At 35.6% G+C, this 110,359-nt stretch overlaps 1 protein-coding gene and 1 long non-coding RNA gene across 2 annotated transcripts; both read left to right on the top strand.

Moving 5' to 3' along the window:
• Nucleotides 1-1,134: 1,134 nt before the first annotated feature.
• LOC113044807 (uncharacterized) lies at nt 1,135-4,836 on the top strand. The gene is made up of 5 exons (XR_003275919.1): nt 1,135-1,247; nt 1,712-1,814; nt 2,173-2,889; nt 3,022-3,933; nt 4,682-4,836. It is a non-coding gene; the product is annotated as an uncharacterized LOC113044807 (long non-coding RNA).
• Nucleotides 4,837-18,598: 13,762 nt separating this feature from the next.
• LOC113044548 (voltage-dependent T-type calcium channel subunit alpha-1H-like) lies at nt 18,599-105,697 on the top strand. The gene is made up of 35 exons (XM_026204628.1): nt 18,599-18,878; nt 20,612-20,916; nt 49,301-49,412; nt 51,649-51,782; nt 52,987-53,084; nt 53,906-54,065; nt 58,669-58,981; nt 59,604-59,696; nt 61,143-61,803; nt 65,082-65,431; nt 76,745-76,896; nt 76,981-77,166; nt 78,294-78,411; nt 80,850-81,005; nt 85,379-85,463; nt 87,007-87,194; nt 88,660-88,998; nt 89,219-89,319; nt 89,431-89,554; nt 89,971-90,039; nt 90,191-90,375; nt 91,658-91,784; nt 91,941-92,066; nt 92,846-92,935; nt 95,980-96,172; nt 98,206-98,357; nt 98,953-99,062; nt 100,199-100,332; nt 100,602-100,672; nt 100,765-100,843; nt 101,604-101,725; nt 101,942-102,235; nt 103,096-103,252; nt 103,336-103,493; nt 104,394-105,697. Exons 2-35 carry the CDS (start codon nt 20,642-20,644, stop codon nt 105,384-105,386), a joined length of 6,705 nt encoding a protein of 2,234 aa, XP_026060413.1. The 5' UTR covers nt 18,599-18,878; nt 20,612-20,641; the 3' UTR covers nt 105,387-105,697.
• Nucleotides 105,698-110,359: the final 4,662 nt, after the last annotated feature.

Raw genomic sequence — 110,359 nt, 5'->3', positions numbered from 1 at the left:
TCATAATTAAGCCAATACATTATTTTGTACAGCTATAAAATAGCTGGAAGCAGATGACACCGGAATCCAGACACATAAAATTTACAAATGTTCATGTCTGCTCTTATGGGAAAAATAAGGGGAATACTTGACATGGAGAGAACAGGAAGTACCTTGCAATTGCATATGCATGTTTTTGTATTATTATTTTATATTCCAATAATAAATTAAATGTAAATAACATAGCTATTTCATGTACTTGATTATGTATTTAATAAATACATTTGAATTTTTTTGGAGATATTTTAACGCATATTAGGTCCAAGTACAGCTTTTTATTTATTCACTGTTTATTTATAAAAAGTATCTTAAATGCAGCATAAAGCTATTTTTGTCATCAATCATTTATTTTTATTTTATTTAATTTTTTATCCTGTAGAGTAGTTGTTAGCTTATGCTAGCTAGTTTTTTTAAATACCTTGCCAAAAAAAATGAAACTGAAATGCATCACATAGGTCTTGAAACCACTGATTGGCTAAGAGGCACTGAAGTCTTGCTCACCCCACCCTCCCCAGCCGTTTCCCGACAATGGACCTATCGTGACGGGAAACTGGTCAATCTACCTGTCAGTCTCCTGGTGGAGGGTGACATCATCTTTTTACGCCCTGGCAATGAAGCACCAACTGAACTTAGAGGAATTCAGGTTAGAATACATGAGACACTTAAAAGAATAGTTCACCTAAAAGTGAACAACAACAACAAAAATACATAATTTTCTTCTGTAGCACACAATGAGATTGGGCAAATAACAGAATAAAAGATTTTGTGTGAAAAAAAATATTATAAATACAGTTTGCCTACAATACACCCAAGTCAGCACTTACCATTTTCAACAAATATATATATATATATATATATATATATATATATATATATATATATATATATATATATATATATATATATATATATTATTCTTTTTTTTTATTTTTTTATTTTTTTCAAAATTGTCTGATTCAAGCTAAATGACTTTTACATTGTAGAGAAGCATAAGACCAGACATCTGACTCAGATGTGATTTTAGTTTTTTGGTTTGTCTCTGGTTTATGAGGACAGGAAGAAGAGCATGTAGTTTTATCCCGCAGTGATGTGTTTAGTCATCTCTCCTCTCCCCCTTCGCCATTGGATAGTGGAAGGCCCCGCCCACATCGTTTGCTCCAACCACAGCTCTTCAGGGTAACAAAGACTCCAGCGGCTGAGGTGGTTCAGTATGTTCATTTATTTATTTACCCCTTTTGAATAATATTTAATAATTGATGTAGTTCTCAACTATATTTATTTTTTGTATCAGTATCAGATGTTCCTCCTAAAGTACAAGTGAAAGGGAAAGGGTTCCAACTGACAAGTGCCATTGTGTTCCATTGGTGTTCTTTGTACTCACTTTTGAACAAAAGTCTTTTAATGTTATCTCATCTATCAGACACTAAAAGAGATCCTAGAGAGAGACTTAAGAGCTTAAGGACTGCATTCAACATGATATCTCATCATTACACCACTGTCACTGGATCAGCTTGTAACAACATGACAGAAATTATCATAGACAATGATAAAGCATATCCTATGCACTCAAACTCCTAAACTACAGCCCCCGGATGTTCACAAGAGCAGGATTTATGGAAAAAAGCCCGGAATTTGACATGTCATCTCTTTTATATGGATCTTTTTTATGTAGGAAGTGTTTGGAGCTTTCTCAAGACAGGCCTGTGTCTGTTCTGGATAATGAACGATTTACTGTACAAAGTTTACTAGAAAGAGGCCCAGCGCCTTTTGTGCTGGTAAGACTTGTTTTTTATTATCTTTTCACATTTTGACAGATGCACTTGACAGATTTTTTTTATATATATAAGAAGTGACTAACATTGCATTCAAAGTTGTAGTATGTGTGAATTTCCATATGCTATTTTTCCTTAAAAACAAGGTGCTGTTGTACCATTGTACCTTTTTGTATTCCTTTTTTGATAGTGGCTATGGATGTAATGGATTGCAATAGCTTTTTCACTGTCTATGAAAATAAAAAATAAAAAAATAAATTTAAGAACTGTTTGCTGTGCTTCTTTTTGTCCCTATCAAATGCCTTTGTTTTCTGTTTGGTTAGTCATCCTTCATCACGTCTTTCTGTCTTTCATTTTCCAGGTGCTGCTTCTGAGGCTGAATCTATTGCGCATTTTGTTTGGCGCTCCTGGTGTGGGACCGTGGCCTGTCACACTCCTGCAGCTACCCAACTACACAAATTCACATACACTCATGAACACTGAAAAACACTTGAAAATACTATAAATATATTAGTGATACTGTATATTGGAAACATATCAAAATCACAAATTCACCCCCCCAAAAAAAAAGGAAATTTAATTACTCTCAGGTCATCTAAAATATAGGTGAGTTTGTTTTTCATTGGAACAGATTTGGAGAAATACAGCATTACATCACTTGCTTGCCAGTGGATCCTCTGCAGTGAATGGGTGCCGTCAGAATGAGAGTCCAAAGAGCTACTTGTGCTTACTTGTGGATTATTATGTTTTTATCAGCTGTTTGAGCACTTACTATTTATCTCTTTGTTTAGCTGTGAATTATATTTTTTGATGCCTTATTTCACAGAAATTAAATTTTACTTTATGCAAGATGTAGTTTATATTGAGAAATAACATTTCAACAGTGTTTATTTAAAAATACTGACCAAAACATACATCTGTATTTACATCTGAAGTAAATATATGAAATGTTGTCTTTCAGGTGAATGGTGTTCTGCCGTTGTTGCCCCTGACTTTCCCCCTGCTTTGGGTTCTTGTGTGCATGTACGGAGAGGCCCGTGTTCTTCTACTGATGGGCTCACAGCCAGCGGACTGGTGGGTATGTTCAGTAAAGAGGAAACCACACAATAGCTGCCTGTATATTTGTTGCTTACAACTGTAACCATGTGAATAGATTTATTGTTGGTAATGATTTGGTATGCCAAAATGATTTTCCCATTTCATTGAACAGGAAATGTGGAAGTTGACCTGAAAGAAACGTTACTCAGTGTTCTGGTGTCAAACATCGACACTCTGCCACAATGCTAGTTTGCCACACAGTCTGGGATCTGTGACTGTAAGTGCAAAAGACATCAGGCACAAAACGGTGCTGAAGGCACAATTAAATATATGCATGTCATTGCATTCAGCATCAGCTGGCATCTGAAAACAAATTGTGTTTAAAATAATTGCCATTTGTGTTTATATTTGATCAAATGCAATGGAATTCATACATTTTTATCTGTGTGTATTCTGTTTGAATTATAGCTTACCTACTGTACAATACATTGCATTATGTTTCCTGTGATACACACACACACTGAGTGATGCTGGGGCAGTAAATGTTATTTTATCTCTCTCAGGGTAATTCAATACTGTCACAAGAGCTTTTGAGTGTGTTCCAGAATGCAGTTTGTTACAGTATCAGTATGCAAGAATATGAACTAATGTGAACTTTGTTTTCTCTGCACTTCTCATGATTACATTTCTGAAAATGTTTTCATAAATATAACAAAATATCTTGATATATCTCAAGATATCTAAATGGGCCACGATTAAGAACCAAGATATTTGTGAAAAAAACCATGGAAGAAACAAGTATCAGAAAGTACAAAGAAAGTAAAAATATGTTAATTTTTTTTATATATTTCAATGCCAAAAAAAAACACACGGGTGCAGTTTGATGACACATGCTGGCAGCGTCACGCCCCCTCTCTTCGGCCTCTGGGATTGGCTTTGCAGTTGGTCCACTGTGACCCTGGTGTCGTCACCCGCATACTCCACCTCTCCGACCACCTGACCCATGCCGCGCTGGTGCGCACTCGACCCCCATGTCAGCCGGTCCGCCCACCCTGGGGCCTCTGCCATTTACCGAGGATTCTGGGTAAAGCCAGATGAGAATAATAGTGGTATCTAATGCTCCAGGGAAATGCACCTTTTGTCAAGGTAGTTTCACAACGGTGAGAAAGCAGAAGCATTAACAAAATCTCAGAGGTAGTGTAAAAGTGAAGGCAGAATAAAGAGAAAGGGGTTGTGTATCACGAGGGAAAAAGTATCAGTAGTGTTTCTACGTATGTACTGTGGTGAAACTATGTTTCTGGCATCAGTAGTAATGTATATAAAGTACCATGGAGTAACATACAGTAAATTCCATCATTTACAGAAAACAATTTTTTTTGGTCATGTCCCTATTTTATGAACAGGTATCATGGTATTTTTGAAAATAACATGGAATATTTTGTGTGTGTGGAGGGGTGGGGGGGTAGGTGGTGAAGGATCATGTGACTCTGAAGACTGTAGTAATGATGCTCTTAAGAGGCAAAAATATTCAAATAAACTAAAAAAGAATAATAATAATAATAAAATGTGTTGACCTCAAAATTCTGAACAGTAGTGTAAATACCAAGATGGTATGTTTCCCATTACGTAACAATACATACAAACTATTTTTTTATATTTAATCTGGTATTTATATAGCATTGAAGGGTTATTTTTTTTAAAGTATATAATGGTAGTAACATGGTTGCTGTTTAATAAGTGTCTTGTAACCTGAAGTCGTTCATATTTTCTAATAATAAATATCCAGCAAAACTGCATTGTAGTGTTGACAGTGTGTATATGCAAATCTATAGGCTTCTCCACCTCCGCGAAAGAGCCTTTTCTGCAGAGAATGAGTGCGGCAGCCTACACCCTGCCCTCCATCTCCTGCCCTGGAGACCCGGGGATCATTGCTCCACCTTCTGTGTGAATGAGACACCTCTCATAGCCTTGCTGGTGCACCACACTTACACCGGTGAGCACACGCACATGTATACATGCATCAACATTCCTCGATGTTTGGGACATTACAACATCAGCCAATAGTAAACTGTTAATATGTTAGAAGCAGATTGATAGGATGTTAATTTTTGTATACTGTGCATTGTGTCCAGAAACAGTATGTAAATACAGTCAACTGTCACAACGCTGTCAAGCTGAGAGCATTGCATTATGGGACATAGCATTCCACGATAGTATGCAAAAAGCTGGTATGATTGTACAGCTCTTACAATAAATATGCTTTGAGATCCACAGTTTAATAATGCCCCAAAACATATAATATTCTATTTCTGTTTTGCATGTTTCATATAGAGTACAGTTTGATGTTTTTGTCCCAAGGCGATCTTCAGTTGTTCTCATATGGCTCGGCTGACATAATTTTGGGTGCATGCACTGAATTCTGGGATATTCAACCCCTCACAGACTCCGACAGGTCTGAATTCTATGTAGATTCATGCTGTGAACTCTGTATGTGTGTGTGTGTGTGTGTGTGTGTGTTAGAGCACCTGCTGTGAACAAATCTCTTAATTCTGCTCTGAAAGTCAGTGAGCAGTTCCTATCTAAAGCACATTTACTGCTGGCCCGTCCCCCTGGAGCATCTAGGGTTAAGTGCTATGCTCAAGGACACAGAGGTGTAAGGGAATCTCACTATTTTCTCTTTTAATAAAACACTTCTTCGGGCAGTTTGAATCATCAGCTTTCCGATCTTGAATCTCTAAAGGTACATTCACACTGACAGCGATTCAGAATCTGAATCTGCATCACGGCCTATTTGCATGCAGCTGAATTTGTTGTGTTACGCACAGATGAAACTGCAAGGGCTTTGTATGACTAAAATAGAAAATAAATCAATGAAAAATCTAATAAAAAAATATGTACAAATATATAATAGTATAAAAATATAGAAACTTTATCAAATTTATCTAATTTGTATATTATAAGGACGTATTCTCTTAATAAATATCAATATTATTATTGTGTATTATATGTCACTTTATGGTTGGTATTCAGCAAGATTTAAAATAAGTTTTCAAAAATGTTTTTATTAATATGATCCAAAAAGCAGGATAGTTATGAAGTATTATTATAATTAACTTTTTTCTGTTCTTCTTATATGAAAAATAAAATGTGAGAAAAATTTCCTGTGATGGAAAGCTGAATTTCCAGCAGCCATTAGTACAGACTATAATCACACGGTCCTTCAGATATGATTCTAATTTGCTGATTTCCTGTTCAAGAAACATTACTTATTGTGTAAAAAAAAAAAGCAGTTGTGCTGTTTAATATTTTTTTGTGGTGACATTGATTACTATTCTAAAAACAGCATTTTTTTTTTAATAGTTTTCGCAAAGAAATTCTATTAAAATAGAGTTTCTTATAAAATAGTGTGTGGGTGTGGGTGTGTGCATGTGCTGGAAGAAAGCTGTGGATTTTTATCAGCGTTCCTGTATGGCTGGTCAGTGTGTTGCTGTTTCCTGTTACAACCACATGACCCAGAAATAGATGACACCTGTGTGGAACTGCCTTTGAACCCCAGTGCTGACACTACAGGTACATGAGGAAAAAGTCTGATTATGTAAAATACATGATCATGTATATGACTGAAATGTTAACAGGAAGTATAATGTCTGTGCAGATGATTTCTCTATCACACCCTTCAGGCAGCAGATCTTTCTGGGTCTGGTGTCCTCACAGTATCAAGCCCGTCCTGATATGGTCAGGCTTATCTCAGGGCTGGACAGTGCTTGCATTCGTTTTGTCTATTTTTCCAGTGAAGAGGAAGTTCGGAGTGAGGTCAGCAGACATAAACACTCCTACACACAAACATACAGTAATAGCAGTAATAGGGGAATTTTGTAGCCTGTCTAATGTTAACAAATAGCCTGAAAAGCCTTTTCAGACAGTCATTTCAGAGCTGAAACAAGTTTTTATAATTGGATACAATATAATACATTTTATTTAATTAATGTAATATGTCATATACTACTGTTCAGACTTTTGATGTCAGAATAATCATTTGTGTGTGTGTGTCTGTGTGTGTGTAGGTATGATTCAACAAGACTGCATTTATTTGATCATGAATAATATTGTGAATTATTATTATTTAACTATAATTACTTAAACGTGCTGTTGTGCACTGATAAAACATGCACTGTAGGAGCGAGCATGTATAAAAAAGTAGATGGGGTCTTTGCTGACTTTAGATCATGTTATGATTGTTGGATAGGAATATTTTTGCAGGACCAACACAGGATGTTGCTGTGGGAACATGTCCTAAATCATGACATTTACAGCGCAGCTGCTGTTTATCATTTTCATTATTCAAAAAATGTTGGATGATCGACTGTACAAATGTTTTATTCATGTTATTTACAAGTTGAATCACTCTATGTGTAGGTGTTTGCTGAGAAAATGGGACTGGAGACGGGATGGAGCTGTCACATCTCCCTCCAATCAGAGAGCTTCCCTCTCGACCCAGAAAACGTGCAGGAGCCGGTGACAGAGGAAGGTGAGAGACAGAGTTATGCATTGCAGAGATTAATGCCAGTAATGACCAGTTCTGTTCTTTTTATATTTGAATGTATTAATTTCAGAGGAAGAAATTCTGCTGAGAGACAGTGTCAGAGAGAGGGCAGATTCAAGAGCAATGGAGCATGATGGAGCATGTCTCATCGAGGACCTAAACAGGGTGCCACTGGTTTACACTATATTAACACTTCAGATTTCTATAAAGGCATTATTTAGACCTTCTAAGAAGCTCCTTTCCTTGTTGGGACCAGGAGGTAGGATCCCAAAATAGAGATAACCTGATTCTTGTTTTTCCAGGCCAAACTTCCAAGAGGAAAAGAGAATGTGAAGCCACATCTGGAGAACACTGATAATGTTCCGTTACTGGTCCCTTTATTTACAGACTGCACATCACAGAATAAGACACTTACAAATACACACAAACACAGTGTTACAACATTTATTTGTTTATTTTATTTGTTGGTATTTGTCTAAATAAATTAAAAAATAAAGTTATAGGCTCTTATGACTAAAATTTTGTTGACAAATGTTGTAATGAATAAATTGCATTAATCATTATGTAAAAATGCATTGAGTAGTTATTTATGAAAAGGTGATTGATCAGAATTGACAGTAAATAAGTGAAAATGACTAAACATAATATAATTAAAAGACATTCATAAAGTTACATATTATTAAAGTATTCAGCACAATAAGAAATGTTTAGCTATGAATTTAGCTTGCAATCAGAAGTAAATATATATATTTTAAAATATACTGAAATAGAAAACGGTTATTTTTTATCAAATAAATGCAGTTCTGACTCCTGGTGGACATATAAAAAATTAACAACAAAAATCTTACTGACCCCAAACTGTGTACTTATTTTTTTAAACTTTTAATTGTTCCCATTACATTCATAATGTTGTATATCATTAAAACATGTATTGCTTAAAGATAGCTCTTCATCAGATGAGTTAAATGAATTAATTTGATTTAATTCCTCCCTGAGAAAGCACAAAAAACTGCAGTCTCTAGATTTAGGCCTGCTTTGTCAGAGCTGGTTGCTTTTTTTCTAGTTCTGGCAACACTGCTCAGACTTATTTATATCACCATCAACAAAGCCAACATTCTAAGCTGTGCTTGTGTGTGTGTGTGTGTGTGTGTGTGTGTGTGTGTGTGTGTGTGTGTGTGTGTGTAGCTGAATGTGAGATGGTGTGTATCATGCAGGAGTATGGAGAGGTCGTGTGCTGCCTCGGGAGCAGTCAAAATATCAACAACAATGAAATTTTCTTACAAAGTGATATCAGGTGATTCGTCTAGCCTTTAACTCAGCTCTTCTCATCCCCTTTATTTCAATAACCTGCCAAGAACGGATTTACTCATGACATGACATGACATATTTTAATATTTTAACACCACACCCTAATCCCAACTGATTGTAATGCCAGCATGAAACATCATGGCATAAAAATTGCCACCTATATTGTCCGCAAAAGCATAATACAATTCACTAAACACATGTTGACCTTTTGTGACCTGTTAGCAGCCTATTAGCATGCTGTTGTATAATATGAGTTAAGTTGTCACACTTGAAACTAACCCTGTTTTCCTAATATTGCCTTTATGCATTTATTTGAGGCATTTGTATATTATATTATATAGCCTACTTTACATTATTCATTGTTTCTGACCTATTAATTGTCAGCATTTAGATCCTCTGGTGCCCACATGTTGCTGGTCTAACTCTGATGCAGCTTTGAACACATCAGACTCTTTAAGTGTAATTCAGCTCTCTAGCGCCATCTGTGGGTTGGCTTGCACAGTACAGTTTAACCAACAAGACAACACCACCGTCATCAGGCTCATCAAACAGGTGAATGAGGACACGCATCAACACACATCTACACTAACGGATTTTGTGCCATCTACACTAACGGAACGTGCTTTCTGTTTTTGCTCCAGTGTCAGCTGTCCCTTGTCCTCATTCAGTTATAAGAGAGGACTAGGAGTGTCACCTAAATAAAGCATATGCATAATAAAAAAAAAAAATTATAATAATGAATGCAACTAAACATACATTAATTAATTTACTTTTATTATTAATCTGAGATAGATAGATAGATAGATAGATAGATAGATAGATAGATAGATAGATAGATAGATAGATAGATAGATAGATAGATAGATAGATAGATAGATAGATAGATAGATAGATAGATAGATAGATAGATATCAATTAAGGCTAACTACATAAACACAGTTGTGTCTGTATTTCAAATTATTAATATATTTTAGTACATAATTTATCTAATAATTTTGTCTTAATTTGTAAATAAATTTATATTTGTATTCATTTTTGAGTAAATCCTTTAAAAGTAGTATTTTTTTCATCATTATTATTTAATTGTTCATTTTTAGGGCACGTTTAGGACTTTTTATCACTGGTCTCTTTAATATGTCCCATGTGGACTTTGCTATTTCTGTCAGAAGTAATGAGTAACACACTCATGATTTACATCTAAAGCTCAGAGTTTGACAGGTGCAGCTGAGTAAGCTGGTGTGTGTTCGTTTATTTCCACAGATTCTGGCATGTGTGTGTCAACTTCCTCCTCCTCTGGGCACGAGTGATGTCCTCGTTCTGTCCTGTTTCTATTTTCCTTTACTGAGGTATGAACGAATATAATAAACAATAACATGCATCTAAATACATGCACAAAATGTATAATAAAAACTGAGAGGGCTTCTAAATATTCAGACCAGTGGTCAGTCAATCTGTGTTTTCTTAAGATGGCTCTGATCTTGAACGTTTGATAAAAATCCTTGAATATAAACGTGTATTATAGCTATTTTGTGTCTGTTTTTGAGGGCATCGTTTTATTATTATTTACTCTATTTGAACTAAATTCCTTTCTCTTTCGGGTGTGTCCCTTCTGGGAAAGCCATCTGACAATTCCATCATGAAAGTTCCTACATGGGAAAAATCTCAGATTCCTACCAAAAAAGGTAAAGAAACAGGAAAAGCTTTTTAAAAAGGGGTCTGTAATGGATTTTCTGAATATTTGAGTTCATCTTTCATGGGCCTGGAGAATATTCAGTTACAGATACACATAACATTCATTGTATAACTGATCAGCTAAAGAGATGTGCAGTATAGTTTTGTGTATTTCTCTGCAGAAATTGCGGCTGTTTGTGCTGTGTTTCCTGGTGAAGTTTGGTCTCACCTTGTGTACCTTTGTCACATGCTTTGGCCTCATGTTGCACAGCTTCTGTCTTGATATTAACCATCAAGATGAAGATCTGTGTCACCCAACATCACTGCTCGTGTATGTTAAAGCATTCTAACTTAGTTCCACTCTTTTTAATGCAGATATTATATTTTCTGTGTGACAAATGAATAGTGATTTTTATTCTTAATTTTAAAAAAATTCACTTTCAAAGTTGGAGGAATAATTCACTCACGGGGAAAAATTTACTCACCCTCAGGCCATCTAGTGCTGTAGAGGATTTTGTTTCTCCATCAGAACAGATTTGGAGAAATGTAGCATTACATGACTTGCTCACCAATCGATTCTCTGCAGTGAATGGGTGCCGTCAGAATGAGAGCTGATAAAATCATCACACTAATCTACAACTAATCTACATGACTCTAGTCCATCAGTTAACGTATTGTGAAGTGAAAAGCTGTTTGTTTGTAATAAATGAATCCATCATTAAGACATTTAAAACTTAAAAACATTGAGTCCTCTTTCATAATATTGCTTTCTCCATTGAAAACCTTGTATTATCTGAATCAGGGCAGAAATATGCAAATATGTTTTCAAATGTCGGCGGATTTCAATGTGAGAGGATAACAGGGGAAGGAATTTTTCACTAGCAGAAGAAGCCTTATTATGGATCATAGACTGGTCACTTTAAAGTTAAAAAGTCAAAAACACAGCTTTTCACTTCACAAGACGTTTATCAATGGACTAGAGTGGTTTTTTAGATGTTTTTATCAGCTGTTTGGACTCTGACGGCACCCATTTATTGCAAAAGATCCATTGGGGAGTAAGTGATATAATGACAATTATTTAAAAAAATTTTTATATATATTGATCATGAAGTCAAGCATCAACAATGTCTTACTATACAATTCATACTGTTTCACATACTGTTTAAAAAAAATGTATAGAATATAAATGAGCCATAGATATATTTAGTGCAAATTCACTCTTGCTGTGTTGCTGAGATATTGAAATAATCTACAGTATAATGGTAAAATTGAATCTGTGTGGCGTGTTTGTCTGCAGGAATTCAACAGTGTGGTCTCCTGACTGGTACGGCAGACGATCAGATGGTCTAAGTCTGGCGCAGAAAGTCATCGCCTTTCTTGAGCTGCTCAATGCCAGTCAGTTTGTCGTGCTATTTTCACTTTCTTCCAGTATTTTTTGTTCTTGGTTGAACAGTTCCTTCAACAACATCAAGCTTGCATAAAGCTAAATCATTCAGCATACTGAAAGTGAAGATGTGTCCGAGTATGAACCTGGAGTTCCCTGTGTCTGTGTGTGTGTGTTTAGTGTGTACTTCTATCAGTCATGTGCATCGCTCAGCTCCCATGTGGAAACAGAGCCCACTGAGCAATCATTGCTAGTGTGCTGTCACCTGCACTTTGTAGGTAGCTTTTTAACATGACATCTTTATACAATGTGTCATCATTTACTCACCCTCAAGTTGTACCAAACCTGTATGCATTTCTTTCTTCTGTTGAACAAAAAATAAGATATTTTGAAGAATGTGTCTAGGCAAACATCCTACAGTAGCCATTGACTTCCATGTTATTATTTTATTTCATGGATAGTTTTTTCCAAACTATCCCTTTAAAGTCTAATTAATAACGTCAGAGGCATGAATGTTTTTATGAACGTTATGGAATGGTTGGCTATCTCTGTTTCCCTCACAAGCCAGTTCTTAATGCTTCTTTGGCAATGGTTTCCCGCTTCTTGTGGCATGGAACGTTCTGTATCTCTGATATTCCCATGGCATCCCGGGGCTGATCCCTCTGCTCTTTATCAATGAGGGCATCAAACTGCATGAGATCAGGTAATGCAACCACAATAATATAATACAATGATTACACTTTGATTACACAAGTCATTAGAAAATGTAGCATATAATGCTGTCTAGATCAGTAGTTAATATACCGTATATCCAAATAGTAATCTATACTACCATTCAAAGTTTTTGTTTGTTTGTCTTTAAAGAAGTCTATTATGCTCACCAAGGATTTATTTGATCCAAACATACAGTAAAACAGTAATATTGTGAAATGTTATTACAATTTAAAATAACTGTTTTCTATTTGAATAAAAGTAATGAATAAGCTGAATTTTCAGCATCATTCCTCCAGTCTTCAATGTCCCATGATCCTTCAGAAATCATTCTAATATGCTGATTTGCTGCTCAAGAATCATTTATCATTATTATCGATGCTGAAAACAGTTGTGCTACTTAATAATTTTTAGAAACCATAATTGTTATTTTCTTTTATTTGATCAAAATACAGCATTTATTTTAAATAAAATATTTAACATTATTATTATTTTAATATTTTAACATCAGTCTGTGAGTTTTGATCAATTTAATGTCTTTACTGAATAAAAGTAAAATTAATAAAAAGCACTAATTAAAACCTTACCATTGTTCTCATGTATAATTTTCATTGAAATAACAAATATACAATATATGTGTACAACATTAATGTTATTAAATATTTATCATATAAAACTTATTATTTCAAATGAATATAAATTAATACCATTGTTAAAATTTTATTGTGTAATACATGTTAAATATCTGTGGGTTTGTGATTGTTTGCTTCAGGATGAGGGTGAGACACCATAAACGACAGAAGCTTCAGTTTGACACAAACCTCGGCATGAACTCCCCATTTTGATACTTCATTCAAAAACAAGTCACAAAAATACATACATGTTGTCACCACACATAAGAATTTTAAAAAATTACATATTCAGTATTAACAGTGTTGACCTTTAGGTGGCAGTACTGCAATGAGAACAACATAAAAAACACACTCGCTAGTCCGCAGATGCTAATCATTCATCTGATCAACATGAAGTTATATCACTTTACTTACTTTCAAGTTATTTTACTGATGGTGACACCTCAATTTCTCATGTTGATTTTTTTTTTCCCTCGCAGTGTAGAGAGGTTAATCTTTCTGATTTTCTTGATTGCTTTATAATCAGCCTTTAGCTATATGTATTATTTTAGTATTTCGTTTTTAATGGCTCAATCAAGCACAACCTTTGATTAGTATTATACTTTTCAATATTAAATCCTTAAACACATAAACACAGCACAGCATATGTATTTACTATTGTCCATGCATTCTAATAAAACTCATTTAATATACTAACATTTGATGTTACCATAAAAAACCCCATAACCCAGTATATATTATCGCCCCATGAACAGATGGATGTGTTAAGTGCTTTTAATAAAATGTCATTTATGAGATGCTATGTCAGCAGATATGAGAGTAATTGACTTGTCATTCTCAGTGTGTGTGTGTGTGTGTGTGTGTGTGTGTGTGTGAACATCGTCAGCTACCTGAACACACTTTACTGATGTCTGAATTTACACTATATAGGGACACAAGCAGCTTTATGATGTAAAAATGCTTCTGCACACAAGGGAAGGTCTTTGCATGTGTATAAGTGTATGATAAATCTCTCACACACATCTCCCCTTTACCGCCTCCGTTAAAACAATGGAAGTCGCTGATTCGGCGCTCTGTGTTTGCAATAAAACTCCCTTATCAGCTTCCTCTACCTACAGAACAAGCTTCCTCTGTCCTCATTAATCTTTTACTAATAAAATGAAGGTTAACAAACTCTTAATTCATCTAAGGAATATCACCTGCCATTTGAATTCGCTTGTGTGATTGTGTGTGTGTGTGTGTGTGTGTGTGTGTGTACCTGTGATCACTTAATGGTGACTACAGTTTCTCTCATCAAGGCCAAAGGTTGCTAAGCAACCTCACCCTCAGTTACTGTCCTTTTGGCAGATGAGGTTTTGAATACAGATGTATATATATATTTAAATTCATAAACTAAAGGGAACACACACTTTGTGTGTGATTATCATTGCTGTGCCTTGCTGTAGTAGCTAGATTTAAAAATGCCCATTTACAATCTCTTTAATGTGTTTTTTATGCATTTGAAGACACATATAATGGCAATAAATATGTTATTGAAAGAAGTTTCGGATGCTTACCTGTGCTGTATTTATTTGCTCAAAAATACAGAAAATAGTGAAATAATATTACAGTATAAAATAACTCTTTTATATTTGAATATATATTCAAATGTAATTTATTCCCATGATGCACAGCTGATTTTTCAGCAGCCATTACTCCAGTCTCCATTGTTACATTATTCTTCCCTGCTAGTGAATAAAGGTCAGGTTGATCACATATCACTGTTTATGTCCCATAGATCATTTCAGCATGTTATATACATCGGTTCAGAATAATGAAGGTGTTCCAGTGTTGATTAAACAGTATTCAGTTACCAAATCCAAGCAAACAATAATCACTGCATGTTCCGGCTGCACAGAGAGCAAATGACTTTCTTGTGCCTCAGCTGCTGGTTTAATGAGCAGTCAGATTTTACTACAAAGAGAGCCATTAAACAGTAGGACACTAGTTTTAGTGTATTTTAGTAAAGCTGAATTATTCGCATATAAAAGGAAACTCAATTATGTAAATTCATGTAAAGAATGTAACTGCCAACTATTTCATCATTACCTGGCACTTTTCACCAGTAGGGAATAAATTGGTTTCTCGTTCATTTTAAGGACAAAATTAAAAAACTGTTATCTAACATTAAATAAATGTATGCACACACACACTCACGTAATTGATGAATATTTAACTTAAAGGATTTCATTATAAATATTTAGTCCCATTTAAATGTTTAAACAAAAAGGTTAAATTCTATAGAGTTGTGACACCTTTTTGTACAACTTGGCAGGTACAGTAGATAAAATATATAATTAATATAAAATAAAACTACACATATTACATTTATGATCTTACTTTTTTCACATGATTTCGCTTTGTTGAAAATGGGCAAAATTAAACTTTAGCTTGAAAACTTCCAAGTCATTTTCACACCCTATTTGTTAAAAGGGCCACCTTGTTATATATTATCCATGTTACTCATTTTTTAAGCAGTCAGTGCTTTACCTTGGTTGACCTTTTCCCTCTATGTGCTCGTGACTTACTTGAGGAAGAAGCACTGCAGTGGATCAAACACATCACGTCACCTATAGTGTTGTTTCCCTTCATTTACTCCACTGAGTGATCACATTGATTTTGGCTCTGTCCTCAATCCATCACACAGGCCTAATGCTAAAACCAGACTATAAATCCTTTTCTGCAAAATTACCAAATCACATGTGAACTTTGCTTAACTGTAGTAAAGAAAGGTGTGTTACGTATTTTTCGTTCTTTTTATGACACGAATATGTGCTTAGGCATTAGTTCATTTATTTATTAAATGCAAAAAAGATAGCTTTTGGGTTAGGATTAGTCTTTACTAATTATAAATAGATTAATTATCATTTAAATATTATCTTTTGAGTTATGATTAGTCTATATTACGTAGAAATAGTATTCTTCATATAGTCAATGTCAATTTAAATTGAAAGTAAATCAGTCACATTTAAATGTGCATACAGGTATGAGAGAGATTGAAAGTGTGTGTGTGTGTGTGTGAGGCTGTATTGCCCATGCTGCAGTTTTAGGGAACTGCAGTCACAGTGGAAAGCTATAGGCCAGTAACCTGTTTAAATCTATAATCGCTCCTCTCTACAGCTCAAACTCCCACAAACAGAGCACAAAGCATGCACTTGGTTTAATAGATGCTTACATGCACCATTAGCCTGAGCGCTTCATCTCCACAATCATTTGAGGAGGATCCACTTACATCTCAGGAAGTCATTTGCGATTAGCCCTTTTTTCACCGTAATGCTTCTGTTTTTTCAGTCTTATCAGCCTCTAATTTAGATCTCATTTCTTGAGGGTCACTGTCCTGAGGAGTTTATTTCCAGTCCTGCTCTATCACACTCGACTGTAATCCCGAAGACACTGATTAGATGATTTAGGTGTGTTTAGAACAAAGTTTTGCATTAACTTTAGCTCCACTCCACATGATTCAAATGGACACTACTTCTAAAAGGGAACATGAAAAAAAAAAGACAGAATGCATTTTGTGGTGATGTCATCGCAGTGGTTGTTATGGCAACCTAACCTGGGTCACAAAACTAATGCATATATCATATATCTGGCAAAGAATCAGATAGCACACAAACATGTTTACTCAGCTGTATATGATGCTTTTGTGTCAGTGTATTATAATTACCCCTTAACCTACTAAAACATTTAGCATGTTTTGAAAACACACACACAGACAACATTTTTTTTTTTTATTTTTTTTTTAGTGTATAATTTTATTTATTTTTTTTTTCAAATGAAGACATGTTCAAATGCCCCCAAAGGGAGAATGCCAGATTTGGCTTACTTCAAATAGTGAATAAATGAATAATAGGATTTCCCCTCTCTCTACAATATTAAAAACATATAATCACAGCATAATACAGTATTTTATTAGCCAAAGGCAGTATATTGATGTAAGATGTGAAGTTTGGTGCTCAAAAAGAAGAATTAAATTATCCAAAAATGAAAATTTGCAGAATATTTACTCAACTTCAGGCCAATCAAGATGTAGCTTGTTTCTTCATCAGAACAGATTTGGAGAAATGTAGCATTACATCACTTACTAATAGGTCTTCTGCAGTGAATGGGTGCCATCGAAATGAGAGCCCAAACAGCTGATAAAAACCACACAGTAATCCACACCACTCCTGTCCATCAGTTAACATCTTGTGAAGTTAAAGCTGCATATTTATGAGAAACAAATCCATCATTAAGGTTTTACCTTTAAACCATGGCTTCTGGCTAAAATACCAACCCATAACCCATAATAATAACACTTCCTCCAGTGAAAAAGTCTGTACCCTGTTGTCCTCTCACATCAAATAACACGTTTGTTTAGAACTGTTTTTGCTTGTAAATCACATCTGATCTGTGTACGCTAGTTAAAATGACATGACTTTCACTGGAGAAACTAATATTATGGATATAAGAGCACTCATATTTTAGCCAGAAACAACATTTTGAAGTTCAAACATCACGGTGAATTTGTCTCTTATGAACACACAGTTTATTGCTTCACAGGTGACATATTTTTGGATGGACGGGACTGGTGTGGATTACCTGTGGATTGTTGGGATGTTTTCATCAGCTGTTCAGACTCTCATTCTGCATATTCATTAAATACAGTGCATGAAAAATGTAGAGCTCTGTTTCACACATAGGAAAAGTTTGATATTATGTTGAAATAACTTCATGTTATGGCGAAATACACAAGATTTATGATGGTGTTCACTGATTTAAAAAAAAAAATCCCATCAGTCTAAAAAAAACCTCCTCTGGAACACTGTTAAATGTGGAATATGATAAATAAAAATGCAAAATATTCTTAGTTTGACTTAACTTAAAAAAATGTATACAATTCAAATATATGATATGAATATGAAATATGAAAACAGAATTCTAGTACAAGTCCTCATTGAGATACCAGGCGGAGGTGTGTGGTTGTTCTTATGTGTTCTCTGACACCAAAACAAAGAAGCTAAGAATAATAGCTGATTTGAGACCCAAGAAATGTAATGTAAGGTAATCAAAGGTCAAGCTCTGAAAGGTCAGAGGTGAGAGTGGACTAAAAGTCCTTAGGGATGAGCTCATTAAGAGCAGCAGAGACAAAGAGAAAGGTCTGAGGTGACCATATCTTAAGTAGAAGAGCTCATATCACCTAATACTGGATGAAGAAGTAATCATATGAAAACTGTGCCCTCGAAATAACATAAATCTGATCTTTAAGGCAAATTTATGCCGTCAGGGGAGTGTGTGAAAGAAGCTAGAAATGTTTTTCCTGAATCTGGACCTGTTCCTGGGGGAATCCCTGTCCTCTACATCTCTCTTTCTTCCAGAAGAAATAAACTGCGCTGCTGTGGACGATGCGCGTCTGTTCTGATGAGAGAGAGAGAGAGAGAGAGAGAGAGAGAGAGAGAGAGAGAGAGAGAGAGAGCGCGCGAAGAGGAGTTCTCCTCGCGACACAGAGCTCGTCACGCGTCCAGTAGAAACTTCAGGCTTCTGAGGCGATTGAGCCAAGACGCGCCGCGCTGACCCTCGCGCTTTTCACGGAGTATTATCACACAAGGAGTTTCCTAAACCAGATGTAACTCAGAGTTTTATGCATCATCCTTGCTTCTCGGATCCTTTCATGAAGAAGGAACCTGATGGGACTAATTTTATGTGGGATTGGGAGCCGCAGTTGAGAGCATGAGCCAGAACGTGCTGTCATTTCACACACGGTAAGAAAACTACAATGGAAAAAAAATGTTTGCTTCAATTTACTATAAGAAACTGGCAGAAGTTTAGCGTATAAAATGCAGTGACGATGTTGCAAGCAGTAGGGAATGGCATTTTTGTTTGACTTTGTCTATTTTACAATATGATAAAAAGATGTAACGTTAATTTATCTAACTAATAAATCTGTTTTCTACTGGAAAATGTAATGATAATAACAAGGACGAGACAATGTAAGGCCAAATAATGACTTTGATGTGATAATGATAATCATAAAACATGGAAACAGGTAACGTTATTAGTCTTACACGAAATTACGCCGGAGTAACACACACGACACTACAATATGTATTAAAAGCATTTACAGAATAACATAAATTGTTAAAGTATGTGGGCATCATTGTTAAAACAAAACAGGTTAAACGAGAATGAAATATAAACATGACATTTTGAGCAGGGATTCTGGGAATTCCCTTGATTGTTCATTCTTTTCAAACATGTAATGCATATTTTTAGTATAATTTAAATGTAAATGTGGTTATTTATTTCGTTTTACTTTATTAATCCTGAAAAATAATTAATTTGACAGTTTACAGTAAAATTCTCATATGTCTGCCTTGCCTACACCTAGTGTTATGTAACTTAGTTAACAGGTTTTTACTGTAACCTTTTCAAACTATTTTACGGTACAGTTGCATGTATTGTCTTTACAAATTGATATATTTTTTAGCATCTACGGTGTGGGTAATTTAATAGCATTTTTGCATTCTTTTTACATTGATATTAATAAAAGTTTTACTGTTTACTCAAGATTTGTTAAACTTGTAAGACTAATGTTGGAAAAAGGGAAATACAATTATTTATAAACATCTGCCAATTAAAAAAGACATGCTAATTTCATAATATATTCTCTGAAATTAGGTCTTAATGTATATTTCAACTTCTTAATTTTTATTTATTTCTTTATTTTATTCAATGAAGAAGGATTTTCTTATAGACAGTTTTACACTCCAGCAGAGATTACCGATATAGAAAGTTTTATTATTAATGAATATTTTTTCACGCATGTTTTCTTATTTACAGAAGCCCTGCCCATTTCATTATTTGTCATTGATAGACCTTATTTCAAAAACAGTTCATGAAGTATAACCAAGAAACTCAGGGTTTGTTTATTTCTTCATTTGCTGTACAGCGCTACAACATTCCAATTTGTGCAATTTGTATTCCTTGTAAAGCAGTTGGCCTTAATTCCAAAGTTTTATGTTTCTAAGTTTCTACGCTTTACAGTTTAGTCTTTAGATTACATTATAAAGCATGAAAAGTGATAATAATAATCCTGACAAAAAATAGGGTTGCCAGCACTTTCTGCATAGACATCTAAAAGCCCTACTGCAGGGAATAGATGTCAGTTTTGGCTCCACTCTAGTGATGGCCTTAATGGTAATGAACAGAGAACATGATTGATGTTCCTCTGACTTACCTTTTTATTAAAGGAACTTTCTATCTCTTCATAAGCTAGTATATTACAGTATATGTATTGAGGTATTTACACAATCAATGTAACTAACCCTTCCATGGAGCACAAAGTCAAGTGGATTTGAAAGGACACGAGGGCGAGTAAATTATTTTTTAGATGGACTAACCCTATTCCTATGCAGAGAAAGCTGAATGCATAATGTGCTTAAGCAAATATTCTTAGGATGGAGGACTGGTATGTGAGTGACGTTCCTATCAGCAGGGTCGCATTGCTGCCCATCATTCTATCATCATGACCACTGGTGGGGACACAGAACCATCCCTGTGGCCGGATCAGGCCCATACCAGCCTGACTGCACCGGCTGATGGCACATGCCTCGAGGAGGCAGAGGACATGCCCGGTGGCCTTACTGGAAGTGGCGGAGCATCTTGGGAGTCCACTGGCAGCGTGGCAGAGGTGAAGGAGAATGTGCAGCTTCCATACCCGTCCCTTGCACCAGTGGTGTTCTTCTGGCTCCACCAGAGCACACGACCCCGCAGCTGGTGCCTTGCACTTGTGTGCAGCCCATATCCTTTCTACGTGTGTGCTCTCACTTATTTTCAATTTAGGATGGAACAGTATATTGGCTTGAAAGGAATTGCATTTGCAGTATTAGCACTTACAATGAAAATAGTGCAAAGCTTTATCATCAGTATACAGTCAAAAATAAAAATAACAATAATAAATGACAAATAAAGTAAAATAGAAATTCTGCAAAGTTTTTTTTTGTTAGTTTATACATTACACTGATAAAATAAAATAAAAGAAATATTTAGAAAAATACAGAAATAATCATATTTATTAACCAAATATAAAATACTATATTATTGGCAATATATAGTCAAACATTGTGCAAAAGGAGTATACGATAAAAAAAGTGAACTAAATATACTGTGAAGTTTATACATTTTATTTGCTTATTTATTAATTAAACTGATCAAATAATAAAATATAATAAATAGCTGTTACAAACAAAAATAATTTAGTTTAAAATTTAGCTTTAAATAGCTTGAGAATAAACATGTTCATTATATATCAACTATATATCATATGCAATATATTATGTCAATATAAAATACTGTAGTTTTTATGTATTTTTTCTTTATTAAATTGATAAATAACATAATTACTACACCTTGTTACATCAAAAGTAGTTTACAGTTTCAGATCAGCTATAAACAGCTCTGAGAACCATCACATTCTCTATATATTAATGAAATATACTGTATATTAATAGTCACCATCATTATAAAAATGTGTATATAGAGTAATATAAAAATACTGCAAGGTTAAATATATTTTAGTTCATTAATGAACTAATAAATCTCAAATTAAATAATTACACCTTTATACAACAAAAGGAATTTTAGTTTCATGTTGGGTACAAACAGCTCCTTAAAGCAATAACCATATTGTTTGTTTATACAGTATACAGTAATTAAACTCTGGCAATTAGACATGCTGTGCTGTTAGCACACCTCTCCCTCTCAGCCTTTATCTGGGTGGAGAACTGCTTTTGTTTCTGTCTCACTTATTCATTGTTGTCCCTCTCACTTGGTGATGTTCACCGTGGCCGTGAGCTAGCCTCTGACTGATGAATAATTGCTGCATGCAGCATGGTTTGTCCGTATTGTTCACCTGCTTCTCCCCTCAGTGCAATGAAAAAATCATCAACATTTTCATGTATTGCATTTTCCTAAGTTCTTAAGGGGCTTAGAGAGGCAAAGCAGCCTGAATGCGAAGAAAAAAATTACGAGAGAATTCTCCATGTTGCGTCATAAATTCCATCCAGGGAGCTTTTCTTGTGCATAAAGTTATGACACAAAAAATTATATTCATAACTCAAGTCTGTGCATATCTCACAAGGATTACCCTAGAAATTACCATAGTAGTGCTACTCTGTCCCTTTAGTGACATTATTTGACTCGCAGCAGAGAAACAAAGCAATTTGGCTGCGTTACGTAACTGCTGGTCTTCCCCGTGAGTGAGTATTTGTGTCTCATGTCTCCTTTCATGCCCTCTGATGTTAACCATGAGACGTGAGAGTGTGATTGTGTCTGATTTCATGCACTTCCCAGGTTGTGAAACATTTGTCGATTTATTTTCTGAAGGGAACGTCGTAAAAGGACACAGTTATGAGGAATTGTGTGTAGTTGAAAATATTAAAGAGATAGTACTCCCCAAAATGAAAATTCAGCCATTATTTATTCACCCTCAAACTCTTTCAGATCTGATAAAAAAAGTTTTTGCTGAACACAAAAGAACATATTTTGAAGAATGTGTGTAATGGTCATCAGGTTCTGAATCAGGTTGGGATGATGGTGGCTAAGTGATTAATAATTAGCCAATATCAAAGGGGTCTCTATGCCGTCATTGTCACTGCACTGTAATCCGATCATTAGGATTGACTGTCCACACTATCGTTTTAATGTGAGAGATCTACTCTGTTTGTTCAGACCGTGCAGTCAATTGCCAGTCAATACCTACAATGTTTACTATATTAATGACATAAGCTTCAACATGATACCTAGAGACTTTCCCGTACAACAGCATAGATGTCAATTTGATAAAAAGGACATCTCTTGTTTAGTATTGTTATGTAAGAAAAAAACATTTTACAAATTTGTCCAAAAGTGCTGACTTTTTCACTCTACCACTATTCACTGAATGAATGATTCATAGTTTGATAGATGAAGAAGAGTGAAATCTCAAACTTGAAATATAATATGTATATTATATTTCAAGTTTGAGATATCCCCCTGTGGCATTTAAACGTGCATATATTTGTGATTTACTTAGATTTTAGCAGATTTGGCAGATTTTTCTGTTGTCTGTTATTAAATAAAATCTAAATTCTGATGCATAGAAGTGAAATAGTACACCATTACTCAACAAGACATGATTTTTTTAAAAAGATAGTTCACCAAAAGTAACAGAATGTCATCTGGCCTTGAAATGAAATGAGGATGAGTAAATGAAAATTCTAACTATCGCTGTGGCATTTTTAGTATTTAATAATTTAAAATAATTTTAGTATTTAAGCGTAAGCAAGAAAGTGCAAAACATATTGAGCGGACTTGGTTTCGGAAGTATAAAAAAAAATGTGAAGTCTTTGTTAAGGAGTTATATTTTCTTGTCGCAATTCTCAAATAGTTGTTTTTTTTTTTTTTTGCAGAATCATGGATAATTTAGTTTTTCACCAGGAATTCTGCTATTGAACATTATTATTTTTAAAACAAGATTAAGTACTGTACACATATGGCTTCAGCAAAAACATATGTCATCGAAAAACCTCATAGCTCGCAGCAGGTCTGTCTTTAACGGTTTGTAAGTTCATTAAAAATCGAATCCCCTATGGAGTAAATGAATCAGATTTCTGGAACCCGACTGTTACACTCTATAGAACTAGTGATGTATGTCATTAAAAAGTATCATTAATTATTGGAGACCACTGTCCTTAAAGAAAAACCTTAGCTCTTTTCGGCAAATGTGTTTCTCAGCCCGCAATAAAAATCAGAGTAAACATTCATAAACTGAGAAATCAAACATATACTATAGGATATTTAATTAAATGCACACATATGCACGTATGATGCATGCATGCTCAAGATAACCAGCATATCAGAGCATGCATATGAGACATTGTTAGCCTCTAGTGTTATATTTGACAGGTTTTAATTGTTTTATCCCATATGTGATGGGTTATATTTGTTAATTGAAACCTGGATTCCTGTGTGCATTTGTGTGTTTTATTCCTTAATTGCAAGGGCAATCCCATGGGAAGCCCGAATACACTTAATCAGAAATAACAAGCCAGAGCTTGCCAATACCTGTGTGCATGTGTGTGACTGTATGTCCATGAGGATAACAGAGACATTGAGAAAGTGAGGGAATGTCAGGTGATGACATTATGTCCTATGGAGATATGATAGTATTTATATCTTAAGTGTACATGCATATACACACACACACACACACACACAGGATATACACACACAGACACAGCCCCCAAGGAAACTCTTAATGACACTGGTGCAAAAACTTTACTGATTGGAGAACTCCATGGCTACTGTCACTAATGAATCTCCGGGGTTACAGGTGCTTGTCATCGCTGTCAGGGTAACGGTACTGGTTTCCAAGACAACGGGAGTCACTAATGTAAGCTCAGAGTTCATCCGCCTTGGACCGAGAGAGAAGGGAGAGGAAGTGATGAAGTCAGAAAGGAACACTGACAGGGAATGTGAAAAGCTGACTGTTACATACCATTATTAACATTTAGAGCATTTCTGTTCTTAGATTTTATATTATTTTGATGTATATAATGTGTTCCTTGGTCTAAATATTCAATTGGAAAAAAAGGGAATTTCAGAAATTTATATTAAAATGCATTAAAATAATTGGTGTACAGTAATTAATAGCTTTGTTTATGTTTTTGCTTCTTTCGGTTGCTAGCGTTACAGTACTGTAAATGCTCATGCTATTTGCCCACCTTTTATAGTATACCTGTGGATATATAGATAATAAATGTTTTAAAAATTAATTTTATTGCTTATTTAGCATGAAATTTAATCCATAAAATACATTATGAGGTGAAAAACTACTCTTCTACTCTCATTAAACAGAATGGCTAATAGTAATGATTGTAAAGTTTTTTGTCCAAAACCGTAAGACTTTCGTTCATCTTCGGAACACAAATTAGCATATTTTTGATGAAATTTGAGAGCTCTCTGACCCTTTGCAGGGAGTTTGATTGACAGGCGATCTGACCAGTCTTAACCCTCTGGAGTATAAGGGTATTTTTGGGGCCTGGAGAAGTTTTGTCATGCCCTGATATTTGTGCTTTTTTCAGTTTCTTATAAATATCTAAATGGGTAAAGTCTAACATCACTGTAGTCAGCACAAACTGGGCTATGATAATATGTGAAATGCATGCATGTACATGATTGTATTTTTGAGAAAAAAAATGTTATGCATGGTTAATGAAAAACTAAAAATGTTAAATAACTTGAATAAGGCCATAAAACACATAACATTGGTTCCCGGGACTGTTGAGAACTGGAGCTTGTAGCCTAGAATTTTTCTTTCTAAATTATGTGAAAATCATCTTGTTTACTCATTCACAGAAAACAATATATTGATTTACATTTTCTAAGACACTTTTTGTTGGTAAAAGTCATATGCGAGTAGGCGTCAACTATCATGAATAACATTGTGATTTACACCTGAGAAGACAAAGCCCTGCATAATGAGCTGCATAATGAGCCTCTCATTCAACTGTGCCACTGTGAGGGAGGACTTACAAGAAAGAATGTGAGAACAAAATAAAAGTATATAAACGGTATTTATTGTTTGAATTAAAAAATGACACAATTTGAAAGCTGAGACTTTGTTTCATACCAGAAGGAACCTGCTCTGTCTTGCGATGTATTTTTCACTGCGTGACAACATGATGTGTAGCCTGAGAACAGCATGGCTTGCTGGAAATAGCAAACAGTAATGAAGGGGGGCGGGTCTTTGCGAGCGTCAATAAACTTATTAAAAAAAATAAAACAAATTCCAATTTGAACCCAATGGCACATATTCGTTCTTATTGTAATCATAAACATTCTTAATTTTGAGAAATTAAATTTATTCCTTAAATTTTCTTACAATTATTTTCGTGTTAAATTTACCTTCACTTTTATATTTTATACATTATTTAAGTTAGAGTGAATAAACGTCTTCAAAAAGCGAATAGAGAACTGGATGTGATATGTCGTATGACACATGATGCACCAGTAAATCCAAACGCCTGGAATCTTTTTTGATTATTTCAAGTAGCCTAATTTCTGTCCAGTGTCCAGTGAGCCACAGGGAAAATCACTCTTCTCCACTGTGTCTCTTGACAGACAGATTTGTGTTGTTTGGTGATGTAACGCCCTTGTCAGCTAGCATCAGTCCAACCTGAACACACCCAGACTGAAGACGAGGGCTTGTTTTATGAACGTGTGTGTATCTTCCTGCGATATTTATGCTTACGATCTGACAGTCGCTGCAGCCTGTGTACTTTCTGAGATATAAAATGCTGAATGCATGCAGACAATATCACAGGAAAAATCAGGATGTACTCGCGCACTTCACAACACACACACAGTTTAACTTCTTTTGTCAGCAGGAAGGGGATGGTTGCTACGGTAACGTCACCATGGGTATGCCCTGTTTGAGTATTGTGTCAGTACCTTGCCACACTCACACACCAGCGCAAACACTGACCCAGCAAGAGCCGCGGACAGTGAGGCTGAATATGAAGCCCTAGGCGACATTAGCTGCGCACTGCCACTCTCTCTCTCCTAAATAAATAAATACATAAAACAAGCTCTTGTTAATATGTAACAAAAAGGCTTTCTACTGTGACGCTGGTGTGTCATTTAAACTTCTAACTCACTTGGACACCCTTCGTAACACTTGAAAAAATTTTTTGTACAATTTACATTATTCATGCAGAATGATCTACTGACAGGATATTATCATGACAGAGTTGTGTTATTTGGGTCTTAAAGAATTCATTACCTTGTTCCCTTTCAGAGTTTGTGGTCACAATGAAAGCTTGACTGATACACAGTCTCACCCAGGTCAGTTCATTAGGTGATTTTTCAAGTTTTTAGCTTAGTAAATGGCATGCACATGTAAAATAGTGTTTAATTTTCAGCAATTTGATGTACATCTCATTTAATTGCATGAAATATATTTTGGTAATGTTTGGTAAAAACTTTGGTCCAGACATCCAAAATTTGTTGGGCAATTGGATGCACTTTTTATGGCAAACATCAGTACTATTATTGCACATTTCTTTGTTTTTTTGTTCCAACCCCCTAGCCCTAGTAGCTTAATATGGATGTAATTGTAAATTTTCTGTTTAGTAGGATTTTTATTTTGCATAAATGATAGCATGCAAGTCTCTGTTAAACTTCACAGAGTGCAGAGAGCGCCAGCGTGCAATAGTGCAGCAAACAGTGCAATAACTCTAATTAAAATATGCATTTTGCTGAAATATTTTGCATCCAAATGTCTTCAGATCTCTTCCCTTAATCACAACAGCACTGTAAGCTGAAGTACAAAGAGTGTGTTGCAGTCATAGAGCCATAGTTTGTTCAGTAAACCCATTTTTAATAAAAAAAGAAGTGATTTATGATTTGTTTTTCCCCTGCTGTGCTGAAAACCTACCAGACCGTGACTTCAAAACCAAATTTTCATTTTTGTGTATCGTCCCCGCATATAACTGCTAATAATACTGAGAGACCTTATGCTTCGATAGGTGTCGTATTCCCATACTGTAGGCACATGGGGATCAGCTGAGAGACTAACATGACCTGCCAGAACTAACGCTTACTCTTGTTTATTTAAATGTTATAGTTGCACTGTAAAATAATACTTCTGCTACTACTATTAATATTAATAAGAGGATCATTTTATTCATATGATTATGGTTATAGTCAGATTGATATTTACTCACAAATTATCCAGCTTTACAAACAAGCACAGCAAACCTCCGCTTTGAAAAAATAAATAAAAACATAGTATGGATGACCTGTTGACCTCAAATCATGCTGCTTTTTGAGAATTTTCATAAGGTAGGCAATAAAACAGTGAAAAAAAATTCATAGGAAAAAAAAAAACATCTGGTTCATGATTAATAATAAAGCAATTTCTAATCAAAAAATTACAACTGCAAAAAAACTTCCCAAGTAAAAGATTAGAACAAATCAGACCCATTCAGTGATCCATATTTCAGCATTATAAAATGTTGAATATTTTTTTTTTACAGGAAAAGGAGAGTCATAGGGGTTTGGAACTGCTGAGTGAACACTGAGTGTTACAGATTTGTTTTTTACTGCTTACTCAAATGTTCAAAACTTTGCTTCTTTTTTCAAAACTTTACACACAAATCCTAGAATTTGCATAGAAATGAAGCACTGCATTCATAATATCCAAATAATGTTAAATTTTTGTGCGTTACATTTGTGTTTTGCAAAAAGTATTTTATGAAATTGAAAACTGAGTCAAAGTGTATGGTTTTGCAGATTTGGTGTGTAGTTCTGGTGTTTGAGTGTCAGGTTTCAGAAATTGTGTGACAATTTAAGATTTTGTGTGTAAGCTGTTGAAGAAAATGTATTTTCTGGTGAACTGTCCCTTTAAAGGTAGGGGCCAACTTGGATATGTACACAGAAAACAGGTGAAAACAGTGTTTTCTACTAAAAGCTGGAGAAATCCCAAGCGAGCGGCCCATAATCACTAACTCATGTACCAAGTGTGTAGCCCCCAAGGGCCCATCTCTGTTGGTGATTCTAGTGAGAGTGCTGACAGATTCCTGTGAGGTGAGACCGGTGTATCTCTGTGTGTGTGTGTGTGCGCGCACTGGTGGGTGGACATCAGAGTTAGTCAGGAGGAAGCAGGGGGTTTGTGCTATATTACAGCACTATCTGTGGTCTCTCTTCGGGATCAACCCTTCCTTGGAAAGCACCTGGTTGCCAGGCAACAAATGAGCTGAAACCCTACTCCATCCCCAAAGCCTCTGCAACGTTTGATTGGCTGACTCAGCATTTTGGGGGAGGGGCTTATAAGTGTTTATAAATGCAAATTTATATTTATATTTTGAAAGTTTTCCATCTAACATTTGATTTTGATTGCAAATTCATAATCCTGCATGGTTTGTCATGGCCAAATTTATGAGGCTGGTGAGGGAAAGTTATCCTTCATTTCCCTGCGTTCTGCCTCTATCACCTTTAGTTTCATCAATCACCTCTAAAGAACTGTAACAAACTGTCCCCCGTCTCCCTCTGTTCGCTCTGTCCGTGTGTTCTACACGCCTTTCTGTTCTTCTTTGTCTCTAGTGCTCATCCTGAAGCAGCATCACAAGCCATCGTGGGCTTAATGGTTTATAGAGAGGTTTTAATCTAATAGCTGATGTGTTAGTCCAATCGGGATAGCTGCGGTTTAATGGAATGATGTCAGATAATTACAGACTTCAGCTAATTTACGCCTGAAATATTAGTTTTATGGTAAATTAGAGTAAATTGAATGCGTAATTGCCTTTGTCCGTGTGTGTGCTGCTGGGTTTGTAATGTATGTGTGTGTTTTTATGGATTTTAATTGATGCTACTAAAGCGTAATGGTGGAAAAACTGTAGCTCATTGAAAACCAAATGGAGTTTTTAATGTCTCAAATGTAGCATCTTACAGAAAATATTTTTCATTGGAGAAAGATGTATTTAGTTAGGGCTAAGTCAACTGAATAAAAGCTTTTAATTGTAAGTACATGATTCTGATATATTAATTAAATTCAATCGCGTATAATAAGGATGCCTGTGCACACACACACGCACGCACGCACACACACACACACACACACACACACACACACACACACACACACACACACACACACACACACACACACACACACACACACACACACATATATACAGTATTGTTCAAAATAATAGCAGTACAATGTGACTAACCAGAATAATCAAGGTTTTTAGTATATTTTTTATTGCTACGTGGCAAACAAGTTACCAGTAGGTTCAGTAGATTGTCAGAAAACAAACAAGACCCAGCATTCATGATATGCACGCTCTTAAGGCTGTGCAATTGGGCAATTAGTTGAAAGGGGTGTGTTCAAAAAAATAGCAGTGTCTACCTTTGACTGTACAAACTCAAAACTATTTTGTACAAACATTTTTTTTTCTGGGATTTAGCAATCCTGTGAATCACTAAACTAATATTTAGTTGTATGACCACAGTTTTTTAAAACTGCTTGACATCTGTGTGGCATGGAGTCAACCAACTTGTGGCACCTCTCAGCTGTTATTCCACTCCATGATTCTTTAACAACATTCCACAATTCATTCACATTTCTTGGTTTTGCTTCAGAAACAGCATTTTTGATATCACCCCACAAGTTCTCAATTGGATTAAGGTCTGGAGATTGGGCTGGCCACTCCATAACATTAATTTTGTTGGTTTGGAACCAAGACTTTGCACGTTTACTAGTGTGTTTTGGGTCATTGTCTTGTTGAAACAACCATTTCAAGGGCATGTCCTCTTCAGCATAGGGCAACATGACCTCTTCAAGTATTTTAACATATGCAAACTGATCCATGATCCCTGGTATGCGATAAATAGGCCCAACACCATAGTAGGAGAAACATGCCCATATCATGATGCTTGCACCTCCATGCTTCACTGTCTTCACTGTGTACTGTGGCTTGAATTCAGAGTTTGGGGGTCGTCTCACATACTGCCTGTGGCCCTTGGACCCAAAAAGAACAATTTTACTCTCATCAGTCCACAAAATGTTCCTCCATTTCTCTTTAGGCCAGTTGATGTGTTCTTTGGCAAATTGTAACCTCTTCTGCACATGCCTTTTTTTTAACAGAGGGACTTTGCGGGGGATTCTTGAAAATAGATTAGCTTCACACAGACGTCTTCTAACTGTCACAGTACTTACAGGTAACTCCAGACTGTCTTTGATCATCCTGGAGGTGATCATTGGCTGAGCCTTTGCCATTCTGGTTATTCTTCTATCCATTTTGATGGTTGTCTTCCGTTTTCTTCCACGTCTCTCTGGTTTTGCTCTCCATTTTAAGGCATTGGAGATCATTTTAGCTGAACAGCCTATCATTTTTTGCACCTCTTTATAGGTTTTCCCCTCTCTAATCAACTTTTTAATCAAAGTACGCTGTTCTTCTGAACAATGTCTTGAACGACCCATTTTCCTCAGCTTTCAAATGCATGTTCAACAAGTGTTGGCTTCATCCTTAAATAGGGGCCACCTGATTCACACCTGTTTCTTCACAAAATTGATGACCTCAGTGATTGAATGCCACACTGCTATTTTTTTGAACACACCCCTTTCAACTAATTCAACTAATTGCCCAATTGCACAGCCTTAAGAGCGTGCATATCATGAATGCTGGGTCTCATTTGTTTTCTGAGAATCTACTGAACCTACTGGTAACTTGTTTGCCACGTAGCAATAAAAAAATATACGAAAAACCTTGATTATTCTGGTTAGTCACATTGTACTGCTATTATTTTGAACAATACTGTATATATATATATATATATATATATATATATATATATATATATATATATATATATACAATTAGGATAGTAAAAGATTGTTTTAGTGGATTTTGACCCAAGTTTCAATTGCTCTGATGGTTGTATATTGTAGTGCACACAATCCGCCAGATATCTTTCTTTATCTATTCATCGTTCTATTTCCTCCCCCTACTCTTTAACTCTATATTTCTCTCCTTCTTTTTGCTCTTTCTCTCTGCCTTGTTCAGATCGATCACTCTCCAGTTTCTCGGCTTGTCACGGATCAATAACTCTACACTCCTCTGCTTTGCTTTGTCTGACCACATTAGACAGACCACTGCTGACTCTCCAGTGCCCGTTTGAGGCTTTGCACTCTGTCACTTTGGTTAATTGCGATTTATTGTCAGTTGATCATAATTTCACAAGTTGGACTTTTGTTTTAGTTGCCTGCTTTTCCTTCCTTTTCAAGCATTTGATCACAGATTATTGTAATTAGTTGTAATTAGTTGTACAAATTCAGCAGAAGTATACCAGTTTAGTAAACTAAAAGTACAATTGCAAGGTATTTTTATTAATAAATATGTAAATGTATTTGTAGTATACATATCATTAAATAAATGTATTTCAAATACATTTTAGTATATTTATTTTTCCCTAGAGTTATTTATAGTTTTTCTGAAAATGTTAATTTTGGTTTCAGTTTTAGCTACAATAACCCTTTTTAACATCAGAATTTATTGGTGCATCCCTAAAACATTTCTGGTTGTCCTATGTTACTGGAACATGTTTGTAGTTAATGTGGTGGACTGCATCTTTGGTAAATCTGCGATGGTCCCTTTCTGAACAGGTTTTGTGGATTGTTTTTTATCCAAATCCATACAAATTCAAGATATTGTACAATAGATCCATTTACAATGTTGGGAAAAGCTTTTACGACAAAATGAGACCAAGAGTAAAGCATTATACATGGCACAAATCTACTGCCCACACCTCAAAGGACACTGTACTGGCCTTTCATTAGCAGGGACTGGGGCATCTTGTTAAATGAAAAGAAAGATTGGATTCTGCAAAACACGAAAAACCTGTTTCATGCTGCTTAAAACTGAAGCTTGGAACAAGGTTTGTTTTTCGGCAGGACACTGACCCCAAACACAAAGCCAAATTAAAGTTGGAACGCTTTAAGAAGGGGAACGTTCTACAAAGTCCCAGTCAAAGCCTGATCTCTGTCCAAATGAAAATCTGTGACACTGAATTTGCAGATTGCATAATCTTCATCCTATTAACCTGAACATCCTGGAGCCAAGCTGTTTGGAAGAACAAGCCTTACACCTTAACAGCAAGTGAAGTTCTTACAAGCACTGAAAAAAAAATACTTTGAAACAGTTTTCATCCAAAGCTTGCCAATTTTGACCCCGAAATTAATAGTAAATTTGACAAAATGCTTTGAAATAACTATTTCCTAAAGGGTCTCTTATAAAGCACAGTATGTACTAATATAACAGTCCAATCGCAGATCTTAAACCCACTCCCACTGAACTGAGTTTTGAGGTGCACACTATGAGCAGAGGGTGTCAGGTATAATGACCCTCGTCTCTGTGCTTCTTAGCCATCTGATCATTTGATCATATTCACAGCTCATTAGAACGCCGATGTGTCAGACCCCGTCCAATTAAAATCTTCTTTACTGCACCGCAAATTATGTCAACAGATCACACCATGAATTTCAGAATTTTTCCAAACAGTGATGGGAGAATTAAATCTTTTTGATAAGCAGGAGATGTTTATGTGTCAGCTCAAGTAGTTAAGCTTTGCATAAACCTTCAGTTTGTTACATTTGTGTTTGTAAAGGGCTCATGTCATCAGTTTTTTGTTTTTGTCATTTTTTTCTCTTATAAAGTTTTTTTGCATCAAAGACAGTTTGTGTTTAGTTCAATATGATCACTTTCATCTCTAATCTTTTTGTAAACTTTGTTTGTCATGAATAGCTAACTTTTTGCATGCAAAAATATGATGTGGGTTTTCCGTCAATGCAAGGTGACTTTTGAAAATTCATCATAGAAATGAATTACATTTTAAAATATATTAAAAAGCAAACCGGTCATTTTAGATTGTAAACATATTTGACATTATTAATGTTTTAACCTTTGAATGACTGTGTATGTTTATGTAATCTCACTAAGAAATATTACGACGCCAAAACAAAAAAAATAATAACAATTATCATATCAGCTAAAAGAAACCATTAATTTTCCTAAAAACAGGACTTATTTCTCTCTTTGGATTTTAGGGCGAAATATGACCCAGACAGGTTCTTGACAGGTTTCATGAGATTCACCCATGTGTGCTAGAAGTACACCTTACGTAAGAATACCTATGAATACTAATGAGATGAGCAGGAAAGCTAGAGCACGTTTAGCCTACATAGAACATTGAGCTCTGTTATATCAAAAGATCAAGGAAAATCATGATTTGACCCCTTTGAATAGAGAAAGAGTGTGTGTGTGTGATGAGGTGTTTTAGTATAACTATGTGCATCTATATGCAAAGTGCCAAGTTTCTGCCAAAAGCTTAATAGCCCACACATGGATGGACGGATTGATTGTGCGCTGGAAAAGCCCTGCTATCTGGCCAAAGTTGTGAAATTAAATTTTACTGATGAAAGCAGTATTTGAATAAAAAGATGAGATGATGGATGTACAAGAGAGGAGTGAGGGAGGAAAGGAGAGTTTCCATAGCGATGTCCTTGCGGAGGGTTCCAAGTTGGAATGAATGGCAGCCGTTCAGTCATTCATCAGTCATTCTACTATTTATGAAGAGAGGCACTCTGTCTTATTAAATACAAACAGTCTCCTTCCTTATCTCTTCCCTGTCCAGCTCACACTCACTCACCTGCAGTCATGCTCTCCATATGCTAACATACAGCATCATTAGTCATTTGGGGGGTAACGGCACATCCTGAGGGTCAGTGTCAGGGTGAAAGGACGCTAACTGCTGATGATGCTGAAATTATGAGTCAGAGAGTGTCCTGTGAGTGTGTGTCTTCCCAGAGGAAAGGTTCAGTGCTCAGAGGTTGCTTAGGAGACTTCAAGTTAAAATTAAGGATTTTAAATGTTGAAATAACTTCTATTCCACTTGAATGTGCAGAAACGATTGAGGATTCGGAGTGAGGATTTCCATGTTCTGTCCAGTCCTGCCTCAACCAATAGCATGAGTTTGGGTGGGGCTACCTGTATATCTGAGCAGAGGCAGACGGGAGAGAGTGTAAAGTAAAACTAAAATGGTTAAAAAAAAATTGTATCATCCATTTCCATGAAGCTGAAATAAAATGAAATAAAAATTCTAGATGAAAAATTTACACTTAAAATACTTAACAATTAGAAATGCTGCCTTTCCTTGAAAATAAATAAGTTTAAGTACTAAAATTAATAAAACTGAAATAAAAAAATACATTTAATATTTTTTAAAATAAAATACAAAGGAATATAAAAGTACTAAAATGTATAAAGAATAAAATAAAAGATTATTTACAATTTTACAAAAACATTTTATAAATAATGTAAAAATAGCATTATTGGGAAACCTGTTTGGAAACAGGCATTATTTTTCCAGTTATGTTTAATCTTTATCTGAGTCTAGTTTTAGGCATCTTGAAATGTGTACTGCAATTCCAGAGGAAACACATAAGAGATTACTTTTTTTTTCACAAAAAACAACACTTTCTCTTTTGCAAGTATAACTTTTCCATTGAACTCTTATATAAAAAAAAAGAACAAAGTTAATTGGGACTTCTTATCTGACAATTCAAAGTGTTTTTTGGAATTTTCATTTTATTTCTCACGTTTCTGAGAAGAAGTTAAGATAAACTTGTAATAAACATGCAATATTACAAAAGGTTGGAACTGTGACAGTTTTGAAAAATAAAGTCTGAATTGTGAGATAAATTCACAATTATGTTTATATAAATTCACAATTATGTATTTTTTTTTATGCTGTGGCGTGAACCCAAAACAAAAATATTGTTAGATGTACACTCAGAATTGAGAAAAAAAATCTGAATTGCAAGATATAAATTCGGAAAGAATTTAGAATTCTAAGATTACATCTTGGATTACAAGTTTCCTTTTTTTTAGTTGGAATTGTGAAATGAAAAGTCAAAATAATTTTTGTATTTATTATTCTGTGACAGAAACAGGCTTCCATAGAAACAAGTGAAATATTAAATAGATTTTTTTTTCCTATGAGTATTTGTGTGTGTGTGTATGAGTGTGTGTGTGTGTGTGTGTGTGTGTGTGTGTGTGTGTGTGTGTGTGTGTGTGTGTGTGTGTGTGTGTGTGTGTGTGTGTGTGTGTGTGTGTTTGGGACATAATTCACATTACACTGACCATGCTACATAAGTATTGAGTTATATTAATGAACAACATGTACTGTAATTTTGTTATGGAACAACCATAATTATACATTGACATTATAACTGCTACGCTAATTAATTATAATCTTGTTTGTTAACTGCCTTTGATCTTTCATTCTAATGCTTCCTTTAAAGGTTTGTTCTGGTTGCTGCATACCAACTATATTATTACACCATTTATACTACTATTTTAATATTATCTTTAATATAATCAATTGCAGACAGTCCAACTGTGGCAAGTAACAGGTCATTCTGATGTTGATGTTAAGTTAGACAGTTGCTGTAAGAGACAGTCATCATTCTGCCTGCCAAATATCCTGCATGAATATCTCCTAGGGGACATTCAGTTTTGGAGATGTTCTGTGCCCGCGGTGTACCAGACTTCTGATCGACTTTCTGATCACTTTCCTCTTTGAATCTTTGTTGCATTTATTTGCACACTCGGCCAGCGGTTGGACTCGCTCAGGTTATTTGCGGACGTGAAGAGCAATGTCATCTTTTGAATTTACAGTCCTTGAGCATTGTCCTTTACTCTGTCCTCACTAATGTCCCCCACAAATCCCATCCAAGCACACAGTACACCGCAGAAAGAAAATTAGCTGAAGCCCTCCTGCATTTTAATGTTCAAATGAGGTACTGATGGATTAGCAAGCGACGCTCTGTCAGAACAGTCTGTAACTGTTTTGTGCATAAAATTGGAGCTTCAGCTCTTTGATTTATACAGCCCTCATGAAAGTGACAAAGATGGCTTCATAAAAGACATACAGAATTTAGAAGGATTCTTTTTCTTTGCTTATACTGGTTTCTCATGGAAAATTCTTTATATTAATGTATCTTTGATGACAAAGATACATTAATATAAGCCCACCATGATGACACTATGATGTTTATATTATACTATCTTGTAGATGGTTGAAATAATGCATATTTTATCTCCATATTTTTTAAATGAGCAGCTGACAGTAGTAAAGGCATACATGATTTATTTTGAGATTATATGGGCTACATTTGGACATACTGTATTAATTTTACGTGTGCAGGTCTTAAACCATGTCTTAATGTCTTATATTTGATATTTTATGATACATTTAATTTGAGCTATATGTTATATTACAAGTCTTTTGAAGTCATATAATAACTAAAGTAGAAACAGATCAAAATTTAACTCATTACTCACTGAAAATTGCTCAGCTGAGGCTTACTAGCATTTGCATCCAGACACAAAAATGGCATGTCAACATCACTAACGCCAAAACAGCACTGGGCTTTCGTTTTTATCACACACATTGAATTTTAGTGTGTTTTTATACTTTTTGGAGCTTGGCAGATGTGGTCGTAGTGGACCCCTGAAAAAATCAACATATGGGTTTGGAACAACATGAGGGGGAATAAATGATGACAGCATTTTCATTTTTGGCTGAAAAATTCTAGTTATCCCACATTTCAGAGGAGATCTGAACAATGTCTAACACTGTGCTCAGATTTGCCAGGATACCGAAATCTTCCATCAGCATCAGTATGACCTCAAATATTTCTCTTTGATTTACTCAAGCAATCTAATTTAGAATGTCCACATTCATTTATATCTACATATATAGCTGTATATTCTCCTACTGTACTGTATGTGAGAGAAACACATGAGACAAAGCTGATCCTTAAACGAAACACAACTGAGATCTTTATCATGACGATTCTATCAGTGATTTGAAGTGGAGTGTGTGCGCATGTGTGCATGTTGTTGTCAGCATGTCTCTCTGCTTCAGTCTCCTGCTTTAATAAACCTCCCGGAGTTCATATCTAATTGTGAGTGTGTGTGGATGACAGAAAGAGCAGCTTGTCTCTAAAACTGTGTGACATTTACTCACACAATTTAATTAACTCTCCAATATCAGCCAGATTTCTCTCCCTTTTCATCTCACACACACATTCGGTGTGCAAATACAAAATATGTTATTTTGAACTGAGACTTGTTTGCACCATGAAAGTTTTAAAAGCCTTTAAAATGCTTCTTCCTCATTGTTTTTGGTCTAGAGCACTTTCAGTCACATGATCGTGAGCCTCCTGCATGTTTGCCGACCTACACAGCAGTCAGTTACCTGCTCCTAAACGTCTGAATAAATGTCAATTTAGCATGTTGGTCACGTGACCATCTCATATCTGAAAGGAAAGTTCAAAAGTATTTAATGATGGTAGTCAAAGCATTGGCTGGCTTGTGAGACTAACAGCCTCTCTAATGGTCTAATAAGAGCGAGAGGGCACACTGTCTTGACCACTAAGGACAGCAGAGAGTACCAACATTTCATGTGAGCTGCTGCTATGGAAGAATAATTTCTAGTACTGCAGAAAAACAGCACAGAATTGCTGGCACTGAGTGTGTACTGGCTCACTTTGAACACTGGGTACTTCAGATCACTTTATTGATTTCCTGGTTCTTTACTGCACCAAATGCATATGTTTTTCTAAGAACTACAGTAACAAATTTTCCAATGCCATAAAACTGCAAAGCCCCCTTTTATTTTTAGAACGTTTATTTTATAAGATATGTATAAATATATAAATTACACTGTTGTCTGGTTCTAGTGTTATCTCATTGTAATATAATATGTACAGTAGTTATTGCCTTAAATTACCTTATGTTTTCATTTTCATCTGTTTTAAATTTTATGTGCTCCTTTTGTCATTTTTATTAGGTTTAATTTTTCAAGCTTTTATTTATTTTACTTCAGTTTTAGTATTTCAGCTTAAATATTTTATTTCAGTTAGTTGCCAAGTTCAGCTTTATTTCAAATTTTACAATAACAATTTTAAAGAGATGTAATTTTAGTAACAACATTGCCAACACTCAGCTCCTTCTGCAACTGTTCTACAGAGTCTCTACCAGGACATTGTGATGCAAAAATATGAGATAAGAGGATTCAATTTCAGTTGCGTTCTTTCGTATTGTGTTCCCCTGAGAAACTTTGCAATATCTCACAAAATATTTGCATTCTTTCAAAAAAGTATAAAATTTCTAGAGAAACTTGGCATTTTTAGGCAAAATGCGCTTTTAAAAAAGTATTGTGTTACTCTCTAAAGCTTTGCATTCTTTCGCTAAAGTATCATACTCTCTTTTTAAACATTTGCGTTCCCTCGCAAGAGGATTGCATTCATCCAAGAAACTTTGCATTCTCTCACAAAAGTATTGTGTTCATTTGCAAATCATATAAATTCTCTCATAAAAGCATTGCATTCCCATGAGAAACATTGCTTTTCTCGCAAAAGTATTGTTCCCCCAAAATCTTTGCATTCTTTTGAAAAAAATTGCATTGTCTTTTGAAACATTTGTGATCTCTTGTGAAATATTTGTGTTTGCTTAAAAAGCACTGAAAAGTAGTTTTTCCTCCCACTTGATATTATTTCCATCACAAAAGTTTTGCAAGCGATTGAGCCTTTTTTATTTTATTTTTTTCTATCGCCATGTACCTGTAGGGGCTCCATATTATTCAGATATATTGGTAGCCAGAATCATTACATTTTCCTAGTAATGGTTGTACAGTACCATTTTGCTTTATTACCTGATGACATCAAAATACTCTCTTCCACTTCTCTCTCTCTCTCTCCCTCTCTCTCTTATGGAGTCTTGTCTGAATTATTTACTCACTGTTATTGAGAGGATTTTTACTTACACTAGAACAACTCGGAGGAAACAGAACACATACATGTTCAGACATTGCATGAATGTGTGTTTCTCTGAAGAACTGCAGCTAGTTTCAGAACTATTTACGTTGTTCTTTTAATTTACTCTCATTATTTAAAGACCAGTTAAAAAAAAATTATCACCTTCATCATTTTCTCACTCATAAGAGAGAGTAAGTAAATGCATATTTTTCTCAGTTTCAACAATCTCTCTTTACCTTTATTTTCAGTTGTTCAGTTGTTAATGTGCTTTTGATATGATTACAAAATGTGTGTGTGATTGTGTGTGTGGGTGTGTTCTGTGTCTAATGGGTGTACATATGACAGATGTGATCCGCTTGCCCACTCCCATCCATCAGCTCTCTCTAGCCTGACCCCTGAGCGCTAAAACAAGTTTGAGGGGCGTTCCTTTGTCCCCCTGTCCTCTGATGAAGGGTGCATATATGTGTGTGACGTCCGAAACCTTTGGGTCCGCATTAGGAGTGTTACTGCAATGCAGCATGATGTATGGGAGCACAGAGTATAGGTGATATCTTGCTTTTCTGGGATTGCAAGCGAGTTTGCATCAACAAAACACTGAAGTGTGGTTAAATCCCCCTCTATGAATCCTGACATACTGCAGCGAGGAAAGTAGTGTCATAGTAAGCATTTTTATAAACTATTGTAAGGCACACACACATTTGAAATGGCTTCACTGCGTCAGTTTGAGTTGGGTTTTTATTTGCAGGACTTAGAGGATATTTTGACAACCTCAACTCAATTTTAAAAGCAGAGGAGAAAATTGGTTTGAGTTTATGGCATATCCTGTTTGTACACAGTCACATCTGACAAGGGTCTATGTTGTCGAGCGAGTTACACTAATAAAGGCATGTTATCTGTAATATATTAAAAAGTGTATTTGTATTGACTGAAGGAAATTGTAGTGTTGGCAAGGCAGCATATGAATATTGAAGATTCGGGGACAGGTTTAGGTAAATTAAATGCAGAATCAGAGCCGCTTTGCCACTGTCAGGACACGGCATACGTTCTGTCAGCCGTGGAAAGACATAACACACAATGCGACAGTGCCTTTTTGCTGCATATATATGTGGCTGTTTATGGTTAAATGTGCTTTTTTTACTGTTCTAAAGCATAAAATTGATATTTAGATATATGTTCACATATTTGTTTCTCTGGGAAAACAATGTTACAGCCAGCCATTTAACTTTGAAATTTATTTTCCATGTCAGAATGTCTGTTTTTGTTTTGGTCTGTGTGATTCTGCCCACTGCCAATTTACTAAGTAGTATTTCGACACCCCAGGTTACCAGTTGTTAGAAATCACAGCGTATTTCAACGATGGGAGCCAGGAAACAAACTAGGTCGAAGATCGCAGATTCTACCTAATAAGCCTCAGCATCCAACTTAAAAGCTCTGTGACCAGAGTAATATTAAAACACGACTTAAAACTTACAGTGTAAGGCTAACTGCACATGTTCCTGTAGGATGTCCTCAATCTGGCAACCCACATAAGAGTTGACACTGAGGAGTCGGGGTGGGGTGGTTTAAACAACTTTCTCCAGTATTTTGAATTTGAACTGCAGTAGCCATTTCAACCACTAGTTGTGAATATTACATATGGCACTCAATATCCTGTTAATCTTGAATACCTATAGAGTAATACTGCATCCTTCATATCTCCAAAAAGTCTTTAGTTTTATTATATTTATAAGAGAAAAATAGTCTGTGCCGATTTTTTTCGAAAAAACACGAGCCGCTGGAGGCATGACTTGTGGGCGGAGCTAAAGAATCACAAGCGCCAGTAGGGTTTTGCGTTGAGAGCGTTTGGAAGTTGTGACATTACGTGAAGAAAAAAAAAAACATCATCCAAAACAAACCATGGCTAACAGTCAAATTCAGCCGTTTATTTATTATCCAGAATCAGATCCCGAGGCTGAAACTGAACGAGAGCAGCAGCAGCAAGGACTCGCTCCGAGCGGGGCTCGAACCCGGGTCTCCGATGGGAGGCGGAAGCACTAACAAGGAGGCAGAGATATTTTTAGCAGTTTTACTCACCGCCTGCGGTTCCCACACACGATTGTGACCCCTCTTCAGTGGGATTGCATCATCCTTAAGAAATAAATGATACGCAAATCCGTCGTCAAACTGGGCCTTGTTTGTAAAACAAGCATCTTCGAAATGCAGGGAACAAACAAAAATACTTGCACAACTCCGTCGATGCTCTTTAAAAATAAACTCCGTCCACTGGTCCCTTAATGTTTTTTTTTTTTTTTTGGGTAATCTGTGCAGGGTTGTCTTGCCCTGGCAACCAAAAACACACTTCTTTTGTGACATTTCGCGACGCTCTCGCTCTGATCAGTGAATGCCTGTGCTCTCTCTGCTCTGCTATATGGGAGCGCGCGCTCTTCCGGCAGAAGTGCCCTAGGACCCCATATAAGGAAATTCTGCTCCATCTAACGTCACACAGAGCCATACTCGAAAAAAACTTTCCGAAACTTGTGACAAACCGGAAGGAGTATTTTTGGAACAAAAATACTCCTTCAAACGTACAACTTAATTTTTGAAACTTTGTCCATGTTTAGCATGGGAATCCAACTCTTTAACAGTGTAAAAAACTCAGTATGCATGAAATAGCATTTCACCCCCCCCCCCCTCCCTTTAAATATAGGGTACAACAAGACCAATCATAGTTTAGTATGAAAATAAAAAATAAGCAATAAAACCAATTCAGTATGTAAACATAAGGGAAACTATGTCAGTTGCATTTTCAATGATGAAAATTCTGTTAATGTAAGTGAAGGGGAAATTTTCTAATTTTATTCTATTACCCTGTTACAAAAAGAAAATAAACAAAATATGTATAAAATGTGTAGATAATTATACTGTATATACATTCATACACATTCAAACTCATAAATAAACACAAATACACATTGTCTTATATACATACGTTTTAAATATTTAACATCCAAAAATATTTTTAATCTTCAAAAAAGTGTTAAATATATTAAAAACATTATGAAATGGTATAAAACACACAATTTTCTTTCCTCTTTTGTGTATTTTCTATTGAAACGGGAAGTTTTTATTCATGAATTTTGATTTGCTACTTGCTAATAATGGTAGTCAGAGGGCATAGAGACATACTCATTCTAGAGAGAATTTTATTGGACAAATATTTGTATATGCTCCTGAGAGCAAGATGAGTCATTGGTCTCTTTTCTTGGAAAAGAACTGCTGGGTCTTACTCCACTCCCTATGTTGTGAATCAATATATATAAACATCTGGACACCAATGACTCAGCTACTTACAACATAATCACCTGGTCACACATGAAAACATCACTAGTATTTATGGTTTATTATGATTCATCCTTGTAACTGTTAAAGACCTCCCTTAAAACTCATCTTTGATTTTCACAGTAACATATTTAAATGTTTTTTTCCCCATGAAAATTATTTATTAATGCCTTAAAATGTAACTCTAGTCTTCACCTATACCTCATCTAGTGTTTGTGGAAACATTAATATGCACACTCACCCCAGCTTGAACTAACTGCTCCACTTTCACTCGGTTAACTGAAGTAGTAAATGCTACACAATGGCAAGTGGCAATATTATATTCATTCAGCTATACATGTTTGAACCAGAAACTGATTCCAAAGAAGGGAAGGAAGAGTGAATTATACAAGGTCATATCAGATGATGTTTCAGAATGCATTTTATGTTTCGCTTTCTACAATGCCAGACACATAATGGTAATTGATAGCAGTAGCCTTTGCTTTAACAGCTAATAATGCATTGCTAATGTTACACAAGTCATGTTCCCATTCACTATTTCAGACAGCTAATAATATGAAAAGCCTCATTACTCTTAAATGTTTCTAGTACTATATGGTTTAAGTTTTAGTTAACTAATAATAAAAAATAACAATGCATGGACAAAAAGCCACAACTGTTCAGTTCAGTTAAAGTGATCCATTTAAAGTGGTTTGCACTGAGTTAATTGCAAAAGTAAAATTTTTGTGTTTTTGTACTCATAAGCAGAAAGTTTTTAGGAATCTTAATACAGTGCTACATTCCTTGTGTAAGCACTATTGTTTTAGTTCCTTCGTGTTCACAGGATTGCATTGAGTCATACGAATCATTAGTTTGGGAAGCAGACTGCACTGCGTGGTCACTCAATAAAAAAGCTCTCGATTCCCAAGTCATAATAAGCCTAAACTTATCCCAACTGGATGAGGTCAGTCTAGTTCAACGTAATTCATCAGAGTATATACCAGCTCTGTAAAAGGGAAGGCACTATTGGAGTAATTCATAAATAATGAGGGTGGTCCACACTTGTTCTTTCACGCTCTGTAGCTATGAAGCAACGGCAGGGTTCCTTCAGTGAGGACATCTCATGCAATTCCACACTTTCAAACTGAAATAAAGAAATAAACGACTCTTTCTAATGCATGATGATTACATGACTGTAGCACAGTACAAACATACTTCAAAGGGATTGCACATACTTGACCAGGGCTTTATAATGTACACGTGCTTGACAATTTTCAGTTCCTTTGAGGTGTGAAAAAAATTCAGAAGAAGCATACATTGCTGGAAATCCCAATAATGAATGCTTGGCAATAAAAAGAGAATCTCAGCAACTCGGATAATTTTCCTTAGTTGTACCAATTATTCAAGTCGAGTAATTAATCTTGCTCGCCGTGTCATTCCCAGCAGATTTTCACTTAGATGCATTCTAGCGTTTTATCTTTTTCTGCTAAAACCTTCTTGAGAGCTCAACATGACAGATGCAGTTCAGAGGTTCATGTTGCTTTATCACAATTCATAAGCGCGTGTGTGTAAGCGTGTCCTAGGGGAGTGAAACTGCTCTTTCCCACGAAGTTCCAGTGGGGGGTTCCCATGGTAACACGAGAATCGGAAGCTACTATAATTGGTCTCTTTTTTCCCGTCTCTGTTTTGTCTGGCTCTTGATCACAGTCGCTTTATCTGTCTTGTCCTCTTTCTCTTTCTCTCTTTTGTGTCTGTCCCTTCTCCTGGTTACTCACCTGCCTCTTAAACACCAACTGACTCCACACACTTATAATAATTTAACACTTAAAAAGATTCTTACATCCCCAGGAGATGCTGTAATTCTGCCAATAAACCCATTGATCAAGGAATATGAATGCATACTGTATATGATGCATTACACCACAAGTAATGGTCCTGTAAATGGTATTATATTGGTTCGGTAACCACAAATCATGTCAATTCTGCATGATCATACTATAAAAACAATTAAAATATCACTCATATGATTGATAAAGGATACAGTAAACAGATTCATTACAACTAACCAGATAATTCTTAACTAAACAGCTAAATGGCATTATCATTTGTTATGATAAGTCAACTTATCTATCTATCTATCTAGTGTATATGTTATATGTCTGTGTGTATTCTCTTGTTTTGGACTTTCAGATTGTTTTCCTATATCGCCTGGCATGAAATGACCTTTTAAATATGTTGACTTAAAGTGCATGAAACCCACTGAGCCCTCAGCTTTTCAGCTGTCTTTATCTTCACTTCACATCCAAAGCCACCAAACTGTTACTAAGCAACTACAGAAACAGTTATGTTTTATGGTTTGTTGAAGTAATCAGGATAATGAGCGTACGCAGTGTGTGTATACAGTATGTGCACTTTGTTTATGTTTGGATTCAGATGCACCTCAAGAAGATAAAAATAAGCACATTGCCTGCGCTTGCGCAAACACGATCCATCCACATGCAGCGATTACACACTGTCTACACATGCACTGTCCTAGTTTTTCCCAGCATGCAATTTGTCTTAGACATGTCAATAAATAATGATGCATTCCAAATTTGTTATATTACCATTCAATGGTGGGCTCTTGCTAATTATGCTTATGAAGTTTATTTAATATTACAGTCTAAAACAATTCTTTTGTATTTTAATGTATTTTAAAGTGTAATATATTTCTGTGATGCAAATCTGCATTTTGAGCATCATTGCTCCAGTGTCATGATGTGATCCTTCAGAAATCATTCTTATATGCTGATTTGCTGCTCAAGGAACATTTATGATTATTATCGATGCTAAAAACAATTGTGTGATACAATAGCATGAAAAATTGTTTGCACTATGAAATAAGTTTTTCAGTTTGGGCTGTAGAATCCCTGGAGAAATGGGGTTATGGCCATTTTGCCAGAAACCAAATCAGTGTGTTTCCAGCACATTAGGCCCTGGAGAGCTCAAGAAATCTCATATCTGTGTTTTCAACCACTATATACTGATGCCTTCTGCTCGGTTTTATGAAGAAGTCGAGGAGTATATGACTTTGAATTGCACTAATTTGATGAGAGGGTGAGTTGCTAATTTTTAAATGTGTTATGACAGAGTACTCCAGGCTTTCATTTGGCAGTTTGAGGCTCTGGACTTTTTGTCAATGTTATTTAAGGCAAAACACTACAGGTGAATACACTCTTAAAAATAAGGGTTCCTAAAGGGTGTTCTTGCAGTGTTGCCATAGAAGAACCATTTCTGGTTTCCTTAAAAACGTCACCATTCAGTATACACTCTTAAAAATAATGGTTCTTTATTGGCATCAATGGTACACTGAAGAACCTTGAACATCCATGGAGCCTTTCAAATGTAGAAAAAGTGCTTTAGATTTTTAAAACGTTCTTCAAAATGATTATTTTAACTGTTCTCTAAAAGTTTCTTTAAATAATAGATGTCACCATATTTCCCAAGTTGATTTATTACAGTACATTAAGACAATATTACACATTTTTTTAATTATGCAAATTGGGCATTACCTAATTATATGTGCACAAATTTGCATACATTTTGTAAACAAAAAAATCCTTTTGGATAAAGGTTCAGCGTTTCTTTATACAGTATCTCTTTTTATTTATCTATAAATCAGAATATACTGTCAACAGTCCGAAAAAAAACTTTCATTTTTACTTTTATTAAACCATATTTTTACAAATAAAAAGTTACATATATCAAGTGACTGTTATAAGAAAAAAATCTTCTGTAAAAACCTTCAGAATATATATATATATATATATATATATATATATATATATATATATATATATATATATATATATATATATATATATAATCTGTTTAGTTTTGTTATTTAACATATTTCAATTTTACAAAGAAATGTGCAGCATTTTGTCTGAGAAATAATAGGACACATTTTTTTTGTCTTATATCTCATTTTGTAAAAAAAAAAAAAAAAAAATAGTAATAAAATCTGATTATTGTGAAACATACTGTGCCTTGGGTGAAATGTTACATCACTTGTCTAAAGTAATATTTTTATAGTATTTATTAATATTTTCAGTTTCAGTATTTTTTTTCTTTCAGTTCAAGTTTTAGTAATTTTACTATGTGCTTTTAGCATTTTTTTTTTATTTTATAAATATTTCTATCTAGCTTTTAGTTTTTTTAGTACTTCTGCTTTACCTAATTAGTTTCAATTATTTGCAGCATTTTACATTTTCTTCTGACATTTCTGAGTTTTAAATGTAATATTTATGTTGAATTATTTCAGATTTATTTTAAGTGGTTAAAGGGAAAACAACACTGCAGTATTGGGAAAGATATTTGAAACTGTAGTTTGTTGTGCTGCAAGATACACATAAATTAAAGTAAGGATAGTTCGCCCAGCGATGAAAATGTGGTCTTCTGCAAAGCACAAAATAAATCTTTTAAGACTACATAATGAAAATCTGTTTCAAAACCCTAGTGGACCCAACTTACTGTCATAGTATGGCAAAAAAAAAGAGAGCCATGTTTTAAAACATCTTCTTTTGTGTTCCATAGAAGAAAGAAGATTGTGAAGTTTACTCGCCAACACTGGTTTGTGCATGTGCATTATGAAGTGATAGGAGTACTGCATTAGCATTTGTGAAGATTTCCATCTCCTTATTCATCCCATTTCTGTTCTCTATCACCGTCATCATTATCCTCAGCTGAAGTGGCATGAATGTGACCACAACAATCTTGAGGATGAGAGACGGGAGCTGGAGTTGTCTGTATGCATTAGTGTGGGCTCTGGATAAATGTTTGATGAGGGGAAAGCTGTCCCAATTCTAGCGAGAGGGAAGTGTTTTGGTAAGACAGAGACCTGAGGAAACTGCAGGGACATGATCAAGTTCCTCTGTCTGTTAACGGAGATGGATATTGTCTTTAGGGTTTAATTGGGTTAAAAGTGGTGTGGTGTATCCTGATGTAAATGAGGATGATTGCAGGATTTAGGCTGGTGATTGAGATGGTGTGAACAGTGTGTTTCTGTGGCAGGTTTATGATTAATGAGGTAAAGCGGTTGGTCTGATCACGGTGCCTGTGGGGTTTTCCTTTACAGCGGCAGGTATGTGTGTAGATCAGTGCACTGAAATGTGAAAATGGAATTGCAGTTTTTAATTAGACCCATATGAAAACAAAATGGCTTTATTGCATTTTATTATGTTGTACGGTTTATGGACGCAAACAGAACATTTTGTATATTAAAAAAAGACGTTTTATCAAAGCAGGCATTAAGATGGGTTTTTTATGCGATTCAAATTCAATTTCAACCTTCTTGAGAACAAAATCAATTATTAATCTACAAATGCCGTACATTATTCATGCTCAGTTCCATCTCTTTCACTTTTTTGTTAGCTGTATGTTAAAAAGCTATTCAATTCTGTTCTATTCGGTTAGTTGGAGATGGGAAAATGTTGCAGCATTTCTCCAAAAGGCATACAGTACAGAATTATAAGTGTTTTGATGCAAATTAGGCAAGCATGAAATTAATATAATTATGTAATGTAATTGTGCCCTTCTTTACTTAACTCTATCTTACTCTGCTCTGTTTCTTCTTTTCTTTACTATACTATACACTGCTGTTCAAAATGTTTGGGTAAGTAAGATTTTTATTAAATCAATAATTAATTTAATTGAATTTATCAATACTTTTATATATATATATATATATATATATATATATATATATATATATATATATATATATATATAAATGCTGTTCTTTTGAACTCTATTCATTATTTTTTTTATGTTTTATAAAAGTATTGTATTTTTATATATATCTTTTTTTTTTACATTAATAATAATAAAACATGTTTATTGAGCAGCAAATCAACATTTTAAAATTAATTTTATGATGAATATTTTATGAATGATTTCTGAAGGATCATGTGACACTGAAGACAAGGCTGCTGATGTTTCAAATATATTCAAATACATGTTTAATATTTAAAATAATCTTTACCGTATTTTCAGAAAATAAATGCAGCCTTGGAGAGCATAAGATACTTGAAATTAAATTAAATTACTGACCCCAAACTTTTGAACAGAAGTGTTGATGTTCATGTTTTGCTTTGAATAGCTAAAATGTATAAAGACACTCCATTTTACTCAAGCGTAAATTAAAAATTCAAAACATTATACAGTATTTCTATTAACAGGATAGAAAGAGATGAACATGTTTTGTTTAAAGACACTTTTCTGTTTCTTTATTGTAGGGACTGTACTAAAAATATTCATTACAATTAGTGTAGCCAGTTTATAGTCATAGTTTGTAGAAACAGACAAATAAAATATCTTGACTCTAGTTCTGACACAAAAATAAATATATGAAAAAATTTGTTTAAACAAATTTGAACTACTTGATTTCCTTGTGAGCTGTATTTTCCTTAACTGGAGCTCTACGTGGTTTGAGCGAGTCAGCATGCTGGTGATTCTGCTCAACTGCGTCACGCTCGGCATGTTCCAGCCCTGCCAAGACCTGGAGTGCCACTCTGACAGGTGCAGCATCCTGCAGGTAACACACACTTACATAACAGACACACGTGGATTGCTTAAATAAAGACTTCAATCTCTGTGAGTTCTTGATTCTGCCTGTTGGTTTGATTGAGTGGTTGGGAAAAAAAGCATTTAAAGACACAAGCATATAATAAATGCAAACAGCAGCCTAAAGAGTTCGACATTTAAATTGTTCCATTGGATAACATGAAACAAAATATTAAACTAAGTGGTATTTTCAGAAACGCACATACTGTATCAAGCAAGCGCAGTGATGGCATATTTTTGTAGGCCAACCCAGAAGTTAGCATTACTCTATGAAAGCTTGTTTCTGCCACAGGGTAAAAAAGTAATAATGACTTTTTATCTCACAACTCTGAAAATTTTTTCTGTGGCATTTTCACTATCCTGTGGCAGAAACAAGCTTCCAAATCATTCTGGTTCGCTTGACACAAACCCAATAAGATTTGTACATTTTTGCTAAAAATGTTTGATTCTTTGCATTTGTTTTTGATAATCTTCACAAATGAACACAACTTAGGAATTTTTGAAGGCTAAATACAATCATCAGAAGTAAAGAGTTAAATGTAGACTATAAATGAACTACACACGGTCAAATGACTTCATCAACCATACTTTCAGTCTTTATTTAAAACATTTAAATCATTTTGGAATAGTTTGCATGAGTCTGATTAAAAACACAATGAGTCGCTAAAAGTGGACTATTGAGTAGATGAGTTCACCTGTTCGGCATGATATTTAATTTTAATTTACAGATTTATTTAATGATGTAGAATAAAGCATCATAAAATGTTATGATGTATAGTAAAATAACTTGAAAAACTTCAATACAGAGCAGCGTGAAAGCGGTTATGTGCTTCCCAAATGCCGTCAACTGTCAGTTCTTAGAAAAACCCACAAGCAACACCATGAAGCATCAGCAACAGACTCCGAAAAAAAAATATCTTTAATCTCTCCAAAACAACTTTCAAAAAACCTGTGGATCTGCATAATGACGGGAACATTGCTCACAACTGGCAATTTGAAGTCTGACAGAGATTGGCTTGAAATTTATTGTTGAAGTCTGTGAATTTTGTACACAAGGGCTGCTTTAAATGAGATCAATTAGGCAATGAAACCTGTGGGTACTTGATAGAACAGCTGTGTGAACTGGAGGGAAACCGGCTTCAAACACCAGCTAATAATCACCTTGGGTAAAGTTAGTCGAAAGCAAATTATACAAAATGGTTTCGAAAAGTCAAGTTAGATCATTTATTTGCATATGCCACTTGCATGGATATTTTCTTGTAAAATTAAAACATTTTTAGGTGTCCAGAATTCTCCAAATATAGAATTTTTTTTGCCCACTGTATGTGACATGAAACATTTTCATGCATTAACTGTTCTAAATGCCAATCTGTCACCACTCCCATTTTCCCCTGGAGGCTTTGATTATTTCACACTTATATCCCGCTCCCTTCCCATTTAGTTAATTCTCCTGGGAAACTTCCCCCATAATTTGTATGCCCCAGACCTCATCGTATTAACAGTCACATCAATATATTATTCTAAGTTGTCCAGTTGCTAGATCTTGTATGAAATGCATCCTACTCAAATAATAGATACATCATACAAATTAATATTTATGACCTCAACCTGGCAACCTACAACCCAGTTGTGTTGTTAATATCTTCGGAGGTAGTAGACGTGGGAAGTTGAATAAAGCATCTCTGGTAGAAATGGGAGGAGAAGACTCAAATGTTGTTCTGGCGAAAAAAATAAAATAAAAAAAATAAGTAAAATGAAACATGAACAAGTCACATTATTATCATAATAACGTATTTATTATGTGTTTAACCTGCCTCTGTCGTTCCGCAAACATTTGTTAGTCAATGTTTAATTTAGTTTATTTTATACAAATAAAGACAACTTTTAAGTAGCTTTATGTGTATTGTGAAGTCTTTCTAAAATATGCATTATATTTTCTATTGTTTAAAAAAATCTGATTACGTAATCCAGACTACATGTAATCAGTTACTACCCAGACCTGAACAACATCTGCCAAAATAATATTTAAACAATTCAATTTAAGTTTTCATTTTTTTTTTCTTTTAGACTAATTGAACAAATCCGGTTTAAATTTAAAATTCGTTTTTTATTAAAAGTATTAAAATGCACTTTAAATGAAATGACAGCTGTTTGTCTTTTCTTAATGTAATGTATTCACAAGCGATGTGTGGTTCTTCTCTCCACAGGCCTTTGATGATTTCATCTTTGCATTCTTTGCTGTGGAGATGGTGGTTAAAATGGTGGCCTTGGGCATATTTGGTCCGAAATGTTACCTTGGTGACACCTGGAACCGCCTTGACCTCTTCATCGTCATGGCTGGGTGAGTGACAGATCACAAAGGTGTGAGCGCCATGCTCCGAAAATCTAAAAAGTCAACTATTAGTGTGCGATTCCTAGAATCTGATGAGTCATTAAACTTAAACTCTTAACTGTTACAGTGTCTGTGTATGTGTGTGTGTGTGTGTGTGTGTGTGTGTGTGTGTTTGTTTAATGTCAAATCCAGTTTTAATGTCAGGCCGAGTTCTAATGTCAAGTCGATGTGTCACAGCTAAGCTCATGAATGACAATTACCACCAGGCAAGAGTCTCTGTGTCTGTCTGTATCGTGTCTCTCTCTCTTGTCATTTGACACAGTGATTTGTAGTTCTCCTCTCTGTCCAAAACTCAGTTCAAGTGCCTGATCACTCATTAAAACTCATTAAAACGGTAATGTGTGAGTGTGTGAGTGAGGAAGTAGCAAGTTGGTCATTAATTCGGACAAAGGTAACACATTTCTGGTTTAATGGTGTTTAATAGGCTTCTTAACTAGTTTAGCCAAATAGTTTTTCTTAGTCTTTCTATCAGTAAGTTGAAAAGTATAGCACTAAACTAACACTAACTAGTACAAATAGCATAGACATTCATGTTGAGCTAAGATCCACTTTTCACTTTTCAGTGGGGAGAACATATAATGATTCTAAATCAATTTAGTGACATTAAATTTGCATCATTTAGGGGTCTTCGAGAGCAGTACGAAATAGATATTTTAAAGCAGTCTTTCTGTAGAAATCATGTTTGATTGTGAAACATTAAATTGTGAAAATGCATGTGTGAAACAATTTCAACTGTCCAGGGTTTTACACTTTTGAATTTACGATTCATCAACTGTTCAACTGTTAAAAAAATGTGATAATAATAAGAAATCTGCATATTAGAATGATTTCTGAAGGATCATGATGATGAAGATTCAGCTTTGCTTCAAGATATAAATTAAATGTGTATAGTTTTGCATATAATAAAATTAATATCACATCTTAATTAAAAAATCAGAATATTAATGGTCTGCCTGTTCATTTTTTATAGATATGATTTTTAATAATATACTATAAATTATGTACATTGAATGTCATCAAAAATATTACATTACATTATTATGATTGAATGACATTATAAAATATATATGTTATTATTCTACGTTTTAATTCTATATATTGGCTTATTGTGTTCCAAGTTGTTTAAAATGAATTTCTTTTGTTTATGTTTCAGGATGTTGGAGTATTCTTTAGACGGTCATAATGTTAGTTTCTCAGCCATCAGAACCGTACGAGTTCTCAGACCATTACGAGCCATCAACAGAGTTCCCAGTGAGTACCGTTTCCCCCTTCTTTGTTTCCATCTGTATATCTTTTTCCTTTCTCTCTTTTACAACCCAGTCACTGTTTTACAGTCCAGCTTTTGATTTGAAGCAAATGATCTGGAGTTGGTCTGAAAAAAAAAAAGACATGCCTGCTTTATTTATAGATTCACACACGCACAGACTAGACAAGACTCCCGTGATGTATTAACATGGTCACTGATGCTGATTGTTGCAGTTAAGTGCCCACAATCCAACATTATATAGTTGATGGACCACAAAAAATACACAAACACTCACACGCACATGCTATTAGTCCTCGGAGAGGTGCTGGTGTATGTTACAGTAATGGATGGAGTCCAGCAGTGAAAGTAAGTGTCTGTTTTGTTTAATGTAGACTGAGACATGCACGGATACTCTTACCATTTATAGCTCACTCTTTTTGTCAACACATACCAAATAACTGTGTGTGTGTGTGTGTGTGTGTGTGTGTTCAGTAAAGCAGTAATAGATTTTGGAGTCAGTGAGGAGTGAGAGCCCGTGGCTGTTAAGTTTCCAATTCGATTATTCTCAAACCACCGAGTGTTAGCCAAAGCCCTGCAAGTTTCTGTTTGTGTGTGTGTGTGTGTATTCACTTCTTGGCTCAATTACTGAATACACATCAGACACTGAGAAAATGTGTTCATGAAGTGTGTGAATGTCAGATCAGAGTTATCAAAGTTAAACGTAACACCGCAGTCTCGTCTGTCTAGTGAACCGCGATGGCTTTGATGCTTCATTGCACGTGTTATTAAATGTGTGTTCGTGACATCATGTGTCTCTGTCTCGTAGGTATGCGGATCTTGGTGACGTTGCTGTTGGATACTTTGCCGATGCTGGGGAATGTCTTGCTGCTGTGTTTCTTCGTGTTTTTCATCTTCGGGATTGTTGGCGTGCAGCTGTGGGCGGGGCTTCTGCGCAACCGCTGCTTTTTCGACAGCAACATCAGAATGTGAGTGCAAAACCACTGCTTTTAATGCAAGCTACTCGATACATGCAAATTGCGGGGGTTTGCAAAATTGCTGCTGCTATCATTGCTGCTCTGAAACCACATGGGTATGTTCCTCGGTGGGAACCTGTTTATGTTGTGTCAACAGATGGAAGAATGACTTTTGGGGGGCTTTGAAAACAGCTATCTAGGATTTAATGAGTTTATTGAATTTACGCTATATTACTGTAGTAAATTGTATTAACACATCCCTCAGTTTTTAAAAAACAAGCAGTAATGCACTTACAGTACAATGGAAGCTTGTGATGCTTTAAATCAATAGTTCACCCCAAAATGAAACTTTTTTCATTTAATAACTTACTTACTTACAGGGGCTAAGCAACAGGGCTTTCTTTCCCCTCGGTAGAAAAGGGCACATTACTGTTGGCGATTAAAGGGGCAGGAGCTCGAGCCCTCGAGATTAGAGCAAACCAAGTATAAATGTTGCATCATATTGTTTGTATATGCTGACACAAGGCATCAGTTCTCACATTTTATATCCCATAAGGGCCTCTCTGATCATAGAGAGTGTACAAAGTTGTATAATGAGTATTCATAAAGGCAGTTTGCACCAGTGAATCATTTTGACAACTGTCCACCCTGATATACTGCACACCAGAAAGCCAGTGTGTTGAAAGAAGCCTTGACCCGTTCAGGTGCATCGCTGCATCTCTCCAGCACCCTCCCCAAAGCCCAACACTATCCAAGCAACGTCTGTTACAATAATGCTCCTCTCACTCAAATTATGCTGCCCTTTTAAAAATCCAGCTCTCTTGTGCATTCAACATTTATTGCATTGTCTGTCGAAAACCATCAAAAACAACCACCAAAAACGATATCCACTTCAGTCTGTGTACATCTGCTGCTATCTGCATTCAAAACTCAAAAGAATTGGCCTTTACTTCAGAAAAGTCTTGTTTCTCATTGAAACTTTTTTGTCATTCTAGAAAGCAGCTGCCTTGTTAATAATTTTGATTAACTCATGTAAGCTTTGACTATACTTTACTGTATTTTAACATAGCTGTTTTTCTTCTTTTTTATATGTATATGTTTTTTGAACTGTTCTTGCTGTATTGGCAAATAATCATATTTCATAAAAACAAATAAAAGTATAATTTGATTTTGCATTAACCCTTTTACAATAATGTTTCCTAAAGTAACAAACAAGTGTACAGCATACCTACTGTATCCTCTTTTTAACTTTTTTTTTTCAGTAAGGTTGTTTAACAAGCTAATGAAACAAACAATTTTTTATAGATATAGAGATATGAACATTATATTTCACATATGTGAAAAATTCCACCCTGTTACCATTTTTAGTTTAAAAAAATACAGAAAATTGAAATGTGGGTTTTTTAGGAATTATGAGCATTACATTTTACAAATATGAAAAATTCCACCATTACCATTATTTTTTAACTGAAAATGTAAATGTGGGCTTTTTAGTTTTAGTTTTTGTGTTTTTAGAAATATGATAATTATATTTTACAAATGAGAAAAATTATACCGTTACCATTATTATATATTTTTTTCTAAATAAGAAGCACTTTGTAGTTTCATGACCTATACACAAGGCCTATAATATCCGATTAAACTAAAATAGTGCCCCTTGTTATCTTAATGAAGGTATAATTATATCACGTATATATTGAAATGAATTAAAACCTGTTAACTGTCACCCCGTCCCGTATACGGGACGCCTACGTTGACTATACTATATTACAATCAAATCTAATCTAATCTTGACAAACTATATATCATGAAAAGGTCGAACACTCCCAAATATATATTTTACCAATATTATTTGTTAAAAATTATGTAGGAAAAGTAATAGATGAATTTATGACAAGAGTGCACCCTCAGAAATCTACATTACAAAAGGAGCTTTGACCTTTGTTTAAAAAAAAGACTTCCTCGTTGCCTTTTTCTCTATCACATTTTAGAAATCATCAGAAGTTATATATCACTTGAAAACATAAAATCTCAAAATTCATCCTTTAAAAGCCATTTTAAAATCAGACATTGCATTACCATGTAAATGGCACATCAAAATCATGTTACAAAATGTTTTCAGTCATGAATTATATAAATTTAGGTTTGTATCATGCACATTCAAGTCTATCTTCAAAAACGTGAGTGACAGTTAACAGGTTAATTAGGCTATAAATGTCACAACCTAATAAATTAATTCTCAAACAGATTGTTTGCTTGATAAAATTCCCTTGTAAAACTGGAAAAGGCACCCTTTGTATAGTATGGCCCATTTAATACATTTTCACAGTGTCTTGCTGCAAAAATACAAAAATTGCCAGTCAAATTACACCTATCTCAGGTGTGAAAATCGCTTTCTGTCTAAGTGATTCCCATGAGATGTGCAAATTTGTCTGTTTGCACATCTACTCATTATTTTTGGAGCCTGCAGCTAGTTCTTTTGCCCACAAGATTTGGCACTTTCACAAGGAGTCCACTCCTTTGTATATTAATTTTAATTAATTTTTAACAGAGAAAAAAGACTATCATGACTAATTACCATTTCAAGACAATGTAATTTGATTGAATTAAATAATGCTTTGTATAAATGCTTTGATGTAAAGGCTTCTTTCTTTTGTTCGTTCTTTATTTATTTCTTTCATCAAGATTCCCAGGAATTTGAATAACTTAATTAATTTGAGTAAAGCAGTCATTTTAGTGTCCTCCACCCCCTCATCTTTCAGTCCTCCAAAATAAATCAGTGTGAACCTTGGTGCAATTAAATACAGAACTTATAAAGTAAATTATTTCTAATTTCTTTCAGGTCTTTACTAAACTGGAGAATGTTTGTGTAATACATTCTGTGCATGAGCTCGAAAAAACAGATGACCTCTGTGTGATTTTTGTGTGACAAAATATGGAATTGTTTTATCTCAAATGCTACAACACTAGAAATGACAAAAGTTATGGTTTGGATCCAGGCCCTCTGAAAGTGCTGGCTTGAAATCTGCTGTGGAAGGTCTAAAATATATGCAGTTGTAGTTCAGACTTATTGTGTGAAAAAATGCTAACTTTAAGGCAAAACATTTTTATTTATAAGTCCATAGCTGTTAAAATAAACATTACATGGTCATTTTCTTTGGCCTCCTCATTTAGTGGTTAATGCCTTAATGATTTTAATAGATATTTTGATTGCTGTGTTTGAAAACATAGCACCAGTTGTGTGTTTTAGATCAGTTATGTTTAAATTGTGTATTTGTATTAAGTTGTATATCATTTAACAGCAAATAAATGTCTGTGAAGGCTTGTTTTATTATTGTATCAGAAGGACTATTTCATGGGGTAGCTGAATTGTTTAAGATTATATTTGAATTGGTTGCATCTCTGTAAAATGAATATGACCACTTTAGACTATTATAGGTAAACCTAATTTTTTAAGCATTGCAGTGCAGTTTGCTCATTTTAAATGTCAAATAAATTCTGTTTTGAGTTTAGTGCATTGATAGAAGGGACTGTACACAATAATACCCATAGGTCTCTTTTTTATGTCATTTACATATTGCATTTCAAGTTGCATGATTGGAATTGTAAAAAAAAAAAAAAGCATGCTGCTAAGTTTCAGATATGGTAAGTAACATATGGGCCAATTCTTAGACCATTTTCTTCAACATCCTCTCTTAAAAGTGTAGTATAAACTTGTTTGCAGATGATGTGACAGTGCAATTTGCAAATAGTTAAAAGTCTAGTAAATTTGCATTCTGTTTTGAGTTTAGTGTATTGATAAAAGGTACACAAAAACATAAACTGGTAATTTAAAAAATTTATATTTGCTTTAAAACAGTGTTCCGTCTGTTTTAAAAAAAAATAAAGCAAGTAAATAAATTAGATAAGATAAATATATAAATGAATAAACCAACAAAATATTGATTGCCAGCCTCAGGATGTCAAACTAAATATTATATGAGACAATAAATGTTGGAATGACTTAAGGTAATAGATCATATGAATAATTAATGAGCAAAATTAATAATAAAAATCAGTTTCAGTGAATGTGAATTTCATTCCAGCAGATCAAATGAAAAGGTAAAAAAAACAATCAAAATGATGCATCACACATAAAAAATCTGTTGTCAGTGCCAGTGTTATTTAGAATACTTTCCTATTACAGTATAGTTTTTTTGTTTTGTTTTTTACTTTTGAATTAAATTTTATTTGTGCAGCTTTTATTTTAAAACTTAAAGTTATTTAAAATTATTATATTTTTTAATGCCTGTATAAATTTTAATTGTTGCTTTTAGTTCATTATTTGATTTTAATTATTTTTCATGTTTTTGTTTTAATTTAGCTTGTAATGTATGTTTTTTTTACATTTCACAATAATTTGTTAACAATAGTTAACATAAATTAACAATGAAAAAAACTTCTTAAGTAGTTATTAATCTTTGATCATCTTAATTTCAAAACTTACTAAAAGATTATTCAAACTAAAAGTTGCATCTGTTGCATATTGTTTAATGGACCAGAGCTAACAGTGACCTAACAATGAACAGTTGTGTTTTTATTAATTAACATTAACAAAGATTTGGTCTCTCTGCAGGCTGTATAATGTTTCAGAGTCTGTGAGTGAATACTACAGACTGGACGAAACCGATGACATTCCCTTCATTTGCTCCACCACTCGGGAAAACGGAATGTTGCACTGCTCCAACATCCCGAAGCGCAGAGTTGGAGGGGCTGATTGTGAGCTCACGGCTGATAATGTCACAGATCTTGTTTTCAAAGATCCTCCTCATCATGGATGTGTAAACTGGAACTTGTATTACAACAGCTGCAATGCAAGTGAACACAATCCGCATAAGGGGGCTATCAACTTTGACAACATTGGATACGCTTGGATTGCTATCTTTCAGGTGTGTACACGTGTCTGCAAGAAGATGAAAGGATAACTGAATGAGTTTATGTAAAAAAAAAAACATGCATAGTCATCAATAATTTTTAGGAAGGCAGTTCAAGAATTCCTTTTTTTTTCTAATAGGATGAATGTGTGTTAGAGATCTGCTCCAAGTTGTTCATTAAAATTTTCGCTGAGTATAAATTCAGTCTGGCAGGTGGTGATTTTTTTTTATCCTCACATATCCCTTTGGTGCCCGAGAGACACTTCGTTTCGGAGTCAGAAAATGAAGTGAAAGGTTGCCAGGGGCTACAGCGAGAGTGAATCCTCTTTCATCAATAAACAACTTACCTGTCCTAGAAAATCACATTTCATCATGCTCCATTCTAATCTAATCTATAGGGCAACAATATTTATCATATTCTTTAGTAACCTGATTGGGAATGGACACGGACATTTCTCAGGTTTCTGAGTAATCTGATTGACCACGGCGTGACATTTTATCATTCCTTCGAGTTTCCTGACCTAGTTTTGTGGAAGTGATGAACAATATCTGAAGGGCTTTATTATAAGGAATGTGTGCATGGTGGATGTCGTTACCTGTTTAATCCTGTTTAATCCTGTTTGTGTTTTCTCATCAGGTCATCACGTTAGAGGGATGGGTGGATATCATGTACTATGTCATGGATGCGCATTCCTTTTACAACTTCATCTATTTCATCTTTCTTATCATTGTAAGTGCACAGTAATTATTTAACTGATACGTCTTACTCTCTTTTAACATGTCTGCTTTCATTAGTTGCATGGAAATGGCTTTTGCTATCATCAGCTGTGTAATTTACTCAAGTAATTTTACTTGATAACCACACTTAAAGAGATGAAAATTCGGTCATAATTTCTAAGGAATTTATAATTGAGCAATATTGAAACTGAATGCTTGTTCTTAAGAGACCTACTGAGTTACTGTAAGTACTACATTACTAAGAAGAAAATCAAACTTTTTATACAATCTTAGACTTTAATGTACACATTTAACGGTCACCATTGTATTAAATCAATTAGAATTGTATGTCTTACTAAAGTCACATCACATTAATCTGTTTTAAACTATAATCAATTATGACCAAGTTTAGTGATCAGTAAATACTACACTGTATAAGCAATTATTAAATCATCTGCAGCTAAAAATAATTATTAAACAATTTCTGCTAGCTTGTTGTAGTCTGGTGTGCTCTAGCGAATTTAAAAAACTGTTTGATTTACAGACTTTGTGCATGAAATGTATTAACAGCGATTAAGAATATGTTTTTTTGGTTCTTGAATTTATAACATTTTTAATAGTTATTATTTATGTACTTAAATCTGGAAACACTTTTTGTAACTCTGTATTTTTAGATACTTACTATGTGTAAACCTTAAAACTAAGTTTGCTAATTAGAAAAAACTACACTTTAACTACTGTTCAAAAGATTAGGAATAGTAAGATTTATTGTTGTTTATGAAAGACGTGTTTTATGTTCATCAAAGCTGTTCTAAACTGTTCTATTTATATATATATTTTTTAATATGTATTTTTCCCTGCGGTTTTCATAATCATTACTCAAGTCTTAAATGATTCCTCAGAAATCATTCTAATATGCTGCTTAAGAATTTTTTTTTATTATTATGTTAATAATAAATAATGATAATTGTGCTCCTCAATAACAGTTGTTAATAACAATCAATAACGGTTGTGCTGCTTAATATTTTTGTGAAAAGTATTACGCTTTGAAGTAATAATGAATTAATTAAAAAAATACTAAACCCAAACTTTTGACAAGTACCCTTTTTAGTCTATCATTTAGAAGTGATACAAAAAACTTTTTTTTCAGAGTTGTAAATTAAACAATAATAATTGGATTATGTTTTACATTGTTTTATTATTTCAATCTATCTATTTAAAAAATGTCACATTTAGTGCAATGTGTTACTTGCTGTTCATGTAGTTATTTGTAAATTTAAGAAAATAGTTTTCTAGCTTTTCTTTAAGTTTAGTCTTCATAAACATGCCATGTAAATCACAGTATTATTGTTGAGAAGACTGTCAAGGTCAAGAAATGCAAGAAATACTAGGTACCTCGTAATCCTGCAATGTTTTGGGCCTATCTCTGTAATATAGTCATATTTTGTTTTGTCCACAGGTAGGCTCCTTCTTCATGATCAACCTGTGCCTCGTTGTCATAGCAACACAGTTCTCCGAGACCAAACAACGTGAGAACCAGCTGATGCAGGAACAGCGGGCTCGTTTTCGTAGTAACGAATCCACCTTAGCTAGCCTGGCTGAACCGGGATCCTGCTACGAAGAAATGCTAAAATACCTTGTCCACATTTGCCGCAAACTCTTCCGACATGCCACACGCCTCTATGGCGAATTATGCCACAAGAGACGCAGGGGTGTGGCCAATCCTAGCAGCTCCCACCCAGTGGGCGGGACTAATCGATATTGGAGTGACAGTGGGACAAAGATGGGTCCGGCCCAATACTGTATGCTGCATTATCATCATCATCCCCATCAGCATCAACATTACATCAGCAATGGGATGGAAATGAAAACCCTCCATCTTGATAGAGATGCTCAGAATTCCAAAAAGACCTCATCGCTCCCTCTTGCACTACAAAATTTAAAGGGTTTGAGGCTCGGAATTAACTATCCCACCATCCTGCCCTCCAAATTATACGCAAACTCACAAACTCGATCACATTCGACAGGTGGAGTCAAAGCACCGGCTTTCCATCATGGACTTAACGGCAGGAAGATCTCCGTTTGTAGTGGATACCATGACACTTACAAGTTGCAGCACGGTAAGAGCATGGATAAAGCTATGCAATTGCATTCATATATTAACTTCCAGAATACAAAATTGCTGATAATTTACTCACCCCTATGTCATCCAAAATATCTTTGTTTCTTCAGTCAAAAAGAAATTTAGGTCTTTGAGGAATACATTCTAGGGTTTTTCTCCATATAGTGGACTTCAAAGGGGAATCAACGAGTTAAAGGTCCAAATTGTAGTTTCAGTGCAGCTTCAAAGGGCTCTACACTATCCCAAATGAGGAATGAGTGTTATCTAGTGAAATTATTGGTCACTTTCTAAAAAAAATTTAATAAAATACAAATAGAAACTTTATATACTTTTTAACCTGAAATGCTCGTCTTGCACTAGCTCAACCGCGCGCATTACATAGTCATGTTGGAAAGGTCACTCGCAACATAGACAGAAGTACTGACCCAGTGTTTACAAAGTGAATGTGCAAAGAAAATCAATTGCCCTTTAAAAAAACTGGTAAAACAAGGTCTGACAATTATGAAGTTAGAGGAGAAAATGAGTTTTTCCCTTGACCCTACAATTTTGAACTGAAGTACACAGACAGAGAACTAACCACGCATTACTTTTTCAGCGTGATTGCGTAGAACGTGAAGTCATACAACCGCATAACAGAGCTAGTGAAAGACGAGTATTTTTGGTTCAAAAGTGTGTGTGTGTATATATATATATATATATATATATATATATATATATATATATATATATATATATATATATTGTCTTTTTGACTGAAGAAGGAAAGACATCTTGGATGGCATCTTGGATGGCATGGGGGTGAGTAAATTATCAGGGCATTTTTATACTGGAAGTGAACTAATCTTTAAGGTAATACTATATTTTGATAGTCTACTAAAAACATTCTACTAACCACAGGTAACTGCAACTACTTGTCAACTTACAGTGAGTAGAGTATTAGTATACTGTCTGCTTCCTATCTGCTAACACTTTATTTATTTGTATATTTATTTGTTTTTACATTACATGGTTCAAGCAACCCAATTCCGATTTTCTCCTCCTACGTGGCAGAGATCGGAAATGACACACGAACGTGTAAGCAGGAAAAAAGTACATGGATTCCAAAATTCTCAGATCAGTTTCGGGCCTTATTCATATGTGGAAATAAATCTTATATAATTTGGATATGTGCATTTGTGTCTGCTATGCAGACAGATCAGATATTCCCCTGTCAATGCAATTTGTACATCACTGAAAAAGCGACAGTGGTGAATGACATCAAATCAGGTGGACGCTTTTCCGGGTCAGTAAGCAGTGTTGCCAAGTCCGCAGTTTTCCAGTGCAATTGGGCTACTTTTACACTTTTGCCACGGGTTGTTTGTTTTTAATCTGTAGTTTAAAGTGATCTATCCTCCCTGCTTTTCAAAAGAGGTGAACCCTTGAAAACCCTGGAAAAACACAATTGGTTTTTGTTTTGTAGACCTGGAAACCATATCGGTACATTTACCCTGGAATGTTTCACAATGTGTGTATTGGAAATGCAGATATTGGATATGGGTCACACATCAGAAAAATTGAATATACTCAACAAGTCAATTTTGCAAGTATTGCCAAGTTATTCTGTTTAACCTTAACCCTAAACTAACAGTCTACTAATAATCCAAAGAGAGTTGCAAATTAACTGCAGTTAGCTGACTGACATGAGGTTACAAAGTGATTTATAGATAGTAGAATATCTAAACTGGACTATCAAAATTAAGTGTGAGCTATATGATTTGTGGATTAAAGGTTTACTTTTAGGGGCCACCACACAAAAAATAAATAAATAAAAATTAAACCTTAAGTACAAATATTGCAATCTCTGTGCAAAAAGTGAAATGTTTTGGGTCTGCTGTCATGTTTAAAATTTGACTTTGAGTTTGTGGATTAAGAGTAAATTCTGTCTCTGGGGTTTTAGCTTAATAACGTAGATAATGGAATTCTTTATTTTTTTTCTTGGCTTTGCGCACTTGACATGCCCTAATAATTCCAAATTGAATTGAGGGAACCGTCTGAACAAACTCACACACTGTCTAGTCATTATTTTTGTGCCTCTTGACTTTTGCCTGAAATTACCTGGTGAAGAAGCCTTGGGTTTTTCAACATCTTGGTCTAAATGTATTCATAACTTTGATTCGTTTCAGCATCCTGTAGGTTAAGTACATCCTCACCCACACTTCTGTGAAATTGCATTTAATAAATATAATCAGAGCTGGGTATTAACTGATTACATGTTACTTGGATTACGTAATCAATTAAATGCATCTTTGCTTAATGAAAGTATTTGTTTCTTTTTTTAAAAAAAAAATCTTACTAACCACAAACATTTAAGTGGTAGTGAATTTTAAATTGTGTAAAAAAAAATAGTCTTAAAACAGATTTCTTGTTAGGAATCCTTTAGGAAAGCCAGTGGCATTTAATTTCACAACAGTTTGAAAAAGAAAATCCTATAGCTCCCCTAGTAACCATATTATTCAAACACAATAACATTGGTGACAAAAACAGCAAATGGCAGAACAGTGATTTTAGTTAACACTAAAAACTATAAAATCTTAGAGAAGTCCAGTTTGATCCCATTAGGGTAACTGAAGAATTGGTGCCAAATTATTATTATTTAAAAAATTACTCACCGAGTCATGTACACATTCATTTTTTGGCTGGGTTTGGTATCATCAGTTAATATACCATATATTTGAAATGAACTAATATGTCAGTAATGCACATTGTGAATTTCATGTAAGAGATAATTGAATCTCAGGCACAGCATATGGGTCTCAAAAAGCAGATGCAAATTTTGCCCTGAATATGCGAGAAGGATAGTATCGATCACTTTTATCAAAGCAAATCACAGGGTTGTTAACTGTAATCAGGTCACTAATGCATCACTGGATTGCCTAATTATCTGGTTATATAACAAAATATTTTATGTAACAGGGAGGCTGGGGCTAGTTGTCACACTATTTACTGCAGTGAACATTTACATTTTACATTTACATTTATGCATTTATCAGATGCTTTTATACAAAGCAATTTACAAAAGCAGTTCGTTACAACCAACAATATTCGTAAAACACAATACCAGGTTTATTAAACAACTACTGTAGATTAGGAAGCAAACTAGAAAGTAGGAATATATTTATTTTGCTTTCTGTATAGACACATAGGAAAACATCGTAGGAAAGCATTTGTGTAGATTGGACTTGGACTAGCCCCAGCCTTCCTGTGTGTGATATTAAATACTGTCATCCTTCACTGCAGGTGTGTATCCTGGCACGTGCTCAAGTGTGTGTGTGGACACCAGGGTGGGACTGGTGTCTTCAGATTCATCCTCCTGCCCAATTTGTGCCCAGGAAGGCGATAGTGTTAATTGCGACTCCACCAGTGAATCGGACCCAGAGAAACAGGAGCCAGACATCAACTCAGAGCAGAGCAAAAGAAACCAGGATTTGGATGAAAAGGAGTCTGGGAATGAGAACTGTGTGTGTATGTGTGTTCAATATGCCAGAGCCATTTTGAGGCGGATTGTGGAGAGCGAGTACTTCAACAGAGGGATAATGATAGCAATCCTTATCAATACACTCAGCATGGGAGTGGAGTACCATGAGCAGGTGAAAATAATACACTCATTTACACACACCTCACAAATGAGGTTAATTAACATCTGAGTTGTTGTTGTTCCCGTTGAGTAGACCTGAGTTTATATTGTAATTGTTCCCAGATCATTAGATTCTGGTTCATTTACACTGCAAGTGATTTCCCAGTATCTGTGCGTGCATTCACACACAACCCGTAAAGGTCCCATAATGACACGTGACATTGTACAGTATGAGTTGAAAATGCTAGGCACGTTAACTTTCACTTAAGTTGGTGAGGCACTAACTGATCTCTGCTTCATTACAGTTTGCACATATTTTTTAATCGCGAACATTGATCTGCCTTCAAAACACCTGGTAAAACCGTCGCATGATAACGTGTGTCATCACTACGACACATCCTTTACGCCATTGGTTCTGGCTATTGTTCACACAGAGCTCGTTCCGGGACTGAACCCGGAAATGTTACCAGGTCCCCAACCCGGGATCGATCCCAGAATCAATCCCAGGATGTGTTTGCATTCACAATGTTTTTTTTTTTTCTAGTTACCCCGTATATAGGTCTCTTCAGTTTCACAAACTGCTCAGATTTGCCTAAACTACATACGCCAAAATAAAAACGTGTAACTTAATTATAAAAGTATTAAAATAAACTATAACTTTTAGACTAAATAAAATAAACAAAAAAATGTATCAAGCTAGTTTGTTTGATTGTGATAACAATACCAATACTTATTACTTAATAATAATAATAATTATTATTATTATTATTATTTAAAGGGGTCATATGATGCAATTTCAAGTTTTCCTTTCTCTTTGGAGTGTTACAAGCCGATTATGCATAGGTAAGATCCCTGAAGTTGCAAAGACTAAAGTCTCAAAACCAACTAAATATTCTTTATCAAAGTTAACACTCTGCCACGCCCCCATAAAACGGCTCATTCAAACACGCCCCCACATGTCTACGTTACTATGTGGAAATATTTGCATAACTCCACCCCAAATGTTCACGCAATGAAAAAAGGCGTGGTTTCAGTAACTGCAGTTAGTGTTGAAGCAGCCATGTCAGGGAGATGCTGTGTGTATCTAGACGAAAGGAAAAGCACTTTATTTGGCCTTTCCAAAGTAGATGCATTTAGGAATCTTTTAGATTACTTAGAACAGAACAGCAACGCATTTTATGGACAACTGTTTTGTGAACCTAGGAGAAGAGGTTATTCTGACTTTGCTATGACAATCTGGCGCTTCTGAATCAGCTACTGTAAGTATGTTTTGTTATTAGTTTAAGTATTTGCTATTGACTGTTCAAATGCAGAGTTTTGTAAGGATATTTCAAAAAAGCATCATATGACCCCTTTAATATAGTACTTTACAAAAACATAATCCTTATTTTCAATACAGCAACACGAGAACAAATCCATTTGAACATATACCAATAATAAAAATAATACTTTATTAGTAGTAGGAGTACAGGAGTAGCAATTGTTAAAGGATATATAACATACACAGTTTCACCTAATCTCATGTTAATCTTGAGTACCTAAAGAGTAGTACTGCATCCTTCATATATCCAAAAAGTCTTTAGTTTTATCATATTTGTAAAAGAAAAATACAGCTTTCCGATTCTTTCCAGAAAAAGCCGAGCTCCTGGAGGTGTGCTGTGAGTGGAGCTATAATACTGATGTTTCGTGTTGTTTCCATTAACATATATTCACTTATGTGCTGATTTCCAACAAAATACAGAAATGTGATGCAATTGTACTTACATGAATGGGGTCTTTTATCACAGGGATGGCTCCATGTTTTAATAGCAAACGATGTGCAAATCCAGCGTCGAGTTTGGCCTTGTTTATAAAACATTCGTCACTCCAATGACAAAGGCACTTGCTACACTCCTTTGCTGCCCCGGAAAAACAAACTGCATCCACTGTTTATGTAATGCTGGGTTCTCGGAGAAGCTGAACACGGTAAATCCCTGACATCCAAAAATGCACTTATTTGGAGGCATTCCCGAACAAATTCTATGCAGCGCTGCCGATGATTTTGAAGCACATTGATGTGCGCGGTCCCGCTCTCCTCTGATCAATGTGTGTGTGCGGGCACGCTTTTCCAGGAGAAATGCTCATATAAGGACTTCTGTTCTCGTCTACGTCATTAGATCCGAGATCGGAAAAAAAACAGCCGCAACTTCCAACCCGGAAGTAAGATTTTCGGCACTGAAATTCTCAGTCATTCTTCTAAATCATTTTTTTTTAACTTTGGCCAAATTTAGCACGAGAATCCATCTCTTTAACATTGTAAACAACTCTCAATACACGAAACACCATTGTACCCCCCCTTTAAAGTAAAATATTGTTTAAAGGGATTTGTTCCAGTTGAAAATGAGGACTAAGCTTTAGTTGAATACTTAAATAAATTATGTAATTAAATGGATGGATGATGTTAGATTAAAAAATAATAACCTTCCAGTGTGTCTGTGTAATTTTGGATCTTAAACTATTGCATCTGTGCAACTTGTTAGTGACCAAAAATTTATTTGGCCCTTATTCAAATGGATTAAATGTGTGTGTGTGTGTGTGTGTGTGTGTGTGTGTGTGTGTGTGTGTGTGTGTGTGTGTGTGTGTGTGTGTGTGGGTGTGTGTGTGTGTGTGTGTGTGTGTGTATATGTATATATATATATATATATATATATATATATATATATATATATATCATTGTTATTATTATTTTACAAATTTCAATTGTGTGCTTTAAAAGTATGTTGATTTAAAACTTATTTAAAACGTTAAAACCCAAAATACTTTCTCCTGGTAAGTTTAACATCTAATATGTAAAGAGGAAACATATTAACATATAAAAAACAACCATAATGAATACCTCAGTTAATCCCCTGACATGAAATTGTGACTTTGAGCAATACCGTTTTCCTCTAATGTCAGTTTTTTGCTGACACATACAAATAAAAATTCCCAGTTTCAAAAACACTTATTGTAACACAACATGATCCCTCGGCACTGTGTTTGCGGTGTGACTCTATGCATGTTTTTGGCTCATATTGCATTTAATTAACCCCCTTGGTTAGGATTAGTGTGAGACTGAGAGGAGTCTGAGATTAACCGGTTTGAGGCAGAAGAGAGGACATTCACACTGTTGCCAGGGAAATGATTATTTACATTACAGTAGACACGGTTCATAACAGCGCTCGCCTGCTCTTCCTCGGCAAGAGAAAGAGGAGAAGCATAAATATAATGTCATGACAGTAACAACACTGTAGTTTAGCTTTTGTATACATTCCTTTTGTATACATTCCTGTTAGCAACGTATGTGTTACAAATTCCTCAGATAACATGACTTGCTAAGAAGAAGTTTTTTTTGGTAAGACTTTCTATGAAGCCCGTATTTATAAGGGTATTCTTAAGGCATTATAATGAATGCATAATGCATTATAAAAATATGTGTAATATGTTATATCAATTCATGAATAATCATAACAACAATATAATACATAATAATGCTTACGTACTGTGCTTGTGGTTATAAGTTTAAGAGTATGATTATTTATAACACACAATGAACTCCTATTAATCCTATCTACTTCATTTACAGTATAATGGACTGTATCATATCTTGACATTGTTTAATTAGGATCTGCGCAGTATCTTATATACAGCTTGTGAGTGGTTAGATGTTGAGTATTATTTGAGTCTTTCTGTGGAGCTAATGTTAAATAGTTGATGTGAGCTTAATACTCCAACTGAAAAAAAAAATGCAATGTTTTATATGGTTACATTTTATTTTGATGATCCCCTTAATCAATCGACTGCAAGCAACTTTCAACTTAGCCATTTAACTCTCATTAGAGTATCAGTATGCTCAAGAATGGTAGAATCTAGCATGGTAGAATAAGCTGAAGTATAGTCAGTTTATCTGTTGGTTGACCATCAAAATAAAGTGTTAGCATATATTTACATTAGCAGACATACTAATACGCCAATGAACGCTAGTTGACATGTAGTTGCAGAGTTACTTATTAACAGTTGTCTAAAGGGTACCATCAAAATAATCAAACTAATATTACAATACAAATAGTTCAAAGCAAATGTGTCATATTACACATTCATCTGATCTGGTATCTGATCTTATGACTGTTTGATATAATTTTTATTATTATTATTATTATTATTATTACCACTATTTATAAGTGGTCTTAGACCACTTTAAGTGAAGTAGCATCAGAAAAATGGCAATATATGAGACTTATAATACATTATAACTGTGAAAATATAATCCATTGTAAAAGTGGATGCATCATTTTCATTGTGTTATAAATCAAGCTATAACCACAAATAAGTGAATATTATAATATATCAAAACTTTTATTATGAATATTCATGATATGATACAATATATATTAAGTTCCTTTTCGGGAACTCGAGCTGCGTCGTAAAACGCTTTGGGGAACGTCCCTGACGAGACCGACTCTGAATATCGTGTGCAATCTGTCCAATGGACGAGCGTGACGTCACGGAGCGGGGTGACGTAGCGACCAGGAAGCTATATAAGCACGTGCCGTGCAGCTGGCTTCAGCTTCGCTCTGTCAGCAAGCGCTCTGTGTGTGCATGTTAAACAGTCTGTCCCGTTGGTCCTATTTATTGTTGTCTGTCTCTTAGCCATAAAAAGATCGCTAATACAGCTCAATAATGCCTAAGTCAAAGCAAAAGACCAAGTATATGAAGGGCGATTCGAAGTTACATCATCGCTTGTGGGCAAAGGTTATGTGGCAGCAGGTCAGGCTGGGGCTTGCCTTCACACCATGGCAGTCCTTCAAGCTTATCAGGCCGACCTGCTGAGAGATATCGATGAGGGGGAGGGGATTAAGTCTGAAGATATCGATGAACTCAGTAAGACCGCTGATCTCTCCCTCCGCGCCACTAAAGAGACCGCTCGCGCGATTGGGCGGTCTATGGCAGCCTTAGTGGCCGCGGAGAGGCATTTGTGGCTGACCCTGTCAGAGATAAAAGAACGAGACAGGGTCTGCCTTCTGGACGCCCCGCTCCAGGCCTCGGGCCTGTTTGGCGACACAGTCAACACTGTCGTCGACAGGTTCCAGGAGGCACACAAACAGGCGGCGGCGTTCCAGAATTTCCTCCCTCGTCGCTCTCGTGGTGCATCTGGGCGGGAGATCACCACGCCACATACCGGCTCCTCATACCGGGAAGCGCAAAAACAGAGTGTCGCCGCTCGTGTTCCCCCACGTCGGGACCGAGGACCCCAGCGACGCTCTGAGTCAGGGACTTCCAGAGTTAAAAAGCCCGATTTGAGAACAGTTATCGAGGCCCGGAAGTCCTCGACGAAAAGGTCCTGACATCAGGGTCCAGAGGGTAGCCCCTACTGGGGTAGAGCGCGGTCCACCTCAGTATACGGTGCCCGCCTCACCTCAGTGCCCTCAGGAGGTCGGCCTGCCAACCCTGCCAGAGTTTCAGGGCGCAGCGGCCTCCAGCGAGTACTACTCCCAGCTATTTCCGCCCGTGAGCGCAGCGGAGCTGGGATGCTCGCCGCCCCTTCGGGGGCCTCTTACACCAGAGGTCAGTCTCGAGAGACTGATTCCCTTAGTAGATTATTTAGCAGCGTGGAAGCTACTGCCAAATGTATCTCATTGGGTCCTGCGTACAATAGAAAAAGGCTATTGCATTCAGTTCGGTCATCCACCACCGAAATTCAACGGGGTTACACCGACTGTGGTCGGCCCCCGGCAGGCTCTGGTTATGGAACAAGAAGTGAAAGCCCTATTAAGGAAGGAGGCCATCGAGGTGGTCCCTCCTCTAGACAGGGAATCCGGATTTTACAGCCGGTATTTCATAGTTCCAAAGAAGGATGGGGGGTTGCGTCCGATCTTAGACTTACGTCTCCTGAACCGCTCAGTTATGTCACTGAAGTTCAAAATGCTCACTGTCAAGCAGGTTGTAGCTCAAATCAGATCCGAGGACTGGTTTGTCACCATAGATCTCAAAGACGCATACTTCCACATATCCATCCTTCCACAACACAGGAAGTTTCTGAGGTTCGCTTTCGGGGGCAAAGCTTATCAATATCGAGTACTTCCCTTCGGCCTTGCACTCTCACCCCGCACGTTCACGAAGTGTGTAGATGCGGCTCTGGTATCCCTCCGTATGCAGGGCATCCGCATTCTAAATTATATCGACGATTGGTTGATCCTAGCTCAATCAGAGCAGATGGCGGTTCGACATCGAGATGTCGTTCTCGCACATATGGGAGCTGGGTTTGAGACTAAATGCCAAGAAGAGTGTACTTTCTCCAGTTCAGAGAACCACCTATCTAGGCGTAGTGTGGGATTCGACCACGATGCAGGCACGTATGTCTCCTGCGCGGATCGAGTCGATCCTCACATCAGTCGAGAGAGTCAAAGAAGGCCAGTCACTCACTGTCAAACAATTCCAGAGATTGTTAGGGCTGATGGCAGCTGCGTCCAACGTGATACCTTTTGGCCTGCTGCACATGAGACCCCTACAGTGGTGGCTCAAGTCCAAGGGCTTTTCCCCGAGGGGAAATCCACTTCGATTTATCAAGGTCACGCGGCGATGCCTTCGTGCCTAAGACATGTGGAAGAAACCTTGGTTCTTGAATCAGGGCCCGGTGCTGGGAGCTCTTCGTCGCCGTGTAACGCTAGCGACAGACGCGTCCCTCACCGGTTGGGGTGCGGTCATGAGTGGCCACCCTGCCCGCGGTCTGTGGAGTGGTCGCCACCTGACGTGGCACATCAATTGCCTAGAGATGTTAGCAGTCTATCGAGCATTAAAATATTTCCTCCCAGACCTGAGAGGTCACCATGTGTTGGTGCGCACCGACAACACATCAGTGGTCTCTTATATCAATCACCAGGGGGGTCTGCGCTCAAGCCCCTTGTACAAGCTGGCATACCAGATCCTTCTCTGGTCCCAGGGCAAACTCCTCTCGATCAGAGCAGTGTATATTCCTGGGAGATTGAATGTGGGAGCAGACATACTGTCGAGGCAGGGGCCGAGGCCCGGGGAATGGATGCTTCACCCCGAGGTGGTGAAGCAGATATGGAGAGTGTATGGCAAAGCTCAGGTGGACCTCTTCGCGACTCGAGAGACATCGCAATGTCCCCTCTGGTTCTCTCTAGTTCATCCAGCTCCTCTGGGACTGGACGCTATGGTACAGACCTGGCCGAGGCTTCGTCTGTACGCTTTTCCCCCTATCGCTCTGCTCCCGGGAGTTCTGGCGAGAGTACGCCAGGACGGGGTCCGTCTTCTATTAGTAGCCCCGTTCTGGCCGGGCCAAGTATGGTTCTCAGATCTAGTCTCGCTCCTCGACGGCTCTCCGTGGGAGATACCGATCAGGACAGACCTACTCTCACAGGCGCATATGGAGCCAGAAGAGTCTCAATAAAGATAAATGCACACACTACAGTCACATATGCACACATAGGATTCATACATGCACACACATAATTCATAAATACACACACAGGATACACAAATGCACACAAAATTCACAAATGTACACACAAAATTTAAAAAGCACAGAAGATTTACAAATGCATACAAAATTCAGAAATGCACACAAAATTCAGAAATACACACACAATTTAGAAATGCAAACAACATTTACAAATGCACTCAAGATTCACAAATGCACAGGACAAGATTCAGAAATGTATTTCTGATGCACACACACATATATCTTGATTTACAAACTGCTTGCGGTCTGTGAACTTCACTGCATTTGTGTGTGAATTTTGAGACTCCCTTGACTTGGCTCAACACACAAATGCCTTTTTTTAAACAGGGAATGATCTGCAACCAATCAGATATCTCCCTTGTTTTAGCCAATCACAAGAATGCACCCCACGTGGGGGATTGTTTACTTATAAGTCAATCAGCGAACGACTCACTTTCCTCACGCAGCGAACGACTCACTTTCCTCAGCGAACGACTCACTTACCTCACACAGCCGGCGACTCACTTTGCGCAGCCAGCGACCCACTTTGCGCAGCGAACGACTCACTATCCTCATGAGTCACGCAGCGAACGACTCACTTTCCTCACCCAGCGAGCGACTCACTTACCTCACGAGACACGCAGCGAACGACTCATTTTTCTCAGCGAACGATTCACTTTCCTCACGAGTCACGCAGCGAACGACTCACTTTCCTCACCCAGCGAGCGACTCACTTTCCTCAGCGAACGATTCACTTTCCTCACGAGTCACGCAGTGAACGACTCACTTTCCTCACCCAGCGAGCGACTCACTTTCCTCAGCGAACGATTCACTTTCCTCACGAGTCACGCAGTGAACGACTCACTTTCCTCACGCAGTGATCAACTCACTTTCCTAAGCGAACGACAGCCGGAGACCCACTTTTCGCAGCCAGAGAGCCACTTTCCTCTCGCAGCGGACCACTGACTCTCTCTTCATGAAGGGACTGAATATTATAATTAAAGTGATTTCTATATTGCATCCAAAAGAATATTTAGATATATTTAAATATTCATATAGGTTTAAACATTTTTTTTTTTTACTTTCATTAAAATATTTCAATAAAATGAAATAATTGCCTATTGCAAATTTATGAATCCATGGTTAACTTTTTTTCTGCAGTCACTGGGCTATATGTATTGAGACATTTTTAAATTTATATTTAGTAAAAAATAATAAAAAATAAACCTGAATTGTAATCTAAACATCTGTATTTTCATACAATTTAATACAATTGCTGTGTGAACACGTTCATGTGATTGGCTTATAAGTAAACAATCCCCCCAATGGGGTGCATTCTTGTGATTGGCTAAAAGAAGGGAGATATCTGATTGGTTGCTGATCATTCCCTGTTTAAAAAAAAGCATTTGTGTGTTGAGCCAAGTCAGGGGAGTCTCCAAATTCACACACAAATGCAGTGAAGTTCACAGACCGCAAGCAGTTTGTGAATCAAGATATATGTGTGTGTGCATCAGAAATACATTTCTGAATCTTGTCCTGTGCATTTGTGAATCTTGTCCTGTGCATTTGTGAATCTTGAGTGCATTTGTAAATGTTGTTTGCATTTCTGAATTGTGTATGCATTTGTGAATCTTCTGTGCTTTTTAAATTTTGTGTGTGCATTTGTGAATTTTGTGCGCATTTGTGCATCTTGTGTGTGTATTTATGAATCATGTGTGTGCATCTATGAATCCTGTGTGTGCATATGTGACTGTAGTGTGTGCATTTATCTTTATTGAGACTCTTCTGGCTCCATAGGCGCAGGGCACGATAATTCACCCTCGCCCGGAGTCGTTCAAGCTGTGGGTGTGGCCCCTGAGGGGGCACATCTGTTAGCAGCTGGTCTCTCAACTGAGGTTGTTGAGACCCTACTCCAATCCAGAGCTCCCTCTACGAGGAAACTGTACGCCCTGAAGTGGTCATTCTTTACTTCATGGTGCAGAGATCGCCTCCTTGACCCTGTTAACTGCCCAGTTGGTACAGTTCTGGAGTTCTTACAAGCTAGGCTCTCTGCGGGGTTATCCCACTCCACCTTAAAGGTGTACGTGGCGGCCATAGCTGCTTTCCATGTCCCTTTCAATGATCAGTCAGTGGGTAGACACCCCCTAGTTACACGTTTCCTCCGAGGTGCACTGAGGCTGAGACCTCCGGTACGGTCCCGTATTCCCCCATGGGATTTGGTTGTGGTTCTAGAGGCTCTTTGTAAAGCTCCATTCGAGCCAATACAAGATATCTCAGATAGACATCTGACACTTAAAACTGCCCTGTTACTGGCAATCACCTCACTAAAAAGAGTTGGAGATCTCCAGGCCCTCTCGGTGGCCCCTACCTATCTAGACTTTGCCCCTGGTATGGCCAAAGCATTCTTATACCCTCGAGCGGGTTATGTTCCAAAGGTTCCCTCTGTAACGCCACAACCTATCGTACTGCAGGCCTTTTGTCCTCCTCCCTTTCGGGAGCCAGACCAAGAGAAGCTAAATTGTATGTGTCCAGTGCGAGCACTGAACGCATATGTCCACAGAGCTGCCCTGTGGAGAAAGTCCGACCAATTGCTTGTATGCTACGGTCCTACTAATAGGGGTTCTCCTGCCACCAAGCAGACCCTTAGTCGTTGGATAGTCGAGGCTATCAACATCTCCTATGAGTCCTCTGGTATTCCCCCCCCTTTGGGGGCCAAGGCTCACTCTACTCGGAGTATGGCGGCCTCCAAGGCCTTCTCAGCAGGTGTGTCCCTCTTGGACATCTGCAACGCTGCGGGGTGGTCCACGCCCTCTACATTTGTCAGATTCTACGATCTTGATATGCGAGCCACTCCGGGCTCTTCTGTTCTCTCGTCCTAAGCTGTGCTCTTCGGATACACACTAGGCAGGGCTTTGGTAGTCTGGCAGCGTTGGCATATCGTTCCCCAAAGCGTTTTACGACGCAGCTCGAGTTCCCGAAAAGGAACGTCCCAAGGTTACGTATGTAACCCTAGTTCCTTGAGGGAACGAGACGCTGCGTCGCAGAGCCATACTCCCGGCACCCCTGCCGGCGCTTGCTTCCCTACTCGAAGCTGAAGCCAGCTGCACGGCACGTGCTTATATAGCTTCCTGGTCGCTACGTCACCCCGCTCCGTGACGTCACGCTCGTCCATTGGACAGATTGCACACGATATTCAGAGTCGGTCTCGTCAGGGACGTTCCCCAAAGCGTTTTACGGCGCAGCGTCTCGTTCCCTCAAGGAACTAGGGTTACATACGTAACCTTGGGACGTTTTTTTATAATGCATTATGCATTTGTTATAATGCCTTAAAAAAAACCTTATAATGTATTATTAAAACGGGCCTCATAGAAAGTGTTACCATTTTGTTTTGTTTTGTTTTTTCTGGTAGACATAAAGGTTCACATAAATTTACATTAGGTGTTACTAGTGCTACAATTAATTGTGATTAATCGCATCCAAATTAAAAAGTTTTTGTTCACATAATATATTTGTTGGTACTGTGTATAGTTATTGTGTTTATATAAATACACACACATACAATAAAATATTTACTTGTATATATTTATATAATTGATATTACAGAAAAATATTTATAATATATAAACATTAATTTTTTCTCAAATATATACATGTATGTGTTTGTATTTATATAGACATAATAAATATACACAGTACACTCACATATATTATGTAAACAAAAACTTTTGGTTTTTAGTTTAGATTGAACTTTTAGTTTCATTTTGGATGCAACTAGTTGACAGCACTAGTTCTTATGATGTATCACAGAAAACTGGACTAATATTGTATATCCGTTCTCTCTTTCAGCCGGATGAGCTGACAGACGTGTTGGAGATCAGTAATATTGTCTTCACTAGTTTGTTTGCGTTAGAGATGCTCTTGAAGCTTTCGGCCTGTGGTTTGTTCGACTACATCAGCAACCTCTACAATATCTTTGACGGGATCATCGTTATCATCAGGTTCTCTGCTGTTCTGTTCGCTGTATATTTGTTGTAAATACTGTGTATTTTGACCACACACGTTCTGTCTGTTGGGTTTTACAGTGTGTGTGAGATCGTTGGACAGGCAGACGGTGGGTTTTCGGTTTTGCGGACGTTTCGTTTGCTAAGGGTGCTAAAGTTGGTGCGGTTCCTCCCTGCTCTGCGCAGGCAGCTGGTGGTCCTGATGAAGACCATGGACAATGTGGCCACCTTCTGCATGCTGCTGATGCTCTTCATCTTCATCTTTAGGTTTGTATGAAAGTTCTTCCATAAAAGAAGTAGTGACTGTGTAGTACTGACTGAGAGCAGAGTCATTCTGTATATACTGTTTCCCAGTTGGTTTTTTAGTACATTTGAAGGAATATGATTGGTCATTCAGTTCATTTTCATTTTCCAAAGCACAACATTATTTCATTATTTCAATCCCATCACATGTACTGTATTTACTCATAATACCAGTGTTAGTTAATACATCGGTATACTGTTTTATTTTTTTTATATATATTTTGAATTCATATTTTAGATTGTGTCACTTTTTTATTTTAATAATTTCAAGTTTTAGAAATTTTGTTGTTTTAGTTTTAGTTTTAATAAACAGTTAGTTTTAGTTATTTTAGTAATTTAAACTTTAACTAAACAAAAGTGAGAAATGTTGCCTTTGCATAGCTGAAATGAAGTAGGTTTCTTTGGTAACAATATTTTTTAAGTTCCAAATCTCACTTTTAACTAGATGCATATTAACAAGCATATTACAAGCATATTGGCTGTTTATTAGTATCTGTAAAGCACATATTCTGCATGACCATATTTTAGGTCAACCCCATACCTAAACTTAACAGCTACCTTGCTTACTACTAATAAGAGTTGACTGAGGGAAAAAAGTAATGATTGTTTTGTAATAGCTTTACATTTATTTAATGATAATAAAGTCAAGTAAGCATAATACATATTTACGTCACCTTTAGTGTACATTGTCATAATGGTTAATTTCACTACTAAACTAGCACATATGAGCATTTTACATAGTATTTTTAGGAAAATAAATACATTTGACAGTGAATATTGTATGATATTTTAATTTCAATAATAAAAAAAAAATATATATATATATATATATTTCTGTGTTAATAACACATTAAAATATAATAGGCGTGAAAGGGAACTTGCTTTTTTGATTAAAAAAACTTGACCGCTCTTTCAAATAATCTGACTAAAGTTCTGTATTGTAATAATTATTATATCGGTTTTAAGTTGTGTGTCGAATGTTATTTAGGAATAACCCTGATATTCTTACATTTAATGCAGTATATGTTTTTCATTTTGTAACTTTTTCATGATTGTCACTCCCTTTTTTTCTCTTGTCTTCTGTGTTTTAGTATATTGGGAATGCATCTGTTTGGGTGTAAGTTTACTCTGCGGATGGAGAATGGAGACACTGTGTCGGACAGGAAGAACTTTGACTCACTTCTTTGGGCCATCGTCACTGTATTCCAGGTCAGAAGATTGCAATAAGCAATATATGGATGTTGTATTCTGTTAATAGTTGGAAATACTACTTTGTGCTCAAGTAACACAGATCCTCTTTAACTCTTTCCCCACCAGCATTTTTCTTTTTTAAGTTGCCAGCCACCACCAGCGCTTCTGATGATTTCACAAAAAATTGATGGCATCCAGTATATTTGGGTGTATGAATATTTGAATACGCAATACACCAAAATAAAGATCATAGCCTCTACTTTTAAACTAATTTAATTTTTTATTTTTTTATGTTTTATTCTAGCTCAAAGCATTCGTTTTTTTATCAATACTTTAAAATAGGTAGGTTTTATAAAAAATTCATAATTTTGAGCAAAAAGGTGAGAATCACATTTTTATCAAAAACTACATCTGGATAAAATTCAGTATGGTTATCAAAGCATAAATCCAGTAAATCGCTTTCCATCAACACCTCCAAAGCTTGCACAGACTATACCACTTCATGGATCAACATTTTATTCTGTAACATTATGTAGTTTTCATTTATATGCTGTCTATTTCTGATGATCAGTATTTCTCATATGCATCTGTTTACATAAGAGATTGCTGGTTTCTCCATAGTGTTCACATGTGTTTATAGTGTAATTATAGCGTAATGTGTAATAGCGCACCTTGAGTATAACAGTGAAAACACAAAAAGCCATAAAAACTTGTCAATGGCGGGCAAGCATTTTCTTTTAAAAGATGAGATAAGTCATCAATGGCGGGGAAGGAGATAATGAAAGATAAAACACTACACAACTAGTTTTTGAAGCTGCTGTTCCTGAAATCTGCAGTTTTGCTGAGCACCAGATGTCTGTAGGTCACTAAACTGACGGTTGAAATCTTACAGAGACTTGTATTCATAGTCCAGAAATAGCATTTTTAGTCTTCAGAGGCAAGTTTTGATTAAAAACTCACTTGTCAATGTAGGAACAGCAGCATTTTGCAAAAATGCTGAGGCAAGGGATTGTGGGTATTTAGCCTCCCCTAAATGAAGTAACAAATCCTTGGGTGTCAGAGCTAAACAGCCATTTCTGAAGCTGTACGTTTATATATTTATGAATATTTAAATAAGTTGGTCTCACATTGTTTGTAAAGTATTTAAGCAAACCTATATTTTTCTTCTGCCGTCTAAACATTAGTATATAATTCAGCTAAATGCTCAAATCCTCTTGCGGTCATCTGTCTATTAGGCAGCAGCTCAGATTTGCTGTATATTGTATGAATGTTTGTGTTTGTGTGTGTGTCAGTCATAATTTTAAGACTGGGATTATTTAAACTTCTACAAGTTGTGTCAGAGTTGAAATTGCTGAGGTCATCGAAACCTGCCCTTTATTACTGCAGACATGATGAGGTCATCAGACCTCTCCCTGCAGTATTGGGTAGTGTGATGAGGTCACCGGTGGTGACACTTGTGCAAATACTGATATGGTGCTGTATTAACTCCAGGCCCTGAGGGAAGCCATCGGAGTCAGGGTTTCTTCGGTCCCGGAAGCCTTTCATTTCCCTAATCTCTATTTCTGTCGGTGTGGGTGGGAGTGTGTGTGTGTGTGTGTGTGTGTGTGTGTGAACGTTTGTAAGCAGAATATAAACTGCAGACTGAACCTGCTGTTTTTCCTCAGTTCTAAATCAGTCTGCAGGAAGAGAGAGATGGTTCTGTGGTGGATGTCTGTGTGAAATGTGCTGGAGTGAAAACAAACTAGCAGTTGAATTGAAAATGAACCAAAAGAAAGTTTAAATGTATATCTTATATTACTTATTATTACTTAAGTCTAATAGGTTTAATTCAGTAATAATAATGTTGATATTTTATTAGGGGAATTAGCATTTTATGCTGGACAAACTTGTAATTTGTGTTTCATGAAAAAAAAATAAGAATAATAATATTGGTGACAATGATGATAATAATCATAAAATAGTAATTTTTAATAATATTGATATTTGTTTACATATTGTATTATTGTTTTATTTTTATTATTAGTATTAGTATTATTGTTATTATTATTGTATCAATATTGATTAAATTTTGTAAATCAGGTAAGTAGGACTGCAGTGAGAATAATTTGGCATAAAATGTCTACATCATGCACATTAATTAGTGCTCGGTTTTGGTTTTTCATGTTTTTAAATATATAATGTATAAATTAAATATACTGTTGTTTTTGTTACTATAAATACACCATTAATCATTATAGCCAAAATACTGATTCTTTCAAGGAATGCAGTACACATAGAGGTGTTGTTGTAATATATGCAATAAATAACATTTTGATGTTTTTAATAGCATTTAGACGCTTTATTGGTATAATAAACTACAGTATTTACCCACTCATAATGTAAGACAGTAGTTTAAAATGTGATGTTTATGCTAAAAATCACCAATTTGTGCTAAGAGTCGTCCTGTGTCTCTCCAGATTTTGACCCAGGAGGACTGGAATGTTGTTCTGTATAACGGCATGGCCTCCACCTCCCCCTGGGCAGCTCTGTACTTTGTGGCCTTGATGACCTTTGGGAATTATGTCCTCTTCAATTTACTGGTTGCCATCTTAGTAGAGGGCTTTCAAGCTGAGGTAAGATGTCAGATGTTGGACTAGGGGCTACAGTACAATATATGTTTTTTTTTTTTCTTAAAATGTTTTGCTTGAAAATTGGGTTTGTAATATGTTTATTTAAAATAAATAAATACCAGTTCCTTTGATATTTTGTATCTAATGCAGCTTTGCAAAAATGAAAATTTGATGAAAGTTTACTCACCCTCAGGCCGTCCAAGATATAAAGGAGTTTGTTTCTTCATCTGAACAGACTTGGAGAAATGTAGCATTACATCATCTGCTCAACAATGGATCCTCTGCAGTGAATGGGTGCCGTCAAAATGAGAGTCCAAATGTTTGATAAAAACATAGCAATAATTCACAAATAATCCATAGCACTCCAGTCCATCAGTTAACATACTGTGAAGTGAAAAACTGCTTACAATAAATAAATCCATCAAGGCTTTTTTAACTTCAATCCTGTAATTCTAAATACATTATGAGTTCTCTGTTCGTTATGTTGCATTTTCCAGTGAAAAAGTGAGTGAATCAGTAGAGAAATATGCCTCGATCAAGCACATTTAGTAAAAACAGTCCAGAAAAGAAAATATCTCTTTGGATTTTGATACGAGAAACAACAGGGGATGGACTTTCACTGGAGGAAGCTTTATTATGGACTTTGGACCTTATTGAAGGTTTTTTTTTTTTCTTCTTACAAACATGCAGCTTTTTACTTTTCAAGATGTTAACTGATGGACTGGAATGGTGTGGATTGGTTATGGATTATTGTGATGGTTTTATCAGCTGTTTAGACTCTCATTCTGATGGCACCCATTCACTGCAAAGCATCCAATAATGAGCAAGTGATGCTCAATTTCTCCAAATCTGTTCTGATGAAGAAACAAACTCACCGACATCTTGAATGGCCTGAAGGTGAATACATTTTCAGCACATTTTTATTTTTGGTTGAACTAGATTCTCTAAATTCTCTGAAGTCTCTAAATCTTGGGTTCTACTACTGTAACTTCCTGAAACTACTTCCTCTAGTTTGAAACATCTGCTTGAATCCACTGCACAACTGAATTAGATATGGCCATATTGCGTTTAATTGAGTTTCCAAGAGGGGATTTTTCATGTTAAGAGTGAGATGCTATCAGAGGACTAGAATTATTACACTCTAACTCAATTACAGCACAGTAACCATTATGCACACCATGAAAAAAAAGGGTTTCCTTTGAGCGCACATGGAAATTAAGAAACACGCTCTTGTTTCCTTTCGTTATTGGTGTCACATCAAAGAGATTGATTGTGTGGATTGGTGTATGTTTGGTTTGTGTGTGTAATTTTCATGTAGATGAGACTCATCTGCAGTGCACATGCACAGACGCTGAGCTGCAGCTGGTGTGGTGATGTGTTTCATGGGAAAACCCTTTCACTCAAACCTTCTGTTGTTCCTTTTTTCCTCTCCGTCTTTTATCTCTCTCTCTCTTTTGTCTGCAAGGTACACATATCACACACATACACAATGGACACTTAGTTAAACAATACTCAAATACACATTTACACACACTTGTCTGGTTGTTGCTGCCGGAAATTGCAGATTCTCATTTATTCCTGCTTTTTTGCTCCTTGTTCCATTACTTTAAAAAATAAAATTTAATAGGAGATTTTGGAGTTCAAATGAAAAAATCTCAATGGCTGTTTCTTGTGTGACATAACCCATCTAGGAAGTACACAACCTAGTTTGTTTTGGTATTGAACAGAGAACTTTCACAATAAAATCTGTTCCTGTTGGAATTTTATTTCAGCTGAAATATCCTGTTTCACTCAAATAAAAACCTTATGGAAAGTGGCATGCACAGGCGGGGGTGTGGCCCTGGGGGCTTGAGCTGCCCCTTTGAGGCCCTTTCAGTTTGGTCTACCCCGGTCCACGATTTCTGCCGGGGGTAGGGGTGTGCTATATGAAGAGTTTTGTTCATGCTTTTGAAGAAATATCTTTGTATTGTTTTACAGCGCGCATTCTATCAGCTGCAGTTCTGGCGCCGCCAAATCAATATACTGCGACATACATTAACATCAGTGTAAACTCAGCGGTAGAGTTATGCCTTGTCCAAATACCCACAATTTGCTGTCTTTGCACTAGATCACTTGAATACTAATATGAAGTATTTCCTGTATTTGGCACAAGTGTTCAAGTGAGGATGAAGACCACAAGAAAAACACGCTCTTGTTTCCTTTCAAGTTTGGTGACACATCAAAGATTGATTGTGTGGATTGGTGTATGTTTGGTCTGTGTGTGTAATTTTCATGTGGATGAAACTCATCTGCAGTGCATATGCACAGAGCCTGAGCTGCAGCTGGTGTGATGATGTGCTTCATAGGAAAATGCTTTTCATTATGTGATGGGACACACTTTAATTTGTGGTGCTTCTAATTGAGTAATAAAAACCAGTTGCAAATGAAGTACAAAATAAATACAGACTTCAAAAAGTCTCACGATTTATTTCCACAACATGATGCATGATGGGATACACTAAGCCTTTACATTTTTAAGATCTGGACAGTATTGCGCACGTACTTCCTGTCGCGAGCATGCACTCTTAAGTGGCCAAGACCGCAAGTGTGGGTATTATTAGGACAAGGCATTACTCTAATGGGACACTGCACTTGCAGTAATTTTTTTGCATCTGGTTTAAAGCCTTACTGGTTATTTAAACGTTTCCTTCGTGTGCTGTTCTGATGTGCGGTTTTTCTGAGCACACTCAAAGCTTGCGCATGAAAACGAAAAAGTCAGTCAAACTGTGCCTGATTACTGAACGAAGTTATGTTTTGTGCTAATACTGTCAAAACACACAAGGTTTATGTATAAACTCAGTTGGTTATGTGTAAAATAGAAGTAAACAACTAAAAGAAACAGATGTATGTGTGTATATTAGATGAGTGCAGGTCTAATAGGGACAGTAGGCTACATGCTGCCAACTGTAATTAAAGGGATATTTCACCCGAAATTGTTTATTCATTTACATGTTGTCCCAAACCTATATTAATATATTGCTCATGCTGAACACAAAAAAATTACATATTTTGAAGAATCTGGGTAACCAAACAGTTGCCACATTGACTTTGATAGTAGGAAAAATACTATGAAAGTCACTGTGGATCAGGAACTGTTTGGTTTTCCACCTTTTTCAAAATAGCATTTATGTTTAGCAGAAGACGGAAGCTCATTATGGTTTAAAACAACTTTTGAGTGATTTCATGAAGGTCTAAAAAAATAAAACACTAACCTATTTACATTTTAGGTTAACTATTCCTTAATGTTAATAAAAAACCAAACACAAAGAGAAAAATCAATCAGTACTCTTGACTGAAAAACTTTAATACAGTTGCTTTAATAGGAATGAATGTATATAGTGTTTTATTATTATACTTGTTGATAAAAATTTTTGGGAACAAACCCATTTCCGGTTAAATCGGTCTGGATGTTATTTCATGTTGATTTTAAATGCATGAAAAGATAAAGTTACTTGCAGGATTTCTTCCTCTTTGCAAACAGTATTGATCTCAAAACAAATAAAATATTAGAATTATCCCTTTACATCATGCATGAATATTCATTGTGAATTTGAAGCATGGAATTTTAAAAGCAACCATGGAATATTTTCTTCATTGAAAGTGGTTTTACTATAGACTCATTGTTTTTATTAACTTTTATATTTTGTTTTAAGTTTTCATTAAATTTTGAGACACAAGCCAAACAGAACCCATCTAGCCATAACTACATAACCAAATATGCATAAATCAATAAATAAAAATACAAAAACTATATAAATAAATGTATAAATCAGATTTAGTCACTTGCATGAATCACACTATTTCGGAAAAAAAAGAATAAGTAATAAATAATACATGATTTTTATTCATTCCTGCTTTTCTCCCTTTTTCACTTTTTTTAAAGTCACTCTTTATTTTTGACATATTCACAACAGGAGATGTTTGAGTGTAAAATATTGAATCTCAGTGGCCATTGCTTGTGTGGCATAATCCATCCAGGAATTACACAGCCTGGTTCATTTGGGTGTTAAAGCTCACTTTTCACAATAAATTAAATTTCTAATTTAATTCTAGTGAAATTTCCTTTTTGAATGGGTCAAAATGCTGTGTCCTGTTGATTGTAAATGCATAGGAAAAGGAAGTTGCAATGACTCAAAGGACGAGGACAACTTAAGTTAACTAAGCATGAGATTAGAAGGTAGAGAGTTGCATACCCTTGAAAGAGCAAATGTAATTGTGTTTGTTCTGCATTTATTTATGCTGGCCTTGTGAGGATTGAGTTGATGTGAAAATATGATGATTCATTATTCTGAATTCAAAATTTTAGCCTTTAAATGTCATTTCTGTTTCTTTTTCAGGGTGATGCTTGCAGATCAGACACTGATGATGACATGTCGTCTGACTATGGTGATGAGGACAAACTGAGAGAACTGCTGAACTCAGGTGTGTGTGTGTGTGTGTGTGTGTACCAGAGATGCTCACAAGTCTCTGAGCTAGAGTCCAAGTCAAGTCTCAAGTCTCTGAGCTAGAGTCCAAGTCAAGTCTCAAGTCTCTGAGCTAGAGTCCAAGTCAAGTCTCAAGTCTCTTTATTATATTAAGTCTCTGGTTATAATAAATGTTGCATCACGTACAGCGACCCATCCAAGCTGCTTAGAACACTGCATAGCTATATATAAGGAATTCAAAGCATGTAATATGTTATTATGACAACTCTATCTATTATCATACAATATCAACTTTGATTTTGGTATATAATCAGTGTAAACAGGCTATTGCAACATGACAAAAACACCGAGAATGCTTTACTTTTAAGTTAATATCTGTATTTTGCATTTATGGATTCAGTAGGCTAATGGCCTTCTGTCTGTCCTGGCTGTATAGCTGCACACCTCTTGTCTGGCTTAAGAATGAACAAAGCTACGCTGACTTATGTTATTCATACAATACCTACTCACAAATAAACATCAAAAACAAAGCCGGCTGCAATGAATTTCTGTGCAAAACAGCTTTTACTACAAACACTTCCACACAAGAACATTGTTATCACACAAGAACATTTTGATAGAGAACAAAAAATATTTAAAGTAGATAAAATTAGAATAAATAAAATGGAAATGTCTACATACTATTACTACTGTAAACTTTGCAAATAGGACATCAGCCCCTTCAAGTCAATGAACAATAACAAAGTGGGCTGCAATGAATATCTGTGCAAAACGTCATGGCTCCGCTCCTACCCAATGACAGAGGCACGCAGGTTTTTTTCCACTGGAGTACTCACGTGAAGGATGCGTGCACAACTAATAACTAATATCATCACGCTATAAAGGGTTGGCCTGCGCTGGGTGCGCCCCTCCCCCTATAACTGTTCTGTCTCGCGGAGGAGCTCATTTGTGTGCATCTGTGTGAAACACGCTCTCTGAAACATGCATAGGAAAAAAGAGCGACAGAAAGAACGGCTCCCCTCCAGCCGTGACTCGGCTCCCATCGTTCATGTTTATGAGCCGTTCAAAAGAATCGGTTCGTTCGCGAACGTCACAACTCTAACAGCGAGCTCATCTTACGTTTACTAAAAATTAACATTGTTCACGAGTCCCGGAGGTCGAGTCCGAGTCGAGTCTGAAGTCTTTCGAGGACGAGTCTCAAGTCGAGTCTGAAGTCACTGTTTGTGCGACTTAAGTCGCACTCGAGTCCGAGTCTCAAACTCGAGTCCCCATCTCTGGTGTGTACGCACAGCTGTTTATACGTGGCCCTGTCTGTGAAATCCAGGCTAAAGTCTCAAAATCTAATTATGAGATAACAAGCATCAAAGTTTGATTTCAATCATTAATTTCACTATGATTTCAATCTTTGACATGGAAAATGACAAAATGATCTTTACATTATGAAGGTTTATGTAAAATAGTAAATCACCCCAAAAAAATTGTTTTCACAGACAGAGTCACATGTGTTTAGTTGTTTTATGCTAATCTCTTGTGGATATTAGGATCCGAGATGAAAATGCAGACATTAATGCCCATCTCAAACGGACACCTGGAACCTCGGGCGTCCATGCCACCTCACAACACACCCATGCAGCTCAACGCCACACCCAGAACTGAGGTGTCACACATCTACAGCCAATCACGGCGCAACAGCAACACCTCCACTGAGCCACATGACCAGAGATCCCTGGTGAGGAGTGAATGCTGTTACATATAAACCTACACAAATAGTGTTAGTCTCAAAACATTTGAATTGATGTTTTGATCTATATCCATATTACAATTATCCATTTCCAATCATGTATATTCATCACTAATTTTCAGCATGGAATTTCAAAAGCAAACTTTCACCTCAAGATTTTTTTAAATGGTTTAATCATGGCATCTTATTGTGTTTATTGCCTTTTTTTATTGGAATTTTGGTTTACTATTGAACTATAGGCAAAGCATAACACATCTAGATATCTATAACTTCATCTGCTGTTATATGTTTTATATTTTTAACACCATCAAAAAATTAATTGCCTGTGTTAATGCACTCATTTTGACAGTATGTATAGATTAGGGCTGTCAGTTTAACATGTTAACTTAACTAATTAGTTATGAAAAAATAACCTGGTTAAAATATTTTAACGCAGTTAATACATTTGTCCTGCCCTCAGATCTGTACATCATCTTATCATACAGATGAGTGTTGACAAATATGATGCAGGGAAACAACTCCATAAATGCAGTAATGTTGTAAAATTCTAAATATTGGTACAAAAAATGCCCCTGTATAAGGTTTTCTCTCATATTTATATCATAAAATAAGCAATATCACAAAATCATCGGGATCAATATCACACATGAGTGCTGTTTGTCCTGATTACCAGGAGTTAAAAGTGTTTTAATAGCCTACAACAGTTCAATAAATAAGAAGTTGATATTGTATTATATTTCAAACACAATATTATCTTTTTATGCTCAGTTTTGCAGAGAACATATTTCTTTAAAGTCACAGGAGAATTGTTGTGCATCTCTGAGCAACACAGAGGTGTTTAGTTTATGTCTCATTCATAGTCAGCTGTTTGAACAAATCGAATGAATAAATGACTCATAAAGACTGCCACCTGCTGGCAGATGTAGTTTCTTATTTAGAGTATCATTAAAAAATAATAATAATACATTAAAATCATTATAATGATAGTTAACACAAAATATCTTTCTCTCATCATTTACTCAGCCTCATGTCATTTTGAACTGTTGTGTAACATAACAGAAGGTATTTTGAAGACTGTTGGTAACAAAGACAAAGACTGTTTGTTTGAAGACTGTTTGAACAGTTAATAGCCTAAATGTTTAAGTGTAATACATTTTATTTTTAATCAAATTAAATATTTATTTCTAAAGCTATGTCAATACTTGATACTTTCTCATTTAACAGATTAATGGCTTTAAATGATATATTTCAGTGTCAAATTTAATTTGCGATTAATTAGATTAATTAATCGACACATCTAAATTGTCATATCTTAGAGGTTATACAGTAAATACTCCACATTGTCCCTCTCATTATACTATATTTGTCAACTTAATTATTTTTTCGTGTGTGTAATTTTTTATCAGTTGTTGAATTCTGTGATAATCAGCTACAGTTTGTGTGTGTGTTGTAGTCCAGCCTTTGGGGAAGTCGCCGCTCCAGTTGGAACAGCCTTGGCCATGCCTCCAGTCTAATGAGACGTGCTCAGTCAGGGGAACGCGAATCGTTGCTTTCAGGAGTGGGACAGGACAGCATGGATGACAGCCAATCAGAAGATGGGAAATCCAGCAGGACTGGCAGTCTGGGCGGAGTTTCGTGTCTGGGGTCATTTGATTTTCCAGAGCATCTCCAGGTTCCACGCCCATATTTGGAGTGTAACGGCAGAAGAGATGGAGGATATCCATCCACTCCCAACATAACACGTCCCGATCAACCATCCACACAGTGCGCAGATGATGATGAATTTGAGGAGGTGAGGCCTTGTCTTTAATCATTTTTTATTACTGATTATACTATTACAGTATATCAGTCACGTAGATCAGTTATTCTTGACATTGTAAATTTTTGCAGATATTATAGAAATACTACAAATATGCTAATGTTTTCTTAAATTAACATGCATTTTTATTCTTTTTTTTCTTTAAACATGTTTTTTTTAATTATTATTATTATTATGTTTTTGTTTCATTTAGAGTTGGTGTCTGATTGTGAAGAGACTGTTGGAGCCGTATAAACCCCAGTGGTGTAGAGACCATGAGGATTGGTCACTTTACTTATTTTCCCCCCAAAATAAGTGAGTGCCAACACAGCAGACCAACCAAACACACATATAAGCACATAATGAATGCTGTGCTTGCACATTTCTATGCTATTCACACTGCTCTTCTTCTCTCATTCTCTGCAGGTTCCGTTTGCGCTGTCAAAAGGTCATCACTCATAAGATGTTTGATCATATTGTGCTGTTTTTCATCTTCCTTAACTGCATCACAATTGCCCTAGAGAGACCTGAGATCCAACCTGACAGCACGGTGAACACAATCACAACTCTCATTCTAGTGCTATCATCAAGAGCTATTATATTTACTAAATATTTGTACATTTATAGAGAATTATTAAATCCTATCATTAATATTCTTTTATCATAATAATAAATGATTATGTGGGTTAATATTATAAACTGCTTTCAGAACTGTATGATTTCACCCTTTAGGCAACATTTTAAAGTTGCAAGTAGCATACTGTATAAACCCATAAACAAACTGTCTTAAAAAAAATTATATTAAAATTATAATATCCATTATATCTCAGTCATAAAAATTCTGGGAAAAAAGGGAAATAAATGCAGTAAAAAGTTACTGGGTGACTGGGTAAATACTCTTTTTTTTGTTTGCTTTGTTGCTATTTTAAATTACATTTTCATATATTTTTTTTATTTGTTTGACAGGAGCGGATGTTTCTTAAAGTGTCTAACTACATCTTCACTGTGATCTTTGTGGCTGAGATGACTGTGAAGGTATGAAAGGACTACAATATTAAGTAAAGGCATACATTTTAGTTTGGTTGTTTTAACTTTTTTTTATAACTTTTTATAAACTAACTAGTAAAAAAAATTATATGACATACAGATGACATTGATGATGACTGCTATGTTGTTGTTGTTGCAGGTGGTTTCTCTTGGGCTGTACGCTGGTCCAGACTCGTACCTGAAGAGCAGCTGGAATGTTCTAGACGGCCTGCTGGTATTTGTGTCTATTGTGGACATCCTGGTCTCTCTGGCCTCCACTGGTGGGAACAGAATCCTGGGTATCTTACGAGTACTACGACTGCTCAGAACGCTAAGACCCTTGAGGTAAGACTCTCATTGAAGGTGTGTATGAATGAGTAGAGGTACACTAAGTCCTCTGGTGTAGGCAGTTTTAATATTACAATATAAGGTGGAATTCACTCAACTTTTTTCCAAGGAACACAAAAGGAGATGTTTAGCAAAATGTTCACACTGCTCTTTTACAATATAATGCAAGTGAAGTGGGACTAGAGCTGGTGAACTCAAAAAATGCTCAATAAATGTTGTGTATACAGTTTCTGAAACTACAATTTTGGCAACCGAAAGTATTCAGGTGAAAGTGAATTGTCCATTTTGACTGAAACTGCTGAATTGAAAATATTTCAATTTGAATTTGAATCAGTCTTCAGATTGATGAACCAAGATTGTATTCTGTGCTTTTATTTTATGGTTTCAGGTGATACATGAAAAAAGGTTCATTAAGCATTGTATTTATCAAGACTACAATCCAAAAATCCTACTGAACTTGTGCGTTTTTTGTTTTTGTTTTACTTTTGGAAATGAAACAAAATCTCAGCTTTCAAATTTGGTCAATTTTATAATGAAATATGAAGAATAATTTATGTATGTTTTAATAAATATGTCATTAAAACTATTTTTATTACATATAACATTTAAATGTTCATGTTTCAGAAACGAATTATATTACAAATTATATCAGTGATATAAAATCTGACTTATATAATTTATGTGTAATTTAATTGCTTATACAGTATTTAGAACACAGTTTTCTTTTTTTAAGTTTTAATTATTAAATCAACTTTATTTAACATTCCAGCTTTTAGCTAAATGAAAGATTTAACTTTGATTTTGGTTTTGGTGTTTCAGTAAAAATGAATTATGGTGCATCACCATTCTTAAATCAGATATAGACCTAAATTATATGTAATATGCAGAAAATCTTCCTCTTTGCCAAATCTTTAAAATTTCATTTGCACTTCAAACCAAAAGCTGCATCTCACCAGACCTGACTTTGATCTGACTTTTGAAACGTTAATAATGCTGTCCATGGTGCTGAAACCACATTTCATCTCTTGCTATTGTCAGGAAACTGTTCCTTTAGTCACATCTGAACAAAACCTGCAACTCTCAGACAGAGAGATATTCTGCTGAGCAGACTTACTTATTCATTTCAAGGCTAACACTAGAGAACATCTCGTCTCGTCAGCGTGTTGTGCAACACTGAGCCCTTTTATTAACACACGCTTTCTAGTTCAGTGGTTTTGCATTGAGTTCAGATATTGTTGCAACACCAAATATGCATTTCTTTGTGTGTTTGTGTCATCAGGGTCATAAGCAGAGCTCCCGGATTGAAGCTGGTTGTTGAAACATTGATCACATCTCTCAGACCTATTGGAAATATTGTGTTGATCTGTTGCGCTTTCTTCATTGTCTTTGGCATTCTAGGAGTTCAGGTACACACATTTTGCTAGTGTCTACATTTTTTAAAGAAATTAAGTTCATTTTTATTTAGGAAATAAAATCACTGATCAGAGCTATTGCTTGCTTAGTAATTTGCTGTTTATTTGTAATAATGTTGTCTAAATGAAAGGTGTTTTTCTTTTATTCAGCTCTTTAAAGGGAAGTTTTACCATTGTGAAGGCTTTGACACTAGAAATATCACCAATAAATCTGAGTGCCTGCAGGCTAAATACAAATGGGTCCGTAGGAAGTACAACTTCGATAACCTGGGTCAGGTAGGACGCTCACAATCACTTACACTCACTCATATAGATGTAGACATTATGGGGGAATTCATGGAGGATAAATTATGTCCACCGGGAGCATCTTTTATTTAAAAATCAACCTTCTCATTTGCTCTTTTTATAAACCATCAAGCAATCCATTATATTTTAGATTCAGGTCACACAAGCACAGTTTATCAAGGTGACAGGGTTCTGGTGAAGAGTATTTCTCAATCCTGTTCTCTTGTTTCATATGTAAAATCTGAGCTATTTTTAGTTTAGACCTGCATCTTTAATACCGTCATGTTAACTGGCTTTTATTTTGTTCACAAGTCAGTACATAGTGCTTAGTTATATATAGCTTATGTTTACACACACACACACATACAAACACAAATACTTGTGATTTTTTGATGACTTATGATGAAAAATTGTTACATTAAAAAAAATGCTATTCTTTTGAACTTTCTATTCATCAAACAAATCCTAAAAATAAATGAAAATATGAAATGTTTCTTGAGCAGCAAATCAGCATATTAGAATGATTTCTGAAGGATCATGTGACACTGAGGAATGGAGTAATGGCTGGCATCACAGGAATACATTGCATTTTAAAATATAAAAGAGCTTCGAACTGTAATAGTAATTTTATATGTTTTATCTGAGCAAAAAATATTTACCTCCCCCTTTTCCTCCAGTATTTTACAGATATTTGTATTGTTGGCAGTGATAGAGTAATTCTGTAAAATATTCTCTTGTTCACATGAATCCATTTTATCTCTCTTTTGCAGGCACTGATGTCATTATTCGTCCTGTCATCTAAAGATGGCTGGGTCAGCATCATGTATGATGGCTTAGATGCCGTGGCTGTGGACCAACAGGTGTGTGTGTGTGTGGGGGTGGGGGGGGGGCTATATTTTTGGGACATATCAGAACTCAACTCTGTTTAATGACATGGGTATGACACAGGTATTAAAAGGAGAGGGTGACTTATGAGGACATAACCCATGTCCACATTTTTCAAAACACTTTTAAAACAAACAGAATTAGTTTTTTTGAGAAAGTAAAAATGCTAAAAGTTTCCTGTGAGGGTTAGGGTTAGGTGTAGGGGTAGTGTAAGGCCATATAATATACAGTTTGTACAGTATAAAAACCACTACGCCTATGAGATTAACCCACTTTTCACAAAAACAAACATTTGTGTGTGTGTGTGTGTGTGTGTGTGCATTCTTCAGGTAACTCTACTGAGTGTGGAAACACTTACACCTTACTCTGAATCTATCCATTTTAACTGAAGGTGCCACGAGTGTTGACTGCTTTTTTTCTTCCCTGAAGTTCAAGTGACACAATCACAAAAGGCAGCAGTAGGTTTTTAGGTAAAGCGAGTGTTTGTTTGATTAATTCAGCTCTGAACTGAAGAAAAAAGGGAGAGATAGATAAAAATACAGTGGAGGACACCAGAATGAGCAGCGGAGAGGAGGAGAGACAGAACATTCATCACTTAATTCCACTGAGAGGTCTTATATACTCTCTCTTACACACACATACACAGAAACATTGAGTCCACGGACAGTAACAGACTCAACACAACTGGTGTATATAGTGTCCTTACAGTGGCCCATCTTTTGTTTAGTGACAAATACCAATTGTGTTGCATATACAATAAGACAAGTATAGGGCCCTATTTTAACGATCTGAAACGCAAGTGTCAAAGCGCGAAGCGCAAGTAACTTTGTGGGCGGGTCTCGGCGCTGTTGCTATTTTCCCGGTGGGATAAATGGCTCTTGCGCCCGGCGCAAATCTAAAATGGGTTGGTCTGAAGTAGCTTCATTATTCATAGGTGTGGTTTGGGCGTAACGTGAAATAAACCAATCAGAGCGTCATCCAACATTCCCTTTAAAAGCAGGTGCGCAAGTTCCATTATGGATTGCTATTATTATGGCGTATTTACCAGGCGCACGCCAGGAGCGGTTCACAGCCGAGGAGACTGATGTTCTTGTAAGAGCAGTGAAAGACAGAGAAGTTGTGTTGTATGGCGATGGGAGAAACCCACCCAAAATAGCGTCGGTTAAACAGGCGTGGGAGGAAATAGCCACAATTGTTTCATCGATTTTTTTTTCCTGGTTCTTGACGGACAAACCAATTTGTCAGATGTCCTTATATACATATATGACCTCAAACAGGTCTGATCATTAATTACTACAATTAGCCTGAATAATTTGTAAGCTAGATTTATGCCTATTTTTTCACATCTTCGTGGCACACCACAATGATTTCCCTCATCTCATGTGTTAATATTTTTTTAGTGTAACAATTTATGATTTGCAAAAATAACTGTTGCATCTGTGTAGATTACATGAGCAAAGTGTATGCGCGTTGTGCACGCTATACATTATGGTCAAGCATGCGCCCTTAAAATAGCATAATGAACAACACGCAACGCGCCACTGACTTTAGACTAGGTTTTTTCTGGTCAGTGGCGCAGTTGTTTAATGGAACAGCAAAATAGCACCAGGGATTGTTTGCGCCGGAACACGCCTCCTTTTTTGCGCTGAACCGCCCAGGGAGCGCAAGTTCATTCACTAGTTTAGCGACGTGCTTCTGTGGAGGGAAAAGCGCGCTTTGCGCAGGTGCAAAATAGGAATGACACATGCGTCGGTGTGCAAAGTCAATTGCGCTGGGTGCAAGATAGGGCCCATAGAGTTTCCATTCCGTTCTGCACTTTCTTCCTGTCGCATTCTCTGTCTTTGCTTTCTTACTTATGGGCTCCTTTGTCTCCAACTTCTTTGAATGTAAATTTTTACATTCTGATTATGTACTGTAGGTCACATCTTGCTTGCTTTATTGAGCCAATATTCCAGTTTGTGTGTGTGTGTGTGTGTGTGTGTGTGTGTGTCTGTGTGTGTGTGTGTACTGTATATATAATGGAATTAAAATGATGGAATTATGTTTAAAATATCATGGCAAGTAAAATATTTATGTATTTATTTAGAAATATTACTGTGATTTAACAATGATTCATTGAATAGATCAAAGGTAAAAGTAAATTTATTTATAATGTTGTTATTCTCAAATAAATGCTCTTCTTTTCAACTTTATGTTCATCCATTTATTATAAAATAAAACTGTTATAATTGACATTAGAATTATTTCTGAAGGATCATGTGACACTGAAGACTGGAGAAATGGTGCAAAAAAATGTACAGTAGCTTTGCATTACAGGAATAAACTTTAAAAGAAAATAAATTAAATTAGGTAATTTTAAATTGTAATGTTATTTAAAAATGTTCACTGTTTTTATGATATTTTTGATCAAATAAAGGCTTTTTTTTGTGAGCACAAGAGACTCATTTAAAAAACATTATTACATCTTACTGACCACAAATATTTAAACATTTCAGTAGTTTTATTCTTAAAATTGTAATTGGTGTTTAACTAAGACTGCTGGCATACTATTCTGAATATTATTCATTTATTTTACATCCGCACATACTCTAGAATTAACACACTATTAATGGTATTTGAGTGGATTTGAAGAAATATGCTCTTGGAGACAGGAGCAGCATTTTAAAAAAAATTAGAATAGCAATGTATAAAAAAGCCTTAAGACCTGCATTATTCAGTTCTCAGCAAGGTGTTGTCATAGCCCATAATTAATGAATTAAGATTTAATTAATGTGCAGAAATACTTTAAATTCAGCTAAATAAATTCCAAGAGTGAGTATCCAGCATTTCAACAAACGAATGGTAGGAGAAATGTGTGCAAATTCAGTGTAGCAAATAAAGTTTGTATTCTCAGTATATGTTACTGTGCTCATCACATGGACACATAAATATTTCCTTATGAAAATTACACCTCTTTAACTGCACAAAGTCACCACTTTAAGACAACGTTTTCTCTGTTTTCTTTCCTCTCTCTTTGTAGCCCATAAGGAATCATAATCCCTGGATGCTTCTGTACTTCATCTCCTTCCTGCTGATCGTCAGCTTCTTCGTGCTGAACATGTTTGTAGGTGTAGTGGTCGAGAACTTCCACAAGTGTAGACAAGACCAAGAGGAAGAGGAGGCCAGACGGAGAGAGGAGAAGAGACAGAAGCGCATGGAGAAGAAACGCAGGAGTAAGCGTGTGTTTTTTGTACGCGTGCACAGAGTTTCATAATAAAAAGTATTTTTTTCTATTTTCACTGAAAGCTAAATTCAGAACAAAATGGATTTGGGGCCTTTTTATTAATTTTTTTGGCCACTTTAGTATTCAGAGGAGCAAAGAGCCACAAAATATTTTGTGGCTTGTCACTGTTGGTTAGGATAAAACTGGCTTGGAACAGATTGGTTTTATTGCTTGTAACTTCATTGCATCACACATGGTTAGTACAGTACAGTTTAATTGCTGTCATGTGTATTTAGCTCGAGAAATAGACAATTAATAGTGATTTCCACAGCCACGTTCTTCAAAAGCCCTTTGACTTTGTTTGACTTCAAAACCACATAACCAAAATGTAATTAGACAGGAGGCACACAATTATAAGTTAGAGTAAAACCATTTACTCTTGGGGTATGATTAACAACAACCTTACTTTAGAACTACTAGTGTCAGGTAATATAGATAGAAAAACATGAGTGGGGGTTAAACAATAGGTAGAATTATATATTTCATAGGGCTAAGTTTTGCAACAAATTTCACGATTCGATTCTATATATGTCTGATTCGATTCAATTATTTTACACTTTACACTCAGTGAAGTTTTCATAATAATTAAGTTAAAATTAGGTTAATATATTTCTACTCCAATTCATTCACTTTCTTTTAAATAGAAACATTTTAATGGTGGCTGACTGTCATAAAAATTTAATGGATTTATTTTAACATAAATGAAACATTGAAAAACAGAAAAAATTATAATGAATATGTTCTACAGTGCAAATATTTAGAAAAATGCTCCTCTCTGGAGCTAGTTTTCGGTCACAGAATATGTTTTTGTGACATAGTTTACAAGCTTGAGCTTGACTGAGCAATTACATGAGATAGGATACAGATTTTGGTAAGATGTACTCTTTCTTTTATCATCTCTTCAGACATTCATTCATGTTTATTTCACTCTGAACTGAGGCGCTACAGTGATCTGTCACTCCACATTAAACAGCGCAAAATGGCATTTATTGTTTGAATACTGTAATAAAATAGACATCATTTTAAATCGGAGACTTTGTTTTATATAAAAAATAACAAAACACACAGCTGATTGAGATTTGGATGGGAGGTGCGCTACATTGAAAACAGGCTGACTAATAGTTTCTTGGGATTTACGAATCAATATCGATTAAAATCAAGAAATCCATATTTTTTACCCAGCCATAGTAATTCATGTAGTTTACATATTTAAGGGCCTTGTTTATGGGTACAAATATTAAGCTCTTCTGGGACAATAAGCAACTGTCTTAAAAACATATTCATAACACTCGCAAATGCTAAGCATCCCAGAATGCCCCATCAACACACACATCTTCCTAGAACCAAGGTGGTGAGTTTTACATAAGTAAGCAATATTCACAGTGCTGTAGTATACATCATATATCATCAGTTTACCCTGGTACTGCCACAGTACTTTTTGTAAGAATACCTGAACTGGAAACTGAATTAGTTAGCTGTCTCAAGACATCACTTGCTATCTCTCTCTCTCTATCTCCAATGCTCACAAAGCTTCTCTCAAAGACACCTTGAGCAGTCGTGAGCCATGATGGATGTTGGGGACGCTTGGCTGGACATTTACAACGTCCCTCAGATGACTCGACTGTTTGCTAACTGTGACCAGACACACACACACACACACACTGCTATGTTTGCAGTTTAGTAGCCAGACAAAAACTGGGTCAGTGTGCTTGTGTTTGACAGGGACAACAAAGTAGCCTATACATTAAACTAACAACACACATCCTGTCCTTGAGTTATTTTCAACGAAACCTCACAAATCTTGTGAATATTAACATGTATTAAATTCAAAGCTGCATCCCAAAACTGACATTTCTGTTGTTCACAGCATCCTTTGATGCAAGATGAGTGTGTGTGTGTGTGTGTGTGTGTGTGTGTGTGTGTGTGCCTGAATACACCCTAATGAAGGTGTTCTATTGTTCTCTGTGTGTTTTTGTCTCTCAGAGGCCCTGGAGAGGCCGTACTATGCAGACTACTCTCCAACACGCCTCTATATTCACACACTCTGCACAAGCCATTATCTGGACCTCTTCATCACCATCATCATCGCCATTAATGTGCTCACGATGTCAATGGAGCACTACAGACAACCCAAGGTTTGGTGTATTACCAGAGAGACAACACTTCTGCAGGGGCAATGATACTATTATTAAGTTAACAAAAAAAAAGTTTGAAAAAAATATATCAGAATTTTAGCATTGCATTATTATTTTTTGAACAAAAAATGGCACACCGGTGTGCTACTATACTACTGAAATAGACACTATACTATCTTTTATAGACTATATATATATATATATATATATATATATATATATATATATATATATATATATATATATATTAGCAATAACAACACTGGTTCACACCTACTTTACTTCCATAATCTGACATATTTCAGAGTGAAACTTTATTCAGTATAAACAAATCTAGTTAATATAGATATACAGTATGCATCAGAAATAGTTTGGATCATGAAAAGTTTTTGTTACATAACTTGTGATGTTAACTGGAAAGGAAAGTTACTTCTGCTGCATAGAAATTAATTACATTTTGATTCTGATGATTTTGACAGACATATTTTTTACTATATGACAATATGAGATAACATATAAATAAATAGTTTTACATTTCTGTTGAATTCAAGTTTAATATTCTATGTGTCTGACTGTCTGTATCTGTGTTTCTCAGTATCTGGATGAAGGCCTGAAGTACTGTAATTATTTGTTCACGCTGGTTTTTGTGATCGAGGCTGTGTTGAAATTGGTTGCCTTTGGCTTCAGGAGGTTTTTCAAAGAGAGGTAAGGCTCCGTCATGTGGACACTGTGCAGAAATACAGTATATTTTCTAGAAAGTAATTTCACTAGTTGGTTGTATTCTTAAATGGACATTTCAGCATGGATCTGTTCTCATGGATTTCATGAAATGAGGAGAAGACAAGTTCAATAAGTTTTGTTTAGCTTTAAATGCATTAATATAAACTACTGTTCAAAGGTTTAGGGAGTTTTGTATGTTTTTGACATAAGATTTTTTTTTATGACCAGCAAGGCCTAATTTATTTGATTATTTGAAAATGCAACATAATAGTCTAATTATGTTTGTGGAAACAGTGATACATTTTTTCAGTATTCTTTGATGAATAGTTTTTTATGACAGATTTTTTAAAGTATTTTTTTTTGTAACAATATACATATAAGAGTCATGTTTGATCAGTTTAATGCATTTTTGCTGAATAAACATTGTTATTTTAAGTATATCTTTCATTTAGCAAAGACTTTTACATGTCAAGACTTTTTACATTACAAATAAATACTGGGACAATTTGCAATAATAAAAAAAAATATATGTGATTGTGCTTTTACATTATTAACAACTTTTGTGTTAAAGTGAGTCTGTGAGGACAGATGGTGTGTGTGATGAGTGTCAAGCTGCGTCTTGAGCCTCAATGTTTCTCCAAACCTTACTAAAAAAAGAATTATTGTTACACAAATATTTCAAATGCGTCAGTCTTTGATTGAAATCCTGTCACTCTGTCAGCATCGGATGTCATGCAAACGCGAATACCTGCGACCCATGTTCCAAAATGGTATCAACTCACTGTTTGAAATGCCTATCAAAAAGAAAGGTCACATGGTGTCATGAATAATAATAAGACATAAGATAAGGCCATGCAGACTCATGAATAATTATGAGACACCATTGTGACACATCCTGTGACGTTGAGACAGAGAGAAATAGCCCAGAAAGTCTATAAATTAATAACTTTCCTCTTTATAAATTAAAAATACGGGATTATCTTCCGACGTCTTTCACTCGTGTTCCAGAAAGAAAGACCTTTCCTCTGACAGTCTCTAATGGTCAAGTTTAGCTCTTTTCAAGAATATTAAATGGTTTCACAGGACCTCTGCTTTATCTCATAATTTTTTTGTTTTGTCAGGTGGAATCAGTTAGACTTGGCAATTGTTCTTCTCTCCATCATGGGCATCACACTTGAGGAAATTGACCTGAATGCCTCACTACCCATCAACCCGACCATCATACGCATAATGAGGGTGCTGCGCATCGCCAGAGGTACCAAATACACACAGACAGACACACACCAGCCGAAAAATGAAACAGGTCTTATAAGATCTGCCAGAGAGAAGAGACATTTCCATCATTTTTAGCAATGGGAAATTTAAAAAATGCTTTATTTACACTACCATTAAAAAAAGTTTGGGGTCAGTAAAATTCTTTCCAGTACAAAACAATAGAAGATATTTCGTACAGTTTGGGTATTTGACATGTTGTGTCTAAATGATTATAAGAGGAATGAAATGTGGTATTAAATTCCCTTTCAGTGTTGAAGCTGCTGAAGATGGCCACAGGAATGAGATCTCTTCTGGATACAGTAGTTCAAGCTTTACCGCAGGTCAGTGAGTTCATATGTCACATTTTATATTCATCGTTATTCACAGATTATGATGTATGTGGCTTTATTCTGGAGATGTTCTGGTTCTGTAGGTCGGTAATCTGGGTCTGCTGTTCATGCTGCTGTTCTTCATCTATGCAGCACTGGGAGTCGAACTCTTTGGCAAGCTTGGTTGGTAGACTTTTCCCTTCCTGTTATTTAACACCACACTACTGTTTAAAAAAAGTTTGGAAAAAAGAATGTTTTCAAAAAAATAAGTCTCTTATTTCACCAAGGCTGAAAACTTTAATCAGAAATAGAGTAAAACCTGTAATACAGTGAAATATTACTACTATTAAAATTGTTAAAATATAATTTATTCCTGTTTTGGCAATTACTCCAGTCTTCCTTGTCACATGATCCATGAGAAATTATTATAATATGCTGATTTTCTGCTCAAGAAACATTTTTCTATTACCTGTATTTTCCGGACTATAAGTCACACTTTTTTTCATAGTTTGGCTGGTCCTGCGACTTATAGTCTGGTCCGACTTATTTATCAAAATTAGTTTGACTTGAACCAAGAGAAATTAACTAACAGAAAACATTCCTCTCGCGGCTGTAGACAGTAGTGTTTTCTCTTGGTTCTTGGGTCTAAATAAATGCGACTTATAGTCCGGTGCGATTTATATATGTTTTTTTCCTCGTCATGACGTAGAAACGTAGAAAGACGTAGAAAGGTTCAAAAGAACAGCAATGATTTTATAACATTACAAATATAATGAAATCTCACTTTTAAACAATTAAAAGCATCTTAGCTAAACAAAAGTATTAATTCAGTATAAAATATCTTATGCACCCCAAACTTTGAACAGAAGTGCATATTGTTACATAAAATAAATAAACGTGTATATTTTGGGTAAAGTATTAAAAGGAATTGTTTTGAACACAGAATGCACTGAGGATAACCCGTGTGAGGGTTTGAGCAGACATGCTACATTTCAGAACTTTGGCATGGCGTTCCTCACTCTGTTCCGCGTTTCCACCGGAGACAACTGGAACGGAATCATGAAGGTATTTTGCAAACCATGAAACTATTCATGCATGTCATAAATACCTGTTTATGGAATGCTGATATCTAATGCTAGCTCTTAATTAGACTTAAACTCACCCTAATGTCATTCCAGATGTTTAAGAGTGAAGCTATTAGCTGTCAAAAAGATTATTTGTTTCCCACACACAGTATCTTATCAGCTTGACAGAACTCACAGTTTCTCTGTTTCTGTTTAGGATACCCTGCGGGAATGTAAAAATGACAGATGTCTGAGTTACCTGCCACTTTTGTCGCCTCTGTACTTTGTGACATTCGTGCTAATGGCACAGTTTGTGCTGGTGAACGTTGTGGTCGCTGTGCTCATGAAACATTTAGAGGAGAGTAACAAAGACGCCCGTGAGGAGGCCGAGATGGAGGCGGAGTTGAAGGAAGAGCTTCATGGAATGCGTAGACAAAGCACCGCCTCTGTGGGCGGAGCCATCGGGCTTGAGGGTACAGCTGTGATAATGGAGACTCTCTCACATGAACAGGTCAGTTCTGTACATTCTTTTATAATTCTTCTATACATAAAGCCACTGTACTCTTGAAAATATTATACCAAGGAACCCGCTCCCCATATATTTAATAGATATTAGTAGAGTTGTATCTAAATGTATTTTAGCTATGTTTATGATTAGAGAAAAAAAATCTGAAAGTTTACTGTATTTAAAAACTCTTTGGTGAATTTGATTAGAAAAAGCTAAATGCTCTTAAAATATAGCCTCACATTTGATCTTCACCGTCAAAAATGATTACCCTAGGAAATTTAATAAAAAAAAAAACAGATAATTTTTTGAGGGCCACAGTTTTTAATATATATATGGCAGAAAATGCTCTTATAATCCACTAGGGAATGCACAGCCCTGTATGGTTACACTATGGTATTAAATATGATTTTCTTTATTTCTCCCACCGGAAATATCACTTTTAAATAACTTTTGAAAATAATCAATATTTTTAATATTTTTTTCTTTTTATTTGCATTATTTTATATTAAGAAATGTGCATAATTTAGAGGTCAATATTGTCTACCATGAAATCCCCTTAAAATACAAAATGTTAAAAAATAAACATCATTGAAACGAAATAAATGAGATTAATTTAATACCGGAGGGTTATAAATAAATGTGTAGTTAAGGTTTAAAATCAACATGTGCAATTTTAAAGTGGTCCAGTCTACTTTTTATTGGAGTACAGGACAGATTATGCATATATTATATTAAAAAAATATTATATTGAATATGTTATTTAAATAATAATCATACAAATATTTTTGCAGGATTTTTAATATGTATATGCAAGGGAAAACATAACTGTTAAAGCACATAATATTTATTTGTTGTGTTCACAGGGCCAAGACCCCAATTACGGCAACTTCCTGACAGTTAGTAGACCGTCTTTATCACGGATGCTGTCCCTACCTAATGACAGTTACATGCTCTATCCTGTTAAGCCTGTATATGGGTCCATTCATGAGAGGGTCTCCAAACAGGTCTCCACATTACCAGGTGACCGAACCAAACCAGTTCTTACTGGTCATGGCACTTGTGCAGAGAGAGAATATGACTAAAGCTGTTTGTGTATTCTACAGGCTCCTCTCCCTCACTCGGCAGCCAGCCCTGTGAAGATAGTGCCATAATGCAGGTTCCAGGAACTGCATCCCAGACAAACCTGGCTGCCGTTCCTGCTCCCCATCCTCTAAATCAAAGAGCAAGATCTAGCAATGCCTTCAGAGCACTGCGGAGACAGGTACTGCAGCAACTCTCACCCTCATGACTGTTTTATATTAGGGATAACAATAGATTCAATTAAATTGACAATTACATCAAATTAAATTTCTTTGTCACTTATGAAATGCAAGAATTGTGACACTGATCATGTGAACATTTGTACAAATGTCAGATGTTCTTGCTTCCATTGTATCCTTCTCAAATAATGCTGAGAACATGAGCATCAGATTTTACACAGATTTCTTAAGTGTATGCTGCTGTCAAAACACACAGACATCTGTCTATCTGTCTATCAGCCTGTCTGTAAATCTGTCTATCTTTTAACTTAAATTGTATATGTACATTTACATTTATATAAGTCATTATTAAAGTGTTATAAATACTTAATCTAATAATAAATATATATATGTATTTGTGTGTATATATATATATATATATATATATATATATATATATATATATATATATATACACATATGTAATTTGCAGTGCATCTATGTATTACATAAAATGTTGTTATTATTAATATTATCTAAATTAATACTAAATAATATTATAGTCATTTTGTTTAAATTTGCATTAATTCTATTTTAAAATATTTAATTTATAAGGTCAATATAAAATACAAAATATTTTAAAAAATTACATTATCAAACATTTTATTAAAAATAAATATATATATAATTTAAATATTTGATGCAAATATATAATGACTGATTTCATGTATAATTTAATCTATAATATATCTATAATCATTCATCATTGTATTAAATTAGGTATTAGCTTTAATTTATTTTAAATTAAATTTCATGATATTCATGATATATTAGAAATAGCAATAAAGTATTCAAGATTGTAATGTAATTTATAGTTTTTTTAAATGTGTGTGTTCTGACAGTACATGTGTTTTTACCTGCAGCAAGCAATAAAGAGCGACTCTATTGATTCCACAAACACTGACTCCAGAGACACCTTACACGTCCCGAGCAAACCCTGCTCCAGTGATAATCTTCATCTCAAAGTACCCAGCATTCCCCTCACCGGTGGATCCGCCCCGTGTTCGCCCCAGGCCTCACCTCCCCCTCCCCTCTGCAACCGAACAGCGAGCGTACGAACAAACAGACACATGTACAGCCAGCGCAGCATCCCCTGTCGACAATCTAGAAAACCTCTGGAAGTAACAAACACACATACACAAACCAAACTACAGGATTCGCATGAGGTGGTGCGCCTCAAAACGAACGTTCCCCAAAGAAGAGCGTCTCAGCGTGTGGCACGCAACCAGAACCTGTCCCCTTATGAACCGCACTTCTGTTCTGAAGCCCGGTCTCAAGACTCATTAAACGGCGGGGCATCCCAGCCGGGCACCAGCGCTCAATGTCTACGGAAGTACAACAGTATGGAAAATAATGGCTTCCTATCTCAACTCCACGTCCCTCGGCGCCACTCAACGCACGGGGAAGAGTTACTGCTTCAGCAGCAGCCACCTGGACCTTCTCAAATGCCCAAGAAGGAGAAAATGAGCCCGCCCTGCATCTCCATCGACCCTCCCACCGAAGCAGAGTTTCAGTCTCCAGCGGTCAGTCAGGATCACAGCACAGTCCTAAGACGGCGGACACCGTCCTTCGACTCCGCATTACCACAGGAGTCCATAGATCTTCCTGACCTGCAGGATGAACCTCTTTTGCCAGGTCATTTGCCCCTCCCACAATTCTCTTTTGACCAATCGGATGTAAGTTCGCTGAGCAGCATGTCAGAACTGCTTTCGGATAGTGACCAGTCGACGCACTCCTTCCCTCCCGAGGGGCGTTCGGGGGCGGTGGGAGACGCAGCTCAGAGTCCACTCAGGAAGAAGGTATTGGTCAGAATGGCCAGCACTAGGGATCCAGGAAATGAGGATTCGTTTGCCTAAGCGACCGCGCAGGAAGCCACTCAAAGCATTTTAATAACAGTCAGAGGCGCTGTCGGCAAAAGTATGCAAATGTGTTTCTGATGGAACTGATGTTTTTTTTGCCTGATCATATTGATTAGGGAACTTGTATTAGTGGTCATCACACACACTGATGTTCTGACGTTTTATGTGAGTTCATGTGAACATCCGTCACAGAAACATGTTGCATCGTGGCATGACCGTGCAATTTTAACCCTCATATTTTGTTTGGGGTCTGAAAGATTGATAGATTTATAGCTCAAAAAGTGTCATTTAAAGTTATCCTGTAAAGCCTGGCAAATGAAATCTAAGTGTATTGAAACTTTAGACAAAATATATATATATATATATATATATATATATATATATATATATATATATAAAAGTTAGCTTTTTTATGTTTATTTGATTGGGGAAAGTAGCTCCAGTACAGTAAATGTATAAAATATAACAATTATTTATAAGTTTACTTGTATCAGTAAAGATTGAACAGCAAAAAAAGACACACGAACCACATCCTGAAGCATTGATGAATTGTTTTTATTTTTACATTTTGACACAGATTGTGATCCAGCATTTTTGCAACAGACATGAATGACACAATAAATCATGCGAAAGCGTAGTTTTGCTTTTTAAAAGATTAGATTTCCTTCTTGCACTGGCAAAAAATAACACTCAATATGTCTTGAGAAATTATGCAAATCTAGTTATTATTATTAATAAGAATATTTTAAATCAGACTGACCCCAAACAGAAACAACATTACTACATTGCATAATAATTACCCGACAGTCTGAGGAACAGAATAACATAATGTGTTGAAATGAGTTATTATTATGAGTTCTTATTAGTGAGTAAATCTCGACAGAACATGAGGGTTAAATGGCAGCACTATATTTGTCATCTTCAAGCAAACCCTCACGTCACGATTAATTAACTTCAAAGTCATGCCCTAATTGTAACACCCTATTGTCTTACAGAATATATGACACAGATCTATTTTAGCTGAAACATGTGCATGTTTCATAATGCAGATTGTGTAGCTGAAGGAATGAGATGATTATTGTATATAGCCTATGTGTGGCATGTGATATTTTTGTAAAGGGTCCGATTTTTACATGTTGTTGGTCTTCAGGAAGGATCGTGTTAAATGAATGTTCCAGGTTCAAGTTCTTCAGCTGCAGCAGAAAACCATTTTGAGTTGTTCCTCAGTTTGTGTGTACAGTGATGCAGTAGAAGTCTCTGGGGAAAAGCACTGCAGCAGGATCAAATCGACACTGTTTTCAAACTATAGTCAAGAGTTTAGCATTGTGTCGACATGACACTAGTGTAATAACATTTCCTAATAACCCTGTCTATGCAAACTTCTATCCAATTTTTAGTTTCTACAATGAAACTGTTTCGACTCAGAAGGTAATACATTTAACATGGCAAGAAACACATTGAAGTAAACATGACAATTTTAAATAGAACTGAAATATAATCAAATTTAAATAATATTTTCTTGTAAAAATGTGCTCAAATTTGGCAGTCTGTGGAGGACTTGGAGTGTCATTTTAAAGCAAATAAATCATCATCAATAAATCAATCATGTATTATTTCAAATTATTTTTTAATCAAAATTTTTTAAATTTACAAATCAATACACATATTTTAAAGAGGTTAATTTATCTAGTAATGCAGTTAAATGTAATAATTAATAATACATGCAAAGACAACAGTAGGTAACTACCAGATATTCGTCTTGTACAGACAGATCTTTTTCTTTAAACCCTCTGAAATATTTTCCCATTTGACTTTCATCGTTAGAGCATATATCAGTTTTAAATGTTCTTTCTTTTAAACTGTATTTCACTGACATGCTTTTTGTAAACTTACAATCAGGACATTTATTTATGTATTTATTCCATGCACGAGCACAGAGATTTCCAAAGAAATGAGCTAGCATGAATCTTAACACTTAATTTGGCTTGAAAACACTGGTGTTTTGGACTATCAAGGCATGAATTGAGTAATAATTAGCCCATGAACATTTACATTTTGGTATAGTTTTGAATAGCATTATCATTATTTCCTTTCTTGTCAGTGTTGCAGTATTAACAACAACATGACGCTTGACAGACGTGCATCTGAAGTTCCCCTGCATTACCAGTCAAACATGGGCTTTACACACTTTTGTGCAGCAAACCAGCATATTAGAATGATTTTTGGAGAACCATGTGACACTGAAGACTGGAGAAATGATGAACAAAAAAACAATGATTTTTCTTTTTTCTATGTGTGTTTTGAGTGTTTTCAAGCCCTGTAAAAATAGTGTTTGATTGATTGATTGATTGATTGTAGTTTACAAATTCTCAAAGTATTGGCAGTTATTATGCCTGGCATATCTTTAAAAATTATTTTATGGTTAACTAGAGTGTAATGGAGGTATTTGGGAAAACCAAGGGCTGCTAAACATAAATGAGTATCGCTGTATTGTGGTCAGGATGTGTGTAATGTATGCAGTGTGAGATCCAGAATGCTGTTTGATTGCTTCATGATGCTTTTGGGTGCATCTACAGATGTTAGCATTTATTGAGTATCAAGATACATTTTGTTGAAAAACTATGGACATTAAACGTTAAGAGACTGTTAACTATTTGAAAAGATTTCTATTTTGCTCCCAATGCTGTGTTTCCTGTAGACTGTAATCCATTGCCACTGTGTGTGAAGTGTGTAAACAGAGCCAAATGCCAATACTTTCCAATAATAGGGTACAAAATTGGGCTTGAAATAACTTCAATAATAAAAAGCATTAAAATAATAATAATAAAACTTTGTGTCAGTGAAATGAGGCGTTTTGCCCAAATCTTTTATTTTGGGGGCGGGCTCAAATGTTGTTTTTTAGTTTTTGATAAACTTTTATGTCCCATAAAGTAGCAAATATATATATATTTTATTCCCCTTGATGTAACCTGAATAACAGGGTTGAATGAATGGTTGCCATTTGAAACTTGCTATTGGCATGCTGTGAATTTTATGTTAGTTAATAGTTTATTAAACATATTAATAGCTCTTTGTCTGAAGAACATGACATTTTTATATATATTTATTTGACAAAAAAGCAACAGGACACTAGTTTGTACCCTATTTGTGGAGAATTCCATCCTCCAAGCTTCACTTGCAAGGTTTTTGTCATCCAGCTTATTTATATTGGTTTTTGAAACGCAAACAATATGTACCTTGTAATATATCCCAATGTATTTGAAATTATAAACAAGAACAGCACCAGAAAGCTTCTTTGTGTTGATCTGGTAATAATAGCATGTATATCAACCAAACTGTATCTTGCCCTTATTTCTGTTGTTTTTGTATGACATAATAAAGCACACTACCATAAGATACACACTGTATTATAAATCTAGTTGCAAATCCAATAATGACAACATAGCTGTAAACATTTTATAGCTTCAAATTTCTTTTCAAGGGCATTTTATGGCATTTAGGTTTATGGAAACACGAAAGTCTTCTTATTAAACCAGATTGATTGAAATGATTTAAGTAAGAGGAAAACCATGTTTTTATGCTTAAACCTAAAGCATTAGTCTCATAGAGAATGCTTTTTGTGTTTTTTTGTTTGTTTGTTTTTTCACTCATACACAGCAAAGGCTTCACCAAACATTGTATTATCCTAAATGGGTGATGTTGTGTTATTATTTTATCTTTTGTAACAATTTTTCTTATTTTAGTATAATTTTTATTTTAGCTTTTACGATTTCAGTTTTAACCAAAACTATATTATATTTATAATACATATTAATATTATTAGTATTTATTCATATTTTAATTAGATTTTATTTTTATATTTTTAGTTTTCCTCCAAGTAATTTTGATTAAGGTTTTTGTTGTTTTCATTCATTTTATATTTTTGTATTATATAGCATTAATGTATTTGGCTTTCAGTTATAGTTTGTGATTTTAGTTCTTAAAATTACATCAAATAAAAAATTAAAATCATGTAATATTGCTAGCTTATTTCAGCTTTATTTCAATTAGTGAATGTTTATATATATATATGAAAGGTCTTTATTGACCCAAAATTTAAAACTCTGTCTTATTTACTCACCATCATGTTATTCCAAAACTGCAAAAAAATAATAAAAAATAAATTTTATTTTTGTTAAAAATAAAATAAAAAATCTGTCCATTTGGAATCACAGCACACAAGATGTCATCATCCAGCAGTCTGCTTCACTGTACTGATTCACCTTTATTCAGGACCTCATGGTACTGTATATGTCAACTTAAAGACTTTAATAACCACTGTAACTTCTTCCATTAACAAAATATAACAAGTACATCTCTGCTTCAGTGGGAAATTTGTGGCATTTTAACATCTCATGCAATTAGACAGAATTAGAGCAAGCACACACATTCCCACCCACACTCACACACACACACACACACACACACATATGCAGTATGCTTGTTAAAGTAAACAATCTGTTCCAGTAATCTCAGTTATCTCATCCGGAATGTTTCTGACTGCTACTAGAGTCCATCAGCAGACACACACACACACACACACACACACACATTTGCTCATTCTCTTCACCATTTCTCATTATTTCTCTCTCTCTCTTAATAGTGACATACTGTAAGCACTTATAAACACATTTGCTAATTCTCTCAACAAAAACTGATTTTTGACAATGTGTGTGGACAGAACTGATTTAACTGCAGAAGATGTTGATCGATGTATCGTTTGGTACTTCTGTCAATCAGCTGTGCCAAGACATTTGATAATCAGAAACACAAAAATATTGGTAGCACTTTATTTTACAGTCCTGTTTCTCATGTACATACTATGTACTTAATATAGTAATTACAATAACTATGTAATAACTAGGTACTAACCCTGAACCTACTCCTAAACCTAACCCTACCTTGTATTTATATAATATTGTAGTTACCTT

This window comes from Carassius auratus, chromosome 26 (assembly GCF_003368295.1).
Source record: "Carassius auratus strain Wakin chromosome 26, ASM336829v1, whole genome shotgun sequence".
NCBI classification, from domain to species: domain Eukaryota; kingdom Metazoa; phylum Chordata; class Actinopteri; order Cypriniformes; family Cyprinidae; genus Carassius; species Carassius auratus.
The sequence above is the reverse complement of the archived record's forward strand: the minus strand, read 5'-3'. Positions and strand labels throughout refer to the sequence as shown.

Coding starts and splice junctions, on each gene's coding strand:
- LOC113044548 (XM_026204628.1), top strand. CDS start 20,642: ATGACCACTGGTGGGGACACAGAACCATCCCTGTGGCCGGATCAGGCC. Junction 49,413..51,648: donor ACAGGTGCAGCATCCTGCAG/GTAACACACACT, acceptor TTCTCTCCACAG/GCCTTTGATGATTTCATCTT. Junction 85,464..87,006: donor GAGAGAACTGCTGAACTCAG/GTGTGTGTGTGT, acceptor TGTGGATATTAG/GATCCGAGATGAAAATGCAG.